At 38.7% G+C, this 118,466-nt stretch overlaps 1 protein-coding gene across 1 annotated transcript; it reads right to left on the bottom strand.

The window, feature by feature from the left end:
- Positions 1 to 43,665: 43,665 nt before the first annotated feature.
- MS3_00010333 (uncharacterized protein) lies at positions 43,666 to 117,522 on the bottom strand (the record flags this gene model as incomplete). Its single annotated transcript, XM_051218694.1, has 28 exons — positions 43,666 to 43,812; positions 58,416 to 58,424; positions 62,376 to 62,601; positions 64,450 to 64,755; positions 65,635 to 65,841; positions 66,562 to 67,042; positions 68,650 to 68,734; positions 74,318 to 74,550; positions 76,026 to 76,150; positions 84,459 to 84,505; positions 86,177 to 86,316; positions 87,497 to 87,857; positions 88,955 to 89,130; positions 89,367 to 89,471; positions 91,664 to 91,835; positions 93,186 to 93,275; positions 93,947 to 94,057; positions 95,288 to 95,422; positions 101,661 to 101,897; positions 102,749 to 102,924; positions 103,121 to 103,209; positions 105,151 to 105,260; positions 107,960 to 108,093; positions 116,843 to 116,979; positions 117,013 to 117,078; positions 117,120 to 117,193; positions 117,230 to 117,337; positions 117,373 to 117,522. Coding segments are annotated over 28 exons (4,437 nt in total), but the record flags the coding sequence as incomplete, so codon positions are not given.
- Between the last annotated feature and the right edge of the window lie 944 nt (positions 117,523 to 118,466).

Below are 118,466 nucleotides of genomic sequence, written 5' to 3'. Positions count from 1 at the left end.
AATAACTTATAGGATGGGAAACACATGGATCGAAGACCATCAAATCATCCTAAAACCAAGAGGGCAAAGAATTAAACTGAATGTTATCTGGTGCTGTGTACCCACCAGTGTTGTCATTGATGATGACCAGATTTATAATATTGTGCGGTCTATTCTAAAAGAATGCTCAGAACATTCGAACAAAGTACCTGAAAGCCAAAGTGGAAATGGATAACATGCGATGCTTACACATCAATGAGCGACATGGACCGGGATGACAGAAGACTGGTAGATTCACGTATCTCCAAGAACATGGTTATAAGAGGAGGCACTTTCTCTCAAAATCACCTTCACAAATTATCGTGGGTTAATTCTAATCACACTATAAAATACCCTGTTAGTCACAGCTACCCAGGTAAATTTGGGCTACCACCCTGTGGTTGTATAACAATTATCTTTCATTTCTTGCCATTTAAACATGAAACGCTGACTCACTAAAGCTTCTCTACTAGAAAATTCGAACGTTTCTAAAGTTATTTATTACAAGTGCATGTGTTTGCATTCTACCCTATATTTGTTAGTCTTTTCTGTGCTATATGAACGAAGCAGACGTGTGATAAGAAAATGATGCACAGGGTGTCGAGTAGGCAATTCATTTGGATTTAAAAGGCATTTCCAAACGTGTTGTAGCTCAGGTAACGTAGTGATAGCACTCGCGTTGCACAGTCTGTGTAATAAGTGGATTGATAGCGCACCGAAATTTAAAGTACCCGCGACCAGCCAGAGGCCCACGTTAATACTAGGATTTGCGATATTCCAGAAAATTTTCGCAAGACATGGTGAATGCTGCTCCACTCTGTGTTTTATTTCAGTCATTTTATTGTTTGTTCACAGCTTTAGGTTTCTCGTTGTGCAAAATCTATATCAGTTATGCAAAGCCTATAACTTTCTCAATCACGGTCTTTGTTTAATGCTTTTGATGTCGTAGTTAGTTTTGGGAGCCTATGGAAATCAAAATTTCGACAGTCGTTACAAGTTACTCATCAGATTTCTCAGATTGGCATTAAACGTTCACATTGTTAATCGAAACTCGTATACCGGACCATAATTGTGACTGTTTAGAATGCTGGTTTCGAAGCCAGCCCCGTCCTCAAAATGGTTGGTATATGATTCAATTACTTTATTTATACCAATAAATACATCATTTCCCTGATTGCTTTCACACATAATTGGGATTTAACATATGTGGTGTGTTGGGAAAAAAACTACTCCCAATACGTTCATTAATTTGTCGGCTCCTAGTTTTGTCGATTAGGTCAACTCAGGAAAACATTGTAGCTGCATTTATTACAATAAGTGGTTTGTAAATGATACTGTGTACTGTAAGTAACTGAGATTACAAAATATGGATTCAAAACTTTTAAGTACTTAAGGAACATATAACCAAACTGATAACGATTGTATTCAAAAGCTAAAACTTTATAAATTGAATTTAAAAAAATATTCTTCTAATAAGTGTAATGAAATTTATTTTTAAAAATGTGATTGTACGAATACCATTATCTTCAGTATATGAGAATAAAACCCCATTTGTAATTTTCCTTTATCATACTTTTTTATTCTTTGGACGAACGACATTCCTCACAAGATGTGAAGTATTAACTTAAAGTGCTCCTGGGTGAGGTTTAATTCTAGTTGTTAGACAAGACGTCTCTTGACAGACCAAATGACTTGTATATTTATTGCGAGATCCCATCGATAAGATAATGTTTATTTTCCTTGTAAAGCCACTTATATTATCCAGGTCAAGCTTACTCAGCCTTATTTCAGATATCTCTGGTAGATCATTTTGATACAGGCGACGGGTAAAAACGTAGCAGTATTTCGTTAGCGGTTAAGTGCTTGCTCGTTACGTTTGATACAAGTCCCAGCATAACTTCAACTTATTTCAACTGCAACACAATAGTACGTCCGACAAACAGTGAGTCCATCCTTAATTCTTCGTATTTTAGTCCGGTCGTCTTTGATACTTTTTGACAATATAGTATTTATTTTGTCAAACTGAAACCTACTAATGGAAGCACACTAAAACCGCTCCTCGGTGTCATTTTCACTGAATGATGCAAAGCGTCCTTCAACATAGGGGCAGTCGTCAAACACACACCGTATATCTAATGTATCTGGCCCGATATTTTGGGAAGTAAAGCGATTTAGAAGGACCGGCCATTCGGAAGATTCCTTGTATCCTCCCTCCTCCAAGATTATCACAAGTAGCTTCGATCTTCAGCAGGCACGTTGATTTGCAAAGGTATCCCCTATATGGTTACAGCTATTGCGATCTGGGACTTGACAGTATACCTTGTATCGAGAGAAGACGATCAGATCTTAAGTAAACTTGATTTAATGGCATATTTTTGACTTGCGTAATTGACAAGCCTGGCTCAAACCTTATCCTATTGAGTATGTTGATAAGTTAGCGATATATTAACTACTGAATATTAGTTATTTCTTTTATAACAATTTCGACACATAACTTCATGTGGCATTTAGTTAGTTCTTTTTATTCTGCACGAGGGCCGGCGTACAACTTAAAGTTTTTCTGTGACAGAAAGGCTCATGGAAAAGTGATTTTATTTGTACTCATACGTTCGCATCACCAACCTAATCGCTCCATATTCATCTATCGGCAATCAAAAAACATGACCCCCACTGTCTTTCTTAAGCATGTCTCATTTCATTACTTTTATTTCTTAACCAGAACTCGTTGCCTCAAACGTTCCTTTTATTTTGGATACGCTAGACTTCTGAATAACGACGCTACGATTGGTCCCGTTGCGCACAACTCTGTAGTGGAAACTGTAGCAGGTAATGATCAATAAGAAAATATAGGAGGTGGTCTATGGTGGAAAATAAGGTTAGTAGTAGAATTGACCTTACCTTATTAACTAATGTCCTATTAAGATAAAACTACACGGTGTGGAAACCTCCTAAGCTGGTCCGTTTTGTCAAAGTGGGTAGACTATCGTTCTCCTTGAGAACGATTTATTCAACATAAGACTTCATCAGTAGGATTTATATTAACACCCGACAGAACGTTAAAAAACATGTAATAAAATTCATAAGGATATGTCAATAAGTTATTAAAAGGTTCGTGTATCATGGCTGAGCTGTAAATTGAAAAGTGCTATTATTCGTACAAAGATATAACCTCGTAAAAACTGCAACTTTGGAGAAAGTTAATATCTGATAACTGAATCATTTTTTATTCTTACAAATTTAGTGTCCGAATTATTATTGGGACTACATGTTGTTTGGAAAGTAGTTTAAGTCATATAGAATCTTTCATTATGAGTACTTATGCACTTAAATGTCCTTTTTCTGTTTGTTTGTTTTTCATTTACAGGTAGCGAAAGTAAGTCCTAGTCTTTTGGATCTTACCTTGTCGTCTACAATGGATGAAGCAGTAGTTCTTAAAAGTAACCCTGTTAACCGTTCAGTACTTTTGGATTCACACCACACATCCCTTAACAATTCTAGTTGTTCGACACCAATTATTCTTAGTAACGAAGCTGCCATTACTAAACATTGGACATCTAGTTATCCTGATCGCTGGAAGTCTGTAGACGATCCTGGCGCACTAGGGCGTCTTGTGGTTCTTAATCTCAATGAAACGGATAGTAGTAACAAAAATGAATATTTATTTGATGGAACAGCCGAAAATTTTGCGGTTGGCTCTTTACACACTGAACAACGAACCTGTTCTGTCATGTAGCTTTTTATGTACAACTTTCAAGAAATCAGAAGTCATGAATATGAGACAACTTTAATGTTGAAGAAAAAAGATGAATGTAAAATTGTATTTTCTTTATTCATTATATCAAAATTATTTGTCTGATAACACTGTGGTATTTTGGCAATCCATTTATCCTCAACATTTAAGGAAAATCTTAGTTTTCTTTTCAGTGCTTTAAATGTAAAAGGGATTTTTGAAACAAGATTCAGTTAATCATACAGATTTTTAATTTGCAAATTAGTCTTGCTTATTCACTTATTAAAAATAATTACTTCCATTCAAAAATAGATTGAAGTGTTTTTGGATGAAGCAACTTCTGAAGTACATTGCAAAGTTAACAAGCCTACTTCATATAATAAACTGTACGAAGAGAGTGCAGAAGTTATAAGCTTTTAGAAAAGTAGTTTGACCAAAACTCTCGTTGGCGACATTAGATCCCCAGACTCACTTGGGAAAAGACCTAATTTTGTAATTTTATTTAGAGAATTTGAATTTCTTCGTTTTCGCGCCGGAAGCGCTCTTGTCACCTTCATGTCGTATCCCCGCTGGGAAATGTCTTAGATGCTATTGGTCCGTTGCGTCTTTTAGTATGCTATTCGGTAACTCTTCCCAGGGACGGTTTTGTACTGTATGTATACGTTTTGAATTGTGTTTGTTGTTATCGCTTGTTTCTGGCTGCTTGCAGAATATACTTCCCCATTCCAAGCTTGAACTTCTCCCTCTAGTTAGCGGGGCTGGGACGCATCAATAGCTAGCTTACTGGTCTTTGGTCGCCGAATCTTGTTTCTCGTTCGCAGATTAAGTGAACCCGTGATAGCTTCAACCCTAGCAACTCTTCATTCAACTTTTTGTTGGGGACGATAGATCCCCAAACTCATATTTTTAAATTTTATCTTATCGATCATCTTATTGATTAAATGTTAGATATTTTATTGGGGTCAATTGATGAACTATCGATTAAATGCGCAAATAGGTCAATTGATGAACTATCGATTAAATGCGCAAATAGGTCAATTAATGAACTCATTGATTAATGTTTAAAAATTTTCTATGACAATATCGATTGTAAATATTTGTATAAATACGCTTGATTTGTGTGTTTGATTTGACTTGTTATCTGCTGTTTGTCTGTAGAATACACTTTCTACACCTTACCCAGACTTCTTGATCGAGTTAGCAGAGTTGGGGACAACGAGCCAGAATAGCTATCGAGTCGCTGAATCATTGATCCTTCGTTCCGTTCGAGTAAGACGCATCAGTAATCGCATTCAAGCAATAACGAACCATAACACTTTTATACTGTTATTTTACTTCAGTCTATAATCTATTTGCTACTACTTCTAGAAATGGTTTTTCTGTCTCAGTTAAAAAACAATGGCATGGCACAAAGACCGGTAACATCTCAATAATATCTTACATAAATCTTAGTATTAGTGCACAGCTTAAAGTGATAATCTAGTAGCTGTTACCAGAAGCGTTAGAAGTTTTAAAACTTGTTTCTTATAAACTATTAGTTCTAAAATTAACTTGCCACCGATTAATGATCAAGTTTGTTTAGAAAAAGTTCTGTTATCGTTTTTAAAATCCATCTGTATTCCACTGTACATTGGGTTTCTTTTTGTTTTTCTCACTTAAGACCACTGTCTAACACATTCATATTATCTATTTTCACCCCCGTTTAAGTGTATTGATTCACTTAAAATCTTAGTGTTATGACACTTGGTTTTACTTCGTCTAATGTTATAACGGTTGGGTTTACACGTATGGCGCGTTAACTTACCTTAAACGATTATCTACACTAGATTCCCTCCCAGTGTCTATTCTACAGGACTTCAACACAACTCAGATCAAGAACACGTAATTAGCCTGACCACAATGTAAATATATTTCCACACTAAAAACCCGACACAATCCAACAACAATGAACAATCAATGATAAGTGCGTCATAATAATGATAAGGATAGGGGAATATATAACTCATCTGACACCTGTCAGACTATCTACATGTCTGACTTAGCAGACAACTAATCATTATCATTCTCGCCCACACACCACTTAGATTTCAATTTTTGTTCGGAATCCACTTCTTAACATTCAAATTCTTAGTTTCAATAATTTGCTCAAACGTGTCGACATGTTCTGTGGATTACTCAAAATTTTTTTGTTTGCTAGCTGTTTCTACTAATAATGTAGCCTACTTGCTTCCTACTACAAATAAAACACCATAATCAATTTCCAATATGTTATACATAAATCTTGGAGTATTATAGTCTCATCAATCTTTTGTAAGTGGCACAAGGCACTCACCGTTTTTTAATTTTTCATATTATGTACCGTCACATAGCATGTCAAAGACTGGTTTCGTCATTCTGTCATACAACCTAATATCAGCAGTAAATTGCCAAGACATGTTTAATCAGGTTTATAACTTGTTTGTTGTTTGATACAAAATAATACTATCGAGATCTTCAGTGAAAAAAGTGACTGTTTGACTTGACTTCTATAGTTACGATGTTCTGTCATCGCGTACGACGAAATAACACAACTCTGAAAAACTATAAGTGATTTAGAGATTCACTTCTCGTCCATGGATGTAGTCGTATTTCTGTTGTATTGTGTAGCTTAATTCTCACCCGTTATTTCCTCATAATCTTAAAATTCAATGTTAAGTAAGAAATCGTTTCCATTTGTTATGCTCCGTACAGAGACAACAAGTAAATAGTAAATAGATTTCCTTGGTCTTTATCAACCTTCTTCATTGGAGTTTAATGCTTTATTAGTCAGTGTTTTGGCTTTTAAAAAAGCACGTTTATAACTGCACAAATCATCTCACCATAAAACCCATTTGTGCGTTCCAGTTATCCTCTATTTCGTATAATTGTTTATCTTTTTCAACTAAACGAATACGCTTTGCACGGAAACGAAATTGAGGGTATGCGGACAAAACGAGTCTTTGATAGCTTTGAAGGAAAGATCAATATTTTAATGCTATAGTTGAACATATTTTGACATATCAGGGTTTTGATATTCAAACATGTAGGCCAGTGGTGTGTTCGACTTTGAGCCAATAAGTTATGGGTCCGGACCTCATCTACTTCAATTTGAGCAACTGAGTATTATCAACAGCCTCCACACTTAGTGTGTACATATAGATCCTAATCATTCATCAGTACCCGCACGCGTTTGCGTACTACTGGATACAGAAAATCCACGTCAAGAAGACTCCTCAGAGCTCAACTTAACGACAAAAATGTTAACAAGATACTTCAGGAACATATGATATCCAGACAGCAGTGATATCTACCAATAACTTAAACCAAAAGGTTAAGAAAAGTCAACAAATTTCATCAGCGTCTACTGAACTGATAGATACTAGGAAACTCATACTATCGAGTTTCAAGCACGATATGTAGACTGACAAAAAGTTTACCCAATGATAGTAAGCGGTGGCGGGGAGCTTATTCAAAAGAGATGGAAAAGGCGGGAGTTGTAGTCGATTTTTCAAGTTTATCAAGGAAACAGATATTAGGGATTTACGAGTTAAGGATATTATTTTTAAACAAGATGGGATAATGATCCACTTTTAGCCCAAGAGATTGAGATGAGGAAAACGCTGAAGAAAAATCCAAATGTTACCCACCTACCCTTCAGTTGTTTACTTTTACCAAGCAATCTAAATAGGATGCCAACATGCACCCTCCGACTCTTAATGAGACAGAAGTCATAGCTAATCTAAAACGAGAGAAAGCTCTGATGGGTTAATTTCGGAGATTTTTATGGGAGAGGTAGTCCAGTTTTATCTGTTAGATTGGCTGACATATCCGTTAGAGTCTGAGAAGTGGACGCGATCCCATCTGGGTGGTCTTGATCTCTGATCGTTCCAGTCTATAAGAATTGATAGGAATAGTCTTGTGATAACCACAAAGGAATCAACTTGGTAGTGTCTAAAGTATTGCATTCCATCTAGGCGAACAGCAAGTGATGATCTGATGCTATATCAACTCCATCATCCTCCTAAAATGTTTGTTGATGCATAGTGTGATCCGGTGGAGTCCATGTGTTTTTGTATGTGCGTTTATGTGAGAATATAGTGCCGCCTATGACCAGTCTACTCAGGAAACATAGATTCTCAGATCTTTAGCTATTTTCGTTCTTTTTCCTAGACTATGTCGTCCTAGGATATCTTCATATCTGGTGTTCTTCATTCCGACCTTGGCGTTAAAAACTCAGAATTGTCAAGTCCTTTGTTGGGCATTTCTCAACAATTGACTGTAGCATATCGTAGAAACGATCTTTAACATCTTCATTTTAATCGTTGATAGACGCATAGCATTTGGTGAAATTCATTGTAATGCTTTCTTTCCATGTTTTGAAGGCGGCTTTGATGATCCTGGATCCATGAGATTCTCATCCTATAAGTGCTTTTTGTGCTTGTTTGGATAGCATCAGTACAACTCCTGGTGTTTGTGAAGAATTTTCTTCCCTGAAATTAGTCTTTGTTGTTCAAACTGCGTCCCATGTGTTTCACTGATTCCAAGCACATCCAAGTTGTATCATCTCATTTCTTCATCAACTTGGATGACGTTCTCAGTCTCCCGAATTGTTGGAACATTCCATGTACTTAAATTAATGGTTGCTCTGGTTTTCAGAAGGGGTATCAGCCTCGTGATTTGCGAAAGAACTCGGCTTTCATTATGAGACGTCATAGCTCTTCTAAATGACGACCTAACTCCCGGGACAGATTTTAAATGATTTGAATTATTCTTTTCTGGTTGGCGTTTTTAGCGAGTTATTTTTCTACGGGATGTGTGTCGCTAATCCCATACCAAACCTTTTTCCTTTATCCGGACTTTGAACATGCAGTGGCCTCAAAGGTAGTCCAGGAGGAGTTACAGTTTAAAACACCTGAAAAATACAGCCGCTTCTATGTGATTTAAATTGACGAGCTTCTGGATTGTATATTTTTACATATACCAGAATGTCATGAACCGAGACTTAGTATTTGTAGCAAGTGACCGTGGCCTTCAAATAAGTGAGATGATTTGGGCTGATTCTTCATCAAAGCTTCAAGAACGACAATCATCAACTGAACTACATCGTAATCTTCATTTCGATCAAAAATGACCTTATCGTCGATGAACTGGCATCATATTTACTTACTTACGCCTGTTACTCTTCGTGAAGGAACAAAGGCCGCTCACCAGCATTCGCCATCCAACCCTGTCCTGGGCAATCCTTTCCAGCTCCTCACAGTTGTTATTCATTCTTTCCATATCTGCTTTTATTCCCCGACGTAATGTGTTCTTCGGCCTTCCTCTTTTCCGCCTTCCTTCAGGATTCCAAGTTAGGGCTTGCCTCGTGATGCAGTTTGATGATTTGCGTAATGTATGTCTTATCCATTTCCATCGTTTTTTCCTAACTTCTTTAGCTGGAAGTTGGTTTGTTCTCTCCCACAGAAGGCTATTGCTGATGGTATCCAGCCAATGGATGTTGAGTATCTTGCGTAGACAGCTATTTATAAATACTTGTACTTTCTTGATTGTGGTTGTTGTAGTTCTCCAAGTTTCAGCCCCATACAGTAGAACTGTCTTGACGTTCGTATTGAGGGTTCTCACTTTGATATTGGTTGAAAGTTGTTTTGAGTTCCATATGTTCATGAATTGTAGGAATGCGACCCTTGCTTTGCAAATCCTCGTCTTTACGTCTGCATCTGAACCTCCTTGTCCATCGATGATGCTTCCCAGGTATGTGAAGGATTCTACATCTTCCAGAGTTTCGCCATCAAGAGTGATTGGATTACTGTTCTCCGCTTTGAATTTGAGGACCTTGGTTTTCCCCTTGTGTATGCTGAGGCCTACTGATGCAGAGGCTGATGCTACACTGGCTGTCTTTATCTGCATATGTTCATGTGTATGCGACAGGAGGGCTAGGTCATCTGAGAAGTCCAAATCGTCTAATTGATTCTGAGCCGTCCACTGTATGCCGTGTTTTCCCTCAGATGTCGAGGTCTTCATAATCCAGTCGACCACCAGAAGAAAAAGGAAGGGAGAGAGTAAACAGCCTTGTCTGACTCCGGTCCTTACTAGGAATACATCTGTCAGCTGTCCTCCATACACGACCTTGCGCTGTAGTCCGTCATATGAGTCCCGAATAATATTGACAATCTTCTCAGGAACTCCGTAGTGTTGCAGAAGTTTCCATAACGTCCTCCTATCTACACCGTCAAATGCCTTTTCATAATCAATGAAGTTGATGCACAGTGTCGAGTTACACTCAATTGATTGTTCAATGATGATCCGTAGTGTCGCAATTTGGTCTGTGCGCGATCGATCCTTACGGAATCCAGCTTGTTGATCTCGAAGTTGGGTGTCTACTGCATCCTTCATCCGGTTCAGCAACACTCTGTTAAAGACTTTCCCTTTTATTGACAGTAGTGTGATTCCTCCGTAGTTTTCACATTTGCTCAGATCTCCTTTATTTGGAATCTTGACGAGGTGTCCTTCTTTCCAGTCCATCGGCACTTGTTCCTCCTCCCAAATCTTTTTGAATAATAGGTGAAGCATGTTTGTAAGTACTTTGATGTCTGACTTCAGTGCTTCAGCTGGTATATTGTCAGGTCCTGCTGCTTTCCCGCTCTTGATTTGTCTGGTGGTCATTCTGATTTCTTCCGTCGTCAGTGGATTGACATCTATAGGAAGATCTGTGTGTGCTGCTTCGATGCCCGGTGAATTCATTGGAGCCGGCTTATTCAAGAGTTCTTCGAAGTACTCTACCCATCTGTTCCTCTGTCCTTGAATTTCAGTGATTGTTCTGCCTTCTTTGTCCTTGACCAGTCTCTCTGATTTACTATGTTTCCCTGTCAGTTTCTTCGTTGTATCACATAGTTGTTTCATATTTCCTTCTCTCGCAGCTTTTTCCACCGTTGTTGCTAGTTCTTCTACGTATTTCTGCTTGTCGGCTCTGATGCTCTTCTTCACTTGCTTGTTTGCTTCCGTGTACTCAGCTTGTGCTTTGACTTTCTCTGCTCGTGTTCGGCTGTTGTTGATTGCTGTCTCCTTGTTCTTTCTTTCTTTGATCTTGTCTAGTGTTTCTATAGAGATCAATTCCTTATGATGATGCTTGTTGCGGCCCATCACCTCTTGACACGTTGAAGTTAATGCTTCTTTGATACATTTCCAGTTTTCCTCCATAGTAGTTTCTTCTTCCTTCAGTAGATCCTGTAAGGTTTGGAACCTGTTGTTAGGAGCTACCTTGAATTCATTGAGTTTGTCAGTATCTCGAAGGAAGGCTGTATTGAACCTTTGTAGTGCTGTTTGTCCAGTTCTTCTTTAGTTTCAGTTTTAAATTGGCCACAACTAGGTGGTGATCTGAAGCTATGTCAGTTCCTCTCCTGGTTCTCACATCTTCCATTGTCCTTCGGAAGTTTTATTAATGCAAATATGATCTATCTGGTTCTATGTGGTGTGGGCCGGTGAGGTCCATGTAGCTTTGTGTATACGCTTGTGTGGAAATATTTTGCCGCCTATGACCAATTTGTTGAATGCACACAGATTTGCAAGTCTTTCCCCATTCACGTTTCTCAGAGTTATATATATATATATATATATATATATAATATTATATAACTGGCATCATGCCACAGTAAAATTATGTGTTGTAAATCTGTCATCGAAGTCAAATAACAAAATCCCAGACAAGGAGGATTGGAGGCTATAAAACCTAGTTAAGAGTGACCTGAGTAAGTCAAAATACAAGACAGGGAAAACACTCGGAACTAGCGGTCCAATAAGACACTTTCGAGAGATTTTCCACGTTATCTTTATGTTGTAAATGGTTTGAACTGAGAACATATATGAATTGTTATCATATCCTCCATCGTTAATGTTTGCTCATTTGTAAATTCACGCTCGCTCTACCCTTAATTTCAAATTGGTACTTAGTCTGATATGTTCAAGGCTCCAGCCAAATATAAGGGATATGGGAGAAGGTTGTTAGAGTAAAACCTTGTAGTGACCTACTTTTATCAAGAGAACGCGATTGTTGTAATGGAAACAATTATTATCGTAACCAGTTGTACCAGGGATTGTTTTACTATACTCGTTTGTTTAACTGTACTAAAAACATACATTCTCCCGTTGATTGTGACCTTGCACGGACTTACATTTGCTCAGTAGTTCCACTTGTACTCCTTTGGTACGATCTTGGCATTCTTTCGATACCACGAGATCGCCAACAAATATATCTTGCTACAACCTTCAATCGCCTTCTGATTTCTGGTTTACTCGGAGGTTTAGCCTGTTCTAGTACGCAATCTTCTTGTAGTGGTGATCATAGTCAAATGTGACTCGATGCCACACTACAAGATCACAGTTTATTATTGACGGGTATTGAGCACATAAATATTTTTCTTGGACAAAAATGTGAATACAAACGTCCCTACTCAAAACAGTCCCTTGAGCTCCCGCTGAATCTAAAATATATTGAAAGCATAAAGTTACAAGGTATTTAAACTTGCTTAATTTTTTCCCCGAAACAAATTTTCTCAGTACATACCAAGCTATTCTGTGTCAACTAGTGTTTATTACATCTATTTACAGACCAAAAACTAATCGAAACAGCACAATGAAGATTTAGGTAACTAGTTGAATATTTTTTTCTACGTCGATGTTACAAAGTTTATATACTAAAAGGCTTAGGTACCCGATGACTTTCATAAACCTACCATATTCGTAGGCAGAGGCGAGGGTAATCAGTTTATCTTGATAACTATTGAGTGGATTAATACCCTTAATGGACAGTCATTACCAAGAACTTAGTGAATCACTTGATATTTGAAGGAAATTTGGTTGTAACTTAAAACGTGCTTAGTAAAGCACGACCACCGAAATTTCCACTTTAATTAAAAACAAACTATGATAGAATAAAAGCACAGATACAATGGATCAACAAATGCACACCCAATAAGAAGGTGAACAAAATATATTTTGTCCATTCCTAGAGGATTATTTGAGAAGGAAGTTTATATTCAGAATCCAGTCACTTCATACAACAAACTTCAGAGAGATGCAATTTGCAGACAGATTTCCATCAAAATAAAGTTTTCGTTCTTTCTCTCTAGTTAGAATTTACTTTCTTACCACATAATACTAACAAGTGAGAGCGGACGCAGTCTGAAATATTGTGTAGTTCGCTAGAAAAGGATCTTTGTGTTAAAGCATAATTCTTCAAGAAAGTAAGCTCTTACATTTGTAATCCTAAGCTATTCCCTAGACTGTCGAGCATAGAGTCTTGATTTAGCCAATGTCAGAACAAGTAAGCTATTCGGCCTGATAAACTTTATCTGTTTCGAAAAGTAACTGTAGGATAGGAAAAATAAGTCAACGAAGCGAATAATGTTTTATAATGAACATAGAATTGTGATTGGCGATCAAACAAGGCAAAGTCAAAGAAAGTTAACGTGGTGGTTAATGTTTCATATCATAATTGGTGGGTTCGTTTAGCGCTCTCAAAATTCTTCTAGTTACGTTTCCATGGAACTCATGAACTTCGAATCATAAATCGTCTGTTCGGACGTCCCACTGTATTTCCAGCTTTCGTTTACTTGTCTTATTGGACTCACAGACGGTAATGTTTCCTCCAATACGGTCTTTATGTTGAACGAACTCTAACACTTCAATACCATTACCAGTCCAGTGAGATATTTTAAATCCTCAAAAACTTAGGATTCTTTTGAAATTTGAATATATCAGTTTGGCTTCTTCTATAACATCCACACTTATCAATAAATCGTCCACATAAGACTGTTACTTAGCTGCTTGCGTAAAGACCCTGGGGAATTTATCTTGATAATCAGGAATCATTTTCTGTAAAGCAAACGTGGTGCAACATGGCGATGAAGTTGCTCCGAACAGATGGATTTTCATTCTGTAGACCTCTCACTCCTTTTCTAAGTCCCCACCTGGACATCACAAATACCTAAGAGCATCTCGATAATTTGGCGGAACTATTATTTGATGGAATATAGCTTCAGTGTCCGCTGTAAGACTTATTCGTCGTTGCCGAAACCAGGCGAAAACGTCTATTAAGTTAATGATCAAATCAGGTCCAGAATAAAATTTCTTCTTCAGAAACGTACCAGCATACTGAACTGCACGATCGAACAATATTCTTAACGTGTTAGGCTTCTTGGGGTGAAAGACAGGCTTGTGAGGAAGATGCCAAATTCGTCCATCAGCGCGGTTATCATTTAGCCTTTTGACATAATCCTCTTCTATAAACCGAGCTATGACACATATAGTCTTGGAGCAACGTCGCAACCTCAATAAATCAAACTTTTAAACAGCTGAGTCTACGTTCTGCTAATTTTCTGTTACTAAGTATCTCGTGATCATGTCCCCAAGACAGGGCTATTTGAATTTTGCCCATCTAACTTTTGTACTGAATTTGATGTAACGTTGAGTGCTATACGATCTTCCACACACATCGATGTAGTACGACTAAATGAATCTTCGAATTCAGTCTCGGACAGTTGTTCAAAATTGATCTCCAATTCCTCATTAGCTGGAGGGTAATAAGTTGCACGGTCGCTTTCACGAGGTTCCCCGTAGGGGCTGTACAGCGTTCAATCTTCTAGAGTTCTCACAGTAGATGGTTTATTCTTCTCTCAATTTCTTATCTCTTTCATCTCGTGTATGACTGGTGCGTTACAGCCAATAAACAGTTTGACATCATCGCCATCTACTATCGGAAAACACATGTTTGTTAAATGGGAACAGAATGCAATTTGATGTGCCATTGGCACAGTCCTGTGCACCGCCGGTAGTTTTTAGACCGTCAACACTTTCTGGACCTTAACGCATGAAGAAAAATCTATCGAGTGTAACTCTTTATCGACCTGTTACGATACCAACGACGATTCATTACTAAGAGTCTTTAAAGACATCACTTAAGTATTTCCCTCGAGACCTAACCCATCGGCGAGATCATCTACAATTAGGGAGGTATCTGATCCACTATCTAGAAAAGCACAAGTCTGGATAATGCTCTTACCATTTTCTATCAATACAGGCACTATTCCAAATGCTAGTTGTCTCTGTACATGTCTAACACGTTCCTCTGTACATAGCTGGGTTTTAATGTAGGTATTACTAATACTATTTCTCTGTTCTTCCTGCTTCCCGTGTAACAGAGTATTGTGAATCCAGCCACATCCTTCGACGTCACATGATCTTTGCAATCGACTTTTTCTGCCACGTGGTTTGCCTTCAGAAAAAAATTACATAACTTGCACCTAAGAACGAATTCTTTCCTTTCCCTAACGTTATTGTCTTTAAACTTCTGGTATTGATCCAAAGAATGGTTGCTTGAGAACTACAAACAGGATGAAATACGTGAGGAAACATTGACGTCACTAGAACTTGTAAACGATATCCTTGCTGCCTTGTAATCTTCACCAATTTTCCCCTTTAAAACACCAACATTCCTATTGTCACTATTGTTACTGGGGTTGACAAGTAGAACATACTTGGTATTAGACATATCAGCTTGCTCCTTTATAAACTCATTAAGAACGACAAAGAGAGGCTCTCGACCTCCTCTGATAATCTTATGAGCTACCTTTAACCAATTTTGTTGAATGTGTGTTGATAATTTTAGAACCATAGTTTTAGTAGTTCTGGGAGAAATCAAGACGGAAAAGTAATTCACCTGTTCAAAAGTCGGACAACATGCCTGCATTTTTCAGGGCAAACCTCCTAAACCTTCTGGTTGATTCATTCACATATTGAGAAAGTTTAACGATTTGTCGGTAAACGTGTGTGCTATAACGTGTTTTTGGCCAATCATTTACTCTAAAGGCTGTAGGGTTTGACGGCAACCTATCTTCCTTACTTACTTGCTCCTGCTACTCCTCATATAGGAGCATAGGCCACCCACCAGCAGTCTCCACCTAACCACGTCCTGGACAATCATTTCCAGTTGCTGTTCATCCTTTCCACTAGTTTGAACCTAGCAATCAATTAATACTGAAAAGTCAGCGTGTGGAGATGAAGTCATCAGTAACAGGTTCAACAGGCAAAACAAAACTGGATAATAATCCCAAGTGACTCACAAACTGTTTAACCTAGGAGATTATTATTTTCCTTTAACTTACATACGCCTGTTACTCCTCAGGAAGGAACATAGGCCACCCACCAGCACTCTCCATCTAACCACGTCCTGAACAATCCTTTCCAGTTGCCGTTCATCCTTTTCATGTCCACTTCCGGTTACCGACGCAGTGTGTTCTTCGGCCTTTCACTTCTCCGTTTCCCTTCAGGATTCCAAGTTAGGGCTTGCCTCGCATTGCAGTTTGGTGATTTCCACAATGCATATCCTGTCCACTTCCAGCGTCTTTTCCTTATCTCCTCTTCAGCTGGAAGCTGGTTTCTTCTCTCACATAGTAGGCTGTTGCTGATGGTATCCGGCCAACGGACATTCAGTATCTTACGTAGACAATTGTTTATAAATACTTCTACCTTTTTGATGATGGTTGTGGTAGTTCTCCAAGTTTCAGCTCCATACAGTAGAACTGTCTTGACGTTCGTATTGAAGATTCTGACTTTGATATTAGTTGACAGTTGTCTTGAGTTCCATATGTACTTCAGTTGTAGGAATGCGGACCTTGCTTTGCCAATCCTCGCCTTTACTTCTGCATCAGATCCTCCTCGTCCGTGAAAGATTCCACATCTTCCATAGCTTCTCCATCAAGTGTGATTGGGTTGGTGCTCTTCGTATTGTATTTGAGGATCTTGCTTTTTCCTTTGTGTATGTTGAGGCCTACGGATGCAGAGGCTGCTGCTACACTAGTTGGCTTCATCTGCATTTGCTCGTGTGTATGGGATAGAAGGGCCAGGTTATCTGCGAAGTCCGAATCTTCTAATTGGTTCTGAGCTGTCCATTGTATGCCGTGTTTTCCCTCAGATGTCGAGGTTTTCATAATCCAGTCGACCATCAAAAGGAAGAGAAACGGAAAAAGTAATCAGCCTTATCTGACTTCGGTCCTCGCTTGGAATGAATCTGTTAGCTGTACTCCATGCAGCACTTTGCACTGTAGTCCGTCGCATAAACTCCGTATGATATTGACGATTTTCTCAGGTATACCATAGTGTTGAAGTTTCCATAAGGTTCTCCTGTCCACACTGTCAAACGCCTTCTCATAGTCAGTGAAGTTGATGTATAATGACGAGTTCCACTCAACAGATTGTTCGACGATGATTCGTAGCGTGGCAATGTGGTCTGTGCACAACCGATCCTTACGGAATCCAGTCTGTTGATCTCGATGTTGGGCGTCTATTGAGTCTTTTATCCGTTTTAGCAACACTCTATTAGACTTGCCCTGGTACTGACAGCAGTGTGGTGCCTCTATAGTTCTCACATTTGCTCAGATCTCCTTTCTTTGGAATCTTGATGAGGTGTCCTTGTTCCCAGTCCATCGGAACTTGTTCTTCCTCCCAAATCTTCCTGAATAGAACGTGGAACATGTTTGAAGTTACTCCAATATCTGACTTCAGCTAATATATTGTCAGGTCCTGTGGCTTTCCCGCTCTAGGTTTGTCTGATGGCCATCTTGATTTCTCCGGTTGGTGCAGTGACATCTATATGAAGGTCTGTGTGTGCTGCTTCGATGTCCGGTAGATTCAATGAAGCGGGTCTATTCAACAGTTTCTTGGAGTATTCCACTCGTCTGTTCCTCTGTTCTTGAATCTCGGTGATTGTCTTGCCTCTTTTGTCCTTGATCGGTCTCTCTGGCTTATCATATTTCCCTGTTAGTTTCTTCGTTGTGTCATATAGCTGTCTCATATTTCCTTCTCTAGCAGATTTTCCCGTTATCATTGCTAGTTCTTCCACCTATTTCTGCTTGGCAGCTTTAATGCTCTGCTTCACTTGCTTGTTTGCTTCCGTGTACTCAGCTTGTGCTTTGACTTTCTCTGCTCGTGTTCGACTGTTATTATTATTATTAATCACAAACATATTGTAAGTACATAAATGTTGTGAAGAAACCATTTAGGGTTTCTTCAAAAAATGCAGTAATACACTGTAGCGTGGCGTGGAGTTGAGATTAACTATGAACACCGCTACCAAGAAACACGTGCCAAATAAATCAGAAGGCGAGGGTTGAACCTAACCAAAGAAACCCGTAAAATCTCCGAGAAGCCAAATATCAGAAGACAATTAATGGACCAAGTCGAGTTATATTTTCGGGCGATCTCGTGGCATCGAGAGGATACCGAGATCGTGCCAGGATACAAGCTTGGTTACAGAACGTAACCGAATTCGCGCGAAGTCACAATCAAAGTGTAAGTATAAGAATGGAAGCACAAAATAGCTGTCATTAACACAGTCAAACAAAAGCACGTTAAAACAAACACCGGTACAGTTGGTTATAATAATAATTGTTTTTATTAAACCAGTCGTGTTCTCGTGGTAAATGTGAGTCACTACAGGAGCCCTTCGCTAGAAAGGGTTTACACTTTCGATAAATAGCTGTTTAAATCGTGGGACTGATCGGCTGACGAGCGATTGTAGGACGGAAGAATTGGCGAACAGGAAAGCGATCGTTGATCGTCGAGTTGCCAACGAAGGTCGTTTTCGGAGAACGGTACCAGGAGCGATGTGCTGTATTTGTTGCTTGAGTTGGCATGCTACACGAGAGTGGTTTGTATCGAGAATCTGAAGATGGCGTTCGTAGGGGTCCGGACCAGAAACGTTGCAGACGTAGGACGAAACCACGTTGAGCCGATGAACCAGAAGCGACCATAACGACCAAGTTCGAGACCAAGCGTGTGCCAAGCTTTCGAAACCAATATATCGACTGAGTACGTTGACAAGAGCGTGGGTGATCAGGCCAGCTTTCGCCAAAGTTGACTGAAGTCGACGGTATCAAACGGAGATGGTCGAAGGCGTGGGCTCAGGAAACAAAAAGAAAATCAAAAAAGAGAAGAGTGTAGCATGCGTGTAGTATAGGAGTAATCCTACACCGTATCGGTTGTTAACTGTGCGGCTAGTCGCGGAAACGTACGGGCAACCGTACTCGGCGACCGGAACGTGAGACGGCTGTCTCGTTCATATCTCGTGAGCCTGCAATCTCATCCGAGGTCAGAGGCGGCGTGGTCTGCTGATCTGGACGTGAGACTGTCGTCTCGTCCGTAGACGGTGCAGATGACGCGTGTTGTTGACCGGGACGTGAGAATGAGGTCTCAGATGCATCTAGCGTGGGACCTGAAGAAGATTCAAGGATCCCGCTAGGTTTGATAGGTCTAGCATTGAGTCTCAGGGTGTCAGAAAGGGCACTTTCATCGACGTGTGCTGGTTTGAGACGATCAATGCTGACGATCTCGACGCGGCCATGTTGATCAACCTTGAAGGTCTTTTCATGACGAGCGATTACATGAAAAGGGCCTTCGTAAGGTTGTTGCCAAGGTTTGCGTACCGAATCTACTCGTACAAAAACATGTGAACAGGTAGATAACTCTCTTTCGAGAGCGACCTGTCGATGTTGTATTCGAGTTGACACCGGAGACAGCGTTCGCATAAATGCAGACAGTCGATGGACGTAGTCTGATTTACCGAAATTAGGTCTGCTCCGTGGTGTGAAGAATTCTCCGGGCAGACGCAATGTCGTGCCGTTTACCAGTTCGGCGGCGGAACATTGTATATCTGCCTTCAGGCTCGTTTGAATACCTTAGAGGACGAGCGATAAGGTTTCGTACCAGTTGTCGTTCTCGTGTGCTCGTAGAGCACTTTTAAGTTGGCAGTGAAACCGTTCAACTTAACCATTTGATGCTGGGAGGTAGACGTTAATGCTTATGCGAATGTATTCCGTACCAAGCAGCCGGGTCAGCGAGGAGAATAGTTAATAGAGGAAAATGTCTCGAATAAAGCGTGGAATTCATCGTCACGCGAATAAAGTGACAAGGATTCGGTACACATACATGTGAGTCGATTATATTAATACTATTCTTATCGTTATCCGTCATGTCGAGTATATTATATATTAAAAATATGAAAATATACGACAGACGTGGATAGATAAGTCATAGACTCACCGAATTGGCTTCTTTGGAAGATTTGACCAGAGGTTGAGGCGTGTTCCAAACTTTGGGATCACCAATTGTAGCGTGGCGTGGAGTTGAGATTAACTATGAACACCGCTACCAAGAAACACGTGCCAAATAAATCAGAAGGCGAGGGTTGAACCTAACCAAAGAAACCCGTAAAATCTCCGAGAAGCCAAATATCAGAAGACAATTAATGGACCAAGTCGAGTTATATTTTCGGGCGATCTCGTGGCATCGAGAGGATACCGAGATCGTGCCAGGATACAAGCTTGGTTACAGAACGTAACCGAATTCGCGCGAAGTCACAATCAAAGTGTAAGTATAAGAATGGAAGCACAAAATAGCTGTCATTAACACAGTCAAACAAAAGCACGTTAAAACAAACACCGGTACAGTCGGTTATAATAATAATTGTTTTTATTAAACCAGTCGTGTTCTCGTGATAATTGTGAGTCACTACAACACTATTTTCAATAATGTTATCATTATACTTGCCATATTTAAAAAGAAAGAATTTAGAGTAATAATAGTAGAATTTTAATGATAATAAATCGGGTCTGTGTAATTGAGAAGAATATTGAATTGAGTTTAAATAAGGAAAGGGATAAAATAAGGTAATAGAAATAAAGGAGACGTGAAATACGCAAACAGTTTAATTGGCGTGTTTATGAACATAAAACAAGAACGGACGACTATGTATATATCGTCAAATTAGTAACGAAAAATAATTAAGAAAAAATTACTTATTATTGTAGTAATATATGACTCTAGAATAAATGTTTGTGCAGTGATAGTTTGAAGAGATGCTATGAAAGTCTCAATTGAGTGAAAAGGATGATGAAACATCAATATGTATGAGTCATATATGCATAGTGAGGATAAAACGGGTCGGAGAATTTAATTTAAGTGTAACACAAGTTATTGTCTTAATTACAAACTTCGTAATCTTAAGAATATTTATTTAGAGGGAAAGAAGAGAGAAAAGAAGTGAACACCTAGTGAAACGTTTCATCCATGATAAGAATAATAATTGCGTTATGAATATCAACCTCAGATGGAAACCAACAATTTAGAAAAATAAAATAAAAATCCTTTAATGCACTCGGATGAATATGTAGCGTGGTGTCGAGTCGCGGTAGACTATGAACACCGCTACCAAGAAACATGTGCCAAGTAAATCAGGAGGCGAAGGTTGAACGTAACCAAATAAATCCATAAAATCCCCGAGAAGCCAAATATCAGAAGGCGGTTAATGGACCAAGTGGAGATATATTTGCTGGAGATCTCGTGGTATCGAAAGGATACCGAGATCGTGCCAGGATACAAGCTTGGTTACAGAACGTAACCGAATTCGCGCGAGTTCACAATCAAAGTGTGTGAATAATGGATGCTTTTTAGCACAGTTAAACAAAAGCACATTAAAACGGTCACTGGTACAATTGGCTATAATATTAATTGTTTTCAATAAACCAATCGTGTTCTCATGATAAAAGTGGGTCACTACAAATACATTTAGATTTTTGTAATAGTATACAGAGTGAAACCGGATATTAGTATAAATATTTGTGCAATAATAATTAAGAATGATGCTATGAAAGTCACAATTGATTTCAAAGGACAATCTGGAGTTAAATACGTTCAGAAAGATAAGAGGATATAAAAGGAGTATCTAATGTGTCGGGGGAACAATAATGATATTAATAACAGTAATAATTATAGATACGAACATAAGCAGACTTCGTATATTAAGATACATAGAAATAAAATAAAATAGACGTGAAAAGATTTAAAGGTTTTGTTTTGCTTTTCAGGCAATTAAATGGATGACGGACCTTGTTTGTATGAATCATTGTTGAATACATTGATATTCAATAGGTGACATAATCCACTTTCGGAAAGAAAATCGTCAAGGAGACTTTTGAACCGGGTTGTAGTTTCACTGCAACGGAGGTTCACTGGCAGTCTGTTCCACATGGTTGAGTAGCGAATAAGGAAAAAATTCTGACGTAAGTTTGTGTAGGTTCTTGGAATCGCTAGAATATTCTCCTTATTGCGTAGATTTTGGGATGATATCATACGGTATGAAGGGGTGGATACCGAAGAGTAGAAAATACCGTTAATAAGCCGGTAGATAAAGACAAGATTTAATTTGATACGTCTGATCCAAAGAGGTTCTAAGTTGGGTTGTTGACATCTTTGGTGATAGTCTCTGTTTTCGGAATACTCTAGAGCAGCTTTGGTGAACTTTCTTTGAACACCTTCAATTCTAATCAGGTCATTATGTCTGCAATTACTGTAAACTAAAATACCATATTCAAGAATGGGTAAGATACATTTTCTGTATAATAACAATCTAGATTCGATATTATTAAAGTTTATCATTATCAATCCGATCAGCTTTCTAGCTTTGGATACTTGAGATATAATGTGCTCAGAAAAGTTCAGACTGTTGCTATATCTTAAACCCAGGTCACGAACAGTGTTGAGAGGTTTGAGTGTATATGTGTGTACAGTCAGATTTAAGTTAAGGCAGCGACCAATGTGAATAAATCCACTTTTGTCAATATTAAGTGGCAAATACCACGAAATAGTCCACTCGTACAACTTGTTTATTTCATCTTGGATTACCGCTGAAATATAGCTTTCTTTCGTGGGACAAGAGAATGAATAAACTACTTTCAGGTCATCAGCAAAAAGGAAAGGTTTACCATACTGAAAGAGGGAACACACATCATTGATAAAAAGGAGAAAGAGTAATGGACCAACCACACTTCCTTGTATAACCCCACTGGTTACATTCACAGGTTTAGAGTAACAAGATCCAAAGTGAACGATTTGGCTACGTTCTTCTAAAAAAAATTTGAGCCAAGATAAAAGGGGATTCTGTATGCCAAATGAAAAGAGTTTTAGAAGAAGAAGCTTGTGTGAGACACTGTCGAAAGCCCTACTAAAATCGAAGTAAAGAACTATCACTGACTGACCAACATCTCTTTTCTGGGTAATTTGATCAAAAACTCCAGGTGCGATGTGAAACATGAGCGTTTAGTCATAAACCCGTGTTGGGATGGGCTGATCAGACTAGCCGAAAGTAAAAATGATAATAGCTGTTTGTGGATGATTTTTTCCATGGTCCTCGAGGGCACGGATATTAAATTAATTGGCCTATAGTTAACAATATCACTACGTGATCCTGTCTTGAATCTAGGGGTGATAAGATATGTTTTCCATACAGATGAATAGGTCCCATATTCCATAGATAGGTTGAAACGTTTCAAACAAAATAATGGAAATTCTCTACTACCACATTTCACAAATGATGAAGGTATCCCGTCAGGCCCACCATCATAAGACTTTTTCAGGGCAGCTATGGCCTGCTTGATGTTGGAGGGTGTAAAATCAATTTTCGACAGATGTCTGGATGTCGGCATTGGAAATGTAATGATGGAGTTTTCAGTTCCAGTTTTGTAGCACTGCGAGAAGTACTTGCTGAATTGTTCGCATATAGTATTAGGGTCGTTAACAATGCTTCCGTTAACTATGAAGAATTTAGTCGTGCCAAGGGAATTTGACTTTATACGGGATTTAAAAAGCCGAAATATTGATAATTCTGGGCTTTTACTACGTAGAACTTTATTTTCTATATTCATAAAATACTTACGTTTAAATGAGGCATTTCTGTCTATTAATTTAAGTATACTCTGAAGTGCATACACATCATTCTGCTCGTAGTAGCGGCATTTTAATTTCCTAAGCTTTCTTTTAAAAGTATTTTGGCCCTTGTTAGCATTATAAGCCTCACGGCCAATAACTGGAGCAGTGCAATCAAGGCAATATATCAGGTTGTGGTATAGATCGGAAAGCGCAATGTCAACATTATTTGTGGCAAAATGAGTTTCTCATGGTAAACATCGAATGAGAGTTTCAGTCCGTTTCCAGGTTTGTTGATCAAATTATCTGCTTAGATACATCATTACAGCTTTGGAGTTTAATTGTATGGAGTTTAAAGAGTGAATAATACTCAATACAACTTTATGATTAGTCATAAAAACTCATGACTGATGTGCACTGAGATAGAATCTATGTTGATTATAAATAACAAATCAAATATATTATTCCCCCTAGACGGTTTTCCGACCCGTTGGACCCATCCACAAAGTTCTAGTGTTTCAACTAACTTGTTATATCGACCTGATACCGGAGTCAAGCCTCATGTAATTTTTGGCAGATTAAAATCAGCTCTAATGATTTTAAAAGTATGCGATTGGTGTGACCTCATGAAAAACATGTTTGTTAGTAATCTGTCAAACTTAGTATCAGCATAAGGTGGTCTGTATATGCATCCAGCCAGTAGATAATTTTGAGGTCTACAGTTTACAGTACACCAAGTGGAGTCGTCTATAGCATCAAGGGATTTATCCTCAAATTTGCATGCTTGAATGTCTGAACGGACATAGATAATTGTGCCGCCTCCTATTCCATAACATCTATCGCTTCTAAAGAAAACGTAGTTATCTACATTCAAGGAATGATCGGATATAGATGACTTACACTACGCTTCCATAATAAGTACAATGGTTGGATTTACAAGGAATAAAAGAGTTTTGAAATGAATAATTTTATTGAACAGAGAGCGGGCATTGAACGAAAGAGTTAGAAGCTGAGAGTTATAAATCGCAATTGGTAGTTCCATGAATACTCGTAGGATTAGCTAAGGTAAGAGTTGTATTGCGAGGGGAATTAGATTCAACCACTTTGTCATCATGTGAAATATGTTTACCGTTGCCGGCAGGAAAGCCGGCGGAATTACAAAAAACGTTTTCTCATTGCTATTGGATATAACATCTGATAAAGGTATAGTGTAAATATTGGGAGCCGGACCAAGAAGGCTATCAGGTCTGTGTGTGCGACCAAGTGGCCAATTACAATTCAGATTACTATTCATACCTGACGTATGGGTAACGTGTTAAAGACGTTTATTTCCAAGGTTGGTGGTTGATTTAGGCTTTTTCATAATTTGGGGAGAATCGTGTGCTGTTAAACATACTTGCGATGGTTTGCGAGGTTCGAATATATCAACGTTAAGTGCGTGGTCAGTTATATGAATTTTATTATTAGTTTTCCTGTTATCCGTTGCTTTTCTCGTTATCCTTGCTAGTTCTTCCACCTAATTCTGCTTGGCAGCTTTAATGCTCTGCTTCACTTGCTTGTTTGCTTCCGTGTACTCAGCTTGTGCTTTGACTTTCTCTGCTCGTGTTCGGCTGTTGTTGATTGCTGTCTCCTTATTCTTTCTTTCTTTGATCTTGTCCAGTGTTTCTATAGAGATCAATTCCTTATGATGATGCTTGTTGCGGCCCATCACCTCCTGACACGTTGATGTTGTCCTCCATAGTAGTTCCATGTTCTTTCAGTAGAACCTGTTGTTGAGAGTTATCTCGAATTCTTTCAGTTTGTTAGTATCTAGAAGGAAGGCTGTATTGGACCTTTGTAATACTGTTTCCCCAGCTGTCCAGTGTTTCTTTAGCTTCAATTTTATACTGGACATAACCAGGTGATGATCTGAAGTCATGTCAGTTCCTCTCCTAGTTTTCACGCCTTCCATTGTCCTTCTGAATTTTTTATTGATACAAATATGATCTATCTAGTTCGCTGTGGTGTGATCCTGTGAGACCCATGTAGCTTTACGTATGCGTTTGTGTAGTAATAATGTACCACCTATAACCAAGTTGTTGAATGGGCATAGGTTTGCAAATCTCTCGCCATTTTCTTTTCTCTCTCCCAGTCCATGTCGTCTCTTGATATCTTCATATCCGGTGTTGTCCATTCCGACCTTGGTGTTTAGGTCTCTCATCAGGATAGTCGGTTCTTTTCTTAAGTACTTCGTTATGGTTGATTGCAGCCTCTCATAGAACTGATCTTTATTGTCGTCGTTACTATTATTGGTGGGTGCATATCACTAGATAACATTCATCGTAGTGACCTCTCTCTTTGTTTTGCATGATGCTTTGGTGATTCTGGATCCGTGAGATTCCCATCCTATACACACACTACGTACTTTTTGAACAGCATCACAGCAACTCCCTGAGTATGTGGAGCATTTTCCTCTTCGTGATCGGGGTATAGCAGCATTTCTTTCGTATCTAGCCTTTGCTGTCCGGCTTGAGTCCAATGGGTTTCGTTGATTTCCAGCCATGCCAATTTGTATCTCCTCATTTACCTTGCTATTTGAACGGTCTTCCCGGTCTCTCACATTGTTCAGACGTTCTATGTACCTATAAAAATTGTTGCTTAGGTTATTAAAAGTAGCACTGGCCTCATGACGTGAGAGGGAACTCGGCTTTCATCATGAGACGTCGTAGCTTTTCCGACTCCCAGGACAGATTTTAAATGGTTTGAATTATTTTTCTGGTTAGTCTTTTTTAGCGAGTTATTTTCCTACGTGGTGAGTGTCTCTATTCCCATGCCTAACCCTCCACCTTTACCTGGGCTTGAGATCGGCGGAGTTCAAGCATATCTCTGGTTCTAGTATAGTGCAGTGAGTGATAGTGTCTCTCGCTTCTCCGTCACAATATTGAATCAAGTGACTTACCTTATGTCTAAATCCAATGTTCTCACTCCCGATACATTCTTCGAAATTTGTAATAAAATTTCAAAAATTTATCTGTGTACCATCAAATCTTAAGATTTCTCTCTTAGGTAAATACAGATTTTTAATATTACCTTTTCGCTGTTGCTTGTTGATTGACCGAAACCTTCACTTCCCTGGCAGGGTAACTTTTCCAGTTCAATTTCTCTTTCTATCCGGGTTATATGTAACCTAGCTAAAACTAGTTCTATCATGATTGTGGTTTTGGGTTCATTCTACTCGAGTTGATCTTCACCATAAACTCCCAAATGATGTGGTAGTACTTATTGAAAGACATTTCAGTAATTTGATCGAACTAACAGTTTTACATGTGTAATTCTAAGCTATTCCCTAGACTGTCGAGCATAGAGTCTTGATTTAGCCAATGTCAGAACAAGTAAGCTATTCGGCCTGATAAACTTTATCTGTTTCGAAAAGTAACTGTAGGATAGGAAAAATAAGTCAACGAAGCGAATAATGTTTTATAATGAACATAGAATTGTGATTGGCGATCAAACAAGGCAAAGTCAAAGAAAGTTAACGTGGTGGTTAATGTTTCATATCATAATTGGTGGGTTCGTTTATCGATCACGCCTTGCCTCCCAGGCCTCATCACTCACTCTACCACTACCACTTACACAGTTATCCAAATTAGCTGTCCCTGCGAACACTTCTAACGACTCACTTTTAAGAGTGAGTACAGGCACAGACCTGTATCAGTCTTGCGAAATCACTTCTCATTTGGAAGGTATAGAGCACATAACATATCTACGGGCATTGATTGCCAGCAGATTAACTCTTGACTGCATGGCTTGAACGTCACCGAGCTATAAAACCATATCTTTCACATACGTATGTTCGAAAAGTCCTTCTACATGCAATCGGTTCATACCACCCTGACCTATTACTATCGGGGCTGTTTTCAGAACGTCACCAATGACAGTTGAGTAGGGTTGTGAGATTTTAAAACCCTACCTAACCTAACTGCTTGAATATTAAAACTGAAAGATGTGGTTGTATGCTTCCGCCTTACCTGGTGTGTTTAAATATGGAGCCGACAAGATATCTCAGGCACACCCTGCCCTAACAGAAAATACCTGCGAGGTAGCACTGTTGTCAACTAGTCGAAGACGAGTGTAACATCAAGGAATACAACGATTGTATGCATGCAGTAAGTATAACGGATCTCCAACAATTGGCAGAAAGTTATAATATTATCACCACACACTCAACCTGAGCGAAAAATATCTTTCTTATCATGAGTCAATCCTTCAAGGATTTTAGCTCTCCAACATATCATGGAAGCTAATGGTTTGATGAAGATCGGAAATGGACCAATAGTCTTGATTTTTACATAGGTGATATGAACTTTGTGGATCACCAATGTAAGTTATCTGTGTTGGATGTTCTGTGTAATTTAGTTAGATGGAATAGGCACAATCTCCCAGCTGACGTCGAAATCATAGCTCGTGACCAATACCCAACCTGGATTACCTTGTCGTAACATCCAGAACCTTTGACCATATTGGTGAGTGTATAGAACAAACACAATTTTACTAAAGAAATATATGATAGGAAAAGATTTGGGAAGCGTTATTTGTAATCAGTCTAAACATCATTTCCGTAGAAAATCGTCCACAAACAGTTATTATCATTAGAATTATTGTACTAACTGTGAATTCTCGAAATTGCTCAATTTGCAACAAGCAGAACTAGATGAGCACAAAAGAACGTGTTGGATTTGAAATAAGAGGCAATAAAGTGAAAAAGCACTAGTTCGTACAAATGCCACATCCACCACACCCTAAATAAGATTCACAATTTATGTAACAGATTGTACTTCTTCTCTTTAGGTTCATTGTGTGTCGGTTTGACTGTCGGTATTCAGTGTAGATTCTGTATGATCTAGAATACATTATGCATCAAGAGGTTGATTGCCAACTAGGGAGAAAGAACGAAAACTTTATTTTGATGGAAATCTGTCTGCAAATTGCATCTCTCTGAAGTTTGTTGTATGAAGTGACTGGATTCTGAATATAAACTTCCTTCTCAAATAATCCTCTAGGAATGGACAAAATATATTTTGTTCACCTTCTTATTGGGTGTGCATTTGTTGATCCATTGTATCTGTGCTTTTATTCTATCATAGTTTGTTTTTAATTAAAGTGGAAATTTCGGTGGTCGTGCTTTACTAAGCACGTTTTAAGTTACAACCAAATTTCCTTCAAATATCAAGTGATTCACTAAGTTCTTGGTAATGACTGTCCATTAAGGGTATTAATCCACTCAATAGTTATCAAGATAAACTGATTACCCTCGCCTCTGCCTACGAATATGGTAGGTTTATGAAAGTCATCGGGTACCTAAGCCTTTTAGTATATAAACTTTGTAACATCGACGTAGAAAAAATATTCAACTAGTTACCTAAATCTTCATTGTGCTGTTTCGATTAGTTTTTGGTCTGTAAATAGATGTAATAAACACTAGTTGACACAGAATAGCTTGGTATGTACTGAGAAAATTTGTTTCGGGGAAAAAATTAAGCAAGTTTAAATACCTTGTAACTTTATGCTTTCAATATATTTTAGATTCAGCGGGAGCTCAAGGGACTGTTTTGAGTAGGGACGTTTGTATTCACATTTTTGTCCAAGAAAAATATTTATGTGCTCAATACCCGTCAATAATAAACTGTGATCTTGTAGTGTGGCATCGAGTCACATTTGACTATGATCACCACTACAAGAAGATTGCGTACTAGAACAGGCTAAACCTCCGAGTAAACCAGAAATCAGAAGGCGATTGAAGGTTGTAGCAAGATATATTTGTTGGCGATCTCGTGGTATCGAAAGAATGCCAAGATCGTACCAAAGGAGTACAAGTGGAACTACTGAGCAAATGTAAGTCCGTGCAAGGTCACAATCAACGGGAGAATGTATGTTTTTAGTACAGTTAAACAAACGAGTATAGTAAAACAATCCCTGGTACAACTGGTTACGATAATAATTGTTTCCATTACAACAATCGCGTTCTCTTGATAAAAGTAGGTCACTACAAGGTTTTACTCTAACAACCTTCTCCCATATCCCTTATATTTGGCTGGAGCCTTGAACATATCAGACTAAGTACCAATTTGAAATTAAGGGTAGAGCGAGCGTGAATTTACAAATGAGCAAACATTAACGATGGAGGATATGATAACAATTCATATATGTTCTCAGTTCAAACCATTTACAACATAAAGATAACGTGGAAAATCTCTCGAAAGTGTCTTATTGGACCGCTAGTTCCGAGTGTTTTCCCTGTCTTGTATTTTGACTTACTCAGGTCACTCTTAACTAGGTTTTATAGCCTCCAATCCTCCTTGTCTGGGATTTTGTTATTTGACTTCGATGACAGATTTACAACACATAATTTTACTGTGGCATGATGCCAGTTATATAATATTATATATATATATATATATATATATATAACTCTGAGAAACGTGAATGGGGAAAGACTTGCAAATCTGTGTGCATTCAACAAATTGGTCATAGGCGGCAAAATATTTCCACACAAGCGTATACACAAAGCTACATGGACCTCACCGGCCCACACCACATAGAACCAGATAGATCATATTTGCATTAATAAAACTTCCGAAGGACAATGGAAGATGTGAGAACCAGGAGAGGAACTGACATAGCTTCAGATTACCACCTAGTTGTGGCCAATTTAAAACTGAAACTAAAGAAGAACTGGACAAACAGCACTACAAAGGTTCAATACAGCCTTCCTTCGAGATACTGACAAACTCAATGAATTCAAGGTAGCTCCTAACAACAGGTTCCAAACCTTACAGAATCTACTGAAGGAAGAAGAAACTACTATGGAGGAAAACTGGAAATGTATCAAAGAAGCATTAACTTCAACGTGTCAAGAGGTGATGGGCCGCAACAAGCATCATCATAAGGAATTGATCTCTATAGAAACACTAGACAAGATCAAAGAAAGAAAGAACAAGGAGACAGCAATCAACAACAGCCGAACACGAGCAGAGAAAGTCAAAGCACAAGCTGAGTACACGGAAGCAAACAAGCAAGTGAAGAAGAGCATCAGAGCCGACAAGCAGAAATACGTAGAAGAACTAGCAACAACGGTGGAAAAAGCTGCGAGAGAAGGAAATATGAAACAACTATGTGATACAACGAAGAAACTGACAGGGAAACATAGTAAATCAGAGAGACTGGTCAAGGACAAAGAAGGCAGAACAATCACTGAAATTCAAGGACAGAGGAACAGATGGGTAGAGTACTTCGAAGAACTCTTGAATAAGCCGGCTCCAATGAATCCACCGGGCATCGAAGCAGCACACACAGATCTTCCTATAGATGTCAATCCACTGACGACGGAAGAAATCAGAATGACCACCAGACAAATCAAGAGCGGGAAAGCAGCAGGACCTGACAATATACCAGCTGAAGCACTGAAGTCAGACATCAAAGTACTTACAAACATGCTTCACCTATTATTCAAAAAGATTTGGGAGGAGGAACAAGTGCCGATGGACTGGAAAGAAGGACACCTCGTCAAGATTCCAAATAAAGGAGATCTGAGCAAATGTGAAAACTACGGAGGAATCACACTACTGTCAATAAAAGGGAAAGTCTTTAACAGAGTGTTGCTGAACCGGATGAAGGATGCAGTAGACACCCAACTTCGAGATCAACAAGCTGGATTCCGTAAGGATCGATCGCGCACAGACCAAATTGCGACACTACGGATCATCATTGAACAATCAATTGAGTGTAACTCGACACTGTGCATCAACTTCATTGATTATGAAAAGGCATTTGACGGTGTAGATAGGAGGACGTTATGGAAACTTCTGCAACACTACGGAGTTCCTGAGAAGATTGTCAATATTATTCGGGACTCATATGACGGACTACAGCGCAAGGTCGTGTATGGAGGACAGCTGACAGATGTATTCCTAGTAAGGACCGGAGTCAGACAAGGCTGTTTACTCTCTCCCTTCCTTTTTCTTCTGGTGGTCGACTGGATTATGAAGACCTCGACATCTGAGGGAAAACACGGCATACAGTGGACGGCTCAGAATCAATTAGACGATTTGGACTTCTCAGATGACCTAGCCCTCCTGTCGCATACACATGAACATATGCAGATAAAGACAGCCAGTGTAGCATCAGCCTCTGCATCAGTAGGCCTCAGCATACACAAGGGGAAAACCAAGGTCCTCAAATTCAAAGCGGAGAACAGTAATCCAATCACTCTTGATGGCGAAACTCTGGAAGATGTAGAATCCTTCACATACCTGGGAAGCATCATCGATGGACAAGGAGGTTCAGATGCAGACGTAAAGACGAGGATTTGCAAAGCAAGGGTCGCATTCCTACAATTCATGAACATATGGAACTCAAAACAACTTTCAACCAATATCAAAGTGAGAACCCTCAATACGAACGTCAAGACAGTTCTACTGTATGGGGCTGAAACTTGGAGAACTACAACAACCACAATCAAGAAAGTACAAGTATTTATAAATAGCTGTCTACGCAAGATACTCAACATCCATTGGCTGGATACCATCAGCAATAGCCTTCTGTGGGAGAGAACAAACCAACTTCCAGCTAAAGAAGTTAGGAAAAAAACGATGGAAATGGATAAGACATACATTACGCAAATCATCAAACTGCATCACGAGGCAAGCCCTAACTTGGAATCCTGAAGGAAGGCGGAAAAGAGGAAGGCCGAAGAACACATTACGTCGGGGAATAAAAGCAGATATGGAAAGAATGAATAACAACTGTGAGGAGCTGGAAAGGATTGCCCAGGACAGGGTTGGATGGCGAATGCTGGTGAGCGGCCTTTGTTCCTTCACGAAGAGTAACAGGCGTAAGTAAGTAAATATGATGCCAGTTCATCGACGATAAGGTCATTTTTGATCGAAATGAAGATTACGATGTAGTTCAGTTGATGATTGTCGTTCTTGAAGCTTTGATGAAGAATCAGCCCAAATCATCTCACTTATTTGAAGGCCACGGTCACTTGCTACAAATACTAAGTCTCGGTTCATGACATTCTGGTATATGTAAAATATACAATCCAGAAGCTCGTCAATTTAAATCACATAGAAGCGGCTGTATTTTTCAGGTGTTTTAAACTGTAACTCCTCCTGGACTACCTTTGAGGCCACTGCATGTTCAAAGTCCGGATAAAGGAAAAGGTTTGGTATGGGATTAGCGACACACATCCCGTAGAAAAATAACTCGCTAAAAACGCCAACCAGAAAAGAATAATTCAAATCATTTAAAATCTGTCCCGGGAGTTAGGTCGTCATTTAGAAGAGCTATGACGTCTCATAATGAAAGCCGAGTTCTTTCGCAAATCACGAGGCTGATACCCCTTCTGAAAACCAGAGCAACCATTAATTTAAGTACATGGAATGTTCCAACAATTCGGGAGACTGAGAACGTCATCCAAGTTGATGAAGAAATGAGATGATACAACTTGGATGTGCTTGGAATCAGTGAAACACATGGGACGCAGTTTGAACAACAAAGACTAATTTCAGGGAAGAAAATTCTTCACAAACACCAGGAGTTGTACTGATGCTATCCAAACAAGCACAAAAAGCACTTATAGGATGAGAATCTCATGGATCCAGGATCATCAAAGCCGCCTTCAAAACATGGAAAGAAAGCATTACAATGAATTTCACCAAATGCTATGCGTCTATCAACGATTAAAATGAAGATGTTAAAGATCGTTTCTACGATATGCTACAGTCAATTGTTGAGAAATGCCCAACAAAGGACTTGACAATTCTGAGTTTTTAACGCCAAGGTCGGAATGAAGAACACCAGATATGAAGATATCCTAGGACGACATAGTCTAGGAAAAAAGAACGAAAATAGCTAAAGATCTGAGAATCTATGTTTCCTGAGTAGACTGGTCATAGGCGGCACTATATTCTCACATAAACGCACATACAAAAACACATGGACTCCACCGGATCACACTATGCATCAACAAACATTTTAGGAGGATGATGGAGTTGATATAGCATCAGATCATCACTTGCTGTTCGCCTAGATGGAATGCAATACTTTAGACACTACCAAGTTGATTCCTTTGTGGTTATCACAAGACTATTCCTATCAATTCTTATAGACTGGAACGATCAGAGATCAAGACCACCCAGATGGGATCGCGTCCACTTCTCAGACTCTAACGGATATGTCAGCCAATCTAACAGATAAAACTGGACTACCTCTCCCATAAAAATCTCCGAAATTAACCCATCAGAGCTTTCTCTCGTTTTAGATTAGCTATGACTTCTGTCTCATTAAGAGTCGGAGGGTGCATGTTGGCATCCTATTTAGATTGCTTGGTAAAAGTAAACAACTGAAGGGTAGGTGGGTAACATTTGGATTTTTCTTCAGCGTTTTCCTCATCTCAATCTCTTGGGCTAAAAGTGGATCATTATCCCATCTTGTTTAAAAATAATATCCTTAACTCGTAAATCCCTAATATCTGTTTCCTTGATAAACTTGAAAAATCGACTACAACTCCCGCCTTTTCCATCTCTTTTGAATAAGCTCCCCGCCACCGCTTACTATCATTGGGTAAACTTTTTGTCAGTCTACATATCGTGCTTGAAACTCGATAGTATGAGTTTCCTAGTATCTATCAGTTCAGTAGACGCTGATGAAATTTGTTGACTTTTCTTAACCTTTTGGTTTAAGTTATTGGTAGATATCACTGCTGTCTGGATATCATATGTTCCTGAAGTATCTTGTTAACATTTTTGTCGTTAAGTTGAGCTCTGAGGAGTCTTCTTGACGTGGATTTTCTGTATCCAGTAGTACGCAAACGCGTGCGGGTACTGATGAATGATTAGGATCTATATGTACACACTAAGTGTGGAGGCTGTTGATAATACTCAGTTGCTCAAATTGAAGTAGATGAGGTCCGGACCCATAACTTATTGGCTCAAAGTCGAACACACCACTGGCCTACATGTTTGAATATCAAAACCCTGATATGTCAAAATATGTTCAACTATAGCATTAAAATATTGATCTTTCCTTCAAAGCTATCAAAGACTCGTTTTGTCCGCATACCCTCAATTTCGTTTCCGTGCAAAGCGTATTCGTTTAGTTGAAAAAGATAAACAATTATACGAAATAGAGGATAACTGGAACGCACAAATGGGTTTTATGGTGAGATGATTTGTGCAGTTATAAACGTGCTTTTTAAAAGCCAAAACACTGACTAATAAAGCATTAAACTCCAATGAAGAAGGTTGATAAAGACCAAGGAAATCTATTTACTATTTACTTGTTGTCTCTGTACGGAGCATAACAAATGGAAACGATTTCTTACTTAACATTGAATTTTAAGATTATGAGGAAATAACGGGTGAGAATTAAGCTACACAATACAACAGAAATACGACTACATCCATGGACGAGAAGTGAATCTCTAAATCACTTATAGTTTTTCAGAGTTGTGTTATTTCGTCGTACGCGATGACAGAACATCGTAACTATAGAAGTCAAGTCAAACAGTCACTTTTTCACTGAAGATCTCGATAGTATTATTTTGTATCAAACAACAAACAAGTTATAAACCTGATTAAACATGTCTTGGCAATTTACTGCTGATATTAGGTTGTATGACAGAATGACGAAACCAGTCTTTGACATGCTATGTGACGGTACATAATATGAAAAATTAAAAAACGGTGAGTGCCTTGTGCCACTTACAAAAGATTGATGAGACTATAATACTCCAAGATTTATGTATAACATATTGGAAATTGATTATGGTGTTTTATTTGTAGTAGGAAGCAAGTAGGCTACATTATTAGTAGAAACAGCTAGCAAACAAAAAATTTTGAGTAATCCACAGAACATGTCGACACGTTTGAGCAAATTATTGAAACTAAGAATTTGAATGTTAAGAAGTGGATTCCGAACAAAAATTGAAATCTAAGTGGTGTGTGGGCGAGAATGATAATGATTAGTTGTCTGCTAAGTCAGACATGTAGATAGTCTGACAGGTGTCAGATGAGTTATATATTCCCTATCCTTATCATTATTATGACGCACTTATCATTGATTGTTCATTGTTGTTGGATTGTGTCGGGTTTTTAGTGTGGAAATATATTTACATTGTGGTCAGGCTAATTACGTGTTCTTGATCTGAGTTGTGTTGAAGTCCTGTAGAATAGACACTGGGAGGGAATCTAGTGTAGATAATCGTTTAAGGTAAGTTAACGCGCCATACGTGTAAACCCAACCGTTATAACATTAGACGAAGTAAAACCAAGTGTCATAACACTAAGATTTTAAGTGAATCAATACACTTAAACGGGGGGTGAAAATAGATAATATGAATGTGTTAGACAGTGGTCTTAAGTGAGAAAAACAAAAAGAAACCCAATGTACAGTGGAATACAGATGGATTTTAAAAACGATAACAGAACTTTTTCTAAACAAACTTGATCATTAATCGGTGGCAAGTTAATTTTAGAACTAATAGTTTATAAGAAACAAGTTTTAAAACTTCTAACGCTTCTGGTAACAGCTACTAGATTATCACTTTAAGCTGTGCACTAATACTAAGATTTATGTAAGATATTATTGAGATGTTACCGGTCTTTGTGCCATGCCATTGTTTTTTAACTGAGACAGAAAAACCATTTCTAGAAGTAGTAGCAAATAGATTATAGACTGAAGTAAAATAACAGTATAAAAGTGTTATGGTTCGTTATTGCTTGAATGCGATTACTGATGCGTCTTACTCGAACGGAACGAAGGATCAATGATTCAGCGACTCGATAGCTATTCTGGCTCGTTGTCCCCAACTCTGCTAACTCGATCAAGCTGTCTCCTTGTTCTTCCTTTCTTTGATCTTGTCCAGTGTTTCTATAGAGATCAATTCCTTATGATGATGCTTGTTGCGGCCCATCACCTCCTGACACGTTGATGTTGTCCTCCATAGTAGTTCCATGTTCTTTCAGTAGAACCTGTTGTTGAGAGTTATCTCGAATTCTTTCAGTTTGTTAGTATCTAGAAGGAAGGCTGTATTGGACCTTTGTAATACTGTTTCCCCAGCTGTCCAGTGTTTCTTTAGCTTCAATTTTATACTGGACATAACCAGGTGATGATCTGAAGTCATGTCAGTTCCTCTCCTAGTTTTCACGCCTTCCATTGTCCTTCTGAATTTTTTATTGATACAAATATGATCTATCTAGTTCGCTGTGGTGTGATCCTGTGAGACCCATGTAGCTTTACGTATGCGTTTGTGTAGTAATAATGTACCACCTATAACCAAGTTGTTGAATGGGCATAGGTTTGCAAATCTCTCGCCATTTTCTTTTCTCTCTCCCAGTCCATGTCGTCTCTTGATATCTTCATATCCGGTGTTGTCCATTCCGACCTTGGTGTTTAGGTCTCTCATCAGGATAGTCGGTTCTTTTCTTAAGTACTTCGTTATGGTTGATTGCAGCCTCTCATAGAACTGATCTTTATTGTCGTCGTTACTATTATTGGTGGGTGCATATCACTAGATAACATTCATCGTAGTGACCTCTCTCTTTGTTTTGCATGATGCTTTGGTGATTCTGGATCCGTGAGATTCCCATCCTATACACACACTACGTACTTTTTGAACAGCATCACAGCAACTCCCTGAGTATGTGGAGCATTTTCCTCTTCGTGATCGGGGTATAGCAGCATTTCTTTCGTATCTAGCCTTTGCTGTCCGGCTTGGGTCCAATGGATTTCGTTGATTTCCAGCCATGCCAATTTGTATCTCCTCATTTACCTTGCTATTTGAACGGTCTTCCCGGTCTCTCACATTGTTCAGACGTTCTATGTACCTATAAAAATTGTTGCTTAGGTTATTAAAAGTAGCACTGGCCTCATGACGTGAGAGGGAACTCGGCTTTCATCATGAGACGTCGTAGCTTTTCCGACTCCCAGGACAGATTTTAAATGGTTTGAATTATTTTTCTGGTTAGTCTTTTTAGCGAGTTATTTTCCTACGTGGTGAGTGTCTCTATTCCCATGCCTAACCCTCCACCTTTACCTGGGCTTGAGATCGGCGGAGTTCAAGCATATCTCTGGTTCTAGTATAGTGCAGTGAGTGATAGTGTCTCTCGCTTCTCCGTCACAATATTGAATCAAGTGACTTACCTTATGTCTAAATCCAATGTTCTCACTCCCGATACATTCTTCGAAATTTGTAATAAAATTTCAAAAATTTATCTGTGTACCATCAAATCTTAAGATTTCTCTCTTAGGTAAATACAGATTTTTAATATTACCTTTTCGCTGTTGCTTGTTGATTGACCGAAACCTTCACTTCCCTGGCAGGGTAACTTTTCCAGTTCAATTTCTCTTTCTATCCGGGTTATATGTAACCTAGCTAAAACTAGTTCTATCATGATTGTGGTTTTGGGTTCATTCTACTCGAGTTGATCTTCACCATAAACTCCCAAATGATGTGGTAGTACTTATTGAAAGACATTTCAGTAATTTGATCGAACTAACAGTTTTACATGTGTAATTCTAAGCTATTCCCTAGACTGTCGAGCATAGAGTCTTGATTTAGCCAATGTCAGAACAAGTAAGCTATTCGGCCTGATAAACTTTATCTGTTTCGAAAAGTAACTGTAGGATAGGAAAAATAAGTCAACGAAGCGAATAATGTTTTATAATGAACATAGAATTGTGATTGGCGATCAAACAAGGCAAAGTCAAAGAAAGTTAACGTGGTGGTTAATGTTTCATATCATAATTGGTGGGTTCGTTTATCGATCACGCCTTGCCTCCCAGGCCTCATCACTCACTCTACCACTACCACTTACACAGTTATCCAAATTAGCTGTCCCTGCGAACACTTCTAACGACTCACTTTTAAGAGTGAGTACAGGCACAGACCTGTATCAGTCTTGCGAAATCACTTCTCATTTGGAAGGTATAGAGCACATAACATATCTACGGGCATTGATTGCCAGCAGATTAACTCTTGACTGCATGGCTTGAACGTCACCGAGCTATAAAACCATATCTTTCACATACGTATGTTCGAAAAGTCCTTCTACATGCAATCGGTTCATACCACCCTGACCTATTACTATCGGGGCTGTTTTCAGAACGTCACCAATGACAGTTGAGTAGGGTTGTGAGATTTTAAAACCCTACCTAACCTAACTGCTTGAATATTAAAACTGAAAGATGTGGTTGTATGCTTCCGCCTTACCTGGTGTGTTTAAATATGGAGCCGACAAGATATCTCAGGCACACCCTGCCCTAACAGAAAATACCTGCGAGGTAGCACTGTTGTCAACTAGTCGAAGACGAGTGTAACATCAAGGAATACAACGATTGTATGCATGCAGTAAGTATAACGGATCTCCAACAATTGGCAGAAAGTTATAATATTATCACCACACACTCAACCTGAGCGAAAAATATCTTTCTTATCATGAGTCAATCCTTCAAGGATTTTAGCTCTCCAACATATCATGGAAGCTAATGGTTTGATGAAGATCGGAAATGGACCAATAGTCTTGATTTTTACATAGGTGATATGAACTTTGTGGATCACCAATGTAAGTTATCTGTGTTGGATGTTCTGTGTAATTTAGTTGGATGGAATAGGCACAATCTCCCAGCTGACGTCGAAATCATAGCTCGTGACCAATACCCAACCTGGATTACCTTGTCGTAACATCCAGAACCTTTGACCATATTGGTGAGTGTATAGAACAAACACAATTTTACTAAAGAAATATATGATAGGAAAAGATTTGGGAAGCGTTATTTGTAATCAGTCTAAACATCATTTCCGTAGAAAATCGTCCACAAACAGTTATTATCATTAGAATTATTGTACTAACTGTGAATTCTCGAAATTGCTCAATTTGCAACAAGCAGAACTAGATGAGCACAAAAGAACGTGTTGGATTTGAAATAAGAGGCAATAAAGTGAAAAAAGCACTAGTTCGTACAAATGCCACATCCACCACACCCTAAATAAGATTCACAATTTATGTAACAGATTGTACTTCTTCTCTTTAGGTTCATTGTGTGTCGGTTTGACTGTCGGTATTCAGTGTAGATTCTGTATGATCTAGAATACATTATGCATCAAGAGGTTGATTGCCAACTAGGGAGAAAGAACGAAAACTTTATTTTGATGGAAATCTGTCTGCAAATTGCATCTCTCTGAAGTTTGTTGTATGAAGTGACTGGATTCTGAATATAAACTTCCTTCTCAAATAATCCTCTAGGAATGGACAAAATATATTTTGTTCACCTTCTTATTGGGTGTGCATTTGTTGATCCATTGTATCTGTGCTTTTATTCTATCATAGTTTGTTTTTAATTAAAGTGGAAATTTCGGTGGTCGTGCTTTACTAAGCACGTTTTAAGTTACAACCAAATTTCCTTCAAATATCAAGTGATTCACTAAGTTCTTGGTAATGACTGTCCATTAAGGGTATTAATCCACTCAATAGTTATCAAGATAAACTGATTACCCTCGCCTCTGCCTACGAATATGGTAGGTTTATGAAAGTCATCGGGTACCTAAGCCTTTTAGTATATAAACTTTGTAACATCGACGTAGAAAAAATATTCAACTAGTTACCTAAATCTTCATTGTGCTGTTTCGATTAGTTTTTGGTCTGTAAATAGATGTAATAAACACTAGTTGACACAGAATAGCTTGGTATGTACTGAGAAAATTTGTTTCGGGGAAAAAATTAAGCAAGTTTAAATACCTTGTAACTTTATGCTTTCAATATATTTTAGATTCAGCGGGAGCTCAAGGGACTGTTTTGAGTAGGGACGTTTGTATTCACATTTTTGTCCAAGAAAAATATTTATGTGCTCAATACCCGTCAATAATAAACTGTGATCTTGTAGTGTGGCATCGAGTCACATTTGACTATGATCACCACTACAAGAAGATTGCGTACTAGAACAGGCTAAACCTCCGAGTAAACCAGAAATCAGAAGGCGATTGAAGGTTGTAGCAAGATATATTTGTTGGCGATCTCGTGGTATCGAAAGAATGCCAAGATCGTACCAAAGGAGTACAAGTGGAACTACTGAGCAAATGTAAGTCCGTGCAAGGTCACAATCAACGGGAGAATGTATGTTTTTAGTACAGTTAAACAAACGAGTATAGTAAAACAATCCCTGGTACAACTGGTTACGATAATAATTGTTTCCATTACAACAATCGCGTTCTCTTGATAAAAGTAGGTCACTACAAGGTTTTACTCTAACAACCTTCTCCCATATCCCTTATATTTGGCTGGAGCCTTGAACATATCAGACTAAGTACCAATTTGAAATTAAGGGTAGAGCGAGCGTGAATTTACAAATGAGCAAACATTAACGATGGAGGATATGATAACAATTCATATATGTTCTCAGTTCAAACCATTTACAACATAAAGATAACGTGGAAAATCTCTCGAAAGTGTCTTATTGGACCGCTAGTTCCGAGTGTTTTCCCTGTCTTGTATTTTGACTTACTCAGGTCACTCTTAACTAGGTTTTATAGCCTCCAATCCTCCTTGTCTGGGATTTTGTTATTTGACTTCGATGACAGATTTACAACACATAATTTTACTGTGGCATGATGCCAGTTATATAATATTATATATATATATATATATATATAACTCTGAGAAACGTGAATGGGGAAAGACTTGCAAATCTGTGTGCATTCAACAAATTGGTCATAGGCGGCAAAATATTTCCACACAAGCGTATACACAAAGCTACATGGACCTCACCGGCCCACACCACATAGAACCAGATAGATCATATTTGCATTAATAAAACTTCCGAAGGACAATGGAAGATGTGAGAACCAGGAGAGGAACTGACATAGCTTCAGATTACCACCTAGTTGTGGCCAATTTAAAACTGAAACTAAAGAAGAACTGGACAAACAGCACTACAAAGGTTCAATACAGCCTTCCTTCGAGATACTGACAAACTCAATGAATTCAAGGTAGCTCCTAACAACAGGTTCCAAACCTTACAGGATCTACTGAAGGAAGAAGAAACTACTATGGAGGAAAACTGGAAATGTATCAAAGAAGCATTAACTTCAACGTGTCAAGAGGTGATGGGCCGCAACAAGCATCATCATAAGGAATTGATCTCTATAGAAACACTAGACAAGATCAAAGAAAGAAAGAACAAGGAGACAGCAATCAACAACAGCCGAACACGAGCAGAGAAAGTCAAAGCACAAGCTGAGTACACGGAAGCAAACAAGCAAGTGAAGAAGAGCATCAGAGCCGACAAGCAGAAATACGTAGAAGAACTAGCAACAACGGTGGAAAAAGCTGCGAGAGAAGGAAATATGAAACAACTATGTGATACAACGAAGAAACTGACAGGGAAACATAGTAAATCAGAGAGACTGGTCAAGGACAAAGAAGGCAGAACAATCACTGAAATTCAAGGACAGAGGAACAGATGGGTAGAGTACTTCGAAGAACTCTTGAATAAGCCGGCTCCAATGAATTCACCGGGCATCGAAGCAGCACACACAGATCTTCCTATAGATGTCAATCCACTGACGACGGAAGAAATCAGAATGACCACCAGACAAATCAAGAGCGGGAAAGCAGCAGGACCTGACAATATACCAGCTGAAGCACTGAAGTCAGACATCAAAGTACTTACAAACATGCTTCACCTATTATTCAAAAAGATTTGGGAGGAGGAACAAGTGCCGATGGACTGGAAAGAAGGACACCTCGTCAAGATTCCAAATAAAGGAGATCCGAGCAAATGTGAAAACTACGGAGGAATCACACTACTGTCAATAAAAGGGAAAGTCTTTAACAGAGTGTTGCTGAACCGGATGAAGGATGCAGTAGACACCCAACTTCGAGATCAACAAGCTGGATTCCGTAAGGATCGATCGCGCACAGACCAAATTGCGACACTACGGATCATCATTGAACAATCAATTGAGTGTAACTCGACACTGTGCATCAACTTCATTGATTATGAAAAGGCATTTGACGGTGTAGATAGGAGGACGTTATGGAAACTTCTGCAACACTACGGAGTTCCTGAGAAGATTGTCAATATTATTCGGGACTCATATGACGGACTACAGCGCAAGGTCGTGTATGGAGGACAGCTGACAGATGTATTCCTAGTAAGGACCGGAGTCAGACAAGGCTGTTTACTCTCTCCCTTCCTTTTTCTTCTGGTGGTCGACTGGATTATGAAGACCTCGACATCTGAGGGAAAACACGGCATACAGTGGACGGCTCAGAATCAATTAGACGATTTGGACTTCTCAGATGACCTAGCCCTCCTGTCGCATACACATGAACATATGCAGATAAAGACAGCCAGTGTAGCATCAGCCTCTGCATCAGTAGGCCTCAGCATACACAAGGGGAAAACCAAGGTCCTCAAATTCAAAGCGGAGAACAGTAATCCAATCACTCTTGATGGCGAAACTCTGGAAGATGTAGAATCCTTCACATACCTGGGAAGCATCATCGATGGACAAGGAGGTTCAGATGCAGACGTAAAGACGAGGATTTGCAAAGCAAGGGTCGCATTCCTACAATTCATGAACATATGGAACTCAAAACAACTTTCAACCAATATCAAAGTGAGAACCCTCAATACGAACGTCAAGACAGTTCTACTGTATGGGGCTGAAACTTGGAGAACTACAACAACCACAATCAAGAAAGTACAAGTATTTATAAATAGCTGTCTACGCAAGATACTCAACATCCATTGGCTGGATACCATCAGCAATAGCCTTCTGTGGGAGAGAACAAACCAACTTCCAGCTAAAGAAGTTAGGAAAAACGATGGAAATGGATAAGACATACATTACGCAAATCATCAAACTGCATCACGAGGCAAGCCCTAACTTGGAATCCTGAAGGAAGGCGGAAAAGAGGAAGGCCGAAGAACACATTACGTCGGGGAATAAAAGCAGATATGGAAAGAATGAATAACAACTGTGAGGAGCTGGAAAGGATTGCCCAGGACAGGGTTGGATGGCGAATGCTGGTGAGCGGCCTTTGTTCCTTCACGAAGAGTAACAGGCGTAAGTAAGTAAATATGATGCCAGTTCATCGACGATAAGGTCATTTTTGATCGAAATGAAGATTACGATGTAGTTCAGTTGATGATTGTCGTTCTTGAAGCTTTGATGAAGAATCAGCCCAAATCATCTCACTTATTTGAAGGCCACGGTCACTTGCTACAAATACTAAGTCTCGGTTCATGACATTCTGGTATATGTAAAAATATACAATCCAGAAGCTCGTCAATTTAAATCACATAGAAGCGGCTGTATTTTTCAGGTGTTTTAAACTGTAACTCCTCCTGGACTACCTTTGAGGCCACTGCATGTTCAAAGTCCGGATAAAGGAAAAAGGTTTGGTATGGGATTAGCGACACACATCCCGTAGAAAAATAACTCGCTAAAAACGCCAACCAGAAAAGAATAATTCAAATCATTTAAAATCTGTCCCGGGAGTTAGGTCGTCATTTAGAAGAGCTATGACGTCTCATAATGAAAGCCGAGTTCTTTCGCAAATCACGAGGCTGATACCCCTTCTGAAAACCAGAGCAACCATTAATTTAAGTACATGGAATGTTCCAACAATTCGGGAGACTGAGAACGTCATCCAAGTTGATGAAGAAATGAGATGATACAACTTGGATGTGCTTGGAATCAGTGAAACACATGGGACGCAGTTTGAACAACAAAGACTAATTTCAGGGAAGAAAATTCTTCACAAACACCAGGAGTTGTACTGATGCTATCCAAACAAGCACAAAAAGCACTTATAGGATGAGAATCTCATGGATCCAGGATCATCAAAGCCGCCTTCAAAACATGGAAAGAAAGCATTACAATGAATTTCACCAAATGCTATGCGTCTATCAACGATTAAAATGAAGATGTTAAAGATCGTTTCTACGATATGCTACAGTCAATTGTTGAGAAATGCCCAACAAAGGACTTGACAATTCTGAGTTTTTAACGCCAAGGTCGGAATGAAGAACACCAGATATGAAGATATCCTAGGACGACATAGTCTAGGAAAAAAGAACGAAAATAGCTAAAGATCTGAGAATCTATGTTTCCTGAGTAGACTGGTCATAGGCGGCACTATATTCTCACATAAACGCACATACAAAAACACATGGACTCCACCGGATCACACTATGCATCAACAAACATTTTAGGAGGATGATGGAGTTGATATAGCATCAGATCATCACTTGCTGTTCGCCTAGATGGAATGCAATACTTTAGACACTACCAAGTTGATTCCTTTGTGGTTATCACAAGACTATTCCTATCAATTCTTATAGACTGGAACGATCAGAGATCAAGACCACCCAGATGGGATCGCGTCCACTTCTCAGACTCTAACGGATATGTCAGCCAATCTAACAGATAAAACTGGACTACCTCTCCCATAAAAATCTCCGAAATTAACCCATCAGAGCTTTCTCTCGTTTTAGATTAGCTATGACTTCTGTCTCATTAAGAGTCGGAGGGTGCATGTTGGCATCCTATTTAGATTGCTTGGTAAAAGTAAACAACTGAAGGGTAGGTGGGTAACATTTGGATTTTTCTTCAGCGTTTTCCTCATCTCAATCTCTTGGGCTAAAAGTGGATCATTATCCCATCTTGTTTAAAAATAATATCCTTAACTCGTAAATCCCTAATATCTGTTTCCTTGATAAACTTGAAAAATCGACTACAACTCCCGCCTTTTCCATCTCTTTTGAATAAGCTCCCCGCCACCGCTTACTATCATTGGGTAAACTTTTTGTCAGTCTACATATCGTGCTTGAAACTCGATAGTATGAGTTTCCTAGTATCTATCAGTTCAGTAGACGCTGATGAAATTTGTTGACTTTTCTTAACCTTTTGGTTTAAGTTATTGGTAGATATCACTGCTGTCTGGATATCATATGATTCCGCATCACTTTGACGATTGAATAGCTGGTTCTCTAGTTGTTCCTGAAGTATCTTGTTAACATTTTTGTCGTTAAGTTGAGCTCTGAGGAGTCTTCTTGACGTGGATTTTCTGTATCCAGTAGTACGCAAACGCGTGCGGGTACTGATGAATGATTAGGATCTATATGTACACACTAAGTGTGGAGGCTGTTGATAATACTCAGTTGCTCAAATTGAAGTAGATGAGGTCCGGACCCATAACTTATTGGCTCAAAGTCGAACACACCACTGGCCTACATGTTTGAATATCAAAACCCTGATATGTCAAAATATGTTCAACTATAGCATTAAAATATTGATCTTTCCTTCAAAGCTATCAAAGACTCGTTTTGTCCGCATACCCTCAATTTCGTTTCCGTGCAAAGCGTATTCGTTTAGTTGAAAAAGATAAACAATTATACGAAATAGAGGATAACTGGAACGCACAAATGGGTTTTATGGTGAGATGATTTGTGCAGTTATAAACGTGCTTTTTAAAAGCCAAAACACTGACTAATAAAGCATTAAACTCCAATGAAGAAGGTTGATAAAGACCAAGGAAATCTATTTACTATTTACTTGTTGTCTCTGTACGGAGCATAACAAATGGAAACGATTTCTTACTTAACATTGAATTTTAAGATTATGAGGAAATAACGGGTGAGAATTAAGCTACACAATACAACAGAAATACGACTACATCCATGGACGAGAAGTGAATCTCTAAATCACTTATAGTTTTTCAGAGTTGTGTTATTTCGTCGTACGCGATGACAGAACATCGTAACTATAGAAGTCAAGTCAAACAGTCACTTTTTCACTGAAGATCTCGATAGTATTATTTTGTATCAAACAACAAACAAGTTATAAACCTGATTAAACATGTCTTGGCAATTTACTGCTGATATTAGGTTGTATGACAGAATGACGAAACCAGTCTTTGACATGCTATGTGACGGTACATAATATGAAAAATTAAAAAACGGTGAGTGCCTTGTGCCACTTACAAAAGATTGATGAGACTATAATACTCCAAGATTTATGTATAACATATTGGAAATTGATTATGGTGTTTTATTTGTAGTAGGAAGCAAGTAGGCTACATTATTAGTAGAAACAGCTAGCAAACAAAAAATTTTGAGTAATCCACAGAACATGTCGACACGTTTGAGCAAATTATTGAAACTAAGAATTTGAATGTTAAGAAGTGGATTCCGAACAAAAATTGAAATCTAAGTGGTGTGTGGGCGAGAATGATAATGATTAGTTGTCTGCTAAGTCAGACATGTAGATAGTCTGACAGGTGTCAGATGAGTTATATATTCCCCTATCCTTATCATTATTATGACGCACTTATCATTGATTGTTCATTGTTGTTGGATTGTGTCGGGTTTTTAGTGTGGAAATATATTTACATTGTGGTCAGGCTAATTACGTGTTCTTGATCTGAGTTGTGTTGAAGTCCTGTAGAATAGACACTGGGAGGGAATCTAGTGTAGATAATCGTTTAAGGTAAGTTAACGCGCCATACGTGTAAACCCAACCGTTATAACATTAGACGAAGTAAAACCAAGTGTCATAACACTAAGATTTTAAGTGAATCAATACACTTAAACGGGGGTGAAAATAGATAATATGAATGTGTTAGACAGTGGTCTTAAGTGAGAAAAACAAAAAGAAACCCAATGTACAGTGGAATACAGATGGATTTTAAAAACGATAACAGAACTTTTTCTAAACAAACTTGATCATTAATCGGTGGCAAGTTAATTTTAGAACTAATAGTTTATAAGAAACAAGTTTTAAAACTTCTAACGCTTCTGGTAACAGCTACTAGATTATCACTTTAAGCTGTGCACTAATACTAAGATTTATGTAAGATATTATTGAGATGTTACCGGTCTTTGTGCCATGCCATTGTTTTTTAACTGAGACAGAAAAACCATTTCTAGAAGTAGTAGCAAATAGATTATAGACTGAAGTAAAATAACAGTATAAAAGTGTTATGGTTCGTTATTGCTTGAATGCGATTACTGATGCGTCTTACTCGAACGGAACGAAGGATCAATGATTCAGCGACTCGATAGCTATTCTGACTCGTTGTCCCCAACTCTGCTAACTCGATCAAGAAGTCTGGGTAAGGTGTAGAAAGTGTATTCTACAGACAAACAGCAGATAACAAGTCAAATCAAACACACAAATCAAGCGTATTTATACAAATATTTACAATCGATATTGTCATAGAAAATTTTTAAACATTAATCAATGAGTTCATTAATTGACCTATTTGCGCATTTAATCGATAGTTCATCAATTGACCTATTTGCGCATTTAATCGATAGTTCATCAATTGACCCCAATAAAATATCTAACATTTAATCAATAAGATGATCGATAAGATAAAATTTAAAAATATGAGTTTGGGGGTCTATCGTCCCCAACACTCCTCCCCTTTTTAATAGCGGGCCTTCCTGGGGTCAACCTGCATCCTGACTGTTGCTCGCCGTTCTGGGATAGGCCACCGTCTGGGACGTGTTTTAGCTTGTTGTTGAGGTTTTTCTTTTGGTGGGGTTGCCGGTAAGTTGAATGTGTCTAGCAGGATGTCAAGAGGAATATTTGATTCTGATGATGGGCGGTCTGGTGCTAACCGTTTGCGTAACTGATTCCGATGGCGTTGCCACCTGTCGCTGCCTACCTCAACTTCGTACATGACTCGGCCAACTCTTCTGACCACTCGCGCTTCTGTCCATGGACTATGGGTCGGTCTGTAATCACGGGCAAACACAGGACATCCCACTTCGTACGTGGATTGCTTTTCAAACTTTGTCCGTTCTGGTGTCGGTGCATTACTTGGATGCATCAGGCTGTGGATCGTCTTCAGTCTTCTTCCCATTAGGATCTCTGCTGGGGACTTTCGCTCAGGCAACGTCTCATTTGGTGTTGTTCGATACACGTATAAGAAATTTTGCAACGCGTCTGCTGGCGTCCCCTCCCCTTTTGTTTTAGCCAAGGTTCTTTTAAACGTATCCACAAACCTCTCTGCTTGCCCATTCGACTGCGGGTGGTATGGTGGCGAGCGTAAGTGCTTTATGGCTAGTCGTTGACAGAATGACTGGAATTGGCTTGAGGTAAACTGTGAACCGTTATCAGATACAATGGCATCTGGTATACCATTTCGGGAGAAAATTTATGTGAGGATCTGTATCGTTTTACTCGTTGTTGGCGGTATGATAGGGTTGATTTCAGGCCATTTCGAAAGGGCGTCGACTACAACTAGATACATGGTTCCGTTAATCGGGCCGGCAAAGTCGACGTGTATCCTGGACCAAGGATGATCGGGTTGTGGCCATGAAACTGGTGGAACTTTGGCGTTTACTTTTGCTGCTTGCTGACACCGCATACATTTTCCAACCAATTCTGTTATATGTTGGTCCATTAGCGGCCAATACGCATGACTCCTGGTTATGGATTTCATTCGTCTAATCCCCGGATGACCAAGGTGGAACTGTTTAAGCACTTTTGCACGTAGGGATTCTGGCACAACCACTCTCTCTCCGAACATCAAGCAGTCGTTTACAATGCGTAGTGAATCCCGCCGCTGATACAGCTGTTTTATATCACCATCAAACTTCTTACACGGCCAACCGTTGGTGACATAGCTCATAGTCATCCTGATGATGGGGTCGCTCTTAGAAGTATTTTGTATGTCCGCTACAGATACCGGCAAAGTTCGTATTGCGGTCGTCAGATAACATTCGGCGTGGTCTTCCGCTAGCAGAGATGCGATTACCGTGTTTTCCTCAGCCGCCAACTGGTCACTAATGAGCCGTGATAAGGCATCCGCCTGACCGAATTGTTGAGTGCGTCGGTACTGGATTTCGAAATCATACCCCAAGAGTGCTAAGGCCCATCTCTGAAGACGATTTGCTGAATGAGCTGGAATGCCAGATTTCGACCCGAATATTGCGAGTAAAGGCTTGTGATCTGTGAGAAGCGTGAATCGCCGACCGTACGGGAACTTGTGGAAACGGCGCACAGCAAACACAAGCGCAAGAGCTTCTTTTTCTATCTGGCTGTATTTTTTTCTGCTGGGGTCAGTGTGAGGGCAGCATGCATAACGGCTTTTTCCGATGCATCCGGGAACTGATGGGAGATAACAGCGCCTAGGCCATGCGCTGAAGCGTCTGCAGCTACGATGATCGGCATGGCTGGATCGTAGTGTGTCAACAGCAATTCCGAACTAATAATGGACTTCAGTTTACAAAAGGCAGCGTCACACTGTTTAGTCCAGTTCCAAGAGCTGTTCTTCTGCAGTAAGCTATTCAATGGAGCGCGAATATCATGCATCGATGGAACGAACTCTGAGTAATAGCTGACAAGTCCCAGGAAGGAACGTAGTGATGAGACATTAGTAGGAGTTGGCATCAGTTTGATAGCTCGGATATTCTCAGGATCCGGCCTGCGGCCGTCGGCATCGAAAATGAACCCCAAGTATTTTACCGACTGCAAATAAAACTGGCATTTCTCTGGGCGTAACCGGAACCCGTTGTCACTGATGCGTTGCAGTACCAATGTCGTGCGTTCTCGTAGCTGTTCTAATGTCGTTGCTACAATTAAAATGTCATCCAAATAAGCCGCGACTCCCGAGATACCTGATAGGATGGTAACCATTAGTTGTTGGAAAATAGATGGTGCAGTTTTGACTCCGAAAGGTAGACGGTTATACTGGAACAAACCACGATGGGTATTGATAGTCAACAGCTCTCTTGATGTTTCATCTACTTCCACTTGCAAATAAGCATCAGCTAGATCCAGCTTAGCGAAAACTTTCCCCCATTCAGCATGGTAAATAGGTCTGCGGGAACAGGCAGGGGATAATGATGTTATTCCAGAGCTGCATTGAGACCTGTTGAAAAGTCAGCACATATACGTATCGTGCCGTTGGCTTTCTTAATAACCACGATAGGTGCTGCCCATGCAGAGTAGGAAACGGGAGTGATAACTCCTTGTTGTTGAAGGCGGTTCAATTCATCTACTGTTTGTAATGTTGCATAAGGGACAGGTCTCTTTGGGCGAAAAACAGGCTTAGCCCCAGTTTTCAATCGAAGTGTTGCTTTCATGACAGAGCAGCGACCCAATCCAGGTTGGAAAATAGTTGAAAACTGCGTCATTAGGTTCCTCGTATAAGCTTCCAAGTCGTGTGGTTGTTGTCGTAGTTGGGGTTGTGATACCAGGTTGCATATGGTATTTAACGGGACATCAGCTAAATTTAAGTGGTCGAACCAATCTAACTCGAGCAAATTTAGGTCAGCTGGCGTTATGTAGCATACCCCAACAAATGCCAAATCACGGAAAGTGACTGTACATTCCATTTGTCCTAGCAGGTGAAGGTAATTACCACACGCAGTACGAGGCTTTTGCGTTGTACGCTGCAAGTTTGGGCTGCCCATTTTGATCCAAGTCTTACGAGAGAGGATAGTGACATCTGATGCTGTATCTATTTGCAATTTAGATGAATGCCCATTAATGTTAACAGTAATAAATTTTCTCTGACTTGGTGATGAGCTTTGACACGAAGATACTAAGCTCAATGAATTGGTGCGGGATCTAGGAAGGGTCTTTTTGGTATTTCTGGATTGACTTGGAGTCTTCTTCGTCAGACAAAACCCATCCTTATGACCGATAACCTTACACTTCTTGCATCGATGTTGCTTAAATGGGCAGTTTTGAACGTAGTGCCATGCACCACATTGCCAGCAAGGAGCAGGAGGAGTTGCTTTAGTCTGTCGTCTAGAGCTGGAGTGAGATGGACTGGATGAAGCGGGGACGTGTTTGTTTTTGTGAGGTGTCTGTTGCACCGCTCATACTTCAAATCGACTAGATCCACCACTCTGGACCATAGAAGTGTCTCGTTGCAGATTGATGAGCCGTTGATATTCATTAGCTATATCACTCAGGGTGAGTTTCGGCTCTTGATCCAAACGACTTAGTAGCCTTGTTCGTAAGTCACTGAACTTTTGGTACTGTAGGCTGCAAATAAGGATCAGGGCTTTAAACTGATCTTCAGTCAAGGACTTTAACCGGAAGCGTTCGCATTCACGGTTGACGACGCCCACATGCGTAAGAAAATCATCATCTTCGTTCATAGTTAGCTTCAAGCAACGATAACGAGTATTAAACAGTGACGAGTTATCGCCAAAATGTTGGATTAATGTTTGAACTGTGTCTGCAAATGATCGGTCACGTGGGTTCAACGGCAAAATCAGATTGCAATACTTGTCCAGCTCATTTGCACCCAGTTTACGAAGTAGCAGCCGCACTTTCCAAGCATCATCTTGATTGGCGAAATCAAATTTAAATAGATCTTCATAACGCCTGAACCACATCTCAAAAGTAACATTAGAATCAGGATCGTAATGAAATTCAGCTATGCTGTTTGCGATGCCATCTACCGATGGTGCCGTGGTTGAACTAGACGTGCTTGGCTGTAAGGGAGGCGTAACCTTGGTCTCCATCAACATTTGCATCAATTTCAGCTGCTGCTCAAGTAACAGTTCAAGTTTCGCAGGGTCCATAATTCAAAAACCACCGTCGCCAATTTGTTATGGTTCGTTATTGCTTGAATGCGATTACTGATGCGTCTTACTCGAACGGAACGAAGGATCAATGATTCAGCGACTCGATAGCTATTCTGGCTCGTTGTCCCCAACTCTGCTAACTCGATCAAGAAGTCTGGGTAAGGTGTAGAAAGTGTATTCTACAGACAAACAGCAGATAACAAGTCAAATCAAACACACAAATCAAGCGTATTTATACAAATATTTACAATCGATATTGTCATAGAAAATTTTTAAACATTAATCAATGAGTTCATTAATTGACCTATTTGCGCATTTAATCGATAGTTCATCAATTGACCTATTTGCGCATTTAATCGATAGTTCATCAATTGACCCCAATAAAATATCTAACATTTAATCAATAAGATGATCGATAAGATAAAATTTAAAAATATGAGTTTGGGGGTCTATCGTCCCCAACACTCCTCCCCTTTTTAATAGCGGGCCTTCCTGGGGTCAACCTGCATCCTGACTGTTGCTCGCCGTTCTGGGATAGGCCACCGTCTGGGACGTGTTTTAGCTTGTTGTTGAGGTTTTTCTTTTGGTGGGGTTGCCGGTAAGTTGAATGTGTCTAGCAGGATGTCAAGAGGAATATTTGATTCTGATGATGGGCGGTCTGGTGCTAACCGTTTGCGTAACTGATTCCGATGGCGTTGCCACCTGTCGCTGCCTACCTCAACTTCGTACATGACTCGGCCAACTCTTCTGACCACTCGCGCTTCTGTCCATGGACTATGGGTCGGTCTGTAATCACGGGCAAACACAGGACATCCCACTTCGTACGTGGATTGCTTTTCAAACTTTGTCCGTTCTGGTGTCGGTGCATTACTTGGATGCATCAGGCTGTGGATCGTCTTCAGTCTTCTTCCCATTAGGATCTCTGCTGGGGACTTTCGCTCAGGCAACGTCTCATTTGGTGTTGTTCGATACACGTATAAGAAATTTTGCAACGCGTCTGCTGGCGTCCCCTCCCCTTTTGTTTTAGCCAGGGTTCTTTTAAACGTATCCACAAACCTCTCTGCTTGCCCATTCGACTGCGGGTGGTATGGTGGCGAGCGTAAGTGCTTTATGGCTAGTCGTTGACAGAATGACTGGAATTGGCTTGAGGTAAACTGTGAACCGTTATCAGATACAATGGCATCTGGTATACCATTTCGGGAGAAAATTTATGTGAGGATCTGTATCGTTTTACTCGTTGTTGGCGGTATGATAGGGTTGATTTCAGGCCATTTCGAAAGGGCGTCGACTACAACTAGATACATGGTTCCGTTAATCGGGCCGGCAAAGTCGACGTGTATCCTGGACCAAGGATGATCGGGTTGTGGCCATGAAACTGGTGGAACTTTGGCGTTTACTTTTGCTGCTTGCTGACACCGCATACATTTTCCAACCAATTCTGTTATATGTTGGTCCATTAGCGGCCAATACGCATGACTCCTGGTTATGGATTTCATTCGTCTAATCCCCGGATGACCAAGGTGGAACTGTTTAAGCACTTTTGCACGTAGGGATTCTGGCACAACCACTCTCTCTCCGAACATCAAGCAGTCGTTTACAATGCGTAGTGAATCCCGCCGCTGATACAGCTGTTTTATATCACCATCAAACTTCTTACACGGCCAACCGTTGGTGACATAGCTCATAGTCATCCTGATGATGGGGTCGCTCTTAGAAGTATTTTGTATGTCCGCTACAGATACCGGCAAAGTTCGTATTGCGGTCGTCAGATAACATTCGGCGTGGTCTTCCGCTAGCAGAGATGCGATTACCGTGTTTTCCTCAGCCGCCAACTGGTCACTAATGAGCCGTGATAAGGCATCCGCCTGACCGAATTGTTGAGTGCGTCGGTACTGGATTTCGAAATCATACCCCAAGAGTGCTAAGGCCCATCTCTGAAGACGATTTGCTGAATGAGCTGGAATGCCAGATTTCGACCCGAATATTGCGAGTAAAGGCTTGTGATCTGTGAGAAGCGTGAATCGCCGACCGTACGGGAACTTGTGGAAACGGCGCACAGCAAACACAAGCGCAAGAGCTTCTTTTTCTATCTGGCTGTATTTTTTTCTGCTGGGGTCAGTGTGAGGGCAGCATGCATAACGGCTTTTTCCGATGCATCCGGGAACTGATGGGAGATAACAGCGCCTAGGCCATGCGCTGAAGCGTCTGCAGCTACGATGATCGGCATGGCTGGATCGTAGTGTGTCAACAGCAATTCCGAACTAATAATGGACTTCAGTTTACAAAAGGCAGCGTCACACTGTTTAGTCCAGTTCCAAGAGCTGTTCTTCTGCAGTAAGCTATTCAATGGAGCGCGAATATCATGCATCGATGGAACGAACTCTGAGTAATAGCTGACAAGTCCCAGGAAGGAACGTAGTGATGAGACATTAGTAGGAGTTGGCATCAGTTTGGTAGCTCGGATATTCTCAGGATCCGGCCTGCGGCCGTCGGCATCGAAAATGAACCCCAAGTATTTTACCGACTGCAAATAAAACTGGCATTTCTCTGGGCGTAACCGGAACCCGTTGTCACTGATGCGTTGCAGTACCAATGTCGTGCGTTCTCGTAGCTGTTCTAATGTCGTTGCTACAATTAAAATGTCATCCAAATAAGCCGCGACTCCCGAGATACCTGATAGGATGGTAACCATTAGTTGTTGGAAAATAGATGGTGCAGTTTTGACTCCGAAAGGTAGACGGTTATACTGGAACAAACCACGATGGGTATTGATAGTCAACAGCTCTCTTGATGTTTCATCTACTTCCACTTGCAAATAAGCATCAGCTAGATCCAGCTTAGCGAAAAACTTTCCCCCATTCAGCATGGTAAATAGGTCTGCGGGAACAGGCAGGGGATAATGATGTTATTCCAGAGCTGCATTGAGACCTGTTGAAAAGTCAGCACATATACGTATCGTGCCGTTGGCTTTCTTAATAACCACGATAGGTGCTGCCCATGCAGAGTAGGAAACGGGAGTGATAACTCCTTGTTGTTGAAGGCGGTTCAATTCATCTACTGTTTGTAATGTTGCATAAGGGATAGGTCTCTTTGGGCGAAAAACAGGCTTAGCCCCAGTTTTCAATCGAAGTGTTGCTTTCATGACAGAGCAGCGACCCAATCCAGGTTGGAAAATAGTTGAAAACTGCGTCATTAGGTTCCTCGTATAAGCTTCCAAGTCGTGTGGTTGTTGTCGTAGTTGGGGTTGTGATACCAGGTTGCATATGGTATTTAACGGGACATCAGCTAAATTTAAGTGGTCGAACCAATCTAACTCGAGCAAATTTAGGTCAGCTGGCGTTATGTAGCATACCCCAACAAATGCCAAATCACGGAAAGTGACTGTACATTCCATTTGTCCTAGCAGGTGAAGGTAGTTACCACACGCAGTACGAGGCTTTTGCGTTGTACGCTGCAAGTTTGGGCTGCCCATTTTGATCCAAGTCTTACGAGAGAGGATAGTGACATCTGATGCTGTATCTATTTGCAATTTAGATGAATGCCCATTAATGTTAACAGTAATAAATTTTCTCTGACTTGGTGATGAGCTTTGACACGAAGATACTAAGCTCAATGAATTGGTGCGGGATCTAGGAAGGGTCTTTTTGGTATTTCTGGATTGACTTGGAGTCTTCTTCGTCAGACAAAACCCATCCTTATGACCGATAACCTTACACTTCTTGCATCGATGTTGCTTAAATGGGCAGTTTTGAACGTAGTGCCATGCACCACATTGCCAGCAAGGAGCAGGAGGAGTTGCTTTAGTCTGTCGTCTAGAGCTGGAGTGAGATGGACTGGATGAAGCGGGGACGTGTTTGTTTTTGTGAGGTGTCTGTTGCACCGCTCGTACTTCAAATCGACTAGATCCACCACTCTGGACCATAGAAGTGTCTCGTTGCAGATTGATGAGCCGTTGATATTCATTAGCTATATCACTCAGGGTGAGTTTCGGCTCTTGATCCAAACGACTTAGTAGCCTTGTTCGTAAGTCACTGAACTTTTGGTACTGTAGGCTGCAAATAAGGATCAGGGCTTTAAACTGATCTTCAGTCAAGGACTTTAACCGGAAGCGTTCGCATTCACGGTTGACGACGCCCACATGCGTAAGAAAATCATCATCTTCGTTCATAGTTAGCTTCAAGCATCGATAACGAGTATTAAACAGTGACGAGTTATCGCCAAAATGTTGGATTAATGTTTGAACTGTGTCTGCAAATGATCGGTCACGTGGGTTCAACGGCAAAATCAGATTGCAATACTTGTCCAGCTCATTTGCACCCAGTTTACGAAGTAGCAGCCGCACTTTCCAAGCATCATCTTGATTGGCGAAATCAAATTTAAATAGATCTTCATAACGCCTGAACCACATCTCAAAAGTAACATTAGAATCAGGATCGTAATGAAATTCAGCTATGCTGTTTGCGATGCCATCTACCGATGGTGCCGTGGTTGAACTAGACGTGCTTGGCTGTAAGGGAGGCGTAACCTTGGTCTCCATCAACATTTGCATCAATTTCAGCTGCTGCTCAAGTAACAGTTCAAGTTTCGCAGGGTCCATAATTCAAAAACCACCGTCGCCAATTTGTTATGGTTCGTTATTGCTTGAATGCGATTACTGATGCGTCTTACTCGAACGGAACGAAGGATCAATGATTCAGCGACTCGATAGCTATTCTGGCTCGTTGTCCCCAACTCTGCTAACTCGATCAAGAAGTCTGGGTAAGGTGTAGAAAGTGTATTCTACAGACAAACAGCAGATAACAAGTCAGATCAAACACACAAATCAAGCGTATTTATACAAATATTTACAATCGATATTGTCATAGAAAATTTTTAAACATTAATCAATGAGTTCATTAATTGACCTATTTGCGCATTTAATCGATAGTTCATCAATTGACCTATTTGCGCATTTAATCGATAGTTCATCAATTGACCCCAATAAAATATCTAACATTTAATCAATAAGATGATCGATAAGATAAATTTTAAAAATATGAGTTTGGGGATCTATCGTCCCCAACAAAAAGTTGAATGAAGAGTTGCTAGGGTTGAAGCTATCACGGGTTCACTTAATCTGCGAACGAGAAACAAGATTCGGCGACCAAAGACCAGTAAGCTAGCTATTGATGCGTCCCAGCCCCGCTAACTAGAGGGAGAAGTTCAAGCTTGGAATGGGGAAGTATATTCTGCAAGCAGCCAGAAACAAGCGATAACAACAAACACAATTCAAAACGTATACATACAGTACAAAACCGTCCCTGGGAAGAGTTACCGAATAGCATACTAAAAGACGCAACGGACCAATAGCATCTAAGACATTTCCCAGCGGGGGATACGACATGAAGGTGACAAGAGCGCTTCCGGCGCGAAAACGAAGAAATTCAAATTCTCTAAATAAAATTACAAAATTAGGTCTTTTCCCAAGTGAGTCTGGGGATCTAATGTCGCCAACGAGAGTTTTGGTCAAACTACTTTTCTAAAAAAGCTTATAACTTCTGCACTCTCTTCGTACAGTTTATTATATGAAGTAGGCTTGTTAACTTTGCAATGTACTTCAGAAGTTGCTTCATCCAAAAACACTTCAATCTATTTTTGAATGGAAGTAATTATTTTTAATAAGTGAATAAGCAAGACTAATTTGCAAATTAAAAATCTGTATGATTAACTGAATCTTGTTTCAAAAAATCCCTTTTACATTTAAAGCACTGAAAAGAAAACTAAGATTTTCCTTAAATGTTGAGGATAAATGGATTGCCAAAATACCACAGTGTTATCAGACAAATAATTTTGATATAATGAATAAAGAAAATACAATTTTACATTCATCTTTTTTCTTCAACATTAAAGTTGTCTCATATTCATGACTTCTGATTTCTTGAAAGTTGTACATAAAAAGCTACATGACAGAACAGGTTCGTTGTTCAGTGTGTAAAGAGCCAACCGCAAAATTTTCGGCTGTTCCATCAAATAAATATTCATTTTTGTTACTACTATCCGTTTCATTGAGATTAAGAACCACAAGACGCCCTAGTGCGCCAGGATCGTCTACAGACTTCCAGCGATCAGGATAACTAGATGTCCAATGTTTAGTAATGGCAGCTTCGTTACTAAGAATAATTGGTGTCGAACAACTAGAATTGTTAAGGGATGTGTGGTGTGAATCCAAAAGTACTGAACGGTTAACAGGGTTATTTTTAAGAACTACTGCTTCATCCATTGTAGACGACAAGGTAAGATCCAAAAGACTAGGACTTACTTTCGCTACCTGTAAAAGAAAAACAAACAAACAGAAAAAGGACATTTAAGTGCATAAGTACTCATAATGAAAGATTCTATATGACTTAAACTACTTTCCAAACAACATGTAGTCCCAATAATAATTCGGACACTAAATTTGTAAGAATAAAAAATGATTCAGTTATAAGATATTAACTCATGATTTTTTCAACCACCGACGCGGATTTAATGCTGGTATTATGTTTTGAAACAGAGAATACTTTTAATAACTGCAAACACGAGAGAACCAAGCTGGCTTCAGATCTGGTCGTGGCTGCATCGACCACAGATTCACCATTCGTCAGATTCTAGAACAGAGGCATACTTATCGGCGTCCGACAATGGTGATTTTTCTCGACTTAAAAGCAGCATTTGACTCCGTAGACCGCGAGATTCTGTGGCAGTGACTGTCGTTGAAAGGCGTACCCCAGAAGTACATAAACCTTGTGAAGGCTCTTTACTCGAACACTACCAATCGAATGAGAGCTTATGGCGAACTGTCATCTACTTTTGCAACCTCAAGTGGTGTCCGTCAAGGCTGTCCACTTTCTCCATTTCTGTTTAACTTCATCATAGACCTACTGATGGAAATAACATTCTCGATTGAATTCTCGGGTATTGATCTCCTACCAGGAGGTCCACTTATCGACTTAGAATACGCAGATGATATAGTCCTGTTTGGTGAAGACGCCGATAAAATGCAGAGTCTTTTGGTAGCACTAAGCAACAATGCCAGAATGTTTGGAATGCGCTTTTCTCCCTCTAAATGCAAGTTGTTGCTTCAGGACTGGTCTGCGTCAACACCTGAACTGATGATAGGGAGTGAAGTAGTCGAACGCGTCAACAACTTCACTTATCTTGGAAGTCTGATCAGCCCTATTGGGTAGGTGTCTGACGAAGTCTCATCACGGATTCAGAAAGCTCGTTTGGCTTTTGCGAACTTACGTTACATATGATGAAGGCGAGACATTCTTCTATCAATGGAAAGACGAGTATACTGCGCGTCAGTTCGTTCTGTTTTAAATTACGGCAGCGAATCATGGCCATTAAGAGTAGAAGACACCCGTAAGCTACTAGTATTTGACCACAGATGCCTTAGAAATATTGCTGGCATCTGCTGGGATCACCGGGTAAGTAATAGTAAGGTTAGACGCAGGGTATTAGGGAATGATGGTAAATCAGTTGATGAGGTAATGAATCTTCATCGACTGAGATGGTTGGGCCACGTGTTACGTATGCCTGAACACCGATTACCACGACTTGCAATGCTATCCGGTATTGGAGATGGTTGGAAGAAAGTTAGGGGCGGCCAAACCAAAACGTGGCATCAGTGCTTGAAGACACTAACCTCTAGTCTGAGCCATGTTGGTAGATGCAGACTACTTGGTTGGGGTCCGCTTGACTATCGTAACCAATGGTTGGAGACTCTTGGTGACATGGCTCAGAATCGATCACAATGGCGTAGGTGTATACACTCCCTGTCTTCCCTTAAACTAAGAGATTAAAATCGCTTCATATCTTTCTTTCTACGAACCAATTCTTTCTTCTTGTACTATATCTCTATATGCAATCTTTCTCTTATATATTACCACCTCTGACCTAATCACTGCTATGAATCCGGTGTTCATCTTGTTGTGCTGATGCGGTATGGCAACCTGGACCGATGCACATATGTGCCTGGTCCTACGTTGTAGCTGACTGACTTTAATATCAAACATAAAACTAAGAAACTGATGTTTTAAATGTCTATTACTCTATTGTACAGAATGTAACGAAGGGTGTGCGAAGCAAAGAGAAATAAGATTAAACACTGAAGGGCATGATAAAAACAAAACAAATAGTAGGAAAACAGTTTATATTCAGCACACACTGTAGACTAAGGAATGTGAATTAGTTTAGTGTCAGTTCATTTCTAATTGCATATTAAGCAAATAGACTCACGAAGTTCAAAATCTAATAGACCAGCCAGAAAAGTTCCTATAACCTATTATCTCTAGGTATCCAAAAAAGCTAATTTCTGCAACATAACAAACGAAATAAACTTTAGAAGACATAGAAAGAACAGATATTATTACAGTGGCTTTACTAACACACACGTTTGTACATGTTCAAATGAACTGTCTATGGATTAAGCGAATTAGTGGACAGACTGTTATTTAAGCCTATAATAATTCACCTATATATATATATATATATATATATATATATATATATATATATATATATATATATATATATATATATATGCTTACTAAACAATATTCATTGTTCCGCTTGCTATTCGTGTCGTTTGAAATAAACAATACAAATAAGCTGTTCCTAACGCATTTCGTCTAAAACTGTCCTGCATTGTCGGTGGGTTAACGTCATAACAGTTATTAAGTTGAAGCCTACACGATAAGAATAGGCACGCAACGTTATGTTATTAGGTTATTTAAAACGAAACCTTACTTTTTTTTGTACTCGGAAGTTATCATAATTCATGTTTTCGTTAATGCGATAGTAATAATAAATATTCCTCAGTATATTAACTTTATCTAAGATATGCACATTATTTTTGACAGTATAAAATAAATGGGAAGTATTTATATGAAGGTGCTGCAAAAAATGAAAACTTTGCTTATGGCAATAAAAGGATTTAGTAGACAGATTAGTGGTGAAAACACGTGACATTCAATGACTGGATTTCAGGTCAAAACCTCATGTAGTCTAATTCGATTTTGGAAAATCGGTAGTATAACACAAAATGTGGTAAACGCGAAGTACATGATCTTATTCTCGGTAAACGAGTCAAATCGAGAGTTTCAACTAACATACAGATGTAATTACAACATATGAAGTACCATTTACTATCTTATAATAACACTCAGAGGAAGAGAGAAGGTTGATAGTACTTTCAGTAGACATCGTCATTTCATTCTATTTGTGTGTGGGCTGTGATACTGCCCGGGTGCCCAGACCGAAGCAAGTGGTTTTCTTAGGAGGCCACACCCCGAGCCTTTGACCTAAAGGTCTGACCCACAAGGTAGTCGAGCATCGTAAGGAGATGCAGTCCCATGATAGCCGGTGACCAACAGTTGGTTCATACGCCATTTGTTCCTTCAGGACACTGGAGCTCATGTGCACCATTGGTTTGGAATCAGGGTTTTCCAACTCCCCTGGATGGACTCACCGTGTCAACAGGGTTGCCCAATCTCACCATTCCTCCTCAACTTTGCCTTCGATGACATTCTGGAAACAGCTCTGACGGATGTAAGTAATGGTGGTGTGGATCTGTTGCCTGGAGAAAGACTTATCGACCTTGAGTATGCGGATGATATTGTCCTACTGTGCGATAATGCCCAAGCCATGCAATCTGCACCATCGACTTCGGTGGCTTGGAAATGTTCTACGAATGTCGTCCCAGAGAATTCCACGTCGTGCATCATTTGCCGACTCTGGAACTGGTTGGAAGAAGCGGAGAGGTGGTCAGTGTATGACATGGTGTCGTGGTATGAAAGAAAGCTGAGAAGGGCTGGCTTCTGTTGGTCCTTCACGACTCTCTGGTTGGGGTCCGAGAGATGGTGCAACACAGTGGCTAGAGACGTTATCAGATATGGCTCAGAATAGAAGCCATTGGCGATCCTGCTGTAACCTCTTTTTACTCTCTTCATAAAAATGTGGTTGTAACTTCCTTAACTGAAAGAATTCTTCTGGTTGCACCTTTCCGTTTTCACCATTATTATTATTACAGTAACACACACTAATCTGTGGTCGTTATTGTTTTTTCTCTTATATGCACCTTACCTTCTTTTTCTCTTCCCATTCTCATTGTTTTGTGTGGCGCATATATATCTGGTGCCCCCTTGTACCAATATTTATGTGTTTGAACAAATAATAAAAATAAATAAGAAAATTGATAACTACTAGTAAAAAGGAAAACGATATAAAACTGCCTTACTTTTAGTGAGATAAGACAGTCCTGTCCCAAGTTTAATTGACACGCTTTTGAATATTGGTATGTATCTGTTATAGATGATACGGATGAACTCTTTAATTCCATCATTTGCTTTTTCTGAATTTCATTTACGATATCATCTTCAATCAAAGTGTTGCCGGAAAATGTTGATGCCATTGGTACCTTCTTTTTCTCATCAGAAATTTGATACACCTTTTCTAAAATCACCCTAGAAGCAAAGATATAGTTGTTTAATATACTGCAAATAGTAATAAGGAACTGCTTACTACATATTAAGATGTGGGCCTCTGAAACCAAATAATGCGAACTTTAATTATATCATTGTTAGTGGATTTCTGTAGTTAATAATAAAATTTAAAAAAATCATAAGAAAATTGATTTGCATAGAACAGCTATACGATATTCCGACAGGTTATAAAATTATGTGATACCTATTACCACATGCTTATGAAATATATAGGCGATTAATAGCATTATATTAAAACGTTGCACACCGCCAGAAGTTAGTCCATCATAATCAACATAAATACAAGTAGAATTATGAGCTAGCCCAAGTTAGCATACCATGTCAGTGAAGTAAGATGAAATTAATATTGTGAATCGTAAGGGAGTTGAGACAGTCGTAGTGGCAATTAAAAGTCAGAACTAAACACTAAGAACATGATGTGGAAAAACTCAATGGAAAGATATATCAGAAGGAATACTAGAGCTGAAGATAAAGGTGAAAGAAAGTACGGATTTAATACAAATAGAAAGCGGACAAATTTCGAATACCAATCAGGTACTTTAAACGTATTATTTAAACACAACGTTTTAAAAGATACAAATGGCAACTACGAAACGTGGTCATCAAATAATAATAGGGGAAAAAAGAAGCACTTAATCAATGTAAAAAGTAGCAGAAATCGTCGCAAACGATAGTCAGTGTGTTATGGATGCAGAATAATGTGCCAATCATTATCATGTTAAACCTAGTGATGTCCTTGGACGTTAAATGGACATTTCCTATTGGCCATTATTTATTTCATCCGTTAAATATTGTACAAATGTTGTTTTCTATTTTTACGGTACGATGTGGTATGTTTGGTTAGTATATAAATAGAGTATGTCTGAAATACAATGATTCATATCTCAGAGGTTGTGACTTGTGTTCTGGACTCAACTGACTGGGCTAGACGGGGAAGTGGGACCAATCGAGACTCTAGGCCGTCCGTACGTGTTTACGTGTCATTGAATCGATCGATAAATACGCTGCTCTCTAATTTTTCCAGTCAAGGACACAACAATTAGCACAGGGTAAAAATCGACCCAACTTAAAGTCATAACACAGTGAATGGTAAACGTGAAATAACAAATTACAGTATACTAAATCCGAGTGAAAATCTTTAAACTTATTAACTATTTGAAAGGACATATTGATTTTAAAAGATGCATACAAAATTTTCGGGAATTACAAGAAAAAAGTTCCAAACTGAAACAGCACAAAATGACATGGCTAAATAAGGAGTATCAGCAAAAAGGTAAAATACACATGGTCTTGGAGTTTTACAGCAGAATTTGTGAGTAATCAACGATGAAAACGAAGGAATGAGAAGCAAGTATGTTGTATATAATGACGTGACAGCATAAGTAAGGTATATTCCATGAGTATTTCAAACCATCGGTTGACTGTGCACAATGTCAGCTGACCCAGATATGCACGTTTTTATATCTCTAGCAGATAAACGGCGTCTTTAAGTGTATGTACTGGTCAAATGAGAAACATCATGAAAATTGCGTATTTATTAATAGGTACTATTAGAAAGAATCTAGATGTATAAGGTTGAGGGAAGTGAACATAAATTGTACTGTATTGTATAAAACTAATACTATGACAAAAAACTTCATCAAAAAATTATTTAATTACACAGATTTAGGGGTTCATGGTGAAGAAAAGTGACGGAGGAAGTAGAATGTACACATTGATGGGCAAAAACCCACTATTAGCCGTAAAAGCAAAAGTAACTTGACTTTTGAACTAGTCCCAAGTTAAAGAAAAGAACAACCATATACTTACTTCATGTGAGGCTCACAAGACTCTAAAAAGTAATAGTACGCAGGAATCTTGCCATGTGACCACTGTTTTATTTCTGAAAGACCAGTTATCAGCTCTTTTAAACAAAGGTCGGTTGCAGAGACATTCTGATGGATTTCAGAGTAATCTGAAAACATAGTCCAGTTGAAAGCCATACTAAATGACCGTAAGAAAGCATCTCTATCTAGACAAAGCAAACTAATAAGGCAGATCCATTCTTTTGAACGAGCTAAGGTTAACTGGTTCAACAGGTATCGTAACTGACAAAGAGTCCCTTTATCAAAAGTCCTAGAAAGTAAAAAGACAGAAAAATGTTTTACGCAAGCCCACTGGAGTAAGACTGCTCTAAGCAAAATTTTTTTAGCCAGATTACTTATGAATATATAAAAGTGTACATCAGTTAAAAACAGTTGTATAAAAAGATATACTGACTAGTCGTCAGAAGCTTTTACTTGAACAAAACTGATTCCAATAGGATCCCATAAGGTATTCATTAACCGCATCAAAATTCAAGCGATCTATTTACATCGCTTCCGTACTTATGTAACCATCTCTTGATTTATTACCCTATCATATTTGTCGCATTTTCATGGATTAAAATCTTGTCAAGCATGTGATATACTTATTATTTTCCATTTACCTTCGTTATTCGTACTAAAAATCCTTCTAATCCTATTTAGTTCACAATTTGATTCAGTTTATTATTATGTACAATTTGCTACAATATCCATACAGTTTTTATGTACTCAGTTCTTAACTCTGATTAGTTACTATAAAGTATTTATTACCATTACTATTGATCTGGGATTATGACTGTCGAAACTGTTGAGGACTTATTGATAACTAACCAAGTAACGCTAAGTGTATTATGAGCAAATGTTGTCTTTTTGGTGTGCGAAATATTGATTCACATTCTTCGCTTGTCCTATTTTTAGAAGCTTGGTAAGGTTTAGGTTGTATGTGTTTCTTGTTTAGCGTTGAATATGTCCATATATCACTGCATGTTACACTTAGTTCCCTATGAAATAATTTTTCATGAATATATTCACATGATACTAGTTATTAAGTGTTCACATATTGGAAACACAACCACTGAAAGTAAAATTAAAAAACAGGTGAATATATTAGTTAGAGAAATACAAATAAGCTTGTTAACACGAAACTCACGATCGGAAGTCAAAGGTAAAAGGTGAAGATTCAGAAAATGTATTATCAATTTGTACCATAATAGACGAATTTAACAAAGGTTCATTAGGAGAAGTCGAGCAACTGTATATTCCTCCACTGAGGTTAGAATCAACCACAACTAAATTGAATTCTTTTAACAAATTTAAGAAAACCTGGGGCCAGTTAGGTTCGGGTTGGATATTATGACTATAATAAAGAGACAAAATAAACCTTGAATAAGAACTTTCGTCTAAATTCGAACGAATAGTTTCACAACATTTGGGCGCCTAGTTAATGTGAAACATTAAAGAGGAAGAATGTATTTGTAAAATCCCAGCAAAAGAATTTGAGGTAAATCCAACGTTTCGCCTGGCAATCTGGTCCAAGCTTTTTCAAGAAAAATATAATCAAGCAATAAAATTACCTTGATTTTGAACAAAACACGTTGAGTTTTCATCAAATTCTTAACAAGAATAACAAAATTGTAATTATGAGACAAATAGTATCAAGAAAACGAATAGTAAGAAGATCTTGACTACCAACATAATCAATTCGTTCAACATTATAGTTTTTAATAAAGTGAGATTTTCTTTTAGATGATTGGAAAGACAGTAGACAGATGGAGAAGTAAAGACAAATGAAATACAGAAGGCTGTCGAAGACAAGCGAAAGCTTATACACTCATTTCACTTGGTGAACTTTTTGCCAGTGTTAGAAGCATTTGTAAAACAGACAAACATGAGAGAATCTTACATAAAATTACATTTGCTCAAGTTTTCAGAATTCAGAAAATATAAAACCAGCAAACGAAAATAAAGATAAAAAGCACGTGAATAGATACCGTAAAAAATGAATAGAAAATAATGCGATTTAAAGATAACACTGAATGTCAAAATGACTTGAATTAATTAACCACAGATAACTTACATATTTTTATTTAACCACATTTGCAATACGTTTGTGTGACCAGTACTAAAACCATCATTAAAAATTTCGGGAATATTTGTAACTAATTGGGATGCACGTTTAAGGTAACCTTGAGAAAAATAATCCACAGCAACCCTAAACAAGAGCTGTTCAAGCTGATTTCGAAGAGTGGAAGATGGTTTTTGGATATGAGTTACTGACGAGTCAGACGATATCTCGATTCTATTACACAAATCTTTGATTTGGTCATTTCCTAAGTCCAGTAATTCGATAGGAACTCTTGTAGGTCGATACTTTGACATTCCACCATACCAGACGACCTTGTTGATAGATTTCTCAGGACCGGCTTTTAACTGCATATGATCATTATCAAGATTAGATAAATTTTTTAAATGATTACATGGGTTGAAGTACATATTGTGGGATTTGTTAAAGTCTTTTTTTCTACTATGCTCATCACTTGAACTATATTCAGTTAGATCTGGACAGGTAAAAATAAAAGTATATTCGCATATATATATAAAGGATTAGATATTTATACCAAATACTTAAGTTAGTACTACATACTTAATTACAGTAAGGAATCCCCAGTAAAAATATGCAATAAAACTGTCCAATACACATTTTACTGGACAGTATTCAAATATAATTAAAGAAGCGTTTCAACGACGATCAATTTCCACTAATCTTCATGCGCGAAAACGCTTTCGCCCATCTTAGCTTCCATGATATTTTTTCCTTCGTGAATCTTATTGTGATAGATTCATCATTTTCTGAAGAATGAGGGGATAAATAAATCTACCAATGTTGTGGTTCAACTTGAATTTTTACCGTAATCAGTTTTAGGATGGGTCGTATGTTTTTAATAAAAAGACATGAGTACATTCAATCGAAATACCTAATTAAACAACGAAAAACCTAAAACAAGAAGATTAATAGTAATATTATTTGGATAGTTGGGAAATTGGAGTGGGATATAAGTCCGAATAGAGTTTCTATATGGATGAAATTAAGTCACATTCACGTTTTCTTTACATCATCTAAAAACTAGTGATATTTTATCCGTGTATTAATAAAAAAGATTCAAAAATTACTATACACATGAAGAGAATAATGGTTTAGGTGACATAATTGCAATCTCCCTACGGTATAGGACTGAGAAACTTGATAACATTTATACGATAATTTTTTTTCTTACAAGAAGATAATTTTGAAGACTTGTCTGATCTGATTATACACGACAGTTTGAATTAAAACATGATTTTGAGTGAATTAAAGCATCAGAAAGATTCGTGTGATCGATATTCTTCTGAAATCTAAGAGAAGCTTTGAACTATTAAGCGGAGGTAGGTGCTGCTATGTTGGTGTCGATATCGAAGACTTTTTTGCGCACAAATGTCTAGTTGAAACTCCATACAATTAACAGTAATTAAACCGGTACATGGAATTTTGAACGAGAAAACGAAAATATGCAGCGATAAAAAGCACAACTATAACCACCAAAATAGATGGAAGTCCGACTTGAATAAAAACATACGCTTATTTCAAGTTGAAACCTGCTAGGCAAAACATAGTATGGGTGGCAAAGAAAACGGCTTGCATAAGAAGAAAAGTACTTGGAAGGCCTTAAATGAACCACTCAGATTTCTGACAACAACTACTGGGTTCCAGCGGGAAATTCAATACGCAATGACGACTAGCTGGTAAATTGTCAGGACATTTGTAACAACTGTATGACACAGGATAAATGAGGTATGACAAAAATTGAAACGTTTTTCACTTTAATAGATGAATGGTACATATGACGTTAAGAAATGTTTAATTCTAAAAATCTAATTTGTGTAAAGCAAGTTGGTGCTACAGGAAAATGGAGCGACTAGCTAAAAAGACGTTGATAATACTAGACATACAAAATTGGAGTTTTTAAGAGATTTGTTGTTTAAGAATAAGAACAGTAGCAAAATATACTGTTATTTTACCGTGGTAATACAGTAAATTCCGAAAGATCATTTATAACAATCTTTCGTTTAGCCGCTTATAATCACTCTAAAGTTGCGATAGTAGAATTTTCAAATCACATTTACTTACCAATAGCACACAGAAAGCGTAACAGATCACGAATGAGATTCCAATTCATAGATTGAAGCGATGCTCGAAACAAGGTTAATGCGCACTACAACAGTGAGAAAATGTGGAAAGCTGTGAAACTGAAGCAAAATTTTCAGTACGTTAATTAGAAAATAACTCAACAAACCTAAATAAAAAACCAACATTTTTGAGATACTGAACAGTTAATCTCAATAAATACGAATAATGCTTCCAATTGAGAACCCATTTTCATAACTTTATCAAGTCATTTACATTTAAGAATTCTTGAGGGAAATAATCGATTGTTTGTTGTTATGATGCGTTGTGTTCGAGATCTGATACGGATACAAAAAGTGCTACGCCCTCAACGTGAGAGAAGACACATGAGTCAAAGGAAAAAATTTATTGAGCTCCCGAATTATATGCATAAACATTCATTCATATGTACGTTTCTACATTTAAGGAAATCAATAAGCTAATGGGACGCATCTGTACTTTGGGATATTTTAGGTTAGCACTAATCGATTTTCTCATTTCGTTAATTCTGGTTGAGTCAATATAAATTTTATAAACCAGTATTTCTCAGCACAATTGTAAATAGTTACATTTTCATCTTTGAAATTCTACAGTACTTCTAAATGTAACTTATTCAAAAAAATTTAAAAACGGTACCAAACGTTATGATTGAGTGAGAAAGATATACACCAGAAAATTAATAGATGATATAATCAGAAATGATTAAATACTTCATATTCGCTACATAACTAACAACTTATGTTTTGAATGTGGAAAGGAATTCAAGCATACAGGTATATATATATATATATATATATATATATATATATATCACTAGGTACATCAAACTCCGCCTGAAGTCCCTCCGGTGGTACTGCCAGTCCCAAGCCTGGATAAAGGAGGAGGTTTGGGCATGGGGTTAGCGTCCCCATCCCGTAGAAAACTAACTCGCTAAAAAAAACGCTAACCAGAAAAAATTATTCAAACCTTTTAAACTCTGCCCTGGGAGTCAGAAGGTCTTCATTTAGAAGAACTATGACGCCTCATGATGAAAGCCGAATTCCTTCGGAAGCTACGAGGCCGATGCCCCTTCTGACAACCAGAGCGACCATTTATTTAGGTACATGGAATGTTCCTACAATGTGGGACACCGGGAGAGCCTTCCAAATTGCTGCAGAAATGAGAAGATACAACCTAGAGGTGCTTGGGATCAGTGAAACACATTGGACACAAGTTGGACAACAACGACTAGCTTCAGGGGAGCTTCTGTTATACTTCGGCCATGAAGAAGAAAATGCTCCACATACACAAGGAGTTGCGTTGATGCTGTTCAAACAAGCACAAAATGCGCTTATAGGATGGGAATCTCATGGACCAAGGATCATCAAAGCCTCGTTTAAAACAGAGAAAGAGGGCATTTCAATGAACATCATCCAATGCTATGCGCCTACCAACGACTACAATGAAGACGCTAAAGATCAATTCTACAATAGGTTGCAGTCAATAGTCGAGAAGTGCCCAACAAAGGACCTGACCATTCTGATGGGAGATTTCAATGACAAGGTTGGAACAGACAATACTGGATATGAAGACATCATGGGATGACACGGACTGGGAGAAAGAAACGAAAATGGTGAGAGATTTGCAAATCTATGTGCCTTCAATAAGCTGGTCATAGGCGGCACCATATTCCCACATAAACGCATACACAAAACCACATGGACTTCACCGGATCACTGTACACAAAACCAAATCGACCATATTTGCATCAATAAAACGTTCAGGAGGACTATAGAGGACGTGAGAACCAAGAGAGGAGCTGATATAGCATCAGATCATCACTTACTGGTCTCCAAGATGAAATTGAAACTCAAGAAGCACTGGACAACGGGGCAGACAGTATCACAAAAGTTCAATACGGCCTTTCTCCAGGATACTAACAAACTCAACAAATTCAAGATAGTCCTCAGCAACAAGTTCCAGGCCTTTCATGATCTACTCAATGGAAAACGAACTACTGTGGAGAGCAACTGGAAGAGGATCAAGGACGCAATCACTTCAACATGTCATGAGGTTCTGGGTCACAAGAAGCACCACCACAAGGAATGGATCACTGTTGATACACTGGATAAGATTCAAGAAAGGAGGAACAAGAAAGCAGCAATCAATACCAGTCGAACAAGAGCAGAAAACGCCAAGGCACAAGCTGAATACACAGAAGTAAACAAACAAGTGAAGAGGAACATCAGAACTGACAAACGTAAATATGTGGAAGATTTAGCAACGACGGCGGAAAAGGCTGCAAGAGAAGGAAACATGAGACAATTGTACGACACGACAAAGAAACTCTCTGGAAATCGCCGCAAACCAGAACGACCAGTGAAAAGCAAGGAAGGCAAGGTAATCACCAACATTGAAGAGCAACAAAACAGATGGGTAGAACACTCCAAAGAACTCTTGAATCGACCAGCTCCACTGAACCCACCCAACATCGAAGCAGCACCCACGGACCTCCCAATCAATGTTGGCCCACCAACAATTGGAGAAATCAGCATGGCCATCAGACAAATCAAGAGTGGCAAAGCAGCAGGACCGGACAACATTCCAGCAGAGGCACTGAAAGCAGACGTAGCGGCAACTGCAAGGATACTCCACATTCTCTTCAATAAGATTTGGGATGAGGAACAAGTACCAACAAACTGGAAAGAAGGACACCTGAACAAAATACCAAAGAAAGGCGATCTCAGCAAGTGTGATAACTACAGGGGCATCACTCTTCTCTCAACACCGGGAAAAGTCTTCAACAGGGTATTGTTAAACAGGATGAAGGACTGCGTAGACTCCCAACTTCGTGATCAACAGGCAGGATTCCGTAAGGGTAAATCGTGTACAGACCAAATCGCAACTCTACGGATCATTGTGGAACAATCAACTGAATGGAAATCATCACTCTACATCAACTTCATTGACTACGAAAAGGCATTTGATAGCGTGGACAGAACAACACTATGGAAACTTCTTCGACACTACGGCGTGCCTCAGAAGATAGTCAATATCATACAGAACTCATATGATGGATTACACTGCAAAATCGTGCATGCAGGACAGTTGACAAAGTCGTTCAAAGTGAAGACCGGTGTTAGGCAAGGTTGCTTACTCTCAGCCTTTCTCTTTCTCCTGGTGATCGACTGGATCATGAAGACGTCAACATCTGAAGGGAAGCGCGGGATACAATGGACATCTAGGATGCAGTTGGACGATCTAGACTTCGCAGATGATCTGGCCTTTCTATCCCAAACGCAACAACAAATGCAGAAGAAGACGAACAGTGTAAAATGTGATCGATAGACTAACCCACCAATAATAAAGGGAAACGCCCACCACCACATTAACTCCTTTTGACCTTGTACGACTGTATCTCTTTATTAACCAATCACAGTTTAATGTTCATTGTAAAACAATATTTGCTTGTTGACTCATTCTTCCTATTCTCTGGCTACTCTTCAGTATGTTATTTGTCTGTTTTTTCCCTGTATTAATAGACCGTACAGTTTGTTTGTACACTAACGATGTTAATTTATGTTTTGGAAACAGATAAAGTCTATCTAGCCAAATAGCTTGCTTGTTCTGACTTTGGCCAAACCAAGACTCTGTATTCGACGGTCTAGAGAATAGCTCAGAATTAAACCTGTAGGAAATTTCTCCCTACAAACAGTGTGGCAGCAGCCTCAGCAGCAGTAGGTCTCAATATACACAAAGGGAAAAGCAAGATTCTCCGATACAACACAGCATGCAAAAATCCAATCAAAATTGACGGAGAAGATTTGGAAGATGTAAAAATCTTTACATATCTCGGCAGCATCATTGATGAACATGGTGGATCTGGTGCAGATGTGAAAGTGCAGATCGGTAAAGCAAGAGCAGCATATTTACATCTGAAAAACATCTGGAACTCAAAGCAACTGTCAACCAACACCAAGGTCAGGATTTTCAATACAAATGTCAAGACAGATATACTGTATGGGGCAGAAACCTGGAGAACTACGAAAGCCATCATCCAGAAGATGCAGGTGTTTGTTAATAATTGTCTACGCAAAATACTTCAGATCCATTGGCCGGACACTATTAGCAACAACGTACTGTGGGAGAGAAGAAGCCAGATCCCAGCGGAGGAAGAAATCAGGAAGAAGCGTTGGAAGTGGATATGACAAACATTGAGGAAAGCACCCAACTGCGTCACAAGACAAGCCCTCACACGGAATCCTCATGGACGGAGGAGAAGAGGAAGTCCAAAGAACACATTACTCCGAGAAATGAAGACAGAAATGAGAAAAATGAACAAAAATTGGATAGAACTCGAAAGGAATTCTCAGGACGGAGTGGATTGGAGAATGCTGGTCGGCGGCTTATCCTCCATTGGGAGTAACAGGTGTAAGTAAGTAAGTAAGTAAGTAAGTAAGTAAGTAAGTAAGTAAGTAAGTAAGTAAGTAAGTAAGTAAGTAAGTAAGTAAGTAAGTAAGTAAGTAAGTAAGTAAGTAAGTAAGTAAGTAAGTAAGTAAGTAAGTAAGTAAGTAAGTAAGTAAGTAAGTAAGTAAGTAAGTAAGTAAGTAAGTAAGTAAGTAAGTAAGTAAGTAAGTAAGTAAGTAAGTAAGTAAGTAAGTAAGTAAGTAAGTAAGTGAAGTAGTAGTAAGTAAGTAAGTAAGTAAAGTAAGTAAGTAAGTGAGTAGAGTAAGTAGTAAGTAAGTAAGTAAGTAAGTAAGTAAGTAAGTAAGTAAGTAAGTGAAGTAAGTGAGTAAGTAAGTAAGTAAGTAAGTAAGTAAGTAAGTAAGTAAGTAAGTGAAGTAAGTAAGTGTAAGTAAAGTGAAGTGAGTGAAGTAAGTGAGTAAGTAGTAAGTGAAGTGAAGTGAGTAGTGAGTAGTGAGAAGTAAGTAAGTAAGTGAAGTGAGTAAGTAAGTAAGTAAGTAAGTAAGTAAGTAAGTAAAGTAAGTAAGTAAGTAAGTAAGTAAGTAAGTAAGTAAGTAAGTAAGTAAGTAAGTAAGTAAGTAAGTAAGTAAGTAAGTAAGTAAGTAAGTAAGGTACATCAAATTAGCAATATTATGTATTGTAAAATTAGTAAGAAGAAACTATGTTTAGTCTCGAAGTTCAGAAAGTTTTTGGTTTTAATATGTTTTCATATTGCAGGACACCTCAGCTAGATCTATATCGATATCAATTTGCACACTAACACTAGGATGCAGGTACCCATAGCCAATGAACCTCAAGTAGAACGAAATGTGTGTTCTGGATTCCACTGTTATGTGTAATCTAAAAAAAATATAAAACTTGTAACCACAGGCAATATTGAGACCTCCCTTGGTGGTATGAATAAAGGTTGATCAGAGTTCAACTCTGAATATCAACGAGAAAAAACAGACTTTTACGAATGATAGTCATTTCCCTTTCGTACGAATAATTCGATACTTATACGGAACGAACCATTGTGAGAAAATAAAACCAATGCTTTGCGAAAATCGATATTTAGAAATGTATGGAATAAAGTTAACAATTAAACGTTAAATGAAATAACAAACTGGTATAAAGAATGTGTTGCAGAGTTATGGTTACAACATATAAGATAAGTAGAAGCGGACGAAATAGTTTGTGACAACATTACCTCCCAACTAACAGAAAGAGGTTCCGATGTTTGAAGAAGAATTAAAAAAGAAGCAGCTGTTTCCAGTTTATTATTTTCCAAACACAGTTCAAATAGATCTTTTGGTTTCCTTCCGATGGTAATGAATAAATGAGGCCACCAAGTGACATCGGTTTTACGAGAACAATGGGCCAAAATCTCCAGAAAATCGGAGAATTCTTGAATAAATGATACAACTTGCGGTAGTAATGGATCTAAAACGGTAACAGGAAATTACTAAAATATTATTCGAAACAATGAACATATTCATTAAAAAACTTACTAAAACATATTCGGTAGTGTCATAAAATCAAGTGAATAACAATGAAGTTATTCAAAGGGATTCTCTTGAGTAAACATCAGAATGTATGTGAAATATAAAGGCGAAAACATTAAAGTATTTATAATTCCGAGCACGAAGGATTAAAGAACAGGATGGCTGAGAAAAATAACACAACAAACCGTCGTACTAATGTTTTCAGCAGCGCAACACATCAGAAGGTCATTTTCAAGGTCGAAAGGACCAATATAATAACTCTGAGATATGAATTTTATGTATACAAAGATGAAATAAGGTAAATTATAATAAAACCAGATCATAAGAATACCATGTATGAGTGCTGAAGTGTGTAGGACTGCTTGTTATCCAAATATTATGTATTTAAATGTGATATAAGTACGGGTTCGTTCGCAGTTCCCAAAATGTATTTCTCGAGTTTTAGTGCACACTTGTGGTTCATTGTATTTTACAAATGTATGGACTATTTCCTGATAACCCACTGAAGCAAACAAATAACTTAGAGATAAAACATGGTAAGTTAACATATAAATTGTTCAGCCAGAGATGTGACCAATGCTCAATACTATCATACGGAATAAATACTTGAACAATTAACACCTGAGTTAAAGTAACGATATCCAAAAACCAGTGAGAAAGGAAAATTATATATATATATATATCACAGAAACCATACTCGATTAGGTAATGTACGAAATATCATTATTGAACAACCAACCAACATACCATAATTCATGACACGAAATGAATTTCAACTAGCAGTGTATACGCAGGTTTTGATCGACATATCGTTTTCATCTAGAACTTTATTTCTGATATTATTCAATAGTTCTTTCACATGAAACTAACGTTTTGTAAACCACAATTAAAAGCAGTGATTTTATTCCGTGTCACTTACAAGATGCTATTTATTCAAATTCTGAGACAAATTTTACGAGTATAAGCAATCGTTAATAGACAATCATATATTTGCTGAGTGCTATCAGTGACTTCAATCATACAAAACAAAAACTGTTTTTGTTCATAATAAAACAAAACGAATTTAGAGGAATAGCAGAATCGAAAAAATGAGTGCAAAGTCATGAAACGTTTAACTGGTTTTCGTAAACAGTGTTTGGTATGAAAAGCATAAAAGGTGAAACTTTCACGGTTCAACTGATAACTTTCACATACATCCTTCCTTCTTACGAAAACACTAGTAGAAATAATATAGAATTGCAAGGCGTTGAGAACAGTAGTATATAATATATTACGATGAGGTATTATATAGATCAAATAAATTCGTGGTACTTCTCCTTTGACAATTATCAATAAAATTAAAAAGCCTTCAAATTGTAGGTGCAAATAAACAGTAAAATGATGAAAGACAGATGTTGTATTTGAATTTTCTACCTGGCGTTGGAATTTTGGAGGCAGCTTCAACCTCCAAGACTTCATGTAATAACAGTTCCAAAATACGAGGAAAGTACGGTAAATGTTGATACGCTAAACTCATTTGAAACGCATGTATTCCCAAACTACATGTGCAAAATTAGAAAAAAACGTATTAGAAATTACGCAAACACTGCAGAAAATCACACCAGTTCAAGGAAAATAAGGACTACTGTTAGCAGGACATAGATTAGATTAAAGTATATTCCGTTCAGGACTGTGTTGGAGCACGCTGATTGGCCATCTCTTGCTAGCGGATACTTAGAGAAGATTCAAGAATCTCCTTATGTAAAAATTATGAATACACTGTTTTTCTTATCGTGATTTCTACTTCTATCCAACCTGGTTTATATGGGATATAATTATGTTCCTATTCAACAGTGTTCTAATTCGAAGACTTATCGAGTGAAGTAATGTTCAAGAATACTAAGCATGGTAGCTACGTCGTAGTAAGAAAACTCATAACAACTACAATTCTTTTACTTCATGTGCATACGGAGACTTTACGAACGAAAACAATACAACTTTCCATAACACATAAAAATGTAAATCCCCTAGGACTTACGAATTCCCTTTTAAATTGTAGAACATATCAAAGCTGGTTATATAGTGAATCTAGAAAATAATAGTAATGCTTTTTGGATTGGGTGTTAAATCACTCCAATGGAATCTACTATTCGCCTATCCCTCTGAACTAAAGGAGAACACAGGTGAGGACAACCGATTATATTTACAGAGTCACTTGATAAAGTAGAAAAACCATACTCCAATACTTCATGTGCAAAATGTTCATTAATTGTCTCAGACTCCATTGTTCCAGCATTTCCGCAACAATTGATTTTTGTTCCCGTTTTTACCAAATCAACCTTCTGCTGCCACACATTTTATTCCTGACTAGCATCAATATAATACTTGTGTTGACATAAGTAGCACACAATACACTCGTCTCCCCTTTCAATAAGGTGTCGTCGTAGTCTTTCAGATCGCCGTACCGCTATCTTCTTTAGTGCAGTTCGTGACTCGCACTCATGATGATCTTGAAACCATCTCTGCAGTTGATTGGCATCCCGACCGAAGCTGCTACCTTGACGCGGTGGTCGGGCTTGCCTATCGTGATGACCCAACCGAGCTATATCGGCTGGAACATATGTTCCTGTCGGTTCTACCATGCCAGGCAGGTCGATTGGAGAACGGTAAGACTAAAAGCAGCAACTCAAGGTCTGAGGGCGAAGTCGTACTGCTGAATGTAGAGAGGTGTGGCAGCAGTAAGGTGTTTCCCTCGGACAACCAGCATCTGCAGCGATGCTGCCTTCCCACAAGGAGGGGTGGGGTTAGAAAAGGTCGACCCTTAAAATGTCACACCTCACCTTACCTCATGGATTTCCGTCTCCGGTGGTAATGCCCTTTGAAGAACGGAGCTAACACATTAAAAACCTTCAACGAAAACGCCGTGCACGACCGGCCTCAAGCAGTTGTCCCCTGGGCTCTGCGGTCACGCTCCCAGATCGTCAAGACCAACACTAATCCAATTTCCTTTTCAGGTTCCTCAAGAAATACCCTTCCACGGTGTGGGCAGCCGAAGAGTGACACCAGCCCTCATACACCTTCCAATCCCTCTCTTATTTCCATGACTAACCCTCCTCACGTCTCTTTATCACCTCGCACCGCTAGGGCAAACGATTCGTGTACGCAGAACGTTATTCCTGGTCTACTGAAACAACGCTCTAATCTACACGTAGGAGCTTTTAACGTACGAACACCGTGCCAAATAGGACAGCAGGCTTCCTTAGCTAAGACTTTAGAATCCCGCGCCATCGATGTGTGCTGCGTCTCCGAAACGCGCATACAGGATCCAAGTAGCGTCATTCACATGACTTCACCATGCCAGAATAAATAACCGACTCGATTCACACTTGGTGTATCTGGAAGCCCTGATTCTGCTTCTCGTGGACTCGCCGGCGTAGGTATAGTATTGAGTCCTGGGCAGAACTAGCTCTCTTAGAGTGGATCCCAGTAGACAGTCGTTTGTGCGCTGTCCGACTAAACGGAACAGTAAGGATCCGAAAAGATAGGGACACTCGTCGTTGCCTCTTCGTCGTCTCTGCCTATTCTCCCACTGACTGCAGCTCAGATGATGTAAAAGATGAGTTTTACATAAAGCTCTCCGACCTTCTCCGAAAAGCTAGGCGTTCTGATGTAGTAATTGTGGCTGGTGACTTTAATGATCAAGTAGGTAAACTAAGAGATAAGGAAATACACCTGGGTGGATCTTATAGTGTCGTGGCTCAAGGAACATATCATGGCGACCGTCTGTTGCAGCTATGCTCAGATAACCGCCTGTTCCTTGCAAATGCTAAATTTAAGCATAATGAGAAACATCTTTTAACACGGCGACCCCCTAATTCATCCCAACGTTGGACCCAAATAGATCACATCGCTATCAACCACCGATGGAGGGGCTCGATGGAAGACTGTCGCTCATTCTGGAGCACATGCTTAGATTCAGATCATGCTCTAGTGCGAGCGCGTACCTGTCTGTGTCTTACTGGACGTAGGAAAGACGCTGCAAGGAAACCTCTTAGGGCCCTACTTAATGATAGTCAAGCTAAGAGTACATTTCAGGAACAACTAGAAAAACAGTTAGGCAGCCATGTAGGTGATGCCCACCCCGAGGCAGCATGGAATGATATCCGAAAAGCTGTGGAAACAGCAGTGATAGCTGCTAGTACGGTAACCCGTAAGGTTAGGGAGCAACACTGGATCTCAGCAGCATCTATCGCACTGATAGATGCTCGGAAACTCATTCCAACTGGCTCCGAAGATTACGAAGAGCGGAGTCAGCTTAAGCGCAAGCTGACAAGAAGTCTACGCAATGATCGCGAACAGTGGTGGGTAGCGAAAGCAAGAGAAAAGGCAGCGGCAATAGGTAACAGCAGACAACTGTTCATACTTGTCAAGAAAACCGGTAATAGGAACCCGACTGTTAGCGAAAAGATCTCGAAAAAAAATGGACATATTATTCATTCAATCTAGGAGATTGGATTGATGGGCAGAACACTTTAGGAATCAGTTCAACTGGCCTTCAGCCACACTTCGGTTTCCCACGATCTCCAGTCAACCTGAATGGCAAGTTAATTTAGGTCCTCCGACTCCTTATGAAGTTGAAAAAGCCATAGGAAATCTAAAGCGAGGGAGAGCAGCAGGCCTGACAGGTTCACTCCTGAGATTTTTATGGATGGTGGTCCAGTATTAGCAGTGAGATTAACTGAGGTCTTAGGTAGAATTTGGGAACTGGGCGTAATCCCATCTGACTGGTCTCAATCACTGATTGTGCCAGTCTATAAAAAAGGACAAAAGTCTTCTTGTGGCAGTCACAGAGGAATCAGTTTGACTAATATAGTGTCTAAAATATTAGCTTCAGTAATACTTCGACGCCTAACCAAAGCTCGTGAAGATTAGACTAGAGAAAATCAGGCTGGTTTTCGACCTGTACGTGGTTGTATAGACCAGATATTCACACTACGTCATGTTCTAGAACAGACACTCGTTCAGACGCCCCACTATCGTAGTATTTCTCGACCTTAAGGCAGCATTCGACTCTGTCCATAGTGAGGTTCTATGGCAGTGTTTGTCATTGAAAGGAGTACCGAAGAAGTACATTAACCTTGTAAAGGCTCTCTACTCGAACACAACTGGTCGAGTGAGAGCTTATGGCGAACTGTCATCAAAATTGATTACCTCAAGTGGTGTTCGTCAGGGCAATCCACTCTCTCCATTCTTGTTTAACTTAGTCGTTGACGTACTTTTAGAGATAACACTTTCCTCACCGAAATTTCCAGGGGTTGAACTTCTACCGAGAGATTCACTTGTTGACTTGGAATTAGCCGATGACATAGTTCTATTTGGTGAAGACGCTGACAAAATGCAGAGTCTTATGAGCACTCTAAGCAACAATGCAAGCATATTCGGGATGCGATTCTCCCCCTCGAAATGCAAAATGTTGCTTCAGGATTGGGTTGCATCCACAGCCGAACTAGTGATAGGGAGTGAAGTAGTTGAGTGTGTCGACCGCTTCACTTATCTTGGAAGTCTCATCAGCCCTTGTGGTTTGGTGTGTGACGAAATCTCAGCACGGATACAGAAGGCTCGACTAGCTTTTGCCAACTTGCGTCATTTATGGCGTAGGCGAGATATCCGTCTATCAACCAAAGGACGTGTTTACTGTGCAGCAGTTCGTTCCGTCCTACTTTATGGCAGTGAAACATGGCCGGTAAGAGTAGAGGATATCCGTAGGTTACCAGTATTCGATCATAGGTATCTTCGAAACATTGCTCGTATATCATGGGACCATCGAGTAAGTAACACAGTTGTTAGGAAACGGGTACTAGGTAAGGATGGCAAGTCGATTGATGAAGTGGTGAAACTTCACCACCGACTACCTCGACGTGCGATGTTCAGTGGTATAGGAGTAGGTTGGAAGAAAGCTAGGGGCGGCCAAACCACAACATGGCACAAGTCCATGAAGTCACTGACAAGTGAACTGAGTCATGTTGGTAGGTGTAGACTACCTGGTTGGGGACCGCGAGATGATAGCAACCGATGGTTAGAGACCCTGAATGACGGCTCAAAATCGTTTACAATGGCGCAAGTGCATACACTCTTTGTGTTCTCCCAAATTTTGATCTCCTTATTCCTTCTTGTCTTTTTTTTCTCTTCCCAAATTTATTCCACTGTATTATACTCTTTAAATAACATCATCAAACACTAATTTTCCTGATTACTGCTTATACTCTTATTACCTCTACCACTACGGGATTTGAATCGACCACTGCATCTCTGTGGTAATGTGGTGTGTCAACTCGAACTGATGTACGTACGTACGAAGTTCTACGTTGTTACTGACTGACTGAGTTGATTAGCATTTACGCGCTTATTCTTGTATTCTCTCTGGATCGTGTAAACCGAGGCACGTCTCTCTGTGACAATGTACGTTCCATCCCACTTCGGGATCAGCCTTCCTGGCCCTGATCCCCCTGCTATGTTACTTTTCCGTTCTCTACACTTTGACAGGTCCCCCATTGCAAAAAGCTTCCACGTTCTCCTCTGCTGTTCCGCCTTTTTGATGTCTGAAATTTTTTCTTTTCCATATTCCTTATTGCCTTTCTCCTCTCTCTTCTTAACCTTGTTACCATCCACTTCTGTTGTTATGGTCAGGTCTTATTATGCATTGGAAGTTGTGGCTGCCTACCATGCATCAGCAGGAAAGGTGACCTCTTGTTTGTTTCTTGTATGGAGGCACGATGCGCCAGCAAAATCAATGGTAACGCTTCCTCACAATTTCCTCATATAGAGGCTAACAATTCCATTAACGTTAGGTTGTTTCTTTGTGTAAGCCCATTCGTCTGACGGTGATACAGTGTAGTTCGTATCCTCTTGATGCCAAACTGCTTTAGACGGGCTTTAAACTCGTCACTTTCAAAAGAGACCCTGGTCGGTTGATATCATCTTCGGTATTCCGTGACACGCTACAATATGCCGGATTACCACCTCGGTCACTGTCTTTGCCCGCTGGTCTGCAATGGGTACGGCATCTACCCAACGTGTAGCATGTTCCGTCATCACTAACAGGTACTGGTTACCGCTCGCCGTCTGTGGAAACGGTCCCATCACATCCACCGACCATAGATCACCGACTGCGGTTACTGGGATTGACTGTAATGGCGGTTGTCTGTATCGATCGCTTTTTATTAGCTGACACTGCTGGCAGGTTAACACGTATTCAGCCACATCGTCTTTCATGCTCGGCCAGTATGCACTTTGTTTAGCGGGTGTGAGAACGCGACTCGTATATTCCACCACTGAATCAGACTGGCTCAAGACGTTACCTATACCATGATCACGTGCGTCGGTGGCCACTGAAGACGGTTTCTCTGATTCAGGCAGTTTGAGATTCATCTGGCGGTCGTCTAGAATGTTTTTTATTCGGTTGAACGTTTGTTGGACAGTCTTCGTCCACGTAAACTTAGTGTTGCTCAACAACTTATGTAGAGGTATTGTTATTTCGTTGAAGTTCTTGACGAACCGACTGTAGAACGCCGCCCTTTTGCTGGAACTGTCTCAATTTCCTTTTCGAATAACGTACTGCAATCTTTTTTATGGTTAGAATTTTCTCCGGCAGTGGTTTTATTTCTCCATTCCCCACTATATGCCCCAACAACGTGACGGTATGTTTCTCTATCTGAGAATGGTTCTTATTAATTCAAAGTCCAAATTCCTCAATTCGCTTAAAGACCGCTTCCACATGCTTGACGTGATCTGTTTCTGTATGGCTGTACACATCTACAACGTCGCCATACACCTCGACGTTAACTATATCCCTGAGCAGCACTCATAATTCTTCTGAACGCAAACGGCATTCGTCTAAATTGAAACATCAATCGGTTCATGATCTCAATCAAAAACTTAATAATCTCCACAATCCCTATACTAGTAATCAACATGTGCTCACTAGTGACTAGCTTCGTGAGGGAATTCTCGGAGTTCTAGTGAGAAGCCGTGACCAGTGGAGCTAATCCTTGTCGGGTAGAGACAGGTATCTACCTCAGTACAACGGAAGTTGGTCGCGCAACTTCGTGGATTGGTTGATGTTAGAAACTATCACCATTGGATGCCGGCTCAGTAGTCCAGCTGGTTAAGCGTTCGCGCGCGAGACCGAAGGCCCTGTGTTCGAATCCCGCTCGCGGGATCGTGGATGCGCACTGCTGAGGAGTCCCACAATAGGACGAAACGGCCGTCCAGTGCTTCCAGGTTTTCAATTGTGATGGTCTAACATCAATCGGTTCATGATCTCAATCAAAAACTTAATAGTCTCCACAATCCCTATACTAGTAAATTGATACTGTTTATCACGTACAGTAAATACTATCTTGTTTAGATCACTCTTTTTTATAGACAGTTGCCAATAACCTGACTGCAAATCCAGCACTGTAAACACCGTAGCATTCAGCAACCGATCTAATGTTTCCGCAGCTGTTAGCAATGCACAAGATTTCAGTTCTCTAAAATCGACACAAAATTAATACTTTCATTGGGTTTCTTTACCAAGAGTACCGGCAAGCTATACGGTCTGTTCGCTTGCTCAATTATACCTTCTTTCAACATCTCCTGGACCTGTCGATTTACCTCAGCCTGTAAAAGCACAGGGACACGACGTATTGCAATATATATATATATTCGATTGTTTTTTATCGGGATTTCGTGCTTTACTTTGACACAAAATTCGTACGGCTCTTCGTCTCCAGTGAACAGTTTCGTATACTTTGTGCACAACTCGTTGATGTTTGGTTTTTTCATCGAAACGTCTGTAGCCATCCTCAGCCACTTTCACGTATTGGGAATGAATCGTACTTTGTGACCACCTTACTGCTTCTTAAGTCAACTAATGATTTTACTTCTCTCAGGAAAACTGCTCCCAATATCGGTCTCGATAGGCTGACTTGTGGTTACTACGAACGGGGAATTTATAACAGCATCATCCAATTTTACGATACTGTTAGACACACTTAAAACCTTTAATATGTGCCCTCCTATCGTGTGAACTGCTAATGCAGATGGCTTGAGTCTCTTACATTGCTCTTTGCGTATTAGCGATACTGCTACACCTGCATCGATCAGACACACTAAATCTCGTTCACTTATGTTCATCTTGTGTAGATTGCCCCTCTATTTACTAGTGCAACAACCCATAGATTCCTAAGGTAGAAAGAAACATGTGTCATAACTTCTATAATATATGCGTCTTCGTCTTGTTGGACAGTTTATCTTCCGATTTTCTGTCCCTCCACAAGCGTGACACTTATCATTTCTTTTACGATTCACTTGTATCGCAGCAATCTTATGCTGCAGCTCCTCAATCTTCTCGATACAGTTTATTTCGTGACTTCCGCACCTTCGCTAGCACATAGGTTGTGAGGTGTTTACTAGGTTCAGCTTCTGTGAAACGGTGACAGACACGCTTTTAATAAATTGCGACGCCAACAACTGTGCTCCCGACTCCACACCCAGATTTCGTGACGCGCGGTGCAACGACTTGGTAAGCTCCACAGTCAGTAACAGTGGGTCACCATCGATCGCCAACCGGAACTTCTGCAGTGCTTCTTCCCTGTCACTGGGCTGTCGAACTCCGCGATCAACCGCTCTGTGACTGCCTCCCATGTTGAAATTATCACCCTGTTAAAAGTTATGGGATTAGGTTCTAAAAATACTTCACGGATCTCAGACCACTTAAAGGACATGTCACTTAACCATAACTTTTAAGTAGTTTCGCAAACCATATGCAATGATTGTTTTACAACAAAAAGAATAAAAATTGAATTTTTAGATAAAACAACTTACTTTTTCTTAAGAAGCTGTCGAATAATATGATGTAGTGCTACCTGAATCTGAAAAAAAAAGAATGTTCAACGAATTCGAACGTCATGTATAATATACTGAATAGATTAGCATGGAAACTGACAGCACAGGGAAAAAACGTGAACCAAACGAACGAAATCGAAAATACGAGAGGAGGAAATAGCCAGGCATGAACAGATTAAATACATAAAAGAAACGCCTATCAGTTTATGGGTAGTACAATTTATTTCCTGTTTTAAAAAGGCGAGATAATCGGGAAACATAGGAATGTTTAACACAAGTGAGTCTACATATTGTTCCATAGATGTGAAACAAAGTTATATGCGATTGATTATCACTCATTCAATAACGTAAAGGTGAACTCTTAACTCACTTCGATGCACACATAGGAATTCAAATGTCAAGACAGGATAAAAGTCAGTAAAATACTGTTATTTAATTATATAGAAATACTTAATTTAACAGTACCCGCGTTTTTACGCAACTCAAAATGGTTGTCTTATGAACGTATATTAATAGAAGAATCTGTGAGAATTACAGTCGAGAAACCTATAGAAATTAAGTTACTTGTACTTTAGGTGACAGAATAAAAGGAAAGAATGTTATCCGCAAATACGTATGACAAGAACAAAGCGACAGGAATAAGTCACTTTTGAGAAGCCTGTTTTTATACGACTTAGCCTCAAAAGTGATGTAATGTTCTATTAAATCGAGTTAAGACTAGGGGCTGTATTAAAAAGGATTTATCCAGTCGCTCAACTGGTTTTCCTGTATCTAACAAACTTCTGGCCCAACATTACCTGCAATTATGTTTACCAGTTTACATGTCCCGAAGCGCATATCTTGGAAAAATAAAAAGATTTATGGATCACATCTCCGATCACATTCCTCAGAAATCGAATCTTAGAGGTTAAAATGCTTTTAGCGATGTGATTACCTGTGATCTAACTGAAAGTCAACGCGATGTTGACATTTCAGAATTATCAATAAGCAAGTGATTTCAAACTTACTACTAAATTTTGTCGAAAGCATAGATAGAAAAAGGTCAGACAAATGCATTCAAACACTTAGCTACTTAGTATCTTTGTGTTCGCGACTATACATTCATTTTCTTGATTCTATTTTGTGTTTTATGCTAACTTGACTCATGTTAATCCAATATTCAATCTTTTTCTGTGTTATTATGTAACTTTCAGTTAATTGATTAAATGCTTTTTATAGACTTTTTAGTACTTTTACACCATTGAACCTAACCTTAACACCATCGCTTATAATGTTTTCCATATTTATTATTCATTTTACCAATCTTTATCGGGAAGAACCTTTCTGTATTACAATACCAAGAAAAAAGTAGGGAATTCCCAATAATATTTCGATACATACGGAAGAACAAGCTACTGGAATTCGGTGGATCGACAAAGCAGTCAGATTGTTAAGTATTAGTTTATTTCAATAAGATTGACCAGTCACTTAGAATAAGAAAGGATGATAAATTGTCCACTTTGAATAGCGTTTATTTGTAGTGGCCAACAAAATTAATGGAAATTTGCGTGGGAAGTAGAAAGCACAAAACAAAAGCATTTTGAAAGTCTTCTGTAACCAGAAATATTATCACAACTATCCTTAAACCTAAGCACGACAATGCAAAACAGTCAAAATACGTCAAATCAAATAGATACGAAAAATTTATTCGACTTAACCTTAATTAACAAAGTTCCATAAGGAAATAGCGCGAATAAATCTGAAGATATATTTTCCTTACAATGAACCAATGACTTGTTCCAGCAACGATGAAACTCATTAAGAATACCGACTAGCAAGCCTTCCTGAAAGCAAATACCTAAAAATGAATATACTCATAGTGAAACTCAAATCAATAAATATAGACTAGGATTATATGATACTAAAAAACTTAATCGAGGATTTTCAATTAAATTAGAATTATTTAGAAGCCTGATGAAATATTGTCCAATAGTGATCATGAAGGCATTGCATTTTATTCGTGACAACCCAAGGTAAAAATCAAAGAATAATTTGGTATCGAAACCAAAGAATGAGTAATTGTTTATTATCCATCTAAATACATAAACATTGGTACAAAGAGGCACCTGATATATATGGAGCCACACTTCGTCATTCGATTTGTGTGACGGCTGGAATACTGCCCGGGAACCCAAACTGAAGCAGGTCATTAAGGACAAGACGGAAAATATTTAAGATTTATAAACACCAGTACCGATTTCCAGCCGGCATTCGACTTCCTGATCCTGAATTGTAACCAACAAACAAACTACAAACTTGAATGACATTCTTGATGGGTAGAGGATAGATGACCTGTGAAACCAGTTAGAAGAAATCTAAGCACTATGATACGAAATTTACCACCCTTATCAGTGTGGACGTCCATGAAAACCGAGTAGAACTACGATAGTATGAGAATTACTTAACATGTATAGCTGGAAATTAGACGGGGATGAAATGTCTTGGTTGCTTGCTCCTGAATGATGATTACATGATTAGTAACTACCGATTTCAAGATTTCACAATGTGATTCTAACAAGAGTATATTGATTTTTTAACGACTGGGATAGGTAACAAAGGAACCTAATTGCACTTTTAAATGGAACAATTAAAACTTTGTATGCCATAGTACTTTCAGACTTATTCGAGATATCACACCTGATTTGAATTGTGACTGAATGAAACGCAACCAACAAGGATACCCATCAGGATATTAGTTTCAAAACGCGCTATTGATACCAATTAACAGGTAACATCACTTTGTTTTAAAAATAGTTGATGGAGCACTGAGAATCGCTCCAATATCAATGACACCTACTAAAAGAACACTAGCGACATAATATCACGAAATCAAACGGAAAAAATAACATAATTACATTGCATTCAAACAATTAATATACGACTAAAAACCAAGCAACATAACCATCGGTGACACAAACTAAAACGAAAATGAGTTTCGAAAACAAAGACAATAACAATAGATTATCAATTTAACTCACTAAGAGGGTACAAATCACCACCCAACTCAAATGACAACATTATTCTTCGGTAATCATAATTTAAGACCGATGAACTATCGTGATCCGTACTAAATTTGTGGTTGGTATCTGACCTCACAGATTCATAATTAAAACTAAATGCAAGCGAAGAAGGAACTTGCGGTAGTGGAAGCCAAACACTAAGTCCATCTGCTCCGGAATAAAGCCACAAGGAGTCTTTCGTATAAGCATTTGCACCAATCACATTCAATGACGATAAACGATCATTATCAGCTTGAGAAGTGATTGTTGTGAAACAGCTTGTAGACCATAGAATTTCTATTTCAGAAGCAACTAATAAAGGTGTTCCGAATGATAGTAACTGATCGAAAACAACCATATTTTTAAAAGAGAAATAATAATAGTTTAGCGCAAACAAATGGTAATGAACATTACATATATAACTAGATACAAAATGAAGCACATTTAGGAATACGCTGAAGAACAGTTCAAGGAAAGCTGAAAGGTTAAGTCCCAAATCTTTTAGGGAACTGATGTTTTACGGACTTAGAAACAGTAGGTCCAATTATATCGAGAATAACTGGACACTTTAACGGATAGACAAATGGATCTTCATTCCTAATATTAAGAACATTTAGGAATCTGCTACTAGTCAGTTGAAATCCCTTTCAAAGTCCCAATACTTGATGTTTAATTAATCTGAGAATGAGACTACAAAGTAAAACAAGATAGTAATAATGTGTACAATGTAACTGACTTATCAAATACAGACTCATGTATTCGAGATTGAGTTACACTCTAGATATGAGATTCAGTGACGCTCCTATGATAGAGCCTTAGTAGGTGAAGGGAATTCGAAATTGGGATCCAGAGGTTAAGTGGTGTGTGTGGAAGTTTGTTGGAATAATTAATTCTCAATTTCTACTACGTTTATAAGAACACTGACTATCTCTTAAGCGACAATCACCATCTGTCTAAAAACAGCAAAGACAGGTGAGTTTAATCACCGACTAATACTAGCTAGAGAACCACTGAGAACCAAACGTTATACCATAATCTATTTGACCTAGTCTGAGAAAATTCAGTGACGAACCGGATGTCAGAAACTTACGATTTAGTTCGATGGACTTATAGAGGTTTCGTACTATCCGAAAACTTTGAGTTTATGACATAGATTCCCTTTAGGTAAGACAATTTTTATTACTACCACTGTCATTATACATTATCCACTTTTGTTTTTTGTGATTGACCTTCTTTTACATTAAGCTATACATCTATGTGACTAGTAAGGTTATGAGCATTTACAATTTGTAAAACGGGACTTAAACATATGATACATTTTCCCCTGTAGTTAATAAAAATTTGTGAATATGTAAACCCATTACCATACAAGAAATGAAATTACTTAATTCCAGTATTTTTTTCCTTTATATTCAAGATGAGTGATGTTTGAATTACCTGTTGGTTAATTTCCTCAGGGGTTCCAGAATGGCTTTTCGGAGTGAAATCCATAAACGAACGTTGCAACATAAACACATCACCGGAATAATTCATAACTAAGCTTTCAACTGAGCATAAACCTGGGTCGAAGTTACGAAACAAATTAGATCCTGAAGTGGTTGTACGAGTAAAAGCTGGAAAACGTTTTGAAAGATAATAACCAAAGTTAGGTTATACATCTTCAATGGTTATTATTAATGAGGTGATGAACAAAAAACCGTCCTAACTAATCATAACTACTGACAAATCATTTATATAAACAAAAAACTGATTTATTCACGAACTTTCCTTAATCTCATGCAAAATCCGATCTGTAAAAAAGCCTTAAAACTCAGTAAACGAAGCCAAAAGGAGAGAATTTTAGACTTACATGCATTACTCTTTAAAGTTGTAAAGCAAATCCGAACAACACATGCTGGAAATATGACAATATCTGTTAAATTTACAGCCTTGAAAGGAGATATGGCGACAGTGCCTATGATGAAGAAAAATATATTTGGCAAAAGTGTATGGAAAAATAATGAAAATTAAGGCATGAGTGTTAGATGAACGGTACACAAAAAAATGTAAACCATAAACTACTAAAACAGAATCAACTTTTCACTTTCGAAGGAACAAAAACGGTTAAACTTAAAAAAATAAGACACTGATTATATCTTTACCTTTAGAAGACTCCGACTGGTGTTAAATGAGATAAGTGGAGAAAATAGAATAAGCAAGAAGTAAATCCTTTGGCTGAAAGGCTTCAGTATCAATTGAACGAAATGATCTTATAAAGAAAGAAAGTAAGCCAGATGGAATAATAAAGACAACTTTGTAGAAATGTGATACTAAGCATCAATAAAATGTGGACTATGTGGAACTGCAAAAGAGGTTTCTTATATTTGGTGTGAGATTATTAAGTCCTAATTAGATGACACAACAGATATGTATATATAAGATACGACATTCTTGTATTAAATTAACATGTACTGTGCTCAGGATGACAAGCAGTATATGATTTGTTATAACTCTGAGGATTTTTCATTTATATGATTTGACCTTAATTAATAATCGAAACGAGTGTACAATCGATATATAAATGAGTGTATTTTCGACTAGGGTCCTCGTCGTGTTTTGGGGTTAATTAATCTTCATTTGTACCAATCTTGGTGTTCTTGCTTCGCGTTGTGGGTATCGCAGTGGTTCCTCGATTTGTAAGTACAAGTAATAAGTGGTTCCAACGTAAAAATTGGCGACGACCAGTCATTATATATATATATATCATAGAATTACCAACAACAATAGAGAACCGACCAGGTAATCTGCACTATGGTTTAGGAACTGGTATGTAGTAAGCAGGTCTAAAAGTTGTGTTGATGCTACAGGATCAGATCGCTTGCATCGTCATTGTGTAAAAAATTTACACATAAGTTTCCTTAGCTTTTCTTAATCTCTAACGGACATCAATGCAAATTTTAATTCAAACTGCGGGGCATGCACTACTTCAACACTTTCACGGTTGATTATATATCTAATTTGTTACTCAAAAAATGCACCTGACATTATCATTATTCGACTGATTTGCAGGTAATCTTTTTTTTCTAACTTTCTTGTATTTTTTAAAATCCGTAAAACAGAGTAGCAAGGATTAAAAACATGCTTCAGAATTGAAAGTAGTCTCCACTGTTATGTTATTATCCAAGGTTACTAAGTTGTACAATGACGCAGATAGTCACCGTAAATCTCTGTTATGAATTGCGATTGTACGAGAATAGATTCAGGAGACGATCAAAGTCATAGGTTATCTGAACTAAAACGCTAGAAACAATACCTAAATGCTTTACAGATTGACTTAGCCTAAGTATCTAGGTATTTTTAAATCACTGCATAGAAGCAACTAATTTTGGAGAAAAGGGTTGAAAGCTTTCAGTATAAACAATAATGTACAAATTAATTTGGGTTGTAGTTAGTGTCGAAGTAAGCAGTGACTGAGAAGTGATAACGGCATGTATTCCCTCTTTCGAAGTTCTTACAACTCCATTCCGCCAAATGGCGTACAAACGATTGTACCCAGATACTTATTCCCAGGAACGCTAGTTTGCTTCTGAGCTTAGTGCTGCACATACACCACTGAAGCTAAGTTATTAACAACTCTCTAGATGTCGAAGAGTGAACTGAACTAGTTCACGCTGATTGAGATCATTTGAATCCTGTCTGAGGAATACAGAAGTACGAAAAATATACATACACCAGAAGAATGTTGCGTCTTGATATTGGTAGCATCATCGACATGAATGCATGACGAAAGAACACGAAAGGTAACTTCCTGAGGTCAGTAGCACATTTTATGAATGGTTACTTTTCTATTATTAATTCCAAACCAGAGGAACAGGAAATCTGTACGGCAAGGAAACGTGTGTAGCTTTCCAAACTCTTCACCTGTTTGTAGGAAGGCAGAGATGCTGAAGAAGTTACTCTTGAATACCTTACTGTCATCACACTCCAGAACAGCTAGTAGCACGAATTTGCCTTTAGACTTGAAGTTTACTATGGTTGGGTATTATCGCTCTGCAATCTATTTATCTGACATGATGGGATCTTAATTTACACATCAGTCTCTTAAACGCAGAGACAACGGCAAAACAATTTAAAATGTAACAAGATTAGCTTCCAAAAAAAACTAACTTTTACTGGAAACAGACTCTGATAAACCAAAGATTTGCAGACATCCATCGTTGGTAAGTACAAGAAACAGATTTTCGAAATTGTCTACAATGACGGGTAATGTAAGGGATGGAAGATCACAGATGGAGCTAAATTGATTGTCAAGTTTATGGTCCGACGAGTAGACACGAACCTACAGTTTTTAAATATTAAAATATTGTAGAAGGCCAATATAGCAACAGAGTAAAATTTTGTACACACATTATTGCGATGTACAGAATACATACCTCTGCATTATTTGCCGACTCCGAAATAATTTCAGATAAAGATGAGAAGGGTCTCATTTTTACGTAAAACGTACAAGAGATATACCAAAGTAAAACAAGCAAAATGGAATGCTAGTAGGCAGACAAATTATACAAAAGCACTTCTGTCGCTGGAAGAATACAGTCAGAGAATTTCAACACGCAACGTTTTGCCATTCGTGATTCCCAGTCCCATCAGAATCAGGAACTGTATGTGAAGTTTGTATGCAGTAGAAGTGGTCTCAAAGCTCCTAGTTGTCTCCAGAAGAGGCAAAAATTTTATGATGCTGTATCATCTAGAGCTTCACCTAAATTTAGTGATCCAGATTTTATATTTTCTAAAGAGATAGATGAGTATTGGACTGTAATTCGTCGAAACGTGAACCACAGCCATAAATGCAATTCTTTGGCTTATTACGATAGTTTATGGATGTGGAAGCTAGTGAAATCAGAGTTCGAATCCGTCAGACTTCTACTGATTTTAGGTTTCATGCATTTGACGTGGGTGACTATGTATAGTCATCATGTAGGAAGCGCCGGTATTCACATGATGTGTTCAACTTGAGACATAAAGCATTTTCTCAGGCTCATCTTCCAGGTAAATAATGTCGCTATTTTGATGGATAGAATACAGGAAGTTATGAAAAACTCAGAGGTTATATAATTTTGCTCGGAGGATGCGATGAGTATACGACAGGATGAAGGAAATGAGTTGCAATTGCGGACCAAACGAACTTGACGAACCGTTACGCTGATGGTGTTGGTTTACATGGAACCTATAAAACCAACAGTGAAAAATTAGTTCTTTGTCAAATTGTTGTAATCGACATGAATTGCATGGCAATACCAATTTGTTTCGCCTTTATCCGTCAACAAACATCCGTAATCAATAGAGAGTTACTGCATTTCTTCAAACGAGTCAGTACATTTTAATACAAAATTGTTTTGCTAAAAATACCGGCTACTATACTTTCAATCCTCACAGTGAAACATTTACTGTATTCGGTACCGTTACTTCCGAAAACTAAGCTTTACAAAACTCCAAAACCTAGAAAACGACAAATAACTTAAGGACCATGTTTTGTTAGACAAATGTAATTGACAGTGTTTGATACCGGGATTTTCTGAAAGAAACCGTTCACATGAAAAGCTATGCTCGTTTGAAAATGCATGATTTGTTTCATTCCACAGCAAGTTATTGACTAAAGTATGAAATAGAAACATTGAACTCAACATACCTCACTAGTACCATAATTTTCTGTAAAACAGGTGAGACAAATATATTGTTTCCACCATGCCATACCTCCAAAGACGTGTAAGGAGTTTTCCTACGACATAAAATGACGTAAAAGTAACAAATGAAGTATATGATCATAGGAAATCTAAATAAAAAACGGTAGTTGTTTCCCGAGATTAAATGTTTACGAGCAGTTAGTTATAACTAAAAAACAGGTATGGGAATGTTAAACAAAAAAATTCGAGATATTTCCTAGGTAATGAACACTTTCGTTGTATTTTCTAGTCACTTCAGATTTATGTACTACGTACTTCTTTATAAAACGAGTAATAACAATAAAAATTCAAAAACTGAAAAGCTGAAAATAAGCTTATGTGTTAAGTACTAAAAATGTAAGTAATCAAATTCTGACAATCTAATAAAATGCAGTAGTAGGCTGGGTACAGTTAGCAATTTAAGAAGCAATGCGCACTTAGGAAGATATAATACTTTGCAAATTAATCCGATTAGTATTTAATTTTATGAAATGAACTATCAATTATCTGTTACACAAACCTAGTAGTTCTCGGGACAACTTTCTTCCCACTGAACGATGAAGCTTGATACGACAGTCAATATTCGCAACTATTTACTCATACAGTAAGCCTATAGATGTCATGATCTAATTTCATAGATCCAGGTAAAAAGGAGTTAAACGTCGACAAAGTATTTTCATTGGTAACGATAAAAATGGTAAAGGGCAATGTACATTATTTGATTTACCTGCTTTATATTGCCGAAAACATGCCAACGTTGTGAATCAGTGTTATAATGAATAAATCCATTGCGACCTGAAACGGCTATTTTTTTACCATCTGTAGAAACAGCAACATACTAAAAAAAGAAAACAGGAAAGCTAATTCCCACAACGAAGAAAGAACAAACAGATAAAAAGCGTTTAGTCTACAGCAGTTATTTGCGATTCAAGCGTGACGTGTCTTTAAGAACAGGAACCATCACTAGTTTCGACACACCTAAAAGGTAATGTAGCACCAGTAACCATAATATGATTTGAAATATAACTATTAAATTCATTCTGGATTGTTTGTTTGAATCTTCCGATTGATGTTTAAAACTGCAATTGATTAGTCTCTTATTAGCATATGTGCATCCTGTCCGGATTGCCTCGACATTGCCTTAAGTCACAAGTATCATAAGCAATGATGGATGGTGGCTAGAATTAAACCATATCAACGTTTCGCATTGTCTTCTGGAATTTGTACACCGTTGGGGAGTTGAGATATCTAACAACTTTTGTCAAAACGAGTGATATATGAAGCATTAAGAATTATCTCGAAGACATTCTACTACAACGCACATTTAAAAACAGATTTAGTTTTAAATAAGGATAACATGATATAGTGATAGTTCTGAATATATTATTTATTTGAACATATAAAAATTGGAATAAAGGGGCACCGAATACATATGTCACTTGATTTGTATGTGGGCTGTGATAGTGCCCGGGTGCCCAGACCGAAATAAGTGGTTTTCTTAGGAGGCCACAACCCGAGCCTTTGACCCACAAGGTCACATTGATGTGGTGGTTGAAATTACCTATCGTAATAACAAGAGAGGGCTATATTGACCGGAGCATATTCTCTGAGGTTTTGTTATGATAAAAAGGTCAGTCGACTAGCGGGAAAAAAGTACCAATTTACCTTCATATGAGATAAACCAACACATTTTCACCATACTCAGGAAATTTTCATTTCAATAAAAATATTAAAGGTCATTGGGTTTCCACGTTATATATTAAAACGTCCGTATCACGTTATTAAGCTTGCCCTTACATTCCAAAATTTCCAAAGCACTTGCAAGCTACTGATATACATGTGAGACAGAATAATTAAGTTACGAACAATTAGCAGCGAAACAGCTATATTCATTTACTGTTAGATTTTTTCTTTTCCGAAACCATTTTCCTATCCCGTCAATTCCCTATAATACTACTTGTGAGAGGTTTCTAAAGACATAAATCAGATCGTGCTTGTGTTAACGATAATTTGTATAAGACAGAGTGATTAGAATATAAAATGCAAAGCAATGGTGATTTGAAATTACCCGAACTGGCCAATTAGAGTTGATATATTGTTTTGGGATTAATAAACTCTCGGTTTGCATTCTAGAGGTCAATAGATCCTTGTTCGTCACAATTATTCGGTCAGTAGTTTGAAGAACGATATGCAAATGGTTATCCTGAGATAAAAAGAAATAAAATGAAATATTAAGATAGCTTATTAACCCTGCTGTAAAGAACACTGACCTTTCTCAATGAGATTTCTGAATTCTGACAACTGTAAATCAGCAAAGGTAGAGAATAAGTTTATTTAAGAGAACTGGCCATAATCGCTTATTGGGTAGCAATCACAGTCATTTGCCATCGTCAAATAGACAGCAAAACCATTTATTGATTATTCTAGCTACATGTCCGAAACTGACAAGTTTTTACAACATAAACCATACTAAGTAAATCCATACCTTATCTAAAAACGAATGAAGTGATAATTAAATGAAATCCAAATATTCACAAATGATTGATCCACATAGCTTTTAACAAAGATTGTTTTCCAATGATTGAGAGGCCAGAGAAGAATAGGAGGATCGAAGTAATTTAAAACTCAGAAATATGAGATAATTGTCCACTAAACAGATATAAAGAAGAAATGTACATATAAGTTTACTTGCTCCTGTGGGGTAGGTTACATTGGTTGCGTAAAGCAGACACACCCTAAACCCATTTCATAACACTACCCAGTGTGCCTTTTAAAAGAGGAATGAAAAACTATCGCTAGCTCAGTACAAAAGCACTGATTAACACTGAAGATATTGATCGAAAAGAATCGTCCTTAGAAATAAACTTCACAGTCAAAACAATTGGATAAATCGAGGGTCGTATCAAAACCCTACGCAGTGCAGAAGCATTGTGAGGTTCTCTGATTCAAGCCCGAACTCTGCGTCTAACCTCCCGTTCTCCCACATTCTTAATTCCCTTACCCAGTATATTGTGGTTCTCAGTACCATTTTTTACTCCTTAAACCGTAATCAGTTATTATTCTCTAACATTTTATTACTATTATTGATAGATTGTTATTATGACCTTTGTTTTTTTCTTTCTGTTAATTGGACAATTATCGCCCATATTTCTGACCCATACACTATTTTTATACTCATATTCTTCTTAAACAACTTAATCATTACGCAACATTCTACTGATGTTTGAAAGATTGTTTCACATTATTTAATGATCCGTTGCTTTGTATACCTCCTTTTTTTCCAGCTGATTTAACAGACGACACTTGAAAACATGACTCAACGTCACCATACCAAATGCATTAATTTGCAGTCAAAGTGGGTGTCATCATCGTGAATTAAAACCTAAATGAAGAAATAAGTAATGATAAATATGAGTGGTTTTTAAGCAGAGAACGTTTGATGATAAAATTACCATACTACCTTCCCCACCTGCATGAGACACTATGTGGGTCACAATGATAACAATAAATTATGCACACTATCGAGTTTGATTCCACATAGAAAACTCCGCAAATGTTAGTAGTGTATTAACATAAACAAGATACTTTCCAATATTTTCGACAATTAGATAAATTAGTATTTTGGAAAGAAGGAATGTGTTTCTGATACTAACTATGAAGTCAACCCGTCAGTCAAACGCAACGTAGAACTTAGTACGTGTTTAGGTCGCTGTGAATTTTATTCCTCCTGTCTAGCACAGGGAGACGAAATGGTTAGAGCTAATCCCATAGTAATAGAGGTAGTAACACCACTTTAGGTAATATAAAAGATTGGGCATCGAAGATATTATTATCCACAAAGACTTGGGTAGGGCAAAATTACGGTTTCTTTGTTAAATATGAAAAGGATTCATTGAATACACTATTAGCAAGTATTCCTTAAACTGCACCTTTCAAACTGCATAGTTCTTCCACTCCTGTTGTTATTTCACTTACTTTGTTTTCCTTTCACTTCTCTTCATTTTCCTCTTCCGTAAGTAAGAATTCTACCACGAATAACTGACACATACTACTGATATCTGTCCGTATAAGTAGGACACATAACAATATCATTTAACGGATTATAAATATGTGAAATAAAAATATTACTAAAAATTTAAAAACTTAAGATCCAAGAGAAGATTTGATTTGGTCATTACTAGTTTCCGTTCAACCTAATCCTACACCAGAAAATATCACCCGTTGGGGTACGTGGTGGTTAGGGATACGTATCATATGTCCCAACAGTTGGGGAGATACTCGTAAGCCACTAATATTTGACCACAGATGTCTTAGAAATATTGCTCGCATAAGCTGGGATCATCGGGTAAGTAATAGTGAGGTGAGACGCAGGGTACTAGGAAATGGTGGTAAATCAGTTGATGAGATTATGAATCTTCATCGACTGAGATGGTTAGGCCGCGTGTGCTAATAAGGTATGGCAACTTGGACCGATGAATATATGTGCCTGTCCCTACGTTGTAGATGACGGACTGGGTAAATCCAGAATATTTTTCGAAAAGAAGCCCAGAGGGACCATGAAAACGCTGGGAGACTTTTTCGTTCAATCAGCATTCGATAGAAGTTTCCGAGAAACATCTAGAAAGTGAAGAGTCACGTGTCACATTACTGATTGGATGGCTACCTATCTTGTTACAATGTTTAGTAGGGTGCTAGGACCTTCCAGAAACCCAAGGCCGTCTGAAATGCTATAGATACCCTAACTCTTCTGTACAAAAATAAACCTTAGAGAAGAGCGATATTCTCATATTTCGCACCTTTTCTCATACGTAGAGTAAGCCTGGGTTCATTAAAAAGCTTAGTAAACCACCACCACCTCAGCTGATGAAGATTTACTACCCCATCAATTGACTCTCCATCCTTATCTAGTACCATATTCCTGATCCAAGCATTGCTCAGTCAGCTACAACGTAGGACCAGGCACATATATGCATCGGTTAAAGTTGCCATAACTCATTAGCACAACAAGATGAACACCGAATTCATAGAAGTGGTTAATTCAGTGGTGGTAATATACAAAAGAAAGATTGCATATAAGGACATAGTACAGGAAGGAAGAATTAGTTCGTAGTAAGCAAGATATGAAGTGATTTTAATCTCATAGTTTAAGGGAATATAGAGAATGTATACACCATTGTGATCAATTCTGAGTCATGTTAACCAGAGTCTCCAACCATTGGTTTTGATAGTCACGCGGACCCCAACCAAGTAGTCTGCATCTACCAACATGGCTCAGACTAGAAGTTAGTGACTCCAAGCACTGATACCACGTTTTGGTTTGGCCGCCGATAACTTTCTTCTAGCCATCCTCTACACTAGTCAGCATTGATGCGTCGTGGTAATCGGTGTTCATGCATACGCAACACGTGGCCCAACCATCTCAGTCGACGAAGACTCACAACCTCATCGACTGACTTGCCATCATTCCCTAGCACCCTGTGTCTAACCTCACTACTACTTACCGGACGATCCCAGCAGATGTGTGAAATATTTATAAGACACCTGTGGTCAAATACTAGTAGCTTAAGAATAACTTCCACTTTTAGTGGCCACGTTTCGCAGCCGTAAAGTAGAACAGAACGAACTGACGCGCAGTATACTCGTCCTTTTATTGATAGATGGATATCTCGCCTTCGCCATAGGTGACGTAAATTGGCAAAAGCAAAACGAGCTTTTCGAATCCGTGCTGAGATTTCGTCCGATACCAGCCCATTAGGGTTGATCAGACTTCCAAGATAAGTGAAGTTGTCGACGCGTTCGACCACTTCACTCCCTATCCTCAGTTCAGGTGTTGACGCAGACCAGTCCTGAAGCAACAACTTGCATTTAGAGGGAGAGAAGCGCATCCCAAACATTCTGGCATTGTTGCTTACTGCTACCAAAAGACTCTGCATTTTATCAGCATCTTCATCAAACAGAACTATATCATTTGCGTATTCTAATTTGATAAGTGGACCTCCTGGTAGGAGATCAATGCCCGAAAATTCAGTCGACGAGAATGTTGTTTCCATCAGTATGTTTATGATGAAGTTGAACAAAAATGGAAATAGTGGACAGCCTTGAAAGACACCACTTAAGGTTGCAAAAGCAGATGACAGTTCGCCATAAGCTCTCATTCGATTGGTAGTGTTCGAGTAAAGAGCCTTCACAAGGTTTATGTACTTCTGGGGCACGCTTTTCAATGACAGACACTGCCACAGAATCTCGCGGTCTACGGCGTCAAATGCTGCTTTTAGGTCAAGAAAGACCACCATTGTCGGACGTCGATAGGCATGTCTGTGTTGTAGAACCTGACGAATGGTGAATCTGTGGTCGATGCAGCCACGACCAGGTCTGAAGTCAGCCTGATTTTCTCATGTTTGCAGTTCACGAGTCTTAGTTAGGCGTCCGATAATTATTGAGGCTAGTATTTGAGATGCTATATTAGTTAAACTAATCCCTCTATTGTTATCAGAGGATGATTTTGACCCTTTCTTATATATTATGACGATAAGTGATTGTGACTAGTCAGATGGGATAACGTCTAATTCCCAGATTTTAGCTAAAATATTAGTCAACCTAATAGCTAAAATCGGACCACCATCCTTAAAGACCTCTGGAGCCAATCCATCTGGACCAGCTGCTGTTCCTTGTTTCAGATTAGCTAAAGCTTTCTTAACTTCAGCTAGAGTCGGGGGACCTACTTCAATATTCCATTCAGGCATTGCTTACTCGGTGGGATACTTCGAAGACACCTGTGATCGAATATTAGTGGTCCACGAATATCCTCTATTCTTAATGGCTATGTTCCATACCCATAAAGTATGACAGAGAGAACTGCTGCACAGTAAACTCTCCCCTTGGTTGGCAGACGACTATCTCACGCCGCAAATGATGCAAGTTGACGAAAGTCTATCGAGCCTCCTAAATTTGTGCCGAAATTTCGCCAGACATGATACCGTCAGTACTGATGAGTCTCCCAATATAAGTGGTGCGGTCGATGCGTTCAACTACTTCACTCCTTATTATCAATTCAAGCGATGACGCAAGCCAATCCTGAGGTAAAATTATAAATTCGGAGGGAGAGAACCGCATACCAAACATGCTTGCATTGTTGCTTAAGATGGTCAAATGACTGTATTTTGCCAGCGTCTTCATCAAACAGAACTACATCAACTTGAGTCAACAAATCAATTTCACGGCAGATCAACCCCTCAAAAGTCAGACGACGAGTGTCATCTCTAAAAGCATGTCTATGACAAAGTTAAATAAAAGTGAAGAGAACGGACAACTTTGACGAACAGCACTTGAAGTAAACAATTTCGATGATAGTTAGCCATAAGCTCTGTCACGATCAGAAGTGTTCTAGTAAAGAGCCTGAACAATATTAATGTCCTTCTCTGGTACGCCTTTCAATGACAAACACTGCCACAGAGCCTCACAAATAATGCAGTCGAATGTCACCTTATGATCGAGGAATACAACCACAGTCGGATATGGAAATGATTATGTTCCAGAATCTACCGAAGGGTTTATATTTAGTCTATACGTCCACGTTCACGTCTGAAATCAGTTTGTTTTTCTCGAGTTTGCTAGTTGGCATTTTTAGTTTTACTCTTCTCTAACTGATCTCCTCGTTATGGTAAGACTTAAAAGAACATATGTTCTATGAACATAGCTCAGTAGTCATCGCTGTAAGCAAACCCGACCACCACGTTAAGATAGCAGCAACGGCTGATCTGAGCTTTGAATATACTAATATGGAAACGACTTAAAGTATATGCATCATACAATTTAAGATAACTCGACGAAAATAGTTCACCATCAACATTTTTTACAACAGCGCTGGATAATGAGTCCCCATCTTTGAAAAACTATGTTTTGGTATGGTTTAAGAAACATTTTGCTTAGGAGTTTCAACAAGGTATTCAATAGATCTTTCTACAATTAGAACAAAATCAGAAAGACTTATGATTAAGAAACCTCGCATTTAGACAAAAACTCTAAATCCCTAGATATCAGACGTTAGATATTTAGTGATGAAGATCTTAAACAGCTAAATGGACTGAAACTTACGTGAAATTAAAAGTAGTTAGTGTTATAGTACTCATTTTCATTGACAAGTTATTTCACTTGTTTTCACATACACATATGTCAGTTTAAAACTAACGAGAGAGCAATTTAACATTTAGATAGATTTTTTTGAGAAAGCCGATGTTAAACCTTATCCAAAATTACATATTTCGGAAATTCGTATCCTCGGCACTCACTGAAATTTTCTATCTGTATAGCACTAGCTATAGAGTCAGAGTTAAAAAAATATACACAAATGAAAAGTTAAGATGATGAGAATCCATATGTTTTAGTAAAACCAATTGATAATAATTATTTGAATGTGAAAGCAAAACATTATTTATACTTACTGACGTTGGGTTAGCTGTTATTGAAGACCTAGCCAGATGGAAGACAACCAGGTATGAAGAGTTTTGTGAAGGACAGCCCAGACCAGCGGAAATAAATTTTGACTTCTCTACTTTTGTAGTATCTTTGGTGGAGACCTTTTCTGAAACAAAGGAGTCAGTGTTTGCGACCCCGGAAATTTCTGTCACGTTGCTTAAGGTTAACAAACCGACTATATTATAACCATGATGAGCCCAGGACTAAAAGCAAGTCATAACATAAATCATATATATACATGTATGTATATATACATATTTATTTATTTAAAGAGAATACCAGTATCATCATGTCGGCTCACTTTTTTATGTTACTTCACAAATTGATGCTTTTATTGTATTTGATTTATGACACAAAAGTTAATTTGTACCACTGGGTAACAAAACATGAGGCAAACAAAACTAATGTGTACAACTATTGTCCGATAACATAGTCAGACTAGGGATTCCTAAATACACATAAATAAATGAAACTTTATTGTACAATCCTCTCCTATTTGATTGGTCGACGCATTTTTCATCCGCCCTGTCATAATACACCGACTATTTTAGTACTGATCGGTCCTGAGTTGGCCTTTGTTGTTGAATTGTTTCCTTGAATTAGTTTTGAAACCTAAGCATTTTTCATCCGCCCTGTCATAATACACCGACTATTTTAGTACTGATCGGTCCTGAGTTGGCCTTTGTTGTTGAATTGTTTCCTTGAATTAGTTTTTAAACCTAAGCTGATGACTATTCATTATAAAAGCGTTTAGTTATTCATAATAATTCATATAAAAATATCCTAAGAAGCCAAGATAGTTTCCTGAATTTGTTCGACATCGGATGCGCTATTCTGATGTGAACATAACTGTATGGTGTTCCTTGGTTTTCAACCATCCTCGAGCTGATGACTGCTGGTAGTAAGACTATTTTCAAATACACATTAAAATTTGAATGAACAGTTACGCCATATGTGGTTTGAAGAAGAATGAATCAACTGTACAAATAAAGGAACTGACAATGAATTGATTTGATATCAAAGATAAAAGTGAACAAAGTTTCACAATACTCACGAGGTTTGAAACATTTATTTTACCAAATTGACTAAGATGCTCACTTAAGCTGGTGTATAATAATGCACCAAAAACTGACCACAACGACCAACCCGAACGTAACCAAACAACAGCCAAAGTGTATCCATCCGGTGACCAAGAAGTCTCTGAAACAGGACCTACTTCCTCGGTAGTATCTAAGATGAAAAGCAAAAAATCTGCTGTGAATGTGTGACAATTATGAGAAAGTAAGTTGGCTCAGTTCAACTTCCTAATCTGCACGACGATGTATCGTTTGAAAAAATGCTAAACTATTTGTTGGAAGTTTACCAGATAAATATCGTAAAACATTTATACACATAGTTTTGGAAGATTATTGAAATGGAAACTAACAAGATGATTCCCGACCAGATATACGAAGAGTATTTTTAATTTTAAGAACACCAGAAGTTTCATCCATCTTGTACAACAAAACTTCGTTGCTGCAAAAAGAAAAAATATTAGTCTTATTCGACACTTTTAAAATGAGTAGGTTGTTATTTCAAGCGTACTTATCACTAATTGATTCTTTGCCCACTTAGAAAATTTTCGATGAATGAAGGAAATAAAGATAACCAGCCAGTCAGTTATGGTGCATATGTCCATTGCGACACTAAGTCACGACATGAAGATGAAGTGGAAGTATAAGAGGTATTAGAGGATAAAGTATAAAGAATATTATTCGAGAATTTACAAAATAAAACATATAATCCAAGAGAAGATAAAGAGTGTATGCTTCTGGATAACTGAAACTGGTTCAGAGCCATGTCACTCACTCTCCAATTACTGGTCATGATAATCACGTTGACCTCCGCCAGGCGGTTTGGACCCATGTTATAACCTATGGACTGCGTGCCTTGTTAATGTATAACGTAACGATACCTCCAATTAAAGAGCAGTGACTTATTGATCGGATCAATGATGCGTAAACGCGTATGGGCAGTCTAGAGTCCTTATTGGTCCCGCTTCCTGTTTAGCCCAGTCAGTTAAGTCCAGAACACCAATCCGAGCCTCTGTAATATGAATCATATATTTCATACATACGGGGTTTATATACCGATCAGACAAACCACATCGTACCAATAAAATATGAAACAACGTTTGTAAAAGAATTAGCCAGACGTGGCTGCGAACGTGGGAGGTAGTGATTAATAGACAGGGTATAATTCAAGAATGGTAAATCGTATAATAATAGTTCACAGGTCAAAATAAAGCTCATGATAAGAGGGACATGAATATGAATAGTTTAGTTACTCAACAATTACACGATAAAAATGTACGTATAATATTGATCCAAAAATGGATCACAAAAGTTACTATTGATTATGCCTATCGGGACATAACAATACATGAGCACGGTCTACATTAACATTCAGAGATTAATCCCATGTTTTGGTCAGAATATGCCTAGCTTTGCTCCAACCTACTTCGACACCGACAAACATTGCATCGGAGAATGTGTTTAAGCACATGTAATACATGTCCCGTATACTTTAGTCCATGAAGATTCACAACAATATCAACCGCATGGTCATTTTCGCCTAATCGTCTATATTTGACCTCAGCATTAGCACCTGAACTTTTTCATGATACATCAACAATGCTTTGAAAAACTCCATGACCAGATAGCTGTGACGCATGAATGCCGTCCACTTTCCATATTAATTTGTCATAATGGCTATTTCGAGGCAATCTGAACAAGGCCCGTATATGCCAAGATTGAACCAATTTTAGTAAAAATATTCACAACGGGATAGTCAAAAATCATTTCAAATTGAATTAAAACTCGTAGCCATTGTACGAGTGAGTGGCTAACTGTAATCAGTAGCTAACTGGATAACGCGGTAGCGTTTGAAGCTAACGGTATTGGATCGGAGTCCCAAAATGAACATCAACCCTGGACTACACTACTAGCCACATTCCATTTATTGTATATTTGCAATCACAAGTCCCGATCCTATTCACATTGAACCCACTTCATGAATAAATTTCTACACGTTTCTCAATGTTTCGCGAGACACTTATACAGAAAAGCCCACCAGAAGACAAGAACAGTAATGTCTCAATGTTCAAATATCAAAACACTTTAAAAAGTCGTAAGACACGACATCATAAGTGTGTTGCATATCGCGAAATAATTTTCAAACTTGAAAGTATCACTAAACAGAAAAAGGATCAAACTCATCAAGGTGATTATACAAAATCCAGGTTTAATCTAACTGACAAGTAAGTGGATACAAAGAATGTGGTACCATTTTTTTTTACTAAAAAACGAGTTTGATTAATACGATATATATATATATATATATATATATATATATATATATATCAATTCACGGTAAGTAATGTAGCATATCAAATGAATCTATAGGTCTGAGATGTACATAGAAAAAAAATCCTGCCTTTCAGTTCCAACAGCTAGTGTCCGAAAGCGATTATTTACAGCCGTACATGTTGGATGACCGACGTTTTCGACCAAGATTACTTCAATATCCTAAAAATTCAAGAACATAGAGTCTGGACAATATCAAAATATTAGGAATAAACACAGACTAGATGATAGTGCAGAATTCAAATGAATGTTGAAACATTTATTTATGTATACTATCGTCTGAACACTTGGTACAAATTGAGCAGGATTGAAGTAATTAAATCCAAGGATTACAATCTTTTTTACATAAAGTCGAGATAAAAATAAATTGGGGACATTAATGTGAACGCATTTTGCAGTGTATAAATGGAAAGGGATAAATAAAAACGTCCACCAAACTGAATTACACAATCTTCATAAACAAACTTAAAGCCATACACAATTACTCCGACCAACTGGTATACCATGCTTACTTCGGAATATCTCTTACCTCAAACATATGCCAAATAGCATAGTGGCGCATTAGTAAGCAACCTGCAGATGAATTTGAAAAGGTCACTCGTTACCCTTTCATTCTCTGCACAATCATTATTGTGTTAACCTCTGATACTAGGGTAATAGCTTTCGCCAAATCCTCACAGTTCAACAGGGTAGGAGATCTATACATAGAGAACGATGTAGCTGGTTCATGAAAATTCGAATCAACGAAGCAATACGTTTCTAAATCATCTAGATTTGAGGTACTCTATCTTATCTTACAACAACCCGAATGATAGAAATGACATTGAAAATCCCAATTTATTGTAAAGAAGTCAGTGGTGGGGATTACTTTAACCATATTTTAAACGAGTTGTCATTACGAAAACGATTCTATTTTTTAGAGATGGTTTTAAGTGTTCTAATGCTTTGAATTTATGGCGAAAGTCCAAAACTCAGAAAATTTATTTTATCATATAAGCATCGGTACAAGGAGGCACCTAATATATATATATATATATATATATATATATATATATATATATATATATATATATCAAACTAATCAAATGATTTGTGTGAGGGCTGGGACACTGTCAGGCAGCCCAAACTGAAGCAGGAAAATGTACTGATAACAAACACAATTCACCAACACTCAATTTCTGTCTCAAAATATCTTAACGCGAGTAGTACAGAAGGAAATTAAAATAATTAAAAATGCATTTGAGCTAAACAATAACCATTTAGAAGCAATTTCTTGTTTCTCTAAATCTTACGACTGAGTGTTCCTTACAAGTTATTGGGGTTAAGTTTTCAAATAACAGTCAATTTTCTGAAGGATATTCGAGATACGCATATGAATAAATACTTATTTTACTAGATATTTGGAAAGTGCTTGGGCCGCTTCGAATGTTAGGGGAACTTGTTTTGTGACCAGAAGTGAAAACATTATCCTACCTTATTTAAATCGTGTTCTTCGTCGATAGGATGTTTGGATGAGACAACAGTATTCGAAGGTCGATTGTTATGATACGTGTTTATCTTTCCTTCTCACTTACCTTACTTTCTAAACCCTCTTCTTGCAGACTTTTTGTTTAGTTTTTTTATCAACTAATAATTGCTGCAAATTCACTACAAAAATACATTTCTGAGTCCCAGTTTAATATTTCACGATAGGAATTATTTGTTGTATTTATGTTTACTCTACTGAATATAGCTGCAGAATAACTTACTTACATGTGTTACGAAAAAAATCAAACAGAAAATTATAACACAAGCGATACGTCCATGCGTTCAAGATGAATTTTCCTACACATTTAGTACGGAAACTTCCGATGTAAAAGAAACTTCGAAAGTCCGACGTAAAACTGTGAGTCCCATTTAAAGGATCGAGTGTAATACTTCACTGGTCTAAATATATAAAGATCCTAGACTAACTTTTTGATCATAGTATGCAAATTACCACCACTGTATCGTGAAAACAATTAGCCCAAAGTACTTTAAATGTTCGAGATAAGATTGACATCAGCCAAATGAACTACAGCCTATGTGGATGAAAGATTATCTCCAGGATCAAAGACTGACTGGGTATGGTTGGTTTCTCGCATTCCTATTAGTAATGTCTTTGAAAAACAAATATGGGACACTGAAAATATATATATCGCATCGATGCTTCATAACTGTAACCATTACAGCAAACGCCCTAAGCTATGAGACTATTTGCAATATAACCACCACATCTGTACTGCCTCGCTCAATATCTAGATTTCAATTAACCAAAATCTTGTCGGATTAGATTCAACTAAATCCTGAAGTAGCATAACTAAAGAGATGCTTGGGGGTGGTCAGTGTATGACATGGTGTCGTGGTATGAAAGAAAGCTGAAAAGGGCTGGCTTCTGTTGGTCCTTCACGACTCTCTGGTTGGGGTCCGAGAGATGGTGCAACACAGTGGCTAGAGACGTTATCAGATATGGCTCAGAATAGAAGCCAGTGGCGATCCTGCTGCAACCTTTTTTTACTCTCTTCATAAAAATGTGGTTGTAACTTCCTTAACTGAAAGAATTCTTCTGGTTGCATCTTTCCGTTTTCACCATTATTATTATTACAGTAACACAGACTAATCTGTGGTTGTTATTGTTTTTTCTCTTATATGCACCTTACCTTCTTTTTCTCTTCCCATTCTCATTGTTTTGTGTAGCGCATATATATCTGATGCCCCTCTTGTACCAATATTTATGTGCTCAAATAAATAAATAAAATTAACAGCAAGCCCCTTATCGATATATAAAGTTATCCAAAAGTGAAGTCACATTTAGTAATTTCAAGTTAATTTATCACACGAACCGTTTGATTTGCAACAGCACCAAGTGATACAAACAAAGCTATATGACCAGAAGAAAATAGAGCGAAAGCGCCGCCAAACGTAGGAGCCCATTCTACAGTTTTGCAATAAACTTGTTCTTCTGAGTTTTTATCACCTGAAAATGTGGGAAAATATCAAATGCAGTGTAGTGGAAAACAAAAGCAACTTGGTGCGACATCTAATGAGAGAAACTATGAAGGGGATAAGCTTCATGTGAAATCATTTAGTTTTAGCTTGGTTTATAAAGATGCTGTAAAATGTGATCGATAGACGAACCCACCAATAATAAAGGGAAACGCCCACCACCACATTAACTCCTTTTGACCTTGTACGACTGTATCTCTTTATTAACCAATCACAGTTTAATGTTCATTGTAAAACAATATTTGCTTGTTGACTCATTCTTCCTATACTCTGGCTTCTCTTCAGTATGTTATTTGTCTGTTTTTTCCCTGTATTAATAGACCGTACAGTTTGTTTGTACACTAACGATGTTAATTTATGTTTTGGAAACAGATAAAGTCTATCTAGCCAAATAGCTTGCTTGTTCTGACTTTGGCCAAACCAAGACTCTGTATTCGACGGTCTAGAGAATAGCTCAGAATTAAACCTGTAGGAAATTGTTCCCTACAAAGTTTCGTACATTGGGTACCTTTAGATGTCTATGGAGCGTCATAAAACTGATCATATTCCTGAATTGTCTCCTCATTATTCAGAAACCCATAGTGATGACCAGCTCGGAGGAAATACCTAACGAATGGATCCCTTGTTAGAGTTAGAATTAATTAAAGTACGTTTAGCTCAGACAAAAAAAAAGAAATTGAGCTAGAACGGTTACGCCAAAAAGGAAGAGAACATTATAATCAAGTTATGGTTGACAAGGCGATGAAGTATGAGTCTACATCTGTCTCACATGTCGTTGATGTTCCTCCTAGAAAAGACTGGGTAACAATGAAGTCTAGAGCTTTAGACCTACCAAAGAAAGAGATTAAAAGGTTTGATGGTAACCCTATGAACTATTTGAGCTTCATACGGAATTTCGAGGACTGTTTTGACGAGAGCATTGGGTTCCGATCTAGGTTAAACTATTTGATCCAGTACTGTGATGGTGAAGCTAAAAACACTATTGTTCATTGCGCATTGCTCGAGCCAGAAGAAGGCTATCGTAAAGCACTAGAACTTCTCGAGGAAGCATTTGGTCAAAAGCATATAATAGCCCATGCATTTATTGATAAGATGCTGAACATCCCTGCCATTAAAGGAACCGATCCATATAATTTAAGAAGGTTGTCTCGTGAGATGCATATTTGTGAGCTAACACTCACGCAGATGAACTATGTATCTGATCTTAATTCTACGAGGACTATCGAATGCATGTTTTTAAAACTCCCGTTACATCTGCAAAGAGAATGGGTTAAAGTTGCGTGTAGAATTCTTAAGACAGGTAGAGAACCTTCATTCAAGGACCTTTGCGAATTTGTAAAAGAGCATTCGGACATTCCTAATACTAGGTACGGCTTACTTGTCAACCGCGGTAGTAATAGTGGCAATAAAGATGTTGGTGTTTTAAAAAGAAAAATTAGTACAGATTACAATGCAGCAAGAATATCTTTTGCGAGTGCTAGTGATGATAATGCTCTCTTACGCAGTTCATCTTGTTTGGAGTGCTCCAGTAATCATTCTTTAGATCAATGTCAGAAATTTAAAGACAAGAAGGTTAGAGAAAGGAAGGAATTCGTTCTTAGACACAAGTTGTGTAATGTATGCCTGAAGGCAAACCACGTAGCAAAAAACTGTCGATCGCCGAGATCGTGTGCTGTCGAAGGGTGTGGCTGGAGACACCATACCTTGTTACACGAGTTGCGGGAAGAACCAAGGAATACTAATATTGATGCACACATTAACACCCAGCTATGTACGGAGAAAAGTGTTGAGCGTGTACAGAAACAAGCAGCATTCGCAATAGTGCCTGTACTGGTAAGAAATGGAGAAAAGGTAGCACAGACTTGCGCCTTCTTAGATAGTGGGTCGGATGCCTCGCTTATTACAGAAGATCTAGCTAAAAGGTTGAATTTAGAAGGAGAGCCTAAGACGATTTCGTTGAGAACGTTGGATAACCATTCCACAATTCAGTGTAAAGAGGTTCAACTAGAGTTTTCCTCCTTAGACTCGTCTTCGTCATTTAGAATCCCAAACGTATGGACAGTCGAGAGATTACCTATGTTGCTCAGGACGGTACCAACGACGTCTCAAATGAAATCCTGGACGCATTTAAAAGACATAAGTTTTCCTAGAGTAGAGGATGAGAATGTCATACTGTTGATCGGATGCAACGCACCGAGTGTACACGAAATGAGAGATAAGAACTGGAAAGCCGAACGAACCATTCGCCGTGAAGACTCTGTTAGGTTGGACGCTGTTCGGTTCCTATAGGGAACCTTGTAAAAGCAATCGTGCACTCAACCACCTCTCAGCTAAAGAGGAATTAGAGGATAGGTTCGAACAGTTGTACTCAACTGAATTCAAAGATCCATTTAGTCGTACTATATCGATGTCTGTAGAAGATCGTATAGCACTCAGTGCTATATCAAATTCAGTGCAAAGGTTAAACGGGCACTATCAAACAGCTCTACCTTGGAGGCACAACCACAAGTTACCTAATAACAGAGAATTAGCAGAACGTAGACTTAGCTGTTTGAAAGGTCGACTTATTCGGGATAAGAAGTTGTTCCAAGACTATGTAGACTCCATGACTTGGTGTGTAGAACGAGATTAAGCTGAAAAGGTAAACGATAACCACTCTGATGGGCGAATTTGGTATCTTCCTCATCATCCAGTCTTCCACCCCAAGAAACCTAACAGGCTAAGAATAGTGTCCGATTGTGCAGCTCAGTATGCTGGAACGTCTTCAAATAAGAACCTTTATTCTGGGCCTGATTTAGTCAATAACCTAGTAGACGTTTTCACCAGGTTCCGGCAACGACCAGTAGGCCTTACGGCGGACATTGAAGCCATGTTCCATCAAGTAATAGTTCCGCCGTATGATCGAGATGTTTTAGATATTTGTGGTGGCCAGGTGGAGACTTAGAAAAGGAACCCGAGATCTATAGAATGAAAGTTCATCTGTTCGGGGCAACTTCATCGCCATGTTGCGCCACATTTGCTTTACAGAAAACGATTTCTGATAATCAAGAAAAATTTCCCAGGGCTGTTACGCAAGCAGCTAAAGAACAGTTTTATATGGATGATTTATTGATAAGTGTGGATACCATACATTCTGGAAACAGTTCTGATGAATGTAAGTAATGGTGGTGTGGATCTGTTGCCTGGAGAAAGACTTCTCGACCTTGAGTATGCGGACGATATTGTCTTACTGTGCGATAATGCCCTAGTCATGCAATTCGCACTTAATCAGTTGACAATCAGTGTCCGTAGGTATGATATGTGCTTTACACCTTCCAAGTGCAAAGTACTTCTACAAGACTGGCAGGATTCCAATCCTGTACTCACCCTGGATGATGAGCAGATAGACGTAGTCGAGAAGTTCGTGTATCTGGGTAGCTGCATAAGTGCTGGTGGGTGTGTGAGTGATGAGATCAATGCACGTATAGTGAAAGCCAGAGCGGCTTATGCCAATCTAGGCCACCTTTGGCGCCTTCGTGATGTTAGTCTGGCTGTAAAAGGTCGGATCTACAACGCGTCGGTGAGAGCAGTTTTGCTCTATGATTGTGAAACCTGGTCTCTCCGAGTTGAGGATGTTAGACGACTCTCTGTGTTCGATCATCGCTGTCTCCGAAGGATTGCTGACATCCAGTGGCAACACCATGTCAGTAATGCAGAGGTTCGGCATCGTGTGTTCGGGCACAGAGATGATAATTCAATTGGTGTCACCATCTTGAAACACCGACTTCGGTGGCTTGGACATGTTCTCCGAATGTCGTCCTAGAGAATTCCACGTCGTGCATTATTTGCCGACTCTGGGACTGGTTGGAAAAAGCGGAGAGGTGGTCAGTGCATGACATGGTGTCGTGGTATGAAAGAAAGCTGCAAAGGACTGGCTTCTGTTGGTCCTTCACGACTCCCTGGTTGGGGTCTGAGAGATGGTGCAACACAGTGGCTAGAGACGTTATCAGATATGGCTCAGAATAGAAGCCAGTGGCGTTCCTGTTGTAATCTTCCTTTACTTTCTTTATAAAAAGTGGTTGTATCTCCCTTACCTGAAAGATTTCTTCCGATTGTACCTTTCCGTTCCCTCATTACTACCACACTACCTTACACCAATCTCTTCGTTATTGTCCTCTTTTTTTTCTATTTCTCTTCGAATTCTCATTGTTTTGTGTGGCGCATATATATTGGCGCTCTCTTGTACCAATATTTATGTGTTCAAATAAATAAATAAATAAATGTGGATACCATAGAAGAAGCCAAACGGACATATTCGCACTTTAAAAGACTCCTAAGTTTGGGAGGATTTAACTTAACTAAATGGACTAGTAATAGCGTTGAAGTGCTGGAGTTCATTCCAGAAGAAGACCGTGCTGAAGGAAACATTATTGTCTGCGAGTCCAATGAGACAAGTAAACGAACTCTGGGAATAGAGTGGAACGTCCGACCAGACGAATTATGTTTCAAAGTTCATGAATATCACGGAAACCCAACCAGAAGGAATGTTTTATCGTATGTAGCATCTATCTTTGGTCCAATCGGGTTTGTAGCCCCAATATTATTACCGGCTAAAGTGATCTTACAAGATACTTGTCGTCAGAAACTAGACTGGGATGCCGAGTTACCCATAGATTGTCAAGCAAAGTGGAATAATTGGTGTAGACATATAAAAGGGTTAGACCACTTAAGAATACCAAGGTGTTTGAAACCAGGGTTTGAACCATCATCTTCGCAAATTCATTGTTTTGCCGACGCCTCCGAACTTGCGTATGGTGTTGTTGCGTATATTTGTTATGAAAGTGCTTCTGGTCAGATCCATTGTTTATTCCTGCTAGCTAAGTCTAGGGTTGCTCCTCTAAAATTTGTTACTATACCCAGAATGGAATTAACGGCCTGTGTTCTGTGTGCTAAGATTGGAAGGCACGTAAAGGAACAGTTAAGTATCCCCATTTCGTCAGTCATTTATTGGACCGATTCGACAGTTGTGCTTCATTGTATAAAAAATACGACTAAAAGGTTTGAAAGGTTTGTGAGTAACAGGTTAGAAACTATACACGAGTTGTCTACGCCGAGCCAATGGAGATATGTGAAAGGTAAATTGAATCCTGCAGATCACGCGTCTCGTGGATTATCAATAAATGATAAGGCTAAGGTAAGAGAGTGGTTACAAGGGCCGAGATTCTTGTGGGAGGAAGAAAATAAGTGGCCTAACCTAGAAAAGATTGAGAACAATATAGCCCATGTATTGACAGAGGATTTCGGACTCCCAAGACACGATGATGAGTTCCTAGATCGATTTTGTACGTGCAAGTCATGGTCCAGACTTCTGAAGGTATTTTCATACTGCAGACGGCTTATCAATAATATGTTAAACAAGAGGAACGGAAATCGTCTAACCTTAGGTGCGCTAAGTGCTGAGGATGTCGAAAATTCGAAGAGTGACATAATTAAACTAGTCCAAAGTATCGCGTACCCGGCCGAAAAAAGAATTCTAAACAGCCCACCGTTGACGCTCGGAGAAAACGTTTTTAGACAGCAAAAAGGTCAAGAAGCAATGGACGAGGTGAACAGGAGAAAAAAATTAATTCGTCAAAGTTCTATAAGAAATCTCAACCCTTTTTTGTTAGAAGGCGAAATCCGCGTGGGAGGACGTTTGCAGTTATCATGTTTACCCTTTGAAACCAAATATCCGATTATTCTTCCTAATAATCATTTTGTTACAGATATGATTATAATGCGTTATCATGTGATTAAGGCACATGTTGGAGTTACTTAAACTCTGAGTAGTATTCGTGAGGAGTATTGGATTGTTAGAGGATATTCTACTGTTCGGAAGGTTCTAACACGATGCTATTTATGTAGAAGACTTTACCCTAAACCATGTTCCTAATTAATGGCACCGTTGCCGGAATACCGAGTAGAGACTCATTCGCCACCCTTTAGTCAAGTAGGTGTGGATTACTTCGGACCATTCTATGCCAAACGAGGTAGAGTTGTCGAGAAACGTTATGGCTGTTGATTCAACTGTTTATCTATTAGAGCTGTTCACATCGAAATGGCCTACTCTTTAGTTACGGATTCATTTCTATGCGCATTATCAAGATTTATTGCCAGAAGAGGATGTCCAAAGCGTATTTTTAGTGATAACGGCACAAACTTCCGAGGTGCAGATGCCAGTTTGAGACAGATTATAAGTTCCTGGAATACTAATAAAATAGAAAACCACCTTAAAGAACGAGAATGTGAGTGGCGTTTTAACCCACCTAGGGCAAGTCATCGGGGTAGTGTGTGGGAACGCATCATAAGATCAATTGGAAGAATCTTAAGAGTGCTTTTATTCCAAAACGTGTCGACCGATGAAACTCTGCAAACCTTCTTAACTGAGGCGGAACGGATACTGAACGACAGACCTCTGGTTAAGATGACAGATGACCCTGGTACCTAAAAGCTCTTACTCCGAACAAGTGGTTGTTGATTCATAAAAAATTATCATTCGACGATGCTTCGGTGGATAAGACGTTATTATACAACAAAAGATGGAAAGAAGCTCAAAGACTAACCACCGCATTCTGGAATAGATGGATAAAAGAATATTTCCCGACTCTCCAAACAAGAGACAAATGATTGGACGTACACAAGAACTTACAACCGGGTGACTTAGTCCTCGTTAGTAACGTCGAAATGAATAGAGGTCTATGGCCTAAGGCTATAGTCGAGCAAGTAAGCTATGGCCCGGACGGACGAGTCCGCACGGCAAAGTTGAGAACTTCAAACGAAGAAATCGTCAGAGATGTGCGAAGCCTATGCCTGCTGGAAGAAGCCGGTTGTCTGACGGCGACGACGACCCTGGACAATGGACGCGGTGCGCGTTTCGGGGGGCGTGTAAAATGTGATCGATAGACGAACCCACCAATAATAAAGGGAAACGCCCACCACCACATTAACTCCTTTTGACCTTGTACGACTGTATCTCTTTATTAACCAATCACAGTTTAATGTTCATTGTAAAACAATATTTGCTTGTTGACTCATTCTTCCTATACTCTGGCTTCTCTTCAGTATGTTATTTGTCTGTTTTTTCCCTGTATTAATAGACCGTACAGTTTGTTTGTACACTAACGATGTTAATTTATGTTTTGGAAACAGATAAAGTCTATCTAGCCAAATAGCTTGCTTGTTCTGACTTTGGCCAAACCAAGACTCTGTATTCGACGGTCTAGAGAATAGCTCAGAATTAAACCTGTAGGAAATTGTTCCCTACAGATGTCACTTGCCGAAATAGCGTTTTCCAGCCAGTGGCTGTCGAAAAGCCATATGGAAAAGTATCAACTATATATTCAGAAACTAAAGTTGAAGTAATTGCAGTAGAAAAAACTTTTTCAATAACTAGTCACAAATTGTAAACCTGTGCCAAAGAACCCTATAGTTATACCTAGAATAATTGATCATCCTATAATTAATCCATTTGGCATTTGTGGTACATAAATGGATGAAATTACATACATTAATCACAATGGTCAAATTAGTTCTTTTATTCAAATATAACAATTCTTATCCACTACTCGTTACCACTTATAAACTCAGTGACACGTAAACTCATTTACCAGGTACTTGGGTACAAGTTGCACTCTAAGTGTGAGGGTTAGTGGTTCGATCAGGACGTTTTCTAGCTCCTAAGCTACTGTTGGTTAGATGTCAGGCATGTGAATTTATCAGGCTAACCACTTAGCACCTATTCAAACCAGAAACAGAAAAAATACTATGTTAAGACCCATAAACTTTCCAGTTTCAAAAGCTATTTGGCTAGATAAAAGTGTCCCCCAGATATTTACTTAGAATTTGAGGCTTAGTACATTAATTTTGCTATATGTACATTAACTGATACTATGTAGCTGTTACACCAAAACCAGAAAGACCCTGATCATAGAAACCAAACAGTCTGGTCAGTTTTAATGAGGACACTTTCTAATATTATTCTGTAAAACAATGTGTACATATCTACGAACCATGAGGGCTTAAAACATTATCTTGAGCTGCAGATGACAGAGGTTAAGACAGTCTAATAAAACTTTATATTGTTAGATATTGTTAGCTAACTTCGACGAAGCTTTCGTGATACATAAATTTATCACTGTAGTCAAGTACTTTGTTGTTGTTAAAATAAGCAGACACAAATCCAGAAGCAACAGTGTATTAAAATGCAGAAAATAACTCAGATATTACGATATTTTCATCTGTTTAAGATACTATGGATTATTAAAATATTTACCGCAACGCGAAGTCATATGTTTGCTAGGTATGAGAGATGATGCAGACGACACATATATACTTAAATATTTCTGAGCTCCAAGGTAGTGAATTAAAAAGTCAATAATATGAAATTAGTTAGCAATGGGAGACAAGAAAGAACAAGCTGAGACATTTGGAAGAGGTGACGACACTTCGGAACAAGGAATATGTTGGTGTAGCTTGGAGAGAATCTGATTGCATGATAGCTGAAGCTAGGTAAACCGTTTATTGACGTGTGAACGGCTTGGGAGAGGTATCTAGATAAAAGTCCCTAAATAGATGAGTGCGGATAAACCTACTATTCACTCCTTAATTATTTAGGCTTACTTTGCAAAACCGTTAAAAACCTATATAACTTAGGATAAATACAAAATATTAACGATCATAGGTAAACGTTTTTGAACAATTACTGAAGCTTTTGATGTCTCGCGGTAAGTTTATTGATCTAAGGTCTATAGATTCACCATAATACGAACCATCCCACCGCAATTTGATCAAACCCCCTTTCTCAGTAGCAACAATAACAGTCTCACCTAATGAAAACACACTGAGAACTAAGTAGGTTATAACCGCAATTTACCTGCATTTACATTCAGCAACTCGAATAGACTTCAAGAAGAATATTTCTATGGATGGATCAGGAACGCTGATTATCTCAAGATAATTATAAGCACAACACAAATATACCTGTCTGGATCCAGTGACTCGCAGACGGACTGTAGGTTCTCGACAGAATATATGAGCACGGTACCCTTATCAGTCTTCGGGAAAATAATAATTGAAAAAGTTCAACTAACGCATAGCAGTATTTTGGAAGAGTCCCACTTTAAAACAGCAGACGATGTGAGCCCATTTTGAGTCAAGCACAAATTCGAACGAGAAAAATGTGCTATGGCACACAAGAACTATCCATTAAGAAAACAAAGAAAGGAGTTCTCACCTTAAGATGAAAAACTACGACATCTGAACTAGTGCAAACAATGGATGTTTCCCCATCTTCAGATGAACACACTGCAAAGACTTCGCCCAACTTACAATGCGACTCAAGAACCGAAGGCCATCCAACAAAGTAGTGCATCAGTACTTTCAGAAGAAGCGGACGCGCTACACAAGAACTCCCTTGAAATACTTCAACGTTCAAGTTTGCTCACAAATATTTTTTCCTCACGAACTACAATCGCCTCTGACGTATTATGAAGATACCCTTTCTTCTTTTGCTTATTTACTATTTTGTGAACTAAACTGTGACCAATTGTCAGCTGACTGAGCTATTTCTATGAAAATAATTTCAAATGGTTGTGGACGGAATAGAAGAAGCTTTCGCTTAACAGGCTTCCGTATCTAGTAGCAGGGGATCATCAAATCCTCCATGCAGGAACCTAGGTATGTTAACAATAGAAGAGGAAAAGCAAATTGGCAAATCATCGTATGATGCTGTCCTTGGTCCTTAGAAATAGGTCAAGTTGCCTCTTAAAGGACTCCTGAAAAGTCGCTTGGACTAGCTCGGCCGGCAGCGAATTCCAGCATTTGACAACTCTTGAGGAATAGAAGTTATGTCTTCATTCCGTATTGCCATGTTGTGTTACCAGTTTCTGAGTGTTACCCCTTATGCCAGTGTTCGAACTAAGCTTAAGTAGGTGTTTGAGAGGATGTCCAGAAGTGTTGAGAATACTGTAAGCCATTAACAAATCACCTCTAAGACGCCCATACTCTAATGGGTAAAGTTCTAGTGAATGAAGGCTCTCTTCGTAAGGTTTAAATTTGAGTCCTCAAACTGATTTCGTGGCTCGCCGTTGGGTGTCCTTATCCTTTTGGAGTGAGAGGGGAAGTACTATGTTTCCGTACTCTAAGTGGGGACGGATGGAACTATTGAAGATTATATGGAAAGTTCTTTCGTCGAACTGTCCAAAAATGCACTTCAACGTCACCAGTGCAAGGTTTGCCCGGAAGGCGTTTTTGTCACAGTTTGCGTAAGACTTTGAATCGTGGGGCACCAGGACTCCTAAATCTTTTTTGACGTGGGATACTACTAGA

This window comes from Schistosoma haematobium, chromosome ZW, assembly GCF_000699445.3.
Source record: "Schistosoma haematobium chromosome ZW, whole genome shotgun sequence".
Classification (NCBI taxonomy): Eukaryota; Metazoa; Platyhelminthes; class Trematoda; order Strigeidida; family Schistosomatidae; genus Schistosoma; species Schistosoma haematobium.
This window is presented reverse-complemented; position numbering and strand designations above follow the sequence as displayed.